Raw genomic sequence first — 114,896 nt, forward strand, 5'->3', positions numbered from 1 at the left:
TGGTGTTTTACAGGCATGGCAAAGTGAAAAATCAACTGGTGTGAGTGAGACTTGGATACCCTCTGATTCGAGATTCAGATGGATCAAGGGGTTTGAGGGGCATTGGCTGGCTATGGGGTTCTCAAGTTGATAGAGAACCCATTGATGAGGGCAGGTGAGCCCTTGATATTGAGAATTGTGAGCTATTGGGATCCAGACCATGAGGTATTTGTCGTTTAGGGGCACAATATTGAGCTCACATTATAGGATATTTATTTCTTCACCGGACTCCCTCCCCTCAGAGTGGTGGGGGATATCCATCTAGTGTTTCCTTGTGGGAGGAACATTACAGAGTTTGTGGAGCGCCATTGTCCACAGGATGTGCATGTGAAGGGAACGACTATCCCGATTGGTGATTTAGATCAGCTAGAGACACAAGTTGTTTCCACAACTGTGCTATGGGTCTTGGGCAGCCATGCATTCCACCACATCACTAGTGGGCAGATAATGCTGGTTGAGAGTGTTTTGGCTAGGACCTACAGTGGGTGGGCCGAGATGATGTTGTTGTGGGTGAAACGATAGTTAAGTCTATGCAGTTGAGCCATGACTATGCTTTTGGTATAGTACTGTGCACGTTCTTCTTTGAGAAGATACCCACCATCCTTCCTCATGTATAGATCTGATATGGGGGCCCACAGGAACCTAGGATCTGCCGCTGGGGGCAGCTACTATGGAGAGGAGGACGGGGAGTTAGACAGGTGTTCCAACCCACGTTTTTTTTCACATTGGGATCAGATGCCCCTCTATATTGACGATTATCCTTATAGCGAGATGAACTATCAGGGAGATCCTGACTTGCCACTTTCGCTCAGGCAAGCATGGGGACCAAACGGTAATTGTTAAGATGCTATTTTTATGGTGAATTTCATATTTTTATTACATGTATATGGTACTAAGTGTAAAATATGTGGTATGCAGACATAGCACCAGTAAAACCAACAAGAAATGTAGGAGGAGCCGTAGCACCTGTGGCTGTAGATTGGGGAACATTGTCATCTTGTCAGGGTCCAAAGGATAGTGTGCTATTCGTTTATCTACACTGTAGATGTGGGGTAATCTTGACTAGAGTTTCTAAGTGTGGATGGCATGAGATAGACGATTGATACATATATGAGTGTAATAGCCTTCCCTTAGAGTGGCGAGGTATCATGCAACACATGGTGATGGCTGGTCATGCAGTACGTGATCTACGCGCAGGTGGAGCAGAGCCTTTGGTTCGTGATCCTTCGGATAGTGACTAGATATGGGGACATGTGGGTCCCTTTGATTTTGTGTTATGAAACCAGCTCAAGAAAAGATAGAAAAGATAGATCAACACCTTAGAATTCAGCCTCTTCGAGGGGGCAACCTCCTTTACATTACATAAATGAACAATTCTTGGATGATACAAATGACAAAACCTCCTTTCTATATATAGGATTCTAAGGAGTCAGAATATAATCCAGCCGACCTAACAATAATAATATAAAGCCACAAAAATAACAATAGAGGGATTCTATGGGGCACATAAATAACAACATGGGGGTAATAGGGGCACAACAATATAAATAAGGGGTATAACTACAATAGTAATGGGGTAATCACTAATATTATAGGGACCCAACATGCCCCTCTCCTTCAAAAAAGTGTTTTCCTCAACGCTTGAGTAGTTTTGGATACTTCTGCATAAAATTCTCATCCTCCCATGTGGAATCTTCAGCGGATAAGTTCTTCCACTTGATAAGATACTCTGAAATTGATTGATTTCGTAGCTGTCGATTTCTTGTTTCTGTGACTGCTTCCGGTTCCAATATAATTTTTCCTTCCTCGTCAAGTTCTGGAAATATTGTTTGAACTAGGAGCTTGTCGCCTATAACCTTCTTTAAACATGAAACATGGAAAACTGGGTGCAATCGAGAAGCTGCAGGAAGCTCCAATTTGTATGCCATAGTACCAATCTTTTGCAACACCTTGTACGGACCATAATATTTTGGTGATAATTTATTATCATTCTTAGCTTGCTTTAGGGACATTTGCTTATATGGTTGTAGCCGTAGGAATACCCAATCACCTACATCAAAACTTCTTTCACTGCAATGTTGATATGCCTGTTGTTTCATTCTATTTTGTGCCAACACGAGGTTATCCTTTAAGAGTTGGAGGACTTGTTGTTGATGTTCAATGTGATGTTCCACTGCCTGAACCTTAGAATTTTCTCTTAAATATGATGTGATGGATGGTGGTTGATACCCATAAAGTGCCATAAATGGGGTCATTTTTGTTGCTGTATGGAAGGAAGTGTTATACCACCATTCAGCCAGAGGCAACCATTTGACCCATTGTGTCTGTTTATCAGATACAAAGCAACAAAGATATCCTTCCAAACATTTGTTTACTATCTCAGTTTGCCCATCAGATTGAGGATGATAAGATGAGCTATGAGCTAACTGAGTACCAAGACAAGAAAATAATTCTGTCCAAAAATTTCCAGTGAAAATGGGATCTCTGTCACTTACAATAATCTTTGGGTTTCCATGTAGCTTTTGAATTGTTTCCATAAATGCAGTAGAAACTGTACTAGCTTTAAATGGATGTGATAATGCACAAAAGTGTGCATACTTGGTAAGTCTATCAACTACCACCATGATGACACTCTTTCCCTCAGACTTGGGTAAACCTGTGATAAAATCCATTGAAACCTCCTCCCAACGTTGGCTTGGAATGGATAAAGGTTGTAATAGACCCGGTGTCTTAATTGTTTCAACTTTATTTTGTTGGCAAACCAAACATTCTGCCACAAACTTTTGAATATCTGATTTAAGGCCATCCCAAAAAATTCCTTCTTAACCCTGTGGTAAGTTTTTAAAATCCTGAGTGCCCTCCTAAGGGAGAAGTGTGCAATTCCATAAGAATCTTTTGTTTTAGCTGGGAATTCTTACAGAGGTATAAGCGATCTTTGTACCATAACGAATCATTTTTCCAGCTAAATGTATCAGACGTACTGGAATCTTGTTGTAGCTTTCGAATAAGTGCCCACACTTCTTCATCATTCTTCCATTCCTCCCTTGCCTTGTTTATCCAATCTGGTTGGATAATAGAAATGCCGCACAACAATGCTTCCACATCCTCATCCTTTCTTGAGAGTGCATCTGCCACCACATTTTGCTTCCCTTTTTTGTAGATGATTTCAAAGTCATAACCCAACATCTTTGTGACCCACTTTTGTTGCTCTTCAGAGGATAATCTTTGTTCTAAAAAGTATTTAAGGCTATCATGATCCGTTTTTACCTTGAAGTGTCTTCCCATTAGGTAGGGTCGCCATTCTTAAGTGCATGGAGTATTGCCAACATTTCCTTCTCATAAATAGCTTTGCTTAAAAACTTTCCCTTGATTGGACGACTTTCAAAAGCAATGGGTCTTTCATCTTGCATTAGAACAGCACCAATTCCATTTCCTGAAGCATCACATTCCACAATAAAGGTTTTTGTGAAGTCCGGTGTAGCTAAGACCGGTGCTTGGCACATTGCCTCTTTAAGATGTTCAAAGGCCTTTGTTGCTTCCGGAGTCCATGAAAATGCATCTTTCTTCAATAATGTTGTTAGAGGTGCTGCTATTCTCCCATAATTCTTAACAAACTTGCGATAATACCCTGTCAACCTAAGAAATCCTCGCAGATGCTTTATGGATGTGGGGATTTTCCATTCCTTAATGGCTTTAATTTTGCTAGGGTCTACCTTAACTCCTTCATGAGATACAATATGACCCAAATATTCCACCTCCTGGACTCCAAAGAAACATTTGGATCTTTTTGCATATAATTGTTTCTCCTCCAATAGTTGTAGCACCTTGTCAACATGTTCAACATGATCCTTCCAAGACTTGCTGTAGATTAGTATATCATCAAAAAATACTAACACAAATTTTCTAAGGAATGGTTTGAAAATTGAATTCATCAAACCTTGAAATGTTGAAGGTGCATTGGTAAGGCCAAAAGGCATGACCAAAAATTCATAATGACCCTCATGAGTTCTAAATGCCGTTTTCGGAATGTCTTCAATCTTCATTCTGATTTGATGATATCCCGAATGAAGATCCAACTTGGTGAAGTAAATTGATCCATGCAATTCATCCAGTAATTCATCAATGGCAGGAATGGGGAACTTATCTTTAATAGTGAGCTTGTTGAGCTCCCTATAATTTGGACACATGCGCCATGATCCATCCTTCTTGTGCACCAATACTACTGGAGCAGAGAAAGAACTTTGACTTGGTTGAATTATACCAGCCTCTAGCATTTCTGCAACCATACGTTCAATTTCACTTTTTTGGACATAGGGATATCTGTACGGCCTGATGTTTGGAGGAACACTTCCTGGAATCAGATGAATAGCATGATCATGATCACGCATAGGTGGGAGACCTTTGGGAGTCTCAAATACCTTGGAATGATTGTCCAGGACTTTTTGGAGATCTGGAGAAATAGATGATTCCAATGTGGAAACATCTAGCGAACATAATTGTGCAATTACACCTCTTTGCTCCTTTTTTAGAAGCTTTGTCATACCATTAGAGCTGATTATCTTTCCTGGTTTCCCTGCAATACCCCTTAATTCAACTTCCTTTCCTTCCGTAGAAAATTTAATGAAAAGTTCTTGAAAATTAAAAGCTATTGTACCCAAGGATTGTAGCCATTGGACTCCTAGTACAACATCATCACCTCCCATTGGAATGGAAAGCATTGGGCTAGTCAATACATATTCTCCCATGGATAGCTTGATATTATGGCACTTTCCAGAGCAATTTATTGTTCCTCCATTTGCAATCATCACTTGACACTCTGGTGCTGGATATAGGAAGCAATTCAATTCTTTTGCTACCTTACAATGAATGAAATTGTGGGTGCTTCCTGAATCAATCAACACTATTACCTTTTTCTTCTTGATTTGTCCTTCTATCTTGATGGTTTGAGGAGTGGTAATTCCTGCCAATGCATTACAAGATATGGTTGGATTTATTTTTCTTCATCTAGGCTTTGTTCCTGGAGTATATCCTCTTCTTTTGACCTTTCTTGCTCCCTTTCTTCTTCCTCTTCACAATCTATGTAGAATAATTTCTTCTCAGCACACTTATGGCCTTTAGTGTATTTGCTATCACAACTGTAACAAAGCCCTTTTGCTCTTTTTTCTTCCAATTGTTGTGGTGTCAACCTTATAGGTTGTGGAAGACTATGGGCAACAACACTTCCTTCTTTATAGTTGTGAGTGGTATGCTTCCTGGTTGCCATAATTTTTCTTTCCATTTTTCTTGCTAACCTGAATGCCTTCTCTAATGAATCAGGTTCCCAAAGGCGAACATCATGTTGGATATTATCCTTTAAAGACCCTATGAACACATCAATCCTATGCTCCTCTGGAATATATTTTACCCTTATGTTCAATTTTTGGAACTCCTCAATGTGCTCCATTATTGAACCCTTTTTTTTGAGACTTATCAATTGGCTAAAAAAAGTGTTGCTTTTTGTATCCTCATAATGTGCTATCAATTCTTCCGTAAAAATTGCCCAAGTGATAAATTGTTTACGAGAGCAAAGCCATTGATACCATACAAACTGATTTGGTTCCAAATATAAAGTTTCCATACGTACCTTTTGTGTGTTTTGCACATTATTGAGATCGAAGAATTACTCCATCTGTAGTATCCATGTTGCGGGATCCTTGCCATCAAACTTCCTCATATCGATTTTTGGAATATGGTGGGTCTTCGATCCAACATTAGAGTCTATGGAATCATGATTAACATTTCTTTTGTTCTCATCATGAGTTTCCTTTACTACCCTTTCACCATTAGTGACCCTTTCTTGTAGTAACATCTTCAATTCATCCATGTATATCTTCAATTCTATCTTCAAATCGTCCATCTTAGCTTCTACGCCTTTCTTTAAACAATCCATCTTAGCTTCTGTTCCTTTTTGTGCAAGTGACACTTGTTGCACTTGGTCTCGTAATTTTGCTATATCATGTTGCATTTCTTCCTCTTCTTCATAAGTCATGCTAGAGATTTCAGGTTGCTTACTAGGTGTTTGCATTTTCTTTCTTCGAGGCATCAATTAGTGATAATAATGCTTTCCTATGCCCTTTGAATTCCTTCAAACCAAGCTTACGCAAAAATTAAAAAAAAAATACACACCTTTTTTCACTTTGTATAAGCCTGATATTGAATCTGATGTATCTCTGTAATTTCGGATCATCCAGTTCTGAAATTGCAATATGTAGTAGCCTTCTGTGTCCTCTTTCCAATGCCACAAGTCTGACCCAAATTGGATTCTCCAAGGAAGAGTTATGTGAAATCTCCCACAGTGACTTGCTTTTAGACTAATTCAGTAGGGCGAACTTGTACGACGTGCCACGAGTCATTGTTTCAACCTTTGGATCTGAAACATGTATAAAAGAAACTAAAGTCCGTCCTCTTTCTGTACCTTCTTACGAAATTTCAATCCGATCCCCAGAGAGAAAGTTATGACGATTTTCCCTAGGTCTCCTGTTTTGGATGTAATTCAGGAGTCTGCAAAAAGACCAACTTCCTCAGATCATATCTCCAAAAATATCATGCAACAAGCTCTGAAATTCGGAGCCAAGGTTTAGTGTGATTTCTTCTCAAATGGGTTTTTTTTTCGACTTTTGGAACGTCACAGAAAACAATTTATAGCGAAAATTCCACGATGACCTATTTGGAGCAGCGAAACCCTAGAATCCAAAGCTCTGATACCAAATGTTATGAAACCAGCTCAAGAAAAGATAGAAAAAATAGATCAACACCTTAGAATTCAGCCTCTTCGAGGGGGAAACCTCCTTTACATTACATAAATGAACAATTCTTGGATGATACAAATGACAAAACCTCCTTTCTATATATAGGAGTCTAAGGAGTCAAAATATAATCCAGCCGACCTAACAATAATAATATAAAGCCACAAAAATAACAAAAGAGGGATTCTATAGGGCACATAAATAACAACATGGGGGTAATAGGGGCACAACAATATAATAAGGGGTATAACTACAATAGTAATGGGGTAATCACTAATATAATAGGGACCCAACATTTTGATTTTTGTAACATGTTATGGGCATTTTGGATGTATTTAGAGCTATGGGCTCCAAACACTTATATGATACATAATATGATTATGCATTTTTATATGACGATGATGGTTCGCCATGTGTTTTGTTTACAGTTGTCTTCTGTGGTATACATGTGATAAATGCCAATCTAGAATTTTATTTGCAATGGTATCTACATAGTTATTTTGGGCTCTAGGAACTTGACTAAAAGTAATGGTTTCAAATTCACGTACCAATAGCTTAACACGCAGATATTTTTTTAAATATGACTTGGTTATCCACATGTTACGCACCATTCAATTACATGACCAATAGCAAGGAATATAAACGAACATGAAGATGAAGGATGCGATGAGAAAGGGAATCGACTAACAAACCTATCACTGCATCATATTCGGCCTAGTTATTGGTGGCAGGTCCAATGAACACATCATTCGAAAGGACTAATGTATGTAAGGGGGTAAAAATGGCCCAGGTTGTTGAGGCTATATTCCTGGAGAAGCGACTTGCACCATCAACATGACCGATATATGTGTGGATGATGGATCCATCTGAAAGGTGCAAAAGATGACAAATGAGATGATGCATCCTACCTAACTTCATGACAGAAATAAAGACATGCAAATCAAAGAGATAAGCTATGAGAAAATTTTCTTTAGGTAGATTGCATTGGGATTATTAGGAAGGAAATGGCCTTTAGAATCCTCCAAAAAATATTCCCCCTTGCCTAAGTGCAAGGCTAATTAGGGGTAGACATAGCTTCCATGATGTCCTCATCAAAATGGAAGATGAGCGGACGAGAGGAATATTGAAGACATCATTCGGCACAGTACCTAGTGCATCAACTTGAGAAAGAAGGTTCACATACACATCATATGGAGTGGTAGACGACGAGATAGTAGATGAAGGATCGATGTATGTTGAGACCTGCGATTCTGTCGAAAGAGGTTGAATAGAAGTGCGCTCAGAAACCTCAGAAAGGATTGCCTATGAGGAACTCAAGGATGACGATAGGTAAAAGATATGGCCCGTGTTGTCTATCATCTCGACATCTGGGGAAGGGATCATGATGGTGGGACCGGATTTCCCCTATTCTAGTTTACTATTGGTACAAAATTTCATAGGAAGAGGAGAAGGAGATCCATTATGAGTGGTCTCGTATTCACGAAGTGCCTTAAGGAAATCACAAAATTCGTTGAGATGAGGGCAACAATGGGAGTAGTCACCATGATGATCACATAGGGCACAAGGGTGATTTTTGCATAACGTTCTGAGTTTCTTGGGTGGACCCGGTAAGTTAACATGGAATTTAGGGATATTTGACTCAGGGAATATTTCATGAACCAAAGGTTTGAGATGAGGAAGCTCAGCACAATTATTGGTCGTGTGCCCCACAACTTTACACAAAGCGCATGGAGGTGATGACTTTGGGGCCTTGGGGACTAGAGGAGGTTGGGGAGCCTTGTCCTTAGTTTCTTTCCTCTTAGCTTTGCCCCCTATCTAGATGCTTTCGCAACAGGAGTGGGATTCTCTTGTGGTTGTGATGGAACTAAAGTAGTGGTAGGGGCCGTAGGGACTAGTTGAACTAGGGTCAGAGCATGATAAGGTCTTAGATGACCAGGAAGAATTCTTGTAGGGGGATCAATGTACCATACGGGGATCCCTAAATTCATGTTAGGAAGAACCAACGAAGCCATGATAAGGACATAAAATATTGCGGGAGGGGGAAATAAGAAAGGTATCTAGCCTGCAAGGTAATGTCCCGGCGGAACAACAACTGGATGGTTGAGACCTGGAGGAACACTCCCTGGGGGAAGATAGGAGAGGCACCCACAAATGGAGGAGGTCTTGGGGGGTGGATCTGGACGGCTCTGCTGGGATGGTAACTGCACAGTGCGGAGGAACTCGTTGTGGATCGAATGTACCAGACTTCTTGAGGACAACCCATGACGCTGAAATATTTAGGCTCTAAGATGAGAGGGGGAGGACCAGGGAAAGAACCCAACAATGAGGAATATTCATAGACTCTCGGTGAAACACCAATGAGAGGAGTTGAAGAATTCTTATCTAACACTGATGAGATAATGGACTTGTGGGACGTCACGGATGCCGACTCATAGTAAGTCAACTGATGTATGGTAACGATCTTCCCTTCATGGGGGAAGCACATCTTGTGGAAAACCGTAGATGTGACAGCTAACATGGCATATATGTAACTACGACCCAAGAGAATGTTGTAATCTAAAGGGGCATCAATAACCACAATATCTACATGGACAGTCTTCCCCGCAAGGGTCACTGTATAGTTGCGGTACATGCTATGAGGCTAGGAGGAGTGTCTGTCCCAAGCATGCAAAGCGATGGTGGAGGGGGACAACTCAGGTGACTAAAGTGTTTTCCAAATGGTAGTGGACATCACACAGGTGGATGCACCATCGTCAATAATGCATCGGTAGATGATGACATTGCGGACTCGGACTAGTACCTAGAAACCAATGGAGCAAGGCAATGGGGGATGTTCTGATGTATCAACTGGGAAGACAATCAAATGATCGTCAGAAGGATCTACTACGCCCAAACAAGTTATTAGAGATTTCATTTGAGATGGGCATGACTGGAGTACATCTAGCGTAGACATGGCGGCAGGTGATTGCGCCAAGTCATCTACTATACTGTATGTATGGGCAACTCGGTTAGAAGCCGTGTTATGGCGTAATGGTCCCTTTGGGATCTTGGGAATTGCCTCAGCTTTAGGTTTACGTATTTGTAATGGAACATTTGATGTCGTAAGAGGCTCAGTAGAAGCTTTGGCTTTCGACTCAGTGGCAGACGAAGTTGATGGCTTATCATATTGATACGATCGAGTTTGGAAGTTGATATCGGAGGGATTAACCTCATCAGAGCTCATCATGAGGATCTGGTAGTCACCAAGACCAGAAGGTTGGGGAGGGTGGGCTGCTTGACCTAGGTGAGGTTGAGAAGAAACAAATCCTTATTGATGGAAAGGATTTGTAAGCACTGTCAGTTCAGATGGTGCAGGATTATGAGGCAATTGTTGGCCTCTAGAAGCTGCTTGAGCTTCCCACATTTGGCGCATCTGGGTTAAGATAGGACACTCATGTGTATAATGGCCATGTACACCACAACATGCACAAGGCTTGTTCATACGAATAGCCTTGTTTTTCTTGGGTTGGCTTCCCTATTGCTAGTTGTTGGTGTTAGGCTGGTTCCCCCGAGATTCACTAGGTTCATTACCTTGATTACCCTAGTTACCCTTGTTACCGTTCTTACCCTTCCCCTTATTATTTTTCTTCAAATTTTGGGGATTGGTTGCTCTCTGCTGTGCAAACACCTGACCCTAAGGGGGAAATAGTTGTGGGGGCTGAGGATGCATGGGAGGCTACAGTGTTAATTCTTGAGGGGCTGCAGTGCTCGATTGTTCATAAGGAGGAGTAATGGTTTGGTAGATAGGTTGGGGCCCTAAAAACATGTTGCCAGCAGGAGGGGCACAAGTGTTGGAGGAACTAGTGCCCCCTTGTGGATGGCCATAACTTTGCTGAGTATATGGGGAAGGATGTTAAAGCATTCCAACGATACCGTCGGCAACGTGAGATTCCCCAAATGCATTGAAACCTCTAGGACGGGGAAGGTTTGGAATGACAGTATAGACATAACCGGATTACACATAAATCAGGTCATATCTCAGAGCAGTTTGGAGAGCTTCTTCCTCAGTCTCAGGAAAATAGGACGCGGCCTCTTTTCCAATGGGTGCTAAAAGGCTCCTGAGAAACCAATCTAGATAGACACGGTCTTCGAAGTGCGGGGCACGACATGTGCTCCTCCTTCTACGCCACTCTTGAACATGGTCAGAAAGGCGAGTGGCAGAGGACTGACGAAATGAGGTCAATATCTTTTTACCGGTGTCGTATCGGAGAGGTAGCTAGAAATATGAGAGGAACAATTTAGCAAGTGTCACAAAAATGGAATGAAATGTGGCGAGCTAGTCTACATACCATTTTGTAGCGTCTCTACTGAGCGTGCGTTGGAACAGCCAAAAATGAATGAAGTCATCAATAATGGAGTTGGATGAACACCACATGTGGAAGGATCAAACATGATTGGTAGGATCCTCTCTAGAATTACCCTTAAACTTTGGGATATTTGAGGGAAACTTAGTCAGCATAGCATGCCAACCAGCATCGTGGTGTATTGGGTCATTTATCAACTGGCTAAAATCGAGGAGACTTAAGCCAGCCATAAAAGGGAGTATGGGAATTTTCTGAACGGTTCATGAGATTGCTCCTCTAGATGTGATCACTAGGGTAGAACTGCAGCCAACACTAGGTTGGGTTCCTACACGAGCTATGGGTCCAAACATGGTGACAATATGTGGTGAAGGAGGCTCGGAATCAGATGAACCAGCAAAAGAGTTGGTATGGGGACTCAAAGGGCTACGAACTCAAACCCAGTGGGAAGGAGTAATATGCCCAAGTGGAAAATGGGGATGAAGCTATAAGAGTCTCTGTGACAAATGCCTTGGTGGCGCAATGGTGGTAGGACACATGTGACATGAAAATGGTGAAGGGAGATCAACAATATAACTTTGTCTCAATGAGGGGAAATAAATTTATTATGTTTAGCCTTGGCTTTGGGATGTAAACCAACCGCCCTTCGCTTAAGGTGTGCTTGTGTGTGCAAGTGCATTTATTGATTAAGCCCAGATCGTGTTTGTAAAAAATAAAAAAGATTGTTGAAAATAAACTAAAATTAACAACAGTAAATGAATAGAAAAACCATTAACTAAACCCCACCCAAATTGAATTTGCAAACACTGTGCTGGTTGGTGGTGAAGTCGACTAAAAACAGACTAAAAAGTTCAAGGGATCTAAGTGTCGATGTGACTGGGATGAAATGACACTAGGCTACTGGAAAGTGGTGCAGCAACAACAAAAAACCAGAGAGGAAGATCGCTACAAAAACATAGGGAGATGGGTGTAAATCCGAGGGCAACCGATGGGACACTAAGGCCAATGACCAAACAAGGTTTAATATGAAACCATGGATGGAAACAACCTATCTTTGGAGATCTAAAAGAAAAGGGTACGGATCTGGAAAATATGGCTGAAAGTGCTGGAGAAACTCAGACTTCTTACTCAGCTAAACTCCTCCTATAAAGGTGGAAGCGTACTAGAAGCCCTAAGGGGATAAATTCCACTTTGACGAGTAAATCAAAGTAGATCAAGGCCTAAGCAGGATGAGATAGAGGTCAAACAACCCAACACACAGCTCTTGACAAAACATAGAAACAGATATGATAAAAACCCAAAAACCCTAAGATTGCAGGTACTAACCTATTTTTAGGGGGATCACAGTTTTTGGGGTGACATATGCACTTTAGACTTGAGATCGCACCTTTTGGGCTAAAAATTGTGGTTTCTGATCCTTGATTTCTAGTCGGAAAATCTTAGAAAAAAACTATCATCTCTATCGTAGCTCGTTCTTGTGACCTGCGGAAAAGACCAGAAAACTTGCAGAAGTTAGAAATTTGACATATCTAGGGTTAGAAAGCTAATAAATAACATTAAGAGTTTGAAAAAAAAAAAAAAAACCCTAACCTGAAAACTGAAGTTCACCCAAGTTTCTGGATCTGAAGTAAAAAACCAATGGAGTTGCCAATTTTGTTGTAGTGTTTTCGTCTCAAAGTTGTATGAAAAGAACCCACTTAAGACTGTGGATGACAAACAGTCTGAACAATAAAAATGGCTACTAAAAATTGTAGATTTGTAGCAAATGATAGAAACAAAACCTAGCAAATTCCTGACCTATGACACAATCATAGTTAAACAACAAAAATAAACAGTAATAACTCCAATCATCCAATGGAAACCAGATATACAAAGAATATATTTTATCATAACACTTGTGAAGGGAACAAATAAATTTTACCAGTCCCCCTCTATGGGATGGGTTCTTGTCTATCCTAAAACGTCTTCAGCTTGTGTAGAGTCTCTCTCCTCTATAATGTGAAAACCCAACAAATAAAATGTTTGAGCTTAATGGGAACTCAAATGGGAGAGAAATGGTGTGCGGCAATGAAAATAATAAGAGTTACAGCAATGAGTGCAACAACGAAAATAATCGAAAGTGAATAATGAATGGAAACCCCTCTATTTATAACAAAATATTGAGTTATCCTCGAATAATGAATAATAATAAAATATTATTAACCCCATTCTTGGAATAGCCACTTGGAATAGTTTATTATATTAGGAGGGAAAACGTATTTAAACTTTTATTTAGAAATAATAAATAAATAAAAGATTTATTTATCATCTCAACAAATTGCTTAAGGAATAATAAATAAATAGTGATTTATTTAATTATTCCTAAGGGATTTAGTCAAGTTTGACAAGGAATAATAATTAATTAGTGATTAATTAATTATTCCTAGTGAAAAATAAGATAATTAATAATTTATCTTTTGATTTTTCATAATTGGGTCAAATATGACAAGGAATAATAATTGAACAATGGTTTAAGTAATTTTTCCTAGAAGAAAATAAAATAAATTGTGATTTATTTAATTATTCTTCATTGGTTTAATTATAAATTACTTAACAAAGGTGGTTTATTAAGTAATTTCTCACAATGAAAGCAATTTTACTATGGTAAAACTGACTTTACATGGTGTACTTTGATCCATCTAGTAAATTAGGCTAGATGATCATTTTCTGGTGATAACACTTTCATCAAAGAAGACCGAGCTAAATAGAGAGAGAGTGCGGAATATTTTTTCTTTCGCAAGTGAATCTGAGGGCCATTGAGGATAGAACCAATAGCCATAGGCATAGATTGCATCAAAACAATCTACCGACATTATTGAGCTATGCATCAGGTCAACAATGGTTTGATCCACCGTTTCACCTTCCGGGAGGCACCTCACCACGAAAGGGAGTATTCAAATCACTAGAGCAAGGAGGCCGGCTGAAAATTGTGCAGACCCATCGAATCAATCGCATGGGACTATACCATTGACAGAAGGGATTTGGAGGCACTCATAACTAGACAGTCGCATTGCTGATCTGAAGAGTGATGTTTCTCAGTTGCAGTCGAGGTCGCGAGGAGGGTATTTTTGTGTGTTAAAATGAACACCGAGCCATATATTGAGTAGAGGTGTTAGATTGGTTTCAGCCTCTGTTTCGTTTCATTGGAAGGTGAAAGGGAGTATGAGTGTTGCATGTTGATTAGTTGATATAGCTTGAGCATTGGTTGCATTACCAAAACACTATCACAACAACTGTCTGAGCAGAGAAAGGAGTTGAGCGTCCCCATATCTGTTCCAGGTGAAAGGAAGTGGACATAACCTAGGCGTTGCACTATCACCACAACCCTCTAAGCACAAGAAGGAGCCGAGCAAGTTTCATAGGCTTCGGTTCTGGCATTGACCATCGATTCATTATGGAAGCCAAAAGTTGTCATCACTCTTAATAGCAGAGACAAGATTATTTTTACCGTAGCATCGGTCAAGGAGCCAACCATGGTCCTCTTCAGGTGCACGCCAAAGTAATTGTTTTATTACAGTAGATAAATTGATCTTGCTACATCAAGATCACTCACACATTAGTTATAGAGGCAAAGACACCGTGTTTTTGCAGAATCGAGTAAATTATATTTCATCAAAAGATTTCATGGTGGGTCACCATAATTAAATAAAGTAATGCTATGCCTCTTTTCGTTATATAGTATGCTGCATTATGTGGTTGGATTGGTGTAGAGGTTTATCATTGTTGAATATAGTCTTATGCCTATACATTTGAAACCTCTAACATCAAATTAAATGTCACACATGATCCATTGATCACTCGCAAGGGCATCATTATTGGGTCCACAGACTCTTGATTAGCGTATGAAGATCTAAGTCTTTACCTGAAAACTGATTCTCTTTCCATCTAGATAAATTTTCCGCTCAATAATCTCAGTGTGGAAGCATGAAAGATGGTGGGTTATGGACTAAACCATGTTTATAGTTTTGAAAATTTTTATTGGTTTTAGCATTTGACGAGGGGTTTGTCAAATTTTGGAGTTTGACGATAGAAAGGAGATTTTGTGTTAAAAAAAAAAAGGGAATAGGGAAGGAAGGAGGTGGTACAATCATCTTACTATTACCAATCAAGTTTGTATTTACCTTATCTTGGGGCGAAATCCATTGAAGAATTAGTGTATTCATGCTTTGGTATGAGGGGAGAGGGGACTTTCCCTAGAAAACACTCATAAAATTTTGGACAAAATTCTAGACAAAATAAAAGAAGCATGGGGCCTTTTCTTAGAAATACCACTTTATAATAGAATAGCAAGTCTTTCTCAAAAATTGTCTATGCCATTATGCAACAAAAATTCCCATGGGAAGTGAAAGAAGGACAAGGAAGAGGAGCTAAGTTCTTCACACTTGGATCTTAATTGCAACGAACAAAGTCAACCATAGACCTTCAGAAATTGGAGGAATTAGAGACATGGCTCTTAGAAGTGGGGCAACCAAAATGGCGGAAACTCAGTTGGAATCTCAAGCCATCTATTTATTTACATAAAGAAGAGGCTGCATTCTTAGATCTTTATTATGTTAGGTATTTTTAGTGCAAGAATTTCATTAGAACACCTAGAGTGTACCATATCTCATTAAAATTTTGATGTTGGGATATTACAGGATTCAATCATGCAATATTTGCATGTTAGTGGAGCCCTATAAGCCAAGTAGACTTTCTTCATGGTTTTTCTAATATTTTGACAAAATTATCACCATTCAGCAATGGGGTTAAGGTCCATTGCAATTTATTCTTTTTAAATGAAATAGTCAATGAACACTACTTCCAGAACAAAGATTGTTTTTAAAAATATTTACATTTTTCACTCTAACAATAATAAAGATGAACCACACTGGTTGGTTCGAAACGCGTCGACAAATGATATTCCTTGTGATTTTCGCCGAAAAAAAAAAAAAAAAAAAAATTCTCTCTAAATTGATATGGATCACAGAAGCCTGAACTCTATTAATAATAAAGATTTCAATTTTTTTTTTCCGCCCAAGCAAAATAACTCTGCCCCTTTGCGCGTGAAGAAATCCAAGAAGAAGAACTCCTCTGTCACATTGCGCGTGCGAATAAATCTGACATACAAGGTCTTGTTTTGGGTGGTATAACTTGTTTTGGGGCGGCCCGCTTGGGGCCGGCCACGTGGGCCACTAGACTCGTATCAAATGTAACGGCGCGTATATAAACATATTATTTATATAGTTTAGATAGAAATTAAATAATATATATATATATATATATATATATATATATATATATATATATATATTAAATTTTATATTAAAAGAAAATAATTATTTATTAAATTATTAATAAATTTTAAGATTGTGTTTTGTATATTTTATTTAAATTATTTTAGGAATTTAATTAAGTAAAATACAATTTTGTATTTTAAATTAATTAAAATTAATATAGTGTAAACTATTAATATTAAGATAATATAATTTAAGTTTTTAAAGTAATTTTCATAAAATTATTTATTAACTTAATATTATATGAATTTTCCTTTTAAGTTTCGAAATGGTGAGGCTATATTATTAATGGATATTTTAAAAAATACAAGTTAGTAGTTATAATTTATCAACATATTTTAGAATTTTTAATGGAGTCGTCTAACGAGGCGGAGGAATTGCCTGGGCTACGAAAAGTGGCCGGAATCTACCCAAAAAAATTTAAAAAATCTTGTAGAGGCAGTGTTTGAATCATGTTTTTGATGGTGGAAATGGATTCAACACAATCAAAAACATTTTGAAGTTTAACAATTATAATTTGGATTTACAAAAATCCTTTCCGGATTTTCACTAAATATAATCGGAATTTCCATAACTTTCCGAGCAACTCCTCCGCCTTGTTAGACTACGCAATTTTTACTATTAGAAATTTATATACTTCAACTTGAAAATTTATATAGAATGATAATTATTGCACTTTTATCTTTAACATTGATATTAAAATAAATTATTAATATATAATTTTTATCCTTTTATTTTAGTTTTAGAATATATTTTATTAATATAAACACTAATTCAGTACATAAGATAGTTGAGACGATATTTAAATAATTAATATATAATTTAATGTTATTTTTTAAATATTTTCGTTATGAAATTTTGGGGTGCCGGGGTTGGTGGCCTGCCACCTCATTTATGATTTTTTTTTTGATATTTATAATGAGGGGGTTGTTTTTAAATTTTTAGAAAATAAGGGTCATTGGGAAAATTAACGAGGCCACAATTTTTACCAATTCCGGGAGCTAGGTTTACGCCTCGGGGTTAGTCAAATTGTAGGACACTTAAACCTTGCCCACACCCCAATTTTGACCAAAACTTTGACTGGTCTGTTCTCCCTCATACGAGCTCGGATTGACAAATTGTTTACACCTCCGAGATCAGGACGACGAGATCTACGCTCTGGTCCTGGGTCAAAGTCATTCTGAGCACTTTGATTTTTGAGCATTCATAAGCCCTCTTTGTCCTGCGTGTCTCTCTGGAGCCACCTGGATCACTCCTTGATGCTGCTGAGGTCATTTTTTTCTATCAACATTTCCCAACATTTTCAGGTTCTTAGGGTGTTGCAAGCCCACATGCAAGTTAGAAAGTTTTTAAAAAATTGGATAATACTGCAATTCAGAAGATAGTTTTAGCAGCTTGGATCAAAATATCCAAGTTACTTATGGCTACTTTCTTTATCACGGAAATGGACCACGTTGGATTCTTCATTAACATCTTTGTCTTTAAACCCTTGTTTTTTTGTTCAAGTACGTTATTTGTCTTCTTTAGCCTAGAGTTTTTGTGATACCAATAATACATTCACTTTAGTATCTTATGATTGTTTCTTTGAGATTCTCATTTTCCCCTTTCACATGTTTCTCTAGCATTTCTAATTGAGTTATTTCTTCTTTTAATTTTATAATATTATCTTTATCCCAAGAAAAAGTAAAATCGTTATTATGTATAGGATTGTGAATGGTAGGTGTTGGAATATCACTGTTGAAAGTACACTCAAGAGTAGCAGAGGGATCCTTCACTTTTTATTTTTGTGCTTCTTCATCCAAACAATAAAAAAAATAGATATGTTTCTAAATTCCATTGACCGTTAGACTTTAGGAGAGGGATCCTTTACCTCTTCTTTTTGTGCTTCTTGATCTAGACTATCAAAATAATAATAATAATAGATATGTTGCTAAGTTTCATAGACCTTTGAACCTTTTCTTTCAGGATTTGTCACTAATCTTTCCGATTCTTTTAGCTAATATTTTCTATTTACTTCAAGTTTGTGCACATTAAATAGGACTTATATCCATTATCAATTTTACAGGCATATCAAGAAGCCCATTAGAGGAGTAATGTAGTCTACCTACTCCATTAACAATGATATATGCATCAATAAAACATTGAGCCATCATCCTTAATTCGATTGCATGAGAGATATAATATTGTGACCTTATTATCACTCTGAAATCATTTCCTGACGTAAGTATGGCATTCATAGGTTTTAGTTGAGGTTCCAGTTTTAGTTGGGTAACCAATTTGGTGAAATTCACTTATTATGGCTTCAATGCTAGAAACGATTACTAAGACATTCAAGCACCATTTTTAATAGTTATGATAGTGCTTTTGTTAATTCCCAAAGGCTTTAGGACAAGGCATAAGGCCTAAATCACGAACTAAATTTTAAGCACCTGTAATACTTTATTAGGCCCAAGGGCCCCAATACTGTTAACCTTAGAAGCCTTCACAAAACCAGGCCCTTGGTGCACTTGTTGTAAATTGAAAAAAAGAGTTAATCTACAAGAATGTTTGTTTCGCATGGTCCATTTATTAGCCATACCTATCATACAACATTGCATACTTATTTATAGTTTTACATTAGGCTCAACTCAAACAAACAACCTACTTTTACCATGGGAAATTCCTAATGTTATGGGTAAAAATCCCAAAAAAACTATCCTAAAGTATTTCATGTTTAGGGGTTGCTCTTTAGTTGACATTAATGTGCCCGATATCCATTTAAGCCCAACCCTCAAGATAGAAATTGTGGAAATCATGGGTTCATGTCATTTCTCCAACAAAGATTGTTGGAAATATTATTTTAATTAATGTGAAAGATATTGGAAGACTATAGATGTTGAAGATAAAGATTGTAAGATGAAGATTTTTGGAAATATTCTTGTTGGACTTTTGATGCCAAATTGGATATCTTATCTTTGAATTCATTTTTACTCTAAATACCTAGTTTAAATGGGAGCATACAATATATGGTTCAAATGATTATTCTTGGACATTTCCAACGGTATATGTTGATATATGTTGCTCATGCTAACTCCAACACAATGAGGACATATGAAATAAGATTATGTCAAGTTGACTAAGCCATGTAGTATGAGTTAGCTCACCCAATTTTACAAGTAGTGGTGACTTGAGTATAAATGAAAAACATCTAAGCTCAAAGAGATTCAAAGTGTGCAAAAGAACCTAGGGAATACTATTGACATTTTAAAAGTGGAGAAAAAATTTGGTTTAGGAAGTGAATGAGTCATTTTTCCATTTTGTGATATTTTAGACAGTGAAAATGTGAGGAGATAAAAGTAAGATATTCATGTTACATGAGGTAAAACTTTTATCCATTGATTTTCTATACTTTCCAAGATATGCCCTATGGAAGCTTTCCTAACTCATTGGTACATTATACCTTTTGATATATGCCCTACTTATGCACATGACAAGCTTTATAATATTATTAGAAAAAATTGGTACATGGTGCAAGGTAAAAAAGGGAAATTATGTATGGAAAAGTGAGTGTTTAATTTGAGAATGGTCAATCTCTCTTTTATCTCTCTCATCCCAAGCCCAAAATCAATAAGTAATATCTTGTGCAACATTAATGCTTGGAGATACATTTTTAAGGCATAGTTAAGATTCTTTAGAAATTTATGGAGAAGGTATCACAATTCTAGTTAGAATTAGATCTATGAATTAGGGATTTGTCTCTAGCAACCAGATTAACATACATATTTGCATTTGCTAAGAGATAAAGTGAACAATCTATATTCTCAATTAGGGTAGCATACTTTGTGATCTTCATGACTAATTTATTTTAACTTTGTGGTTTTATAGATCTTGGAAAGCTCTTAATCATAAACTTCTTAGACTAAATAGAAAGCAATGATCCAATGATAAAATATTTGCATGTTACTAGAGCCCTATAAGCCAAGTAGGATTTCTTAAGATACTCTAAAATGTTTTGATAGAATTATCACCATTAGTGTCCATTGCAATTTCTTTTTTTAAGTAAAATATTCAAGAAACATTACTTCCACTATTAAGGATAATATGATATGCTCAAGATATAAATCCAAGAGGTACTGTTTATACATTACATTTATTTACTAAATAAATCCCTAACATGTATATAAGCATGGTATTTATGTTTATCATAGTGTGTTTTTAATTGGGGAGTTAGAAAAAAATATTTTCCATCATTCCCAAGGTAGCTTCATCTATAGTATCATCATCATCATATTCTAGTATGAGAGAAATCACCAAAATTGCTTCTCTAGAAGGATTTGGAAAGGAAAGATAATTTCAAGGAGAGGGACTCCTTTTCGGAGGCAATGAGGCAATAGGTGTTTTACTTGAATTTGTTTTATGGTTTTAAATATTGCGATGAAGGATTTTCATTGTCCAAGTCTGCAAAATTCTTATATAGTATTGACATCTGATAAATAAATGTAGTAGTTATAGGAAAAGTAATTCAAGAATAATCAATGGACATCATGGCTTGTTGAGAAGGATTATCAATTTTGGCACATAGAGAGACACAATCCTAGGTGGGAATTCAATCACAAGCATCCTACAATTTTCCAAACGTTACATGGAAAATCTTGTATGGTGTTTCCCTAGTAACGTAGGTTGTGAAAATATATAGTTCATGGTGAACTAGGCTCTCATCTTTAGGGTTGTGAGAAATGGTTTTTAGAAGGAACAACATATTTCTTTGGAAGCCATAGGGAATGGTATTAATCCTACTACTAATTAAAAATGTAAAATGAAAGTAGAAAAACAAGAATATGTGAATATTTTACAACTTTGGGGTAGTGGAAAATGCTTGATATTTGAAATGGGGCTCCAAATTTTGGTAGGTTCTATGCTTGTAAATTTTAATGGAATTCCATGAATAATAACTTTCTAGATGATATTTTCAAACCATGAACTTGAACTTCCATTGGACATAATTAGTTGGGATTAATACTCCCTTGTCATTTAGATAAATTCCCCTTTTTTATTTATTTTGGTTGAAAATCAAGTCATCACTAATTACTTTTCCAGCCATTGTATAAGGATTGCAAGAAACCTCATTGGGATCTATGTTAGGGTCCAACCCTAACCCATTTATTTATGTAATAGGGTCGAGTCATAGTTATAGTTAGTCAAAGAGTCAATAAAGCTCGTATTAATAATTGTAAGTGGTTGACCTGCATTTAAGAAAGGGACCACAGTTAGTTGCAAACGGGCCATGGTATTAGATAGATGGTATTGAGAGAACCATGGTAATGACCCATGGTATTGTATTTATGAATCACATATAAAGGATAGAGACTCCCCATTGAGATATATCCAGTCTTATTTTGTAATTGAGCTATGCTATGTTGGAGGTTGCCCCCTCGAAGAGGCAAGTGAACACTTCTTTCATCTCTTAATAATAAAATACTTGTTGTTTTTCTTATTTTGTTCTATGTTCTGGGTTGTATTTCTTTGCATATTTGGTATTCTGGAATTTCTCGCAGGTCAAGAGCATAGCAATTTATGAGTGTTACATGGAGGCTTTTCCAATGGTTTTTAAAACTACCATTCTCCTTCAACATACCATGTGTGGTTCAACAAGTACAAGGTTATCTTGTGATTGTGACACCTTGTTAATCTTTGAAATATCTTGCAACCTTTTCTTTGCAAAGTATACATGAATTTGATCATCCATCACATCACATTTGTCTTTCTATAATCCTTGGATTTACTTGCAACATGTGAATAGCTCTTATTGAGACTTGTATATTGAAGATGCCAACTATTCACATGATTTTAATGGTGTCTTGTGCTAATAATTACAAATCATAAATAAGCTTACATAACACAATGCCTTAATTTGTGGATGAGATCATCAAGGCTAGCTTTATTCATGAAATTTTAAAATGACTACAATGCTTACAATCTCAAACTCCTTCCTAAAAAACAAAATCATAGGGGTCAAAGGAAAGGCTTTATGAGACTTCTTTTCAACTTGAAACAAAATATGACAGAGGCCATAGGTTCTCCACCACCCCAACTTAAGTTCAAATGAATGGTTTATAAAGTAGTATGAGAGATTCATCACAATTGATTTGAGAGATTCATCACAACTAATATTATTACATGAAAGCACTTGATACTAGATAAAACTATATACATTTTTAATAATATTAACCACGTGTGTCAAAAACTATATACATTTTTAATAATATTAACCACAAAAATAAATTTCTAGGAAAATAATGAATCGAGTGATTCTATTGAAATAAATTCTCAAAAAGTTTGAAAAAAAAACATTTATTGACAAGTCTACCAAAACCTATCTTACATAAACAAACTTATTATTATCTTACATAAAAAAGACCTCATTATTAAAAAAAATTAAAAAGTATACCACACATATACTTCCTTCGGAGTATAGAGCTACATGTGATACCTAAATTCAATGCAAGATTACCTTATTATTAATAATAATTAAAAAGTATACCACATACACAAGATTTTCATATAACCACACTAGATTTTCCTTCCGAAGTATAAAGCGACATGTGATACCTAAATTCACAAGGTAAAAGTCCACTACGAAAAAAAGTTGCTTACAAGATTATGCTAAAGGGTTAGTGGGTCCCATGATAAAAGTAAAAGTTTTTGAACAGTCACAAATACTAAACAAATCACATTTATGATTAAACACTTCAATCTCAAAAAGAATAACTCATCTGCCCAACACGGCATCCACAATATGTCGTCCTCGTGACGCTGGTCTTTGCATGATTGATGATGTGATTCATGTAAATTTAATACATGAAAACTTAAAAACTTGACCCTGGTTGGGAGTGTAGATGGTTCTCAAATCTGAGTTTGGAGTTCGCTTACTTCTATATAACGCAGGCTATGCAATTGTATTTCTCACCTCTTGCTTACGGAATTCAATCAATCCACAGATGCACCAATAAATAAAAATAATAATACATAGTGAAAGGAATGGGCAAAATGTTTTAAAAAAGATGAGAAAAAAACCAGTTTAAAAATAAATAAATAAAATAAAATAACCCCAAAAAACAGTTTTAAGAGTGCATGAGAACTTACCCTCTCAAGCTCATCCTGGATTTCCTGCAGCTTTTCAATGGAGAGAACAAGCTCACCGTCTATCTGCTCTTCCTCTTCCCGTTTTGATCTCTTGGACTTGTCCATCCTGCCCAATCCTTCTAACCCAAAATTCCTAAAAATCCAATAGAGTCGAAGGCGCAGGCAGAGTGGCAGAGAGGGAATGGTCCTAGCATTCATTATTACCTCCAAAAATGTTGCACGCTCCATCTTGCCATCCTCAATGAAGAAAACTTCCAAAGCTTAGAATTTAGATCCTATCATTCATTATTACATCCAGAAATGTTGCACGCTCCATCCTACCATCCTCAGTGAAGAAAACTTCAAATGAAATATTATCATTAAAATACCAAACAAGTTGTTGATTATTTTTTGCTTCCACCTACAAAAGAGCGTTTGCCAGTCCAGGAGATATGTTTTGAAATAGTACCATTGGTAGCAGTGTGTGTGCTGAGCTACCAGGCTACAATGGTGGCATCTAATTTACTAGGAATGAAACTTAGGAAAAGGACTCAAAATAGATGTGCATCTACATCCTATTAAACTAGCAATATTTACAGTAAATAGAACTAATATCTCAACTATTTTCACATTTTATGAACTGTACCTGTAGAGGTCCAGCAACTGCAAGACCAAAAGAGTTATTCTAAAGCTTCAAGCTATAAAAAATTTGACCATCATGCCATATAAATTTCCCATTGATCTGAAGGCCTTGACATAATGATGTTGCAAGTAAAACAGGCAATGGAGGCCTGCACAAAGCATTAACCAAATATCACAAGTTTCTTTAATCAGGTTGACGCTTATCATAGTAAATACAATTCACATCTAACAACAATAAAGCCAATTTTTTCCATTTGTTATTTACAAAATGAAATGGAATTGACTATCTAATACCCACCCAGAGCCTACTGCTCACTAATCTCTAGGGACAAGTGCATTGCCTAAACCTATCAAATAACCAAGAAGATCTAGGACAGGAGGTGGAGTTGCTGCTATGGGTACTGCTTTTGATTGAACATTGGGACCTTTGGCAGGTGAAACATTGATTTCTGTCTCAGTGGCTGATAATTCTTCATATGGAAGGTAACAGTTTACTTGCAAGTTTGGAGGTAACAAGGTACATTGGGAGGTAACAAGGTACATATGGAACGACATGGGAGGTAACCCGTACAAGCATAAAAAGTGCTTAGAAGAATATATGTGTGCTCTGACTTCTCAGCAGCATCGAGGAAAGACTTAATTTCAAAAATAAACTATTTAATGATCTTTGTACCTATTACTTACCACTTCAGATAGAAGTGTTAAGCATGACAACTGCCCAAAAACATATTATTATTATACATATTGGAAGAAAACTCCTTGAACTAAGCATAAAATATAATACTTATACTAGAAAAACCTATACAAATGCAAACATATGAAACAGTGATAGATGGACTTAAGCCTTTTCATTGAAATAACTTACCACTTCTCTAGTATCCATTTTAGAATCCAAACTAAATCCCAAAACTTAGAAGACTAGCCATTCTTGAACTTCTTTCCTTATCATTCTCCAAATCAAAATGGTGAGCCCCATGCGTGTGATCATAGGGCATCATAGAAATGGCATCCAACAATCTGGATGATGCCATTAGTTGCAAATCCTTCTATGCTAAGTATTTATTGTAGCTTTTCTGGAGGATATAGAGCTTGTACCATGCATAAGCATGACACCAATGACTTTCTAATATCCAAAATATCTTTGTTAACTTTGAATAGCATATTGTCGTCATTTGAGGTTTAGGAATCTTCTTGACCACACACAAGGCCATGAATATCTTCTATAGAGTGAAAATCTTCCTACATATCATATGCCATCTGTCATAAGAAATAGTATAAGGCAAAAATATATTAAAAATAAAAATAATTTAGCTCACAGATTCTATAGTATGTTCATGAAATTTCATTCAACCCAAAGCTTCCTCTGCAATAGGGTATTCTCCAATAATTAATTCCTACAAGATCAAACTATATCAACCTTCCCATCTAGACAAATATACTCCTATATCTAATTCAATAGATAACATTTTAGATTTCTAGCCCCCATTCGATAGTGATACCTTCTTAAAGGTTTGAAAAAATCTACTCAACATGACATTATAACTATTTACATCATGGGAAATATGGGTAAACTCCCAACCAAAGATAAATGGTTTCTAGAATATGATATTTCTACACATTTCCCTCATCCCATTTCACAATGGCAGCCAACAATCCAAATGATGCCATCAGCTACAAATCCTTTTATGCTAAGTATTTATTGTATCTTTTCTGGAGGATATAGAGCTTGTACCATGCATAAGCATGATACAAATGACTTTTTAATATCCAAAATATCTATGTTAACTTTGAATAGTAGATTGTTGTCATTTGAGGTTTAGGAATCTTCTTGACCATACACAAGGCCATGAATATCTTCTATAGAGTGAAAAGATTCCTACTTATCATATGCCATCCGTCATAGGAAATAGTATAAGGCAAAAATATATTAAAAATAAAAAATTTAGCTCACTCAGCAAGAAAGTGGATCATGAGTAACTCAGAGATAATGCATTTCATAGAGAATCAATCAATCAAAAGTTTATGAGTGATGCTAATAGAAATTCAATGGAGAGTTATTTATTTCAGCCATGAGCAAAAAGACAGGGAGCACATATAATATAACTAAGGAGTAAGAATGATGATAATTCATACACCATAAACTTATTATATCTTAGGAACATATATTAGATGAGAGCCTAGGAAATTGCCTTCATTGTCAAAAGAGAGATGTCCATGTGCAAATTAACCCTCACTCCATGTGAGACTATTGCAGCATAGCTGCTATGGGAAAATGAAGGAATTGGTCATGGCAGTTAAACACTGAATTGAGCTAGTTTCAGTGTTGTCCAATTAGGGCTATTGCATCTTGTCACAGGAAAAGATTGCAGGACATTTCAACATTACCAAGGCAACAATCCAGGCATAGTCACTCTTTGTTTAGTTAAGTCAAAGTCATGGAGAAAACGATGTAAAATTGGAAACGGGAACTATAAACTCAAAACAGGAACTCTGGCCAAAAAACCTCGAAAAAACATCAAAAACAATGCTAAAAATGAAAAGTGTGTATACTAGAACGATGATTTTTGTTTTTTAGTGTCACTTTTGAACATGTTTTAAAAATGGCAGTGAAAACGAAATTTTCGTGCAAAATACAGCGTGAAAACAAAAAAGCGATGATACTAGAACGATGATTTTTTTTAGGGTCAATCTTTAAAATGTTTAAAAAATGCTAGTAAAACCAAATTTTTATGTGCCAAACAAAGTTTTTTATGAGGAAAAAAACACATTAATGTTTTTGGTAGAATATCATTTTTCTTTCCTAAGTATGAATTCAACATGTCCTCAACCATAACATGCTAGATACAAAGATCTCCGGCAGCGTTTGATAGACTTGGAGAGCCTGAAGGGAAAAACAGGTAAGTTAGGGTTGGATTCCGCAACGGATTCAGAGCAAAGGGCGATGATGAGTGCAGGGGCTTTTGACAGTGACGGGGCTCTGAATGAAGACGATTTCTGCGTTCCAATGATCAGACCCAACCCTTCCTTCATGGCTGAAGCAGCGACAGGGTTGGGATCTGCATTTTTTCATACTGTTTCAGTAGTTGCATCCAACGAAGGGGGACTGCATGATGCAGATCTGCTCCCTCTCACAATGGATTGGCCAAAACACTACAGATCTAGGCTGGATCTACCCGATCTAACCAATATTCGAGAACACCCAGAACCCAAGCAGCAGATCGGTGGCAATGTGCATAGATCGAGCAGAGGGTATGCAGACCTCGACATGCAAATGGAAGAACGACCTATTAAGAGGTCAGATCTGGAAGATTGTTTACAGCTAGAGCACACAACAATCTGCAGCGACACCGGTTTAGGCAGATCAGAAACTCAGCCAAAACCCAGGCTTCAGGTAACAACAACCCGTTTTCATATTTTTATTAAAAACCCTGAGGGGAAATCCTGTTTAGTATGGGTACATGCAGAAAGCACTATCATGCAGATGAAACAACAAATTTGGGCATTGACTGGATATCCTGTTTACATCCAACATCTGGTTAGTGGTAGGTGGTCTCTCTAGGACAGTAGAACTTTGGAAAGCTATGAGATTAGTCCAGAAAAAACCATTGTTTTAAACTTCAGGCTGAGAGGAGGGGCTCTACCTCAGGGACAGACAAGCTTCTCAGGAGGAGACAAGGGGAAAAAGACAGCACCTCAGGATCAACCCAAGGGAGGTTCCTCCTACAAAAACATTCTTCAAGGTAACAGAGATTCAGGGTCCTCTCCAGATCAAGGCGGATATACACCTAGCCCATACATAGTGGATCAGCTAGGGCAAACTCCAACCCTTAATTTTGATTCTACAGGGCTTGATGATTTCGTTAAGTCCTATGAAACGCAGGCCCTAATCTGTCGCTTCAACAGTTTTTGGCCAAAACCAATGGATCTATTTCACTGGATTTTCACCAGTTGGACCATGGAATGTGATATACATTTATGCTCCAAGGGGTTTTTTATAGTTAGATTTTCATCCAAGGAAGTCAGAGATACAATCATCAGTGTTGGGCCTTGGTTCTGGGGAACATCGGGGCTGTTAATGGCTCCATGGTTCCCAGATTTCGATCCAAACAAAATGACTGTATCCAAAGTGCCAGTTTGGGTCCGTCTATATAACCTTCCCCTTCACTTTCGGAGTGAACGAGTTTTGGAAGGAATTGGGAACAGCATAGGGAAATATATCAAAACATATCTGGAAAGGATTGATGAAAGGGTCTACACTTTTGCACGCATTTGTGTGGAAGTAGATCTAAGTAAAGGGTTGCCAGACAACGTAAGGATGATCTACAAACAACAAAATTGGCTACAAGCACTAGACTATGAAAATACTGCTTTCAGATGCAAGCTCTGTAGGCAAACAGGACACTTGCAAAGCTCATGTCTAGAAGCCAAGAAAACAAACAGTAAAAAAAAGCATAAAGGGAAGCAGAGGAAAGGATGGCAATTTCCCCCCCTAACTCAAAGGACGAAGAATCAGAAGCAAAAGAGGAAGAAACCCCCGCAGAGAATGCTGAGGTATCCCAAGAAATGGAGACCCAGGAGGAAACCACATCAGATAACAAGGCTTCACAGCTCCACCCAAATCAGGCAGAGAAGGCAAGCGAGGATCAGAGCATGGGAGGGATCAAACGGCATCACCACTCAGATACTTCAGACTCAGACAAGGAAACAGGCTCTCAGAAAGCAGAAACACGGTTAGTCATAGCTTCGATCGAGCCCACCCAAGGAGAGTGGCGCAAGGTCGAAAAGAAAAAGGGGAGAAAAACTTGAAGTGTGAGTTTTTACTCACTACCGGAACCCATTTTTTCCTACCTCCTCCCTTTTTTTTCTTTTTTTCTCTCTATTCCTTTCTTCTTCTTCAAATTGCACGTTATTTTTGTAACGTTGCGTGGGGTGCGAAAGCACTCGAGCCCAATGGGAAACTTATGGAAATGCTTCAATGCATCTGCTAGTGTAACTTTTCATTTTTTTAATAAAAGGTTACCAATTTTTCCACTGGAAAAAAAACATGCTAGATACAAAAGAAATTGAAATTTTTCAACTATAAAATTAAAAAACCATGACATTATGAACAAATTACATCACTAAATGAATTCAAAAGTCATTATTTTTATATTGAATAAAACATACATTATATCTATAATTTAATATTGCATTGTAGATATTTTAAACAATAAAAATTATCATAATTAAGACATGTAATCCAACAACATAAAAATGCCTCATAACTTCTCATTTAACACCATATGGAAATCATAAATTTTATTTCAAGATACGATGCATACATCAGTTATATAAACTGTCTTAAAAAATTATTCAAAATCACTCATATTTCTTGCACACCATGAGAATTCACATCTTCAGATGAGTGACTAGATGCTGATGAAGATGTTCCATATTCTTTTATTTCATCAACTAGTGCTCCATCTGAGTCCACATGCAAGCCCGTCATTTCAAGTTTCAAAATTCTTCTAGATCTACGATTGGTTTCAGCAGACTCCCATCTCAACATCCTCCAATTTTAATATGTTTGTGCAGCGGCGATTTATATTTGTACCCTTTCTTTTTCTCTTTCTGCCATTTTTTTTTGTCAACTACCATCTCTGGCTTATACACACCATTGAATGGGTGTGTATTTGTGGCATACCAATGTACTTCAACACTTGTAACATCCTCATTTTCTGTAAAAACCTTTATAACCTTAGCAACCCAGAATGGATAGCCATTGGGATCTCCATCTGCTAGCACTGCGATCATGCAACCCTCCTTAATATCCTATACTGAACCCTTGTAAAGGTCTTCCATGGCTTCACATTGTGCACGAGATCTTCTGGAACCAATATACATCTCTCTTTCCTCTACCTGTGAAGAATTAATAATACCTTGAGATTGTTGTTGTTCAACAATGTTTATTTCCTCATGTTCATTTGACACATTTTGTGGCCAAATAAATGGATTTTTCAAAGGTATATCTTCATTTGTTGTTGTTGAAATGATATCACTTTGATTATTGAAAAATGACTCCCACCAAACTGACTCAGTAATGTCAAAGTACTCATATGTATATCTAATACATTTTTTAATTTCTTCCAAGCAATCAGAATAATTTATATCTATATTTTTTCTGTGTGCATTATGAACTTCACCAACTGATTGTAATAACAATATTTTTTATGCAAATATTGGATGATCTAGAATGAACTTCAAAAATTGCAAACCTGATGACGGTGCCCATTCTGCAGTAGTTGAATACTTGTTGCCCCATATTAGTGTTTTCCCATCAATTTTTTTGATATGAAATTGATGTTGGAAGCTAATGTCATTAAGTTGTTCAATGCATTTCCCCTCACCATATGATCCCAGAATAAACCTTCGCATGTCAAAAGTTTCTTCCAACACATCAAAAGTAGGCTCTGGCATATATGATTTCTTAATACATTCAATTAGTGATGGCAAGCTCCCAGCTTCCTTCCTCCTCAATGTGACTGAAAAACGACTGAACATCTGATCAAGATGGTCATGAGTGTGCCCAACAAGAAGGAAATCAACCTTTACCTTTTGAAAAATTTTCAATTCAACAAGCATGTTTAGATATCCAAAAACAACCTGATTTCCATTTTCATGGCAAGTGTTGTCCAATTGTAGATACAAAACTTCAGGAAGATTACCAGACCAATGAAAAAGCACATCATGAATTATGGTTATGGTCAGATTTGCATCATTATGAATATTTGGATCTGTGAAGTACACCCTTGGCAACATTTTCCCATTGAAGACCATACAACCGACCAAGTGAAACTGAATAAAATTTTCCTCCTGTAAATTTTTGGGTGTGCAACAAAATGTGGTAAAAGTGTTTTCTTCTGGTCCATACCATCAATTATCAAACCCAAATATTTTTTTGGATTATCATAACACTTCTTTCAATGCTTGTACAACTTCTTCCTTTCGTTTTTTTGTTGTTCGTGATGCTCCTGAAGTTCTTTGACAATTGAATCTACACAACATAAAAGAAAGACATTAAGAAATATGTTTTCATACTTGATGAATATACAATTTTAAAAGTTAAAGTTATGAATGCTTACCTCTTTCTGACCCTTCACATTTGTCCCTTTTTTATTTAAGAGAAGCACATGTACTGCAAATCCCCATCCTTGTCTTCTTAGGAATACGGACATTGTTGAATTCTTTCTTCTATACCTTCACAAAATATTGATATGTAATAAACCGGCCATGTCCCTCAGCACCTTCTACATATTCTTTGTATAAGTTGTAGATTTCTCGTCTTGAAAAATTAGCTAGAATATGTATTGTCTCTGTATTTGGCATACACTCTCCATGCTTTGAAAAGAAATCTTTCATCCATGACATTGCAGTATTTGATAATGGCCCAAACTGTCTTTTATGGCGTACTTCTGAATAAAATGTGGGATCCTTTTCCAAATTTTCTTGAATTCTCGAGAGACGGAAATTCCCAATCGAATGAAACATTTTGAAAGCTTTTCTATAGATAAATAAAGTCTTAATATGATAATCATAACTTGACAATGTAGATTGCATGCACCCAACTAAATGTGAATTTCGCATGCTTTTATTCATTGACAAATATCTCTTCCTGCACTCTAATGAAAATTTGAAATACATATGTTTAAAGATATCTTTTTGTCAACATTCACTTGAAATGAGTGCACTGATAGAACTTCTTCTCGTCAGATATTCTGCTCTTCCCCTTGTATAACTAGAACATCTTGCATTGATACGAAAAGGTCTGCTTCTACTCCTTGATACAATATTTCTTGGCAACATCTCCATCATTGGATCATCATTTGTATAAGGATTTTCATCATCATTAAGAGGAATATCAGTTGTGCTTTTCAAATACTAACTTGGAGGATATTCTTCATCTTCCCCTTCTTTAGTGCTACTGTCATAGTCCTTAGAATTCGGACTCAATGGAAAATTTGACTCGATGTTTATTGGATATTCTTCCTCATGTGCATTTTCAGTGTTTCTCTCATAGTCCATAGAATTAGGACTAAGTGCATCATCATGTCCTTCATCACTGCTACCTTTATACTCATTAGAATTAGGACTAAGTGCATCATCCTGTCCTTCATCACTGTTGCTCTCATAGTCCTTAGAATTAGGACTAAGAGGACATTGTGACACTCCATTCTTTTGAAATTCATCATCACGCTCTTCATCACTGTTGCTCTCATAGTCCTTAGAATTAGGACTAAGTGGACACCGTGACACTCCATTCTTTTGAAATTCATCATCCCACTCTTCATCACTGCTGCTCTCATAGTCCTTAGAATTAGGACTAACTGGACACCATGACACTCCATACTTTTGAAATTCATCATCCCGCTCTTCGTCATTGCTGCCCTCATAGTCCTTAGAATTAGGACTAACTAGACACCGTGACACTCCATACTTTTGAAATTCATCATCTTGCTCTTCATCATTGCTACTCTCATGGTCCTTAGAATTAGGACTAAGTGGACACTTTGACACTCCATTCTTTTGAAATTCGTTATCACGCTCTTCATGACTACTGCTCTCATAGTCCTTAGAATTAGGAATAAGTGGACACCGTGACACTCCATTCTTTTGAAATTCATCATCATTCTCTTCAACACTGCTACTCTCATAGTCCTTAGAATTAGGACTAAGTGGACACTGTGACACTCCATTCTTTTGAACTTCACCATCATGCTCTTCATCACTCTTGCTCTCATAGTCCTTAGAATTAGGACTAAGTGGACACTGTGACACTCCATTCTTTTGAAATTTGTCATCAAGCTCATCATCACTCTTACTTTCATAGTCCTTCAAATTCAGACTAAGTGGAATCTGTGATTCTTTATTTATTTGAAACTCTCCATCCCCTCTTTCATCAGTGCTGCTCTCATAGTCCTTAGGATCAGGACTAAGTGGAAGAATTGACTTTCTATTCATAGTGGAAGACTTCCTGCTATATTAATCCATATGAATAGAGTTGTTATGCGATGAAGATGTTGATGCTGTATAAATCGAAACTTCACTATCAGGATAATCCATCCCTTTCAAATAGAAGATGTTGAATGATACAAATGGAGAGTCTCCTAAAGATATTATATAGCTTAGAGAATGAAATTTTCCCTCCAAAAATTTCCCCCCCAAAACGATTTGCGAAAATATTTCCCTCCTAAAAGTTTGTGAGATTTATTTCTCTTCATTATTTTATTCTATAATTTAATGAAAAATGTAACTAAATTTTTTTATGAAATAAATCATTAAAGTTAAAATTGTAAACTACAACTTCTATCTAAATTATTTTAATAGTCAAAGTATATAATATCTACTAAACAATTGAATGTTTTTTTTTTTTTAATTTTTATAATACATTCTTAAACAAATTATTCCCACATTCACCCCTCGCTTTATCATATTTTCCTTCATCGCCATAAAAATATTAACATGTTAAATTTTTTTAAAACTAATTAATTCTGCATTCACCGTACGGTAAAACATCTCCGTAATTTCACCTATATACTAAAGTCCATTATCACTATTACTCACATTACATCAAGGTTTTCTAATGTTCGTTGAAAGACTTGGAGAAAATTTGTGGAGCAGCTACATTGTTATCAACAACATATTCAATGAAGAGTTCTCGCAATGAAAAGTTTAGTTAAACTTTTTTCCTTGAAAATTTTCATATGAAATTAGTTTAATGAAGTAGTGTTTTTTTTTAATTAATACTTTTTGTGAGCCAAATTAACCAATACGTCTGTCATGAGTAGGGTGGGCCCAGTAAAGATGGGCACCCCCACCGTGTGCCACCCCGGTAACCCACCCGAGGTGGCCGGGCAAATCTTGGAATCGTCCGGTCACCCTGGACGGGCTTGCGGGCCACCGAGGTGGCATGGGGTGGGTAGCGGCACCCCACCCTGTGCCACCCCGGCGGCCTGCCCACCCGCCCGGGGTGGCCAATCGATTCCGAGAATCGCCTGGCCACCCCAGGCGGGCGGGCAGGCTGCTGGGGTGGCACGGGGTGAGGGGCGGTACCCCACCCCGCGTAACCCCAGCGGCCTGCCCGCCCGCTTGGGGTGGCCGGGCAATTCCCGGAATCACACGGCCACCCCGGGCGAGCCAGCGGGCTGCCGGGGTGGCGTGGGGTGGGTGGCGACACCCCACTCCTCGCCACCCCGGCGGCCCGCCCGACCACTCAGGGTGGTCGGGCAGGCTTTCGGGGTGGCGCAGGGTGTGGGGCGACACCCCACCGCGTGCCACCCTTATGGCCCGCCCGCACGCCCACCCCCCCGACCACCCGGTGCCCACCCGCCCAGGCACCCACCCACCCACCCGACACCCAAGCGCCGACCCGCCTGCCCACCTGACCACCCCCTTGCCCACCTGCCCGCCCACTCGGCGCCCACCGCCTACCCAGCACCCGCCCCCCACCCGACCACACCCCCACCCACCGGCCCGCCCACCCGCCCGTCCTGCCCATCCACCTGCCTGCCCACCTGCGCACCTGACACCCACCCCCAGCCCACCCACCCACCCCCCCACCTGCCCACCAGCCCCGCTCGCTCGCCCACCCGCCCCGTCCCCCCCGCCCACCCGGAGCCCACCGGCCCCCTGCTCGTCTGCCCCTCTCGCCCGCCCACCCACTTGACACCCACCCCCTAGCCCACCCACCGCTCGCCCGCACCTACTTGTCCTCCCACCCGGTGCCTGCCCACCCGCCACCCACTTGGCAACCACCTGCCCACCCGCCCACCAAGTGCCTGCGACCGTAGACACAGTGGCCACCGGCCTGCCCGCCCACCCAGCACGACCCACCCAGTGCCTGCGCCTGCTCGCTCGCCCGCCGACACGACGGCAACCGTCCTGCCCTCCCACCCGGCACGACCCACCCACCCACCCGCGCCCGCTCGCCCACCCACCCCGACGGCCCACATGCTTTCGTGGTGGCGAGCGAATTTCTTAGTGTTAATATTTTTTTAATTTCAATTATCTGATTATACAAATTACAAATTTATGATAAATTTTCATTGTGGATTTAAGTTAATATGTTTTCATTATTTACTAATTTATGTGTTTCTATTTTTCAGGAAAATGGCATCAAAGAAGATTTCTGTGAATCTTTCTGGACCAAAGACTCTTAAAGGTGCATCTTCAAAAAACATTGGTGAACGAACTCCACCTAAGCTCATCGGTACTAATCTTTCAAGTGCCTCAAACGATAAGAAGATGATTTCATACTGGAAGAATTCAAAAGAGGTGAAATTTCCATCAAGAATCTGGTATGTGAAAGAGAGAAAGCCAAACTGTGGATATATATCTATATATTGATATACCGAATGATAATGGAATTTATGAGGTGATGGGAAGAGTCATAGATATGTGTTCGGTACCAGACACTGAAGTTTTTTACATACCTAGGAAAGCTCCCAAGTCACATGAAAGGATTAAATACCGACTATCATATTCATTGTATGACACGAGAGAGGTATCCACAAAGTTGTGTAAACAAATCGTAAATGAGATGAAACAAAACATCGTCACTATTGTTATTTATATTTGTATTTTGCGTTCTTGAAAGTGTCTCGCTATATTTTTTTAACTTTGTTTTTATTGACATATGATATTTTGTTTGCCAGAATTTTGTTGAAAGTTGTTGAATTAGGTTGGGAGGCATTCATTTCATAGAGCATGATATCACGAAAGTTGTCAGCAGTTTTTACTCAGTGCCAGAAGAAGATATGGAAAACAAGCAAAATGTAGTAATTGATGATGCTACAAAACTACATCCAAAGGATCAGGAAGAAAGGCCTCTAGTAGATAAATCTAGCAAGGGTAGACAAGTTACTTTTGAGGACGATGAAGTTGAAACTGACAATGAAGCATCTGTTGTCATTATTGAAGATGACATTGGAACTGAGAAGAGTCGTAAAAGACCAAAAGTAACAATGCCCAAGAATAAATCTATTGAGAATGTTATGATGAAGAAAAGTAAAGTTGAAGATTTTGAAGTAGTCATTACCAGCAGTCAAGAACCTAGTGAAACTTCAAAAGAAAGTAGATAAATTGTTACACCTGGAGCTGATTTAGAGGATGGAATTATCAAAACAAAACAAAATGCCATTCGACAAAATTTGACAAAGAGAAACTTAATTGATGGTGGTCATACATTTCAGCTTAATGTCAGACAAACCTATAAGGCAAGTGAAGGACAATGTCAATATCAAGTCAGAAAGCCACATCATCTGCATGTTCACAACTTGAAGACATTGATGAGGTACAATCCATATGCTCATGTGGTTAGTTATGTGCTTCTTATTGATCCAGTTCAAGTTCCCAACAAAGAAACATTTGATAAGTCAAAATGTTTTGAATACAATTATTATGTGCTTGGGGGGAACCATTCTGTAGAAGCTCAAAGACAATTGATGGAGGAATATCCTAATAACCCATGTTTTGAAACAATGAAATGTATCATTTATGCTGGTTTATCAGATACAGAAGCAAAGTTAGTGGCATGGGATCATAATCCAAATAATGAATATAGGATTTCTATGACTTTCATCCAAAGGGTTAGATTTATTCATAGTGAATTTCAAGAAAAATGTGGTGGGGATAGGATAAATGTTACTGCAGATTTCTGAAAGGAATGTTGTATGGAAATAGGCTATCAAATTGAAGAGAAAACCAATTCAAAAGGTGGAAAAGGCAACAAAATTAGTGATTTATTTAGAGGTGTTGATAACATTTTCCAATTGGAATTTAGAACTGGATATGTTTGGAAGTTGATTGATGAGCTTTTTAGCATGTGGGAAAACATTGGCATTAATAACCAGAAGGTCAAAAAGATTAAGCCATTGATATGTAGCAGTAGTAAATCAACTCCTGAAATGAAACAGCTTCCAGAAGATATGACTATCACACCTTGGAGAGCAATGCAAGGAGTGAAAGATGAAAAAAGTGTCAAAACAATTTTATCTTGTGTGAGGTCAGGGGAATTATCATTGGAGGAAATGTCTAAGGAATTTCAAAATCAAGTTTTTTGAATTATTTTTATTTATTTCTAGATTATAATTTTCTTTTAAATAAAACATGTTGTTCTTGGTAGTATTTGTTATACATATCATTATATTAACTTTTTGTTACCTTATCTATGTAGTCACAAAGTTTACATGAAAATTCAAGAACAAATGGTTAAATTGTTGAATGAAGATAGTTGGGATGATGTTGTACGCAACTATCCAGATTCAAGTTCTACACTAACATTGAAAGCTTTTTATCTTGCATTTAAAAAGGTATCTTAATTTATACATTCATTTTTATTCATCTGTGTACTATTTTTAATTTATAACTTACACATATATTTGTTTATTTTATAAAATACGAAGAAGAACGATAATGGAGCACCAAATAGCTTCAGAACCTTTATTGAAAAAATAAAGATCGAAAGACTGAGGAAGCAACGTATTAAGAATGTTGAACTTGATCCAACTCTTACTCATTTCATTTGGAATGGGCTAGACACTATTCAATATTAAGTAATACAAGGCGACTATGAAGACATTGCTAAACTCATACCTAAAAGGGATTATGCCCTAGTTATTGCAGATATTCCCCATGGTTTCAACATTCCAAACATTGACTATGATAGTGACCCTTATACTTATCAAGCTCTTAGTAAAGTGGTTGCGGGATTTGTAGAAATCACGTCATCACCATTATGGAGATTTGTGACATTTCATTCAGACACACAATTGGCAATGATATTGTCAAGCTTCAAGGGGAAAACAAATTCAAGGATGCAACTTACATGGTAAGACGTTTAAAATGTATATTTGATTAATGTCGAAAAATTCATTTATGTACAAGTTAATTGAACTTTTACTATTTCATGTTACAGGCAAAAGTCAAATCTTCTTAACCGTAAAGATCAACTATTTATAAATGATTGTGAGTTCATTCATATTGATAGTTGGGCAAAAGATGATAGCTATATGTCTATGATTTTTAATCGAGTAGACAGAAAGAGTCATAGCCAAATACTGACTTATGATGCTGTTGTGAGAAAACTAACATATGAAGACAAAGAAGCAAAAGGAGAGATAGTTAACATTTATCAAAAACCACAATTATTGATTAACTATCTTATAGACATATGTTCAAATGAAGGAGATTGGGTTCTGGATTTATTTTCTAGCTCAGGTAAGTTTTATTATATGGAATTGAATTTCAATATGTTATTTTTTAATTAATATGTCATTGTACTAATTTACTTCATTATTTCTTTTGTGCTTGATAATTAGGTACAACACTAGCATGTTGCCTTCAAAAAGGAATAAATTGCATTGCAATTGAAAAAGATCCAATACAGTGCAATTTCATTCAGCAAAGAATTAATGCTCTTCAATTTCTTCCAGATGCAATGCAAGAAATTGGGTTGAAGAAAGGAGACTTTAGTGAATCACGTGTGGCAAAAAAGGCAAAGGAACCCCAAGCACCATTACATGGGATGTTTGGAAATACATATATTGGGAGATTTGCAGACATCAAAGATCCATTAGAAGACAAAAATGAGCAAAATGAAGCAGAAAATATTGTGGAAGAAGACAATGATGAAACTCTAGAGGACAAAGAGTTTGAATTACGTGACATTGTTGATTAAATTTAAGTTATGCTTGGAAATCAAGCTCATTTTTTGTAACTATTAAGTAGTTATACTTGTAATGTTTTGACTTTAACATGTTATGAGAAGAATATACACCCAATTAAGGTTGTTATGCGTTCAATATTTGTAATATGTGATTTTCGCATTAATTTTTAAGTTAATCATTATTTTTTGAAAAAAAAAATGATTATTATTATTTTTTTGACATGAAATTCATAAAAAAAAACTATTATTTAACCATTTTTAGTTAAAATTTTCGTATAAAAATTGTGATTTTCGCATGTCAATTGTAGCAAAAAATTATCAAAACGTGTAGTTTTTTAGTTATATTTATGTTAAAAATGGCTATTTTTATGTCCATTGTTAAAAAATATTGTTTTTTAGAAACAATTATTTCTTGTGGATTGAAAAATTAATTAACGATTTATAAATATGTAGAATATCGAAAATTCAAAATATCGACCTTCTTCTTTAAATATGCAAAACAATAAAAACCTCACTACAAAAAAATTAAAATTAAAATAAAAACAAGAAAATATGAAGAAAAAGACCACTTCAAAAATGATTAAATTTACAAAATAATTATTTACATTTCATACATTAGAAAATAAAAAAAATTTAAAAAAATAAAAATTAAAAAAAAAATAAAAAAAATAAAAATAAAAAACTTTTAAAAAAAGGGCCTCGTATAGAATTACCACGTTTTTAAATCAACATAAAAAACACTACCATTCTAAAACGCAATGTACATAAAAAAAATTATAGTGCCAAAAACTATGCTCTAAAAAACACGTGTTCTGCATCAATCCTTTTCAAAATCAAGTCACTTTTTTGCAAAATGGGTAATAGTATGAGTTCTCGTTTCAAAGTTTACATTGTTAGAACGATATCCACGCATTTTAGCCTATATTCGACCTCTTTTGGGTAGCAACCAAGAAAGTGAAAAAGCTCGAAGTCTGTAATCCAACGGGAGAAGAAAAATTGAGGATAAAAAAAAGTCTCCATCACTAGAAGAAACCGAAGTCTGTGACTAAGCCGAATCTTAATCTAAAGCTATCTATTTGCAACAAGATCTGAATATATGTGGTAAAGAGTCAAGGGTTTGCTATAGTGGCCAAAGATCAGTAATAGAAGGCAAAGAGTCTATAATTGGAAGTCATTGTATTATAATAAGAGACTAAACCTGCAATAAGGACAGAAATTAAGAAGCTACTTCTGACTTTGACTAGGTAGAGACTCAACTATTGACCTTGACTTAAATAGGAGGGCTTACTTGGAGGGACTCTTTGGCCTTGTGTTGGATATCTCATTTTGAATAAATTCAATAAGAGGAGGATTGTTGGGTTTTCCCCTATTGAGAGGTTTTACCTTGCCTTGAAAGCCTAAATCTTTATGTCTCGTACTTCTTTATGTTCTTGGAAGAAAAATTTGTGTAATTACTTGATGAAAGAGAAATATTAACTAACAAAGAAAAGAATACTTATATAGGAGTTTACTTCCAACTATGAAGGAACACAATGAGGACATAAAATTTGTAAATCTTAAACTTGGTTAGGCCACTACACCTCCAAAAACCTGACTCATTAAGCCATAAACTAGAAAACTTATGTGGAACTCCAAAAACAAATGAATTAGAATAATTATCAACCAGAATCAAGAGCCTTTACACTTTACATTTGACAATCTATTGCAGTATGAATATTGAGGTCGCAACTATTCATTTATATTGCACTGTGTAAGAAAGGATGATCATATTTTATATATTTTGTCTAGTAAGGCCTGCACTTTGTCATTGCCAGCTCTAACCAAGGTTTCATGTTCCCATTGTAATGAAAAACAGCTGCATTGTCAATCTCTCAACAGTCCACACTAGGATTATATCCTCCCAACACATACCAAGACTTGTCCAAAGGATGGGTCAGGCAATAAAACGTTCAATCGAGGGGGTAGTGTTCCAAGCTTCCACAACACTCTATCCTCATTCTAACATACAATAAAAGAAAAACTTATAAATCGAACAAAGAAAAACCCATTAAGTTTTCTAGCTAATTACTTCATATTTACTTCAAATACTTTAAAGTAAGCATCATAGGAATTAACATAAATAAACCACACTACACACTTACCGTGTTCTGCCACTTGTGATATATTCCAGTTATATCTTGTTTCTCCCATTCTTTGAGATCAAATACATTCATCCCATATGCCCAACCACAAGCATTAGGATCAAACTGCCTGGTTATGTGCGGATTGGAAAAATTAAGGTATTTGTCAAACCGGTGAAAGCTTTCTCCACAAGTTTCCACTGAACCATTAGCCTTTCCATGAAGATCTACTAACCGCAAGGGCGTCAAATATTTCTGCACCACAATATCATCATCCAAGAAAAGGATCTTGTCCATTTTGGGATAAACTTGTGGAAGATAAAAACGAAGATGATTTAGCATGGATAAATATTTTGGATTTATATATTTCAAATTGGAGGAACATGTTGAGAGTGTAGTCGAGTGATCTGCGTTGAAATAATACTCTTTCATAGCTGCGGATTCAAGTTGGCAAAGCACAGGGCAATGGGAGGAATTGAGCCATTTAAAATCATCTACATTTTCTACATGTATCGCAGCTTTCCCTGGGCGATTAAGTAAAATCCACATTTTCATGGCCCCAAAATTTAACTTGTCTATGATGGGATGAAATACATGTTTCTCAGATTCATGCAAACACATGTAAATCACCTACAATGAGATCCAAATATTAAATGTAAAATGCAGCAAAACTATTGGACTTCCAAACTTTAGAGTAATTTAAATTAATAAAACTTCACCTTAGCATCAATGACAATTGAATTCACAACCACAGATGCAGCCAATACATTGTCAGAAAATAATGCATAGTGATAAAGAGTCGGATCCTCCATCTTGTCCTTTTTAGGAAATTATCATCTTTCAAGAGGAAGAAAGTAATAATATATGGTCAATCGCATGGACAGACAGTGCAAGCCCTTGGGAACAAACTTTGTTTCCACCTGACTTAAAAATTTACTTTGCTTTTCCAAGATCCTTACTTGCTCATCTGCAGAATGAAGCATGGCTTGCAACTTCTTTGTTATTTTCGCACAACCATAAAATTGTTCTCTAGCCTTGGATAGGACATGACCCATAGCCTTGATCTTCTCAGGTGCACTGAAACAATCATGTCAATTACTAGTCATGAAAAAGAGAATGAAAAGTAGAAATATTGACACACAGACTGCAACTTTAAAAGAAACAAAGGATATGAACACCAAATGCAATTGGAAGCACTTACTACTCTTGATCTAGAAGCAGCCAATGTGAAAATCCAAGGGGTAGTGTTCCAAGCTTCTACAACACTCTATCCTCATTCTAAAATACAATAAAAGAAAAACTTAGAAATCAAACAAAGAAAAACCCATTAAGTTTTATAGCTAATTACTTCAGATTTACTTCAAATACTTTAAAATAAGCATCACAGGAATTAACATAAATAAACTACACTACACACTTACCATGTTCTGCCACTTGTGATATATTCCAGTTATATCTTGTTTCTTCCATTCTTTGAGATCAAATACATTTATCCCATATTCCCAACCACAAGCATTAGGATCAAAGTGCCTGGCTATGTGAGGATTGGAAAAAATTAAGGTATTTGTCAAACCGGCAAAAGCTTTCTCCACAAGTTTCCACTGAACCATTAACATTTCCATGAAGATCTACTAACCACAAGGGCATCAAATCTTTCTGCACCAAAATATCATCATCCCAGAAAAGGATCTTGTCCAATTTGGGATAAACTTGTGGAAGATAGAAACAAAGATGATTTAGCATGCATAAATATTTTGGATTTATATATTTCAAATAGGAGGAACGTGCTGAGAGTGTAGTCGAGTGATCTACATTGAAATAATACTCTTTCATAGCTGCGGATTCAAGTTGGTGAAGCACAGGGCAATAGGAGGAATTGAGCCATTTAAAATCATCAACATTTTCTACATGTATCGCATCTTTCCTTGGGGGATTAAGTAAAAACCACATTTTCATGGCCCCAAAATTTAACTTGTCTGTGACAAGATGAAATACATGTTTCTGAGATTCCTGCAAACACAAGTAAATCACCTACAATGAGATCCACATATTAAATGTAAAATGCAGCAAAACTGTTGGACTTCCAAACTTTAGAGTATTTTAAATTCATTACACTTCACCTTAGAATTCATGACAGTTGAATTCACAATCGTAGATGTAGCCAATACATTGTCAGAAAATAATGCATAGTGATAAAGAGTTGGATCCTCCTGTTATAGACATTTTTGTGCCTCGCGTCAAGGAGCATGGAATGTCAATAATTACAGGGATCCTCAGTCCCTAAACATGTTGTTCTTACCCCTAAAAGAACAAGGTCATCAACCAACAGCACTTCCAATCAGTTCTCCACCTGAAAGCACTTCAAAACAGGCTTATTTTGGATCATGTCAGCTGCTCCACTGAGCTTCTGCGCTGGAATGCAACTGTCCCACTCTGTACCTGCGCTGGAAGTCAAGATTAATGAAGGCTACCTGCGCTGGGCGAGATTGGCCAAGTGGCACAGTCATCCTGCAAGGTGTCAACTGCCCAGGAAGCTTCCAAACTGACACTTGGTTCATGAGATTCGCCTTGTGATGAGTAAGAGGTACTTGATCACCATGTGGAAGCAAGGATCTCCAAGTGGACACAGGAACTGAAGATTAACTGAAGAGGGAGAGGACATAGGGCAGCTTCATGTCAGTCTCAAGCTGACTCATCCTTTCTTCTTCTACCCTATATATAGAGCTCTTCTATGAGGTCTAGGGAGGCTGGAATTTTGTATAAGCAAGGAGGTGCTGTTGGTTTGCAGTCAGAGCTATTGGGTGATTGTTTTACTAGAGGTGAAGAGGAGAGTTCTTGCTGCCGAGGAGGTGCTGCTGGATTGGAGCCATCATCATTGGTTGTAACTTCCTCTGGAACCCTGTTACTTTCTATCAATAAAGTTTGCATGTTCTCCTATATACTTGTTTTACATAGATGTTTTGTGTTTACATGTATATTTGATGCACCCTAATCCATGCTTCAGTTATGAGTACATGTATCTTGTAGTTTGCTCTCTTGTTTTGTGCAGGTTCTGTGTGTAGCTGGATCGGCTAGGAGAGCAAAGAGCTGGGAACGAGATACAAAGAGAGAAGGACAAGGATCGACTAAGCGAAAGACACTAGGTTGGTTGACCTTCTTTCCATTCTCTCTGTATTTTCATAAAGTGAAACATGAAAACTTTTTCTTCAGTTGTTGCTAAAGACTGTCACCTTTAGAGTAGGGATAGTGTCATCCGCATCGGATACTTTTCCCCACAACAAACTGGCGACTCCGCTGGGGAGCCTAGTATCTTGTTGTTGTTGTTTGTAGTATTTTGCTATTCATTTCTTGAAGAAAAGAGTACCAAATCGAAAAGCTTTTGACTATATCAAAAGCGAAGTAGAGGGTCTGCTACTCTTGCTCCTTTGCTGAGCAAATTCAAGATTTAAAGAGCTAATCTACAGATGAATGTTTACTCTTTGTGATAGATCTTCATCCTCTTGATCATCCCTTAGCCTGTACTTGACCTATAGCTTTTTATTTCAGCAAAAACAGTGCATTTTTGAGCTTTTTATGACCCGGAATTCTTTGCAGACGTAACTCTCGTAAGTCAGTGCAGGCTGTCCACAGGCAGTCTGCATTACAGCGCAGGTACTCCCTTCGGGAACTGCGCTGAGAGTGAAACTGGCAGACTAGCACCTGCGCTGGTCCAGTTAGCCTTAGTCTAGCTCAGCTCTTCCTTTGTGTCTTGGCCCTGTTTTCACTGTTTTTCTTGCTGATTGCTTGCTGGTCATTGTACTTGCTGTAGACCACTTCTCCTTGACATTATTCCGCCTCAGTTGTGTGATGAAACTGTGAATGTTCTTTCAGTATTTCTTGTTTCAATTCCCGTTTCCCATTGTGAAAAGCGAACCAGTATAGCTGTGACCTCTTAGATCCTGAACTGTAAGAGTATCTTTGTGATCTTATGAGTTAGTTTTATTACTGTTCATGGCTATTTGAGTTTGTTTGTTTTTCACTTTATGGTTTGAATCTATACATTTTCTGTATTTTAAACAAGTCTATCATAAGGTGTCTTTTTTATTGTGGACAAGCTTGTTTATTTCTACTTGAAAGTTGATTCAAAAATCATACAACAGTTTCCTTTTGTTAGCATCAACATTAAGGATAACGAAAAGAAATACATGCATTGTGCATTTTACATTTGACTGTATGCTTGATGATTTAGGAAAATGTGCATTTTAGTGTGTGTTCTTTGATCTGTGGAAAAAGTTGTGTCTTTCTCTTTCCTCAAGTAGATTAAGGTTTTCAAAGTTGAAAGATTGAAAAGATTTTGCTTCTCATTCTTAGATTGCATATAGGAAGTTGTATATATACATCTCGTGGCGAACCTGAAAGGCAAACTGTTAAGAAAGATCAACATTAAAATAAACTCAATTTACATAACAACGCTTTGGAATTTAACGCAAACATCTAGAGGTCTAGGTAGAGACGTGTTCCGGCGTCGTTAAACATAGTGACTGTCGATCTCTACGAAGGTGGGTGATTCCTCCTGAGAGTCGGTGGCACTAACACGGACTTGAGCTCCCGTGTACCGTCGAGTATATTGGGAGACCCCTATAGGCTTTTATCCTTTATCATTAGGAAACCGTGTCGGCCGCCCTACTGATCGCGATGCAGTGAACACAGCATTCACGAAGATCGACCACCCGTACCGTAAAACGTATTCTGTGGTTTCGCGAAAGGTTTGGCACACCCTCTGCCTAGATCTCCAGAGCAGTTTCTTTTGGCCCTTTTCAAACTCTATAACTGAAAAGGTCCAACCGAGCATTTGTCACTTCGGGCTCGTTAATACATCGAAGGCGACTAGATTCATCTTTAGCTTTTTCTCGACTCTTAAAACATGAAAAAGCAAGTTTGTGTCTAAAAGCGTCGTAAATAAAATTTATTTTAAAGCGGAACATAATCACCTATTATTCCCACGTTGATCTTTCAGTTGAAAAGTATGGAGCCCACCAACCAAGGAAGTAACCTTGGCGGAAGTCCAAATCCCTTCTCCTCTTGGGGAGATGTTGGTGCGCCTCATATGGCTACATTGTCGCTTCCAGGATTGACAATTGGCCTCCCTGTTTGGCTCTTTTCAACTAATGTAGTCCAGATCGCCACTAATCCTGAGCAGTCGAATCAACTGTCAGAACAATCTAGAACTACCCACCAGCCTTCCACTTCTTATGACACTTCCTCTGATCCTTCATCTTCGCAAGGTAGAGCCGGCAAAAGTCAGCCTCCCAAGGAGAAGAAGGAGAAGAAGAAGAGAGGAAAGAAGCAGAAGGAACCTCTGGCGAAGGCGACTGGGGGCAAGCAGAAGAAAACTGACAAAAACCCACACACTGCACCGACCGGGCCTAAATCGCCATGTGTCATTTGCAAAGGGATCCATTTCCATCGTGATTGTCCTTGTATTCCCCGGATACTGAAGGACTGGTCCCCAAGGTTGCACAATTCGGTAGCATCAACCTCTGGTTGTCAAGTTGATTGCATTCCGTCAACTAGCGAGAGTGAAGGACGAAGAAGGGGACCAAGATCACCCTGTCTATTGTGTGAAGGTAGTCATGCCATCCACAAATGTCCATTCTTAGATGAGGCCAAGAGAGTTTTGGAAGATCGCCCGGTGTCACCGTTGCGACTTCCGCCTGGATATCAAAAACTCGCGCCTAATCCCTCGATAGTTGTAAATCCAGTTGACCCTCTCAAGTGGTCAGCTGAAGTGTCGGTCATTGACAATGAACCTACCGAATCCAGACCAGACGAAAGTCTAAAGGTCGAAAGGACAGTTGACCCGGTTCTTCCTTCAGAGGTTCTATCGTCTAATGACTCCGTCATTGAAGATCCGTCTTCAACTGACACCGTCGCTGAAGAGTCATCTTCATGCGACACCCTAGCTGAAGAGAACAAGGATGACACCATCCAGGTTCTTTATATCAGCGCTGACTCTGATGAGCATCAGGGCAATGCGCCCATTCCTTTATCGCAGGAAGGAACAACATCAGGGTCATATCCGGCCGTATATTCGGTCCCACCACCAAGCAACCTGGTTGTATCCTTTGATTGGAATCAATTAGGCAGACCCCGGTTACCAGCCAGTATACCATTCAGAATCATTGTCCAGATCTATAGAATGATTATGGCTGGTACTATCATTGATGAAGGGGCGTCTGTGAGTATCCTTTCCTCTATTGCTTGGAAAGCACTGGGTTCCCCAGCGCTTTTACCTGAGTTGAGAAATCTCTCAGGTTTTGATAAAGGAACCAGTCGACCATTAGGGATCCTCCCCAATGTACCTGTTACATTGAAAGGGAAGACTGTTGAGATGAACTTGTTGGTCGTCCAAGGACCCTTGGATTATAACCTACTCCTTGGACGTGACTATATTTATTGCATGGGAGCGATAGTCTCCTCACTCTTTAGAGTAATGTGTTTTCCACACGAAGGAAGGATGGTCAAACTCGTAGACCAACTTTCATTTCCGGGATCTCACATCGCAAATAGTCAAATACCAATCCTAAATGGTCTATTCACTCAAGATACGCCTCCACCCCCGGTCCTGCTTCCCGATGAGTGCGAGTGATTCGGAAAGAAAGACTAGGACCCAGGGGGCATGCACCCTGGTCTGCTTCGGGCAGAAGAAACTCCGGGTATAAGGAAGAATTTCCGCAGAAGAATATGACTGGTCCGTACCCCGTCCGTAGGAAGTGGGGTTGTTCTGGAATAATAATCTTTTGTTAAAGTTATGTGTCTGGGAATCATTCACCTTTGTCTAAAAAGTGGGCAATGCCCAAGTAGGAATTCCCTTATTGCAACAAGTAGTCAACATCTTTGAATTCAAGCCTCGCCCATCGAAACATGTGTTTTGAAGGATAAGCAGGGGCAGCCTACAAAGAAGGGGACCGTATTGTTGTAACAGAGGGTAACCATCTTTGACAACCCAATGATAGACATCGCCGAAGAAAGAGGTTAATTTGCGGCAGCGAATAAAACCACTCTTTGGATAATAAGAAAGAGGCAAGCCTCCCTCAATAATACCAATGTTTTATCTTTGAGTAGTGTTCTTCTATTGTCACAAATAGCTGTTTGTTAAAAGTGGGCCGACAGGAAGTCTGAGTACTGCATAAGACCCCTTAAAATAACGAGAAGACTAGTATCGTTAACATTAGATTGGCAAGATGACAAGTAACTGTGAACACCCAAAGAAAAACAAAGGTAGGGGAGAGGAGGGGCAGCCTCGAAATTCTATCCTATACCTGGGGGCATGCAACCTTTTGGAATGCAAGCAAGGGACGACTATTTGTTTTTTTAAATTTTTAGGTCCTCCCTTTAAACCTGTAGGTCTAACCCGTTAAACTCGTAGGATTAGCCGTTTCCAGCTTGCATAAAGAAAGCCTGTGGGGCAAAAGTAAAATTTGCCAAATTAAGAGCATAGTTGTGGTAAGGCATAAGCTCTATAAAAATTGGTCCTTACGAGAGGCGTTCTTCATATGACTGGTATATCGAGCAGTTTTAGCATATAGTTCATGCTCGTTAAAAAATAAACGCAAATCCGAGCAGTTTTAGGCCTGAATCTATGCTCGTTAAAAAATAGAAAAGTGTGAGCAAAAGTTTCCCCCAGAGTTCAAGCTCATGGAAAAAATGAACCGGTAAATAACCTTTTGAGATCGTAAATTCATCAGCCATAAGAGCCTTGATCGTGTTGTCATCCATCACCTCCACCGTTCATTTGGCCGATCCATTCACTTCCATTTGTGTGTTTACCTCTTTTGAGAAACAGCTGCGAAGAGTGATTTCACCTAGCCATCCTCGTGACACTGTCGTGATTGGAAAATTCCAACCTGTACCTGGAATCTGTAGCTATCCCTGTTTATCACTCGTTCCTCAAAAGACGAGTCTTCTTTCAGCTCTTTTCACTGACTCGTAAAATATGAAAAGTTTGCCGAGTTTTGGCCTTCCAGCTCGTTAAAGGACCGGAACGCTATCCCTCCTCTAAATTTTAATCTTTTTGGACCTGAGGGATTATTGCACAAAAGGATCGAGAGCTTGTCTTGTTCGGCTCGTTAAAAGTACCGAACAGCCATCCCTTCTGTATTGTTTTATACTTTTTCGGACTTAAGGGATATGCTGACGAAAAAGGAATTATGGAGTTGACTTTCTGTACCTTTTCAGACTCTCTAAAAATGAAAAGGACCGAGTTTTCTTTGTCGTTAGACTCGTTAAAATGATTAAGTAGCGACAAACTTGTCTTTAGACGAGAACGAGTTTCCCTATCGCTAGGCTCGTTAAATCTTAGCGATGGGCTTGCCCGAAGGGCAGGTTATAGAACAAGCATATGTTATCCTCCTCAAGCTTGACAAAAATAAAGAGGTACTGGTCAGAAATGACTGGGGAAAAATTGGGAGAACATCAAAGTTTAAAGGTAGCAAGTCACTCTTGAACATGACACTTTTCCTCCGTACCACATCGGGTTGGGTTGTTTCATTCACCGGTCTCATCACCATGGTCCTCGCCACACCATCCATTCGGGGTAATGCTACCGATCCATCACATCAGTGTCGTTATATGTTCAAGAGGGGTCATTCTGAAAGTGTCAACCGTGTCCCATCCACTGCCATACATTATCCTTCATCCATTTCATGATCGCCGCCCTGAATCATATGTCACAGTTTGTTTCCACCTCCACTAAATCATTAGCTCCGTTCCGTGTCATTGATGTGGGATTCATTAAGGCCCTCCTTTGACGGATCGCTTCTTGTCGACATCAACTCATTATCCAAGAAGTTGATCTAGGAACACCCCCATCAGTACTTTGAAGCTTGCATGCCTCAATGGCAAGTTTCTCACTTCCGGCGACAGGTATACATCAATGACCTTCGACCAGAAGATTTTGCGTGGCGTTCGACGCCAAGTCCTTTATTCACGCCACGTGAATTGTACTGCAGTATCTTGAGGGTCATTGTCATTACTGTTGATTCCTCTCGCGCTTGTTAACGGTTTTCATTATTGACCGGTAATCAAGCGATGTCTTTCCATGTTCGACTTCAGCGCAATTCTCACATGGATCGACTTGTACTTAAAGTGAAGATCGAACGAGTTTGAAGACCCCGGATCTAGTTTCATCCATCCGGGCTGCGATATATATTCAGGAAATATAAAAACATTTGCCATGTACATCATTGCAGCAGATGATCATCCTATCAAAGGATGATAATTTCAGCGGAAGATTATCAGTCTGCCTTCAGACGATCGTCTGTCATATGTACCAAAATGTATTTATAAAAGCTGAGCATGGGAATGTCCGCCTCAGCTAGACCATGAAAATTGAATGAAAGATAATGTATTGTATTGTAGTGTATTACAGGGCACTCTCCTCAGCACTGGAACGAACTTCGGACCCTCTAGCTAAAGCATTTCACCCGATAAACGGCCTCATACTTTAGGGGGCAACTGTTATAGACATTTTTGTGCCTCGCGTCAAGGAGCATGGAATGTCAATAATTACAGGGATCCTCAGTCCCTAAACATGTTGTTCTTACCCCTAAAAGAACAAGGTCATCAACCAACAGCACTTCCAATCAGTTCTCCACCTGAAAACACTTCAAAACAGGCTTATTTTGGATCATGTCAGCTGCTCCACTGAGCTTCTGCGCTGGAATGCAACTGTCCCACTCTGTACCTGCGCTGGAAGTCAAGATTAATGAAGGCTACCTGCGCTGGGCGAGATTGGCCAAGTGGCACAGTCATCCTGCAAGGTGTCAACTGCCCAGGAAGCTTCCAAACTGACACTTGGTTCATGAGATTCACCTTGTGATGAGTAAGAGGTACTTGATCACCATGTGGAAGCAAGGATCTCCAAGTGGACACAGGAACTGAAGATTAACTGAAGAGGGAGAGGACACAAGGCAGCTTCATGTCAGTCTCAAGCTGACTCATCCTTTCTTCTTCTACCCTATATATAGAGCTCTTCTATGAGGTCTAGGGAGGCTGGAATTTTGTATAAGCAAGGAGGTGCTGTTGGTTTGCAGTCAGAGCTATTGGGTGATTGTTTTACTAGAGGTGAAGAGGAGAGTTCTTGCTGCCGAGGAGGTGCTGCTGGATTGGAGCCATCATCATTGGTTGTAACTTCCTCTGGAACCCTGTTACTTTCTATCAATAAAGTTTGCATGTTCTCCTATATACTTGTTTTACATAGATGTTTTGTGTTTACATGTATATTTGATGCACCCTAATCCATGCTTCAGTTATGAGTACATGTATCTTATAGTTTGCTCTCTTGTTTTGTGCAGGTTTTGTGTGTAGCTGGATCGGCTAGGAGAGCAAAGAGCTGGGAACGAGATACAAAGAGAGAAGGACAAGGATCGACTAAGCGAAAGACACCAGGTTGGTTGACCTTCTTTCCATTCTCTCTGTATTTTCATAAAGTGAAACATGAAAACTTTATCTTCAGTTGTTGCTAAAGACTGTCACCTTTAGAGTAGGGATAGTGTCATCCGCATCGGATACTTTTCCCCACAACACCTCCAACTTGTCCTTTTTAGGAAATTTTGATTTTCAAGGGCAAGCAAGTAATAATGCATGGTCAATTTCATGGACAGACAATACAGGCCCTTGGGAACAGTCTTTGCTGCCAGCTGACTTAAAAATGTACTTTGCTTTTTCAAGGTCCTTACTTGCTCATCAGTAGACTGAAGCATAGCTCACAACTTCTTTGTTACTATCCCACAGTCATAAAATTGTTCTCTAGCCGTAGATAGGACATGACCCATAGCCTTGATCTTCTCAGGTGAACTGAAACATTCATATCAATTATCGACCATGAAAAAGAGAATGAAAAACAAAAAGATTGACACACAGACTGCAACTTTAAAAGAAACAAAGGATATGAACACCAAATGCAAATGGAAGCACTTACTACTCTTGATTTAGAAGCAGCCAATACGAAAACTATTACCTTTGAGGTAGATCAGAATCTACATTAGCCTCACCCAATGTACGCTGACATTCTTTAATACGAAGCATCAATTCATGGTATAAATCAAGATTGTTCCTAGCCTGGGAAGTTCTTGAATACACCCTAGCCATGATCAGTTGGTCTCGCATCAATCTAACAGTGGATTCAGAATTCTCGTTCTCATTCTCAAGCCTCCAAATGCAGTTTTTTTCTAGGACAGCAGAATCTACCTCCTTGGAAGGTTTAATTGCTACGTTTTCAAGCTCAACTTGTTTTTCTTCATCCTGTTGAATCAGCTCTGTTGACCTTTTCTCCCTCATCTTTTGTCTCAATTGTTGTAAGCATTAAACTACTATAAATTAAAGCATACTATGCTAAAATCTAAGAAATATAAAATTTTTCTATTGGAGAAGTAACATTCAAAAAGGATTTTGGAAAATAATATAACAATTCGCTTTTCCATGAGAACAAAAAGTAGTGATCTAGTGCAGCAAATAATTTTACCCTCCATGAAACTTTTGTTGGAATTTCTTCAAGCTGCAAATGGTTTCATTACAACAACCATTGTCTTGGGAGTTTGACTAAACATTACCTTACAGTAGGCTACCAACATCATAGATCAGTTAACCAGGGAAAATCAAAATTTACCATCAAGAGCATTCTCTTTGATGTCTCGATGTTCACTTCCTGTGTCATCCTCTTGAAACCTCGTAAGAAGTTCTTCGTCATTGGAAGTTTTGTTTCTACACCTCATCATTCCTTTTACCCCCCTCAAGATTTTCCTTGCCTTCTTCATTGAAGATCACACCATCTTGTTGCGAATGTAACTTTTCTTAGCTGTCTCCAAAAGTCATTTGCCTCTGCTTGATGTACACCGTTAGAAATAGAGAAGCACCCCTGCCAATGTAAGTTTTCACTTCCTGCTTAATAAAACCCTACTCAACTACATAGATTATCATCACATAGGTTTCCTTACATGTTCAATAGAGAAAATAACCAAAATATTCACCAATCGTACCTCAGAGTTAGTAATATCCCTCTAGTTTACTTCAGAGGGATTTTCTAATACCCATGAGTAAGATAAGTCATTCCATCCAACAAGTCATTATGTCCAACAATATTTAAGTTTAACTTTCCTGAGTACTCTGTGATAGTTGTTATGACATCAATCACCTACCCAGTAAATAAAATTTAGTTTCAATTCTCTGCTCAATAGGGGAGAAATCAAATTTAAGATATCCAAATGCAGCAGGTTTCTTATACTTGCCTCCTTTGGGAAGAGAGAGTCATTGCTCTCTATTAAACTCTGCTTTCTCTAGTCATCTACCTGTTCCTGTGAACCCCACAGATAAATAGATAAGAGTGATTTTAATCATATGACAGAGCTCCAGTATCCTCAATAATTCCTCTCTATTTCAATCCACTCAGGTCGATTAAATTTCAGTTTAGGGACATTATTTATTTTCTGGGATTAAACTAGTGTAAGTGCAAGTGCATTGCCCAGATCCTAAAAAAGAACAAAATGGCCATATAAAAGTAGAATTGGTTTTCAAGATGTGGAAATAGAATACCATTCTAACATATCCATCTCCTGAGAAGTTGTGCCCTGCTGTTTTAAATGATAAAAAATGCATAGCAGGTAAGGTAGAAATACTTGATGGAGAAGAATATCTATAAAAATACTGAAACGCTAAAAAGGGGGTTGCTTTGCTATCATGCATATGCTAAGATCGAGATTTCATTACACATCAATAATAAAATGGTGCATATAATATCTATCATTTTTTTTTGCCAATGTGCTCTGAACACTGTGGGAAAAGTGTGGAAATGATATGTATGGTAGAAAGTAGCTGGTGAACAAGATTGTTGTTGTGAATTGGGTCTAGGTTGGGTGGATCAGAACTGGTTTTAGCTTGACTGATGAGAAGTGGATTTAGCTTTATGGATGGAAAGTGGGTCTAGCTTGGATAATGAGTGGAGGAGAAGAATGATTTTTACCCTTCCCACCTAGATTCAATTCCCACAAGATTCAATTCCCATGAGTAAGATGTTGAACTAAATTCTTAACAAATATACCTTTATAATACCCATCCAGCTTATGCAGAATCCAGCGCACACTTAGTACCATCCTACTCAGAATGAGGATTGCCCAGCGAATTCACCGAGCAGTTTCCCAGCGAATTTACCAGTCATATGAATTTCCCTTTGTTAAAAAATGGAAAGAGCATTGTTATTTCTTGCTATTGGGATGAATGGTTTCATTATCTTTGGCAAGGGAAATTACCCTAGGGGCAGTTGGTAAAACCTTTGCTCTTGCATGAGAGAGGTACAAACTTTGAATCTTTCTCCTGGTAGGTATTGTACTATGTTAATGCAGAGATTGAGTTCACAGCTTCACATAGATCAAATGAAAGGAAACCTATAAAGAAAACTCAAAAAATGTATGGAAAAATGCTAGAGGTGCTAAACTTTTGACAATAAGTGAGGAAAGTAAGTTTGATAACATCTGCGCCTTCAGATCCTTCGAAAAAGATAAAAGGAAAATCAAATTCCAAAGTAGGTCCATGGGGTTTTGGTTCAATGGTTAACTAGGGGTGGTGAAGGCAAATCAAATTTCGAAGCAGGTCCATGGGGTCTTGGTTCAATGGTTAACCGGGAGTGATGATAATTCCCCGCCAAGGCTCAAATCACATAAATACATTGTTCAATGGGTTCTCAATGAAAGGGATCTTTCTAAAATAGTATAATACGACTACACTTCATTGCAATGGAGATCTTACTTGAATGTTGTAAGAAGTCTACACTTCATTGTAATACTACCAGATTAAGAAAGGGCATGCTTGCCAATAAAGATAAATTAAACAATGAACCACCCCAAGAAAAGAGACAGAAGCAACGTGATGAGGGAGGAGGGTAGGAAGAAGCTTACCAGAGAGGGAGGAGGGCAGGAAGAAGCTTACCAGCAAGGGAGGAGGGAAGGAAGAAGCTTACCAGTTGCAGATGTAGATTCGGAGTGACGAAACCTAGCTGCAAAAAAAACCAATGGCATGACCACAAAGATAACAAGGAAGCCCACCACAACTATTTGATGATGAAAACCCTGACCTCCCCATCCTCCATTTCTACCACACTGGTAGCCCTGCCACCCTCCATTCCACACACCTCCTCTTTTCACAGGCATCTTTAGCTCTCAACCCTAACACCACTTTTCTCCTTCCCCTCCTCCTAAACAGATATCGAGCAATGCAACCCTTACACAATCATAATCCTCTACATCAAACCCATATCATGGTTAGCAGAAATATATGAAGTCAGCAACAACCAAAAAAGCACTTAGATTTCATATATACTTTAGAGAATTTGATAGAAAAAGTTACCAAAGGCATTACGAAATGGATAGATCAACTGATTTCATGCAGTTTTGAGAAAGAAAGGGACACTGACATGGTAAAAACCTAGATGAAAATAGGCATAGGGGCCGGAAGTAGACAAATTTGAGGGTCTCTATCTCTGTTAGCCTTTTTGGTAAAAAAACCAAAACATATGATTAAGAGAAACACGTCATTTTGATTTAGATGTCAACATAGATGTTATTATTAATGGGGATCCTCACCAGTCTCGCTGACTGTTCATACACTACGACATAGGAAGAGGAAGAACAGGTAGGCATCGTTGGGTATATATGGCGCCCCTCAACTTACTAATTTAATTGAGTAGGTACCAACTTGGCATGCCTTGCTTTGAGGCATGTAAACGTAAAGGGAATACTAGGGGGTAATTTGATGCAAAGCAAGGGTGAATTATGCCTCCCTGAATGCACATCATGAGACTGTGTTTAAGATTTGTGATTCTAAAGCTATGAGATGCTAGAGTGTAAGCACAAGAGAGAAGCTAAACATATTGTGATCTAACATTTAAAATGGTGACTTATTGATCGATTTCTCATTCAGAATGAAGAGAAAAAATTTGATTATTAGGGGAGAGAAATGATGAGTGTTCTATTGAGTAAAGGAAATACATCATTTTGATTCCATGGATAGATCTTAATGGTCTGGGATGCCAGTGTTAGTAAAACCTTACCTAAATGCCTTATGACTGCCACATGGATGAGTGTTACACTTACATTATTGATGCACTAACCATAGGGAATTGGTATAATATTCATGGTTATGGATGCTTACAAAACTGGGTATTCATATACCTATGAAGTGAAAGGGAAGCAAGTACCCTTTCTTCAAGATATGAGTAAGGCTATAAGCTTTAAACCAGCCGACAGAGAAAATTTTTGTTAAAGAATACATTTTACACATATTGTGTCCATTAGTATGAACCGGTTTATAAACATAGTGTTGGATTAATGTCATAACACTTCTAGAAGTTGTTTTGATTCTCATAAAATATGTTTTATGTTGTCGTCTGCTTCGAATTTTGCACAAGAAACAGTTGGTCCTTTAACAAGACTCAAGTGGGCCAACATGGACTATAGAAGAGCTTATTAGCATTGCAAATCCTCTTCTCAAATCAGTATGTCAATTTTAAATTTAGCAGAAATTGGCAAAAAAACATATGATGTTCTAGAAGCTAAAAGAAAGACAACACAGGAATCTACAACTTCTTACCTCTATTGTTGTCATGTTTATCTTGCCCCGCCAGAATGGTATCAAAGTTAAGGTGAGGGCAAGGTGTCAGAGCTAAGGTGAGGGCAAGCCCAAGCAAGGAAGAAAGAAATCACAAGAAGTTTTCTGACAACACTGACCTCCTTCCTCTTCAAAGATCAGTCATCGTGAAGCACTAAAACTCCTACTGCGAAATTCTAGGTTGCAAATCCTAGAAAGGAAATGAGATTAAGGCCTCGTCAATCAAGCATCTCTAGGATATAGCTCTTTGTCAAATTGTTGGTCAAATGGTCTATATCTAATGCCTTCTGTCATGACTACAACCAAGAAGCTTTGGTTACTTTAGGGTCAAATCTTCTATTATGAAATCACCCTTGAATTGAATTTGGTTTGGAGATAGTGTCTCACTCAGAATTCCTTCTCTGTTGCAGGTTTATATAAAATCATATCTAAAGCTATAAAGTTCCTAGCATCTAAGCTCATATATATAATATTATTCTTGAGCTCATTGACACACCTTCGGCCTTTTATTAGGGCTTTTTCTGTCTCACAGAGAAGTATAAAAGGCTACAAAAGGTGAAGTATCCTCGGCCCTTGGACATCAATCAAGAGTGTTTGAAAAATAGTGTTCATGGTTTTCCATTGGGTAGATGCTTATTGAAGGCAAAGGATCAACCTTTGTGTGTCTCTGAGATTCTAGTATCAAAGGAAAGGGGGTTCATGACAAATAAAGATCATTACAAGGATCTTGAAATCTGAAACACAATGTTCTAAAATCTCATTTAAATAGGTATGACTTTTATTGGTGTCTAAGCTAAATACATCTCAACATTTCTTCTCATATCAACTCATTGAGGCAGTCATGACACACACGTGGGTTTAGCCTAGAGCCATCACTTTTTATATGATTTTTACTTCTTGGGTTTAAAAAACCTTTATATACTCTAATTAGTAATTTCTAGTACCCATGCTCGGTGCATGCTGCACATTATTTTTCATAGCTGCCAAATTTGCATTCCATCAGTTAAAGCTAGGATAGAATTAGTCTTAGTCAAAGAAGTCTATTTTATTTGATGGATCCAAACTAAATTTAATTTACTATGGGTTTTCCTTTCCTTTAATTTACCCTGGTTTCAATAACCATCAAATCTTCCAAAGACAGAAATTCAATAATAGAATTGGAGTCGAATAGAGATTTACCGCTGTGAGAAATGGATACAGTCGGAAGTTCTTTCCCAAGGCTTGGTGGGTCGATGGGCTCCATTTGTTTTTTTTCCCTCTTCCCCAGATTTATCAATGGCCTTTGCTATAGCAACCTCAGAGGGGTTTTTGTTGCCTGTTCTAGGGAAAATGTATGATTCTGAAGGGGATGTCCAACAACCGAAGCTTTTTCATCAGTTACTCGAGTCCAGAATTTCTAGAATAGGTCTATCAACCTCTTTCATTGCCTTGGAGGAGAAGGCGACAACCTATAGAGAGAGAGGGGAATTTTTTGGGTGACGGTGGAAAGGAAAAGCCCTATTTCAACCTTATGTGGGTCTGGGGTTCCATAGTGAAATCAAGGAGTCGCACAAGTTCCAGTTAGGTGTCCTGTTCCTTGCACAAAACCCCAACAATCCCGTGCCTCTATCAAACTGGAAGGGAAAAATAGGATACTCGTAGCAAAACGTTGGTCTCCATTGCTGAAACCTCCTCCAAAATTCAAAAATTCATGGTTTCAACAAAATTGTTGAAACCTTCTCTAGAATTAAAAAATCCAGGGTATGAACAAAATTGCATTGCCCATTGTTCTTCTTCCATTCTTGAAAGCTCCTCGAGGGTGCTCCTTGAGGGTTTGAACAAAAATGGCATCGCCCACCTCGAAATTTTATTTGGTGACTGGTACGCTGGAGACAAAATGTCTTAAATAAAGTTATTAAGTTGCCATGGTATGTTTTAACAAGCTCTTATGAAAAAAACATATATATCTTCTAATGCCTCTCAATGTCCTCCATGGGGAATTTTGATTATGATAAATTTAATAAATAAAATGAAATTTTAAGTTGAATTCATGTAGTAGTGATTCAATGGAATGGAATCATTTTTAAATGCTTCGGAAACTTTTTTTCACAATGTTTTCAGATATATTTTTTTCTAGATAGTTTCACCTTTTTCAAAGGGGGAAGAGGCGATAGTCTCTTGTAGTAGTGAATCAATTAAATGGAATCATTCTTAAACTTTTGGAAACCTTTTTCCATGATTTTTTTAAAGATTTACCCTTTTTCTAAAAAGTTTCACCACTTTCAAAGGGGCAAGAGGCGACAGTCTCTTGTTGCTATTTCACAAAAGGTGTCATGTCAGTCCTTGTCAAAGGGACTAGAGTGACACACTTCAAAATGTCACATTCTGCCATGGTTTGAGTCCAGATTTTAAGAAAGTCAGGTGGAAGGGTCTCTAAGCTTGTTTAGGTGTACAGTTAAAAATGAACATTTCATTGTCATTCTCATCTTCAAATAAAAGCTCATGGAAGAGCTCACTCTTCTCTTTTTATCAATCTGATAAATAGTTTACATATGGAAGAGGGTATATCTAGGCTACAAACATGGGCTTTAAAGTTTGGGGTGGCATGGGACAGCAATAAAAAGGTCTGTTGACAAATGTAGATCCTCCCAATCTCCCCCCCAGGAATAGGCCTCGGTGCAAAATGGCTACATAAATCTTCAAAGGAAATTTAGGATGAATATTGTGCTCGCAAGCTAGAGTTTCATGAACAAGGGATGGGAAAGGATATTGTTGGGACGTTTAAGAAGAATTTAAAGCAAGATACGTAAGCTCAGAAACCCCAAGGAGAAACCCAAGATAAACATATGAGCTCTAACCCTCGTCCTGAGTCATCCAATGCTACTTCTTCACCAAAAGTCTATTATTGGTGGTTGTGGATAAAGAAAAAAAGGAGAGGGATGCTAATTATAGGGAAGGGATAGCGAAGATGAGATATATGAGATCGATGTTTCCCCTAGACAATGCCATTTCCCCTATCCCCCAAAGTCTGGTTCCTCTTCTTAATGAAAGGCACATTACATTAAATATATAAATAATTATAAGCCATGCATTTTGACGCCCTTGTACATTCTTTTTAACTAATGAAAAATCTTCGACTTACAAACAAAAATAACACACTATACTCACACACAATACAATAAGCAAGCCCCCATCAATGTTATGCACTACTTTAAATGGGTTTAATAGCCTTGGACGGCTCTAACAATCATAGTTGAATGTATATTATGTTAACTCATTTAACCAACAAAACATGCCTTCGACAATGGTAACTAAACTTACACTCCATTTACTACAGTAAACAATCAAGTGAGGCTTCAATAATTGTAACCAAACATACAAGTCGTTGAACAAGCTAACCAACCTAACACAACTTTAATAGTGATAACCAAAATGTACATGTTACTAATCAATTGACCATTGTGTCATGCCTCTAACATGTGAAATTAAACATAAATGTTGTTGATGGGGTTGACCTATCTAACATATCTCCCACAATTGTAGTCAAACATGCATGTTGATTCGATTAACCTCCTAGATAATGTTAATCAAAAATCCATATTAATATCCAACCTAACATGTCACTAATAGTGACAATGGAATCTGCATGTCAATGGCTAAGCTAATTGACCTTTTATGTTGTTCATTGAGATGATTAACACATAGCTCACTAAGCTGACCAAGTTGACAAACCATTGGTTTTGTCATTGAACTAACATGCCTTTAATAGACACAACTAAATGTACATGATGTTACACCAGTAAACCATCATGACATGCCTTTAACAGTAGTAACAAAGTGTGCAAGTTTTGGATTGGGAAAACCAAACTAATATACCTATGATAATCATAATTGACCATACATGTTTGTTGTGATCAACCCTTCAAGTTTTCCCTTGCTTCTATACAAAATTAAGCATTCCATGCAACTCTCAAAGTAACTTTGATACATATACAAATTAAGTTTGTATTTACATGTTCGATTTGTGTTAAAGTGTTTCCTCTTTAAAGGTCACAGGATTCGATCCAATGGAAATTAAGGTATGTACACATCCATAGATTAAATAGTTAAAGCATTGAATGGAGGGCATCCCTTGTCTCACAAACAAGGGGGTCTCATATGTCAACTTGGCAGCTAACTGCATTATAACTTAATATTAAATAATACTCTTATTTTTTCAATTAATATGAATGCTTCTAATATTTAATATATTGTTAAGGAGATTACCCCTTGACTAATTAGTGAAGTGTTTAATATTGGATGAGAGAATTGTAAGGCTGAATTTTTGGCTACCACAGGTTAAGTTTGGTGTTTGTATTATGTCAATGCAAAATTAGATTTCACACCTCTCCAGGAATCAATAAAAATCATTTACACATACCAATCAAAGGCATTCAATAGATGGTTAAAGAAGTGGTTGGGAGGAGTTCACTGTCATATCCATCTAAGGGGTTCCAAACTAGAGAAACAGGGGCATGTGTTTGATTTATGGGCTAATGTTTGAAAGATTGCTATGAGGAGACGAGTTGGTGGGAGTCCTTATTATGAAAATTCCCTGCACCTCTTCGTTTATTTCTTAAGGTAGGCTTGAAATAAGTGATTATAGATATATGATACATATAATATGAAAACCACTCACAATACAACAATATTGAACATTTGCATGAGACATAACTTAATTTATTTTCAATATATTTTTGCTTTAAAAAAGGCAAGATATGCTACCATGATGTAATACAATGATTCACCAATATTGGGCACCAAACAAATGACTTGGACCACAGATGTTATGTACGATGACAATCATCCAATATAAGCTATGATTATTAGCCACTCTGACACCCCTCATTTATGGTCACCCATTGAACATTCTCATGAAATTTGAGATCATTGGACATGGTTAACATGCTTTGGTTAACACAATCTAGTATCGTGTGAGGGCCTTGCCTACAATGCAAGCTTTCTAACACCCTTTACAACAACATTGCTTCACAAAAGGCATTTGTCATTGATTCATAACTTTGTCTTTGTATGTGAGAAAGAGACTAAATGTTACTTCTCCCTTATCCAAGATAATGCTCTTGATTACAAATTGAACAATGTATCATGACATTGCCTTTCTCTCTTTGTGTGAACTTGCTCAATTAGCATCTAGATACCTTGTGAGACAAAACTCAATGTATGTATTGTATTTGGTATTGTGTCAATTATTCAATTTTTATGTCCTAATATTGTGTTAATGACCTTCCAATGCATGGTCAGTCTTGAATTAAAATTTTGACATGGAAAATCCCAATTTTATAATTTTGGTAATCAGAGGCACAATGTTGGGACAATGTGTATCCATCTTGGTGGACACTGGGGCAAATAGAATTTTTATTGATGCACAGTTGGTGGAGTGTAGAGTCATTCATAGATTAATATATATCCTGAACAACGTGGGTGAGAGAGGATTTCCATGCTTCACCTCAGTTGTCTTCTTGATTGTTGGTTCGATATGTTAAGGATATGATTGATGGGACAAATGTTGAGGATATGGCTGATGGTTTGATATTGAAGTCAAAATCCTTCCTTGACCCTTTAGCCAAAGAGGTGTCTCCTAAAGTATCTCCAATAATATCCTATGAAGAGTCATAACATTTAACCTGGAATTATGGCCCACCATGATCATCTAATAATTAATTGAAATAGCATTAAACACCAATTTAGGGATTGGGTGAATCATATGGTGGGACTATGCTAGTGGGAACCTTAAATAAATGACTTGAAAACCCCTTGATTTTCTACCTTCATGTCATTCATCTCCCAAATTTCTTGTTGGATACACAAGTCCTAGAAAACATGACAAGGAAGATGAGAGGGAGTTTACAAGGACATTAGGTTGTCCTAGAACATCATAAAGTGCATCCACATGGATGAACATGGAATGGGAATTAAGGTTATAAAGTATACTAGAGTGTTAGACAAATAGGGTGCATCAAAATATTTTTGGAGTGTCCCAAAGGGCAATATACAATTCTTATCTCCTCTAAAATACAATATACATTTATTCTGGTGATAGTAACCACAAGATTATTAGAAGTAGTGGTATAGTGTTTGGTCATCAATGAATATGTGGAAAAGAAATCTAAAGCTTTCGAATCACTGCCATAAAATAGTTCATGGGGCCGAATCAAAATTTCAAGGGACAGGTCAAGGATCTCTGGTAAAATGGGGTTAGTAGCCAAACGATACCTTTCAAATAATTTAAGGAGAGTAGGGAATATTTAGAGGAGGCAAACTCAAGAAACCATAAGCAAGAAAAGGGGGGAAGTATCTAACAAATTTGGTTAGAGTAGGCATCAAAATCCCCATCCTTGAATGAAATGGTTGTTTACATAGGGCTCATGAGAGAATATGTGATGGACAGTAGATTGGCATGGTCAGAAAATTAGAGAAGGGTTTTATCTACTAAAGGAATATGGGATGGAGGTTATGTCTAATTTCAGGGAGGCCTTTAGCTTTTTTGACAAGGATGGAGGTGGATGTATCTCAACATAGGAGCTTGGGACAGTAATGCATCCTTTGGGTCGAACCCCCAATGTATATTGGAAGTGGTACAAATGTTTTATATTCAGTAATCTAGTGCCAAACACAATAAACCACAAAAGAGTAGTTCTAATCTTCCTGTAAATGGAACATATTAAATACACCATTCCAAATTGATTTTACTTTGGAGAATCAAAGAAATAGATGATTCTGGTCATCCATCGCCTCCATACAGAGTAAACAACAACCAGGCCCACTCTATCCTTTACGACACAAATTGTCCCATGCCAAGGTGAAGCCAGAAAGATACATTTACTCGTATTCTTAGGCAGAGCAAAAATATGAAGCCAATATACATAGATGCTCTGAAGGACTGCTCGAACTAGAGTCAACTTGACTCCTAGGGCGAGCCTCTTGTGTGCCCATGATAAAAGTATATAGTGGATTTTCTCTATAATTCAGCTCCAATCCTAAATTCCATAACAATTAGGTTGGATCATAAATCTAAGATATTTAAAATCTGCATCCAATGCAGTGGAGATAACACCAAAAATATGATAAATCTCCAGTACCAATGTATCATCTACGTAAGAATAAATCATATGAGAATTAATATTATTCATAAGGAGTCAAAATACCGATCAAAAGAGGTCAATCTACCAAATAGTAACACTTCATCTACAAAAATCAAAGGAGTAACTGTAACTTCTCTACCTACACACATGCAGCCAAAATTACATTTAATCCTTGTGAATTTTGTGACTAATTCTTCAAAAATCCAATCTTTTATCCTCAACGTCTTCTTCTCGCAAAAGTTGTCATAGATATTTTGAAGTAGGCATATTGTGTAGTAAGGAATATTCTGTAATTTGCCTCCACCATCCTTGTAGAAATTATGGTGTAGAGTTGCAACTACTCATGAAGTTTTATTCAAAATCATAACACACAATCCTACTCTACTACTCTCCAGAAGTTAATTCACAATTTAGAACCAAAATTTCATACATGCAATAAGAAATAACACACATGCACACAAAATTTTTCCTAAGGAAAACAATATGCTAAAAACTCCAATGTATGTTTGCACTAATATGATCAATAGAAATGTATTGCAATTTATTTTCGCAACTAAGCACAACCTACAAGTGAATAACCTATCTCTCTGCTCACTGAGAAGCTCTAAGCCAGACTTAGTAAATTTATACCTCTGCTTGAGCCCATATTTCCTTGTGCAATTCCTTGAGAAATTAGGCCCCTATTATTTAGGAATTTTTACAAAATGGATTGCGAAATTCCCAAGGTTGATCATCTGACTGTATGCAACACTTATACACTCAAGGCTAGTCTACAGTTGATGTTACACTACCTTGGAATCTCCACCACAGCTATGGAACTCGAATTCTCCATGCATTAGATTGATTAGTTAACTAGATGATCACTGAGTTTGATTGAAGTCCCACTGCACAATTGGCCTTCCGCTAGTTCCTCAAGCAGTTGGAACTAGTTTAATTGAAAATAACTTGAGATAACTGACTTTGATTGCTACAAATTAATAATCATACATGCTTAACTGAACTATAACTCCTCCAACTCAAATTTACTGTGTAAACCAGGTGACACAAGCCATGTCACACAAGTTAACTGCATCCAAGCTGTCCGTTGATGTGGAAATTCAATTTTTCTCAATTTAATCAAGGAAAAATCAAATTGAGAATTTCTTGCTACATTTTTTAAGACTCCCTCTCTGCAAGAAAGGGATTATCAACCACCCCTATCATGCACCTAAGGAATTCGAACTTCCCTCTTGACAAAGATTTTTTCAAAATGTCAACATCTTACTCCTCTATCAGAATGGATTGTAGCAACATCATCTGCCTCTAGACACAGTCTCGTAAATGTTGGTATTGGATATCTATATTCTTGGATTGATCATGAAATATAAGATTCTCAGAGAGATTGATGCAACTCTGATTATCACAATTGGATCTATCATCTGACCAAATAGTCCAGCAAGTATCTTTCTCATCCATATCGCCTCACATGTTTCTTGACTTGTAGCCATGTATTATGCTTCTGTCTAGCTAAGCACCACAGATCTTTGCTTCCTGTCATACCAAGAAACAACTACAAACCCAACACTAAAAATTACACTTGATGTACTCTTTCATTCTAATGGACTTCGTGCCCAACCTGCATCTGTGAAGTCGCACAACTTCACTCCCTCTGCTCGTCTATACCATAGCCCTGTTAGGATATTTCGACACATAGGATATAGTTAAGTTCAACTTGGTCTAGTTTAGAGTTAGGTATAGAGTTAGGTAAAGTGTGTTTCTTTACCGTTGTACATATTGTAACTTACAATCCGACGGTCATGATATGTAGTGATCCGACGGTTCATTCTCTTCTCGGTATTACCGACACTTGATCCGTGGCTTGACACCCGATTGGTCCATGAGTTCTATTTAAAGCGCATGGAGGGTCATTGTTCGGGTAATCCGTGCATGAGAGAAGCTTATGTAAATTTTCATTCTTTGATTAATAAATTGCCTGTAGTACCCACGTTGGGACAGGCCGTGGACTGTTTCCCTCCTTGCACTCTGAGGGTTTTAACCACGTCAAAAATACTGGTGTATTGATTTGAGATCTGGTTGTGAGCGGTGTCCTTTTGGTGTTCTTTCTGAGGAACTTACCCTGTAAATTCCTACATGGTATCGGAGCTATTTGAGGGTCGCGTCCGTTGGTGATCCAAATCTGAAGCCGGTAGAACTGCATGCGGCTATCGTTTCCTAGATCTGTTGTTTCTGACTGCTTTCGGGCCGAGAGGACTGCTCTGTTGCGTTCGGAGCATCTGTTCCAGTGAGGAACCCCTTTCGTTTCACGCGAAAAGGTTTCCGGTAGCCCTAGATGCGTCATTTTTCAGATCGGGAGGTATACAGTGTTTTTTGCAGTTTACTGTTACTTTCTCTCTGCTTATTTCGGTTTCGGTTTATTTAGCCTTTTTTTTAACCGGATCTATACCTTTCATTTCTATGTATGCTCTTTGCCCTGCGACTCTGTGCGATATGGGCAAATCAGAAATAGAAAGGAAGGATTTTTCTCATGCGTATGCTCTTTTCCCTGCACCCTAGTGTGATCTCGGAAAATCAGAAACATTGAGAAAAATATTTAGTTTTTCGGCTAAAGCTAACTTTGAGATTTTTTTTAAAATTTCTAGTTTTTTGGCTAAAGCTAACTTCGAGCCGCAAGGTTCGTTTTTCTTTGCATATTCGTGTTGGGTTTTGTGTTTTGTGTTTTGTAGGGAAAAAGAGCTTTCTCAAGGCAAGCACGCAAACCAAGCCCCCCCCCCCTCTCTCTCTCTCTCTCTCTCTCTCTCTCTCAAATTTTTTGTATAGATCAATTGGTTCAAAGCTATTTTAAGAGAGTAGAGGTCTTGGGTTCAAGTCTCCATTTTGTGGGGGCGGATTTTTTTCATTCCTGCACATTCGCGCACTTTGCTGGCAACGTCAACAATTTTTTTTTCAAAAAACCATAACTTCCTCATCCGGAAGCCTTTTTGTGTTTTGTGTTTTGTAGGGAAAAAGAGCTTTCTCAAGGCAAGCACGCAAACCAAGGCTCCCCCCCCTCTCTCTCTCTCTCTCAAATTTTTTGTATAGATTAATTGGTTCAAAGCTATTTTAAGAGAGTAGAGGTCTTGGGTTCAAGTCTCCATTTTGTGGGGGCGGAGTTTTTTCATTCCCGCACATTCGCGCACTTTTCCGGCAACGTCAACAATTATTTTTTCAAAAAGCCATAACTTCTTCATCCGGAAGCCTTTTTCAGAGCTGTTTTTTTTAAAACCGCCTATTTTTTCGAGATCTATCCATTGGAACACTTACTTTCAGCATCTTCAGCTTCAGTTTAAAAAAAAAATGGAAAGTCCATGCCAAGTCATTCTTGACAGCACTAACTACTTCCAATGGGTAGCCTACATGGAAGATTTACTTAGAAGTAAAGGTCTCTTCAGAATAGCCACAGGCCAAGAGACGAAACCAAAAGATGAAGACAAGGCTACTAAATGGGAAAATAGACAAAATCAAGCACGTGGTTTGATAGGGATGTATATTTCTCCTGATCTTAGATTCCACATTGCAGAAATTGAAACTCCTCTTGAAGCATTAGAAAAACTCGCTAAAGTTTTTGGGATTAAAAATGAAATTAGAGCCCATCAACTTGAAAATGAGTTGCTTACTTTGGATCCTAATAATTTTTCTTGCATTGAAGATTTCTTGTCCAAATTCAAGACCCTTAGATATCTCTTGGAAGGTGTTAAAGTTAAGAAAGAAGATGGTAACCTTATTTATTCCATCCTTACTAAATTGGGACCAGCCTACTCTGTATTTGTTTCCACCTTCCATTCTACAAGGGAAGCTTTCATTTGTCAAGGAAAAGACTACAAGGCCCCTTCCTTTGACTCCTTTTGTGATTCCTTAATAAGAGAACAAGAAAAACTCTTACACCTTGGTCTTCTTAATCTTGGAAACTCTTCCACGAAAGCATTAGCCGCCCAGCAGCAACCAAATTCAAAGAATCCTAAGAAGTCATATCCTCAAAAGAATGGTCCTAAACCAACTCAGCCTCAAAATGAAAGATCATTTCAGCAAAATGATAAGACCAATAAAAACAAATGGAAGAAGACTGATAGACATTGTAACTTTTGTAATCGAGATGGCCACTTAGAATCTAAATGCTTTAAGAAGATGGAAGCCTTGGAAGCCGCAATGAAGAAACATAACATCCATGTGGACCCTACTTCAACTTCAACTTCCGGAATGGCACTTTCTGCATGTCGTTGTCAATCATCTCAGTCTGGTTATGCATTAAATGTATCTTCTTCTTCTTCTCATTCTCATGAGTGGCTCATTGATTCTGGAGCCTCTTATCACATGGCCAAAAACCAAGCAATGTTTTCTTCTTTAAATGATTGTAACACCAAAAATATATATGTTGGTGATGATAGATCTCTTAATGTTGTAGGGACTGGAACTGTTCATCTAGACAATGGTCAGTTTAATGATGTATTATGTGTTCCAACCTTATCCTGCAACCTTCTATCTGTCTATCAGATAACTCATTCAGGTGAAGGTAAAATTGTTGAATTTTCACCTCATGATGTTGTAATCAAGAATCTAAAAGATCCTAAACAGATTCTAGCTACTGGTCTTGCTGATGATTCCACAAGGTTGTATAAGTTTCACAACTTTGGGTCATCTAATATTCCCTCAGTATTTGTTGCTCATAATGATGAAGTGAGCAAACTTTGGCATGAGCGATTTGGTCACTTAAACTATCGCTCCCTTCAGCAGCTATGTAAAGAAAATATGGTGACAGGACTTCCTATGGTATCTTGCAGAGATGGTGTTTGTTCCGGATGTGTACTCGGAAAACATCATATGGACAGTTTTGACAAACATGCCTCTTGGCATGCCTCAGCCCCTTTACAGCTTGTGCACAGTGATTTATGTGGTCCTCTTCCTGTTGCTTCATTCTCTGGCTGCAAGTACTTCTTAACTTTCATTGATGATTTCTTCAGACGCACTTGGGTATACTTCTTAAAACTCAAGAGCGAAGTATTTAACACATTTTTGGGCTTCAAAGCCTTTGTTGAAAAACAATCTGGACATCAAATTCTTAAGCTAAGAACTGATAATGGTGGAGAATATGTTAAAAACACATTCATCAACTTTTGCACCGAAAATGGAATTCAAATGCAACATACTGTTCCATACACTCCACAACAAAATGGTGTAGCTGAAAGGAAAAATCGCACCTTAAAGGAAATGGCTAATTGTATGCTGCAATCTAAAGGACTCAGTCTTAGTTTTTGGGCCGAAGCAATTAATTGTGCAAATTATATAATCAATCGCACTCCTACTAAGGTTCTAGAGAATATCACTCCAGAAGAAGCTTGGAGTTCCATTAAACCAGATGTAAGTCACTTTCGTGTGTTTGGAAGTGAAGCATGGGCCCATATTCCAGATGAAAAGCATAAAGCTTTAGAACCTAAGAGTGAGAAATGTACTTTTTTTGGATATTCTGAAGATGTAAAAGGTTATAGACTTATTCCATTTAAGTCCAAAAATGTTATCATTAGAAGAGATGTAAAATTTGATGAAAATAAATCGGCCTGCGAGCCTAGTCCGGCGGATGTGCCACCTCTTCCTATCTCTTCTACTTTTGAAAACATTTCTTCTTCATATGATGAAAGTGAGGATGATAATCCTCCCCCACCTTCTCAGGATCCTCAACTTCCAAGATGGGTCCGTGCTACTCGGGATGCAGCAGGTGATCTTGCCGGTGATCCTACAGATCAGCGACGTACACGTTCTCAGTTTGAAAGAGCCTCTTCTTTACTGGCTCAAGCTCCAGTAAATCATGATCCTGACACTTTTGCAGAAGCTTCAGGCCATCCACATTGGGAAGCAGCTATGAATGAAGAATATCATTCATTGATGACAAATGATACATGGGATCTTGTTCCTCTACCAAAGGGACGCAAACTTGTTAGATGTAAATGGGTTTACAGAACCAAGTATGGACCAGATGGGAAAGTTGATAAACATAAAGCTCGTCTCGTTGCTAAGGGCTTTTCACAGGTTGAAGGCATTGACTACACTGAAACCTTCTCCCCTGTTGCCAAAATGAACTCTATCCGCCTTGTTCTTTCCCTTGCTGCCTCTTTAAAATGGGAAGTCCATCAGATGGATGTTAAATCTGCCTTCTTGCATGGGGACTTGCAGGAAGAAATCTATATGGAACAACCCATTGGCTTCATACAAACAGACTCCAGCCTTGTTTGTCAACTTAAGAAATCCCTTTATGGCCTCAAGCAAGCTCCTCGGGCTTGGTATGCCAAAATGGATAGCTTTCTTTTAGAATCTGGCTTTTCTAGGTGTCATTCTGACAATACTGTCTACACCAAGAAAGTGGGCAACTCTCTTATCATCCTTGTTCTTTATGTTGATGATCTTATTCTTACTGGTAGTGATCCCAACCTTATAAACCATGTGAAGTCCAGCCTTAAAAAGAAATTTGAAATGACAGACTTAGGACACTTACACTATTTTCTCGGTCTTCAAGTCTTGCAATCCAAGGAGGGTATTTTCCTTTCCCAGTCCAAATATGCTTGTGATATTCTTCGTCATTTTCACATGGAAGACTGTAAGCCAGCCCCTTCTCCCTTTCAGTCTGGAGTCAAACTTTCAGTCTCTTGTACTTCTCCTGAAGTTGATGCTACCTTATACCGTCAACTTGTAGGAAAACTCTTATATTTAACCCATACTCGTCCTGATCTTTCCTTTGTTGTTGGCCTTGTTGCTCGTTTTATGCAAAACCCCCATGAAAGTCATTGGAAAGCAGCTAAAAGAATACTTCGTTATGTTCGAGGTACAGTACAGTTTGGGATTCATTACAGTGCCAAAGCAGCTCCTCTGTTAGTTGGTTTCACTGATTCTGATTGGGCTGGTGACCCTGATGATCGGAAGTCTACTGCCGGTTATGTCTTCACTCTTGGTTCAGGACCTATTACATGGGCTTGTAAGAAACAGGCTGCCATTTCTCTTTCGTCAGCAGAAGCAGAGTATCGTGGTGCCGTGGAAGCTAGTAAGGAAGCCTTGTGGCTTCGTCAGATCCTATCAGAGTTTGGCTTTGAGCAGCAGCATCCAACCACACTTTGGTGTGATAATCAAAGTGCCATTCAGCTATGCAAAGATCCAGTCCAGCATCAGCGCAGCAAACACATCGAACTACACATGCACTTCATCAGAAAGCTCATTCATCACCATTTTCTTGAAGTGCAATATTGTCCAACAGATGATCAGGTTGCAGACATCTTCACAAAGGCTCTCACAGAGGCGAAGTTCACTAAACTTCGATATATGCTTGGAGTTCAGGAAGTTGTCACTAAGGGGGGATAGGCTCTAGTGCCTCCTTCCTTCTCCTATTGTCTCATATTTGTAAATCCTTCAATCCTATCCCAAGTTGTTCTTAAGGGGGGATGTTAGGATATTCCGACACATAGGATATAGTTAAGTTCAACTTGGTCTAGTTTAGAGTTAGGTATAGAGTTAGGTAAAGTGTGTTTCTTTACCGTTGTACATATTGTAACTTACAATCTGATGGTCACGATATGTAGTGATCCGACGGTTCATTCTCTTCTCGGTATTACCGACACTTGATCCGTGGCTTGACACCCGATTGGTCCATGAGTTCTATTTAAAGCGCATGGAGGGTCATTGTTCGGGTAATCCGTGCATGAGAGAAGCTTATGTAAATTTTCATTCTTTGATTAATAAATTGCCTGTAGTACCCACGTTGGGATAGGCCGTGGACTGTTTCCCTCCTTGCACTCTGAGGGTTTTAACCATGTCAAAAATACTGGTGTATTGATTTGAGATCTGGTTGTGAGCGGTGTCCTTTTGGTGTTCTTTCTGAGGAACTTACCCTGTAAATTCCTACAATCCCAAACTGGGTAGTGCCTATGAGGTACCGTAAAACATGCTTAGCTACCTTCCAAAATAGTTTGGTTGACCTAACCATAGCATGTCTTAGCTCATTGACTGCACATCACATATTTGGTGATGTGTTCACAAGATACATGAGTGGACCCACTAGCTGTCAATAAATGGTAGCATCCACTTCACCTGAAGTGGCATCCTCTTTCCTCTAGTTGTTCGTTAGAGGTGTTTCCATGGGTTTTGTTATCACCAAAATACGACCCTCATAGGCTGTCGATCAAACTATCTCAGTGTAACTATTTCAAACCAATCTTTTAGCTAAGGCTTAGCCTCCTTAGCCTGAGAAGGCTCTCTCAAAGGGTTAATGATATTGATTAAAGATATAGATAGATGGCTAACTCTATGGTTTTTGATTTTATATGTTTATAGGTTGAAAGATGGAGACTTGCCACCATTGGGCTATGGAGTTAGTGATAGAGATAAAGATAAAAAAATATCTCTTCTTATAAAACTGAGGCTTGTATATACTTCAATGAAAGAGTAACACATTCAGGAAAGTTCCAATAGCTTGAAGTTCATAGGAGTCAGAGCATGTGGGTATGAATTCTGAGTAATGACCCATCAAGGTATTCAAAAGGAAATTATTTAAAGTGATTCATCAAAGTTTAATACTCAAAGGAATTCAAAGCATGAGTAACCATGAATTATGAGTGATAAGTATTAAAACATTGAAGAAAAACATCCAAAGATAGGACCCAAGAACTCAATTCAGCATAGTTTAACACTTAAAGGAAGTCAGAGCATGTTCCTCCATGAATTCTGAGTAATAAGCATTAAGACTATGGAAGTAAAACATATCAAGGATAAAATATAAAGCTCACTGAAGTACACTAAGAATCTCAGCTTCAAAAAATTCAAACTACTTATGTATATATCAGTCCCTGCATAACATTTACAAAACTAGTCTTTTTCTATCTCATTTTCCAACCCTTTCTCATTTCCTCTCTTGCTTCATATATAGCATTTACAATAAGGATTCCATCATATCTCATCAAGAGAATTCGAATTTCCTATGAGTGACACCCATTCTAACCATAAAACAAACCTTTAAATGCATTTGACAGCTAACTAACAGTCCTAGATTCCTAATACAATTAGGAGTACAAATCCTTGTTATGACTAAACCACCTTAACTAAACATTGAATGCATTCTTTGACAGCTGCAACCTCATGAGGTCGAATTTGATGAAGCCTCCCACGTTGTCACCTTACTGCTGATGATAAACCCTAGAAATTAGGGAACATGTTTCCTTGTTTTTAGGTTTAGGATCTTTGAAAATTAGCACGTGGGACAGAGCCCTTATCTTCTAATCCATGACATATTTTATGAAATTGAAGGAGGTTTTTGTATTCCGTGTTGTCTAGAATAAAAACCTCTCTTGGTTTTTAAAAGACTTCTACAGCAGTTTCGTAGCGCAAGTTGGGTCATTCATTTCCCCCAGATCATAATTAATTTGAAGAAATTGAAAGAGGTTTTTATAGTGTCGTATGTTAGGAATAAAAACCTCTTTCAGGTTTCCAAAATATGCTTTCAGCTACTCAAACAACCTCCTGGAAGTTGACTACCTAAAACAGTCTTTTTCTGTTGAAAAAACACTTCTTCAGTGATTTCGTAGCGCAAAACTGGTTTTTTACACTGTCTGCGCTACGAAAATGTGGATTCGTAGCTAGTTTCAATTTTTTTTTAATGGCTAAACATATGACTTTCAAAACATGATATGGGACCCATAAAGTGTAAAACAAAGTTTTTGAACTTTATTTGATGATGGAAATGAGACTCTAACCCTATGACTTGGACTCTAAAAACCATAAAAGTGACTTAACCACTATCTAACATTATGACTTAGGAACAAATGTAAACTATCCAAGTTTTAGAAAATCTTAGGGTGAGAACAGTGGCTCCACTAGGGATAGTGTGCCGTTGTGGTACATTAAGAACTGGTAGCTCTAGTGCCACTATCCATCCTCTAGAATAAAACTCTGAACTTCTGCCCAATCTACTCCTTAAGCCTTTAATGATTTCTGTAAGAGGAATTCAAATTGCACCTACTAAAACAGATGCTCAATCAACCTACCCTGAGCTTATTTGCACATTCCTACCTACCCTATCAGTTGCAATCTCCACTTGTAGCTCAAGGAACATGAAACTTCCAATGAAGCCAGTCATCGATCTGATCTGACACTTGAATCTCTTGATTGTGCTTGAAGCAAAAATAAACCAAATAATGAAATAACCAAGGCAGCATGAGGTGTAACTGTTCTTCAAGATGAAAATATAACTGGAAGCCTGAATAGTAAATCTTTTCCATGTAGTTAGCTATAGGGTCAAAAAACACATGGTGAGTTTGATGTTTCTGGTGATATTCTACAGCTTTGGACAACTCACCAATACTTTGATCATCTGCATAAGGCTTCAGCTGTGTGCTCTCAAACTGCTCCTCAAATTGATTTTCAAAAATAATGTATTCTTCCTCAATCTCAAAATAGAAAGGAAGCAACACCCTATCTTTGTATTCTGCCATAGAAAGCTTTTGAAAAGTATGATCATGATCATGAAGACTATATGATTGAATTTGACCTTGAAAACCTCAATGTCTTTCTCAATGTTCTTAGCAACTTCATCCAAAAATTTCATCTTATCTTCTGTCTTGCACTCAAATGATTTTAGATAAGAAGATAAGGACAAAGAAAAGTTTTCATCTATTTCTTCATTAATATGATCATCATTACATTGTTTGAAACCTTGAATTGAAGGAGAGTTTGCCACCAACTCTGTTCTATCTATCCATTCCTCCAAAAACATAAGCCAAAAGTCTACAAATGACTTAATAGATTTGGCAGGAAAGCTTTCAATCCACTGTTTACATTTCCCTTGAAATGAATCATAGAACAACATAATGCAAACATCCTCATGTTTGACTCTAAGAAGCTCGGTATGCTTCAAAGTTAAACTCAAATCTTCTCCATTTAATTTTGGACCATTCCTTAGAAAATATGTATCCTTGGGAAAATGATTTGGGAAAACATGAATTCCTGAAAAATTTATGCATGCATACCTTGAAATAAGAATGGTAGCATCTGAGTTCTTCATAACTCTAGTGGAATCACCATGAATCTATGAAATTTGAATTCTTCAACAATGGATTCACCAAGGTAGTTTTGTAGCCTCAAAAAGATTCATGAGCTCCTGCTACCTTCAGAAGTTCAGCTTCTTGATTTCAGGAATGAGTAATCTTTAAACTCCTGGCAGATGCACCAAAATGTTATCACCAAAATAGGACCCTGATAGGCTGCTAATCAAACTATCTCAGTGTAACTATTTCAAACCAATATTTTAGCTAAGTCTTAGCCTCCTCAGCTTGAGAGGGCTCTCTCAAAGGGTTAATGATATTGATTAAAGATATAGATAGATGGCTAACTCTATGGTTTGTGATTTTATATGTTTATAGGTTGAAAGATGGAGACTTGCTACCATTGGGCAATGGAGTCAGTGATAGAGATAAAGATAACAAATAGCTCTTCTTATAAAACTGAGGCTTGTATATACTTCAATGAAAGAGTAACACATTCAGGAAAGCTTCAATAGCTTGAAGTTCATAGGAGTCAGAGCATGTGGGCATGAATTCTGAGTAATGACACATCAACGTATTCAAAAGGAAAGTATTTTAAGTAATTCATCAAAGTTTTAATACTCAAAGGAAGTCAGAGCATGAGTAACCATGAATTCTGAGTGATAAGTATTAAAACTTTGAAGAAAAACATCCAAGGATAGGACCCAAGAACTCAATTCACCATAGTTTAACACTTAAAGGAAGTCAGAGCATGTTCCTCCATGAATTCTGAGTAATAATCATTAATACTATGGAAGTAAAACATATTAAAGATAAAATATAAAGCTCACTGAAGTACACTAAGAATCTCAGCTTCAGAAAAGTCAAACTGCTTCTGTATATATCAGTCCCTCCACAGCGTTTACAAAAGTAGTCTTTTTCTATCTCATTTTCCAACCCTTTCTCATTTCCTCTCTTGCTTCATATATAGCTTTTACAATAAGGATTCCATCATCCCTCATCAAGAGAATTCGAATTTTTTATGAGTGACACCTATTCTAACCATAAAACAAACCTTTAAATGCATTTGACAGCTAACTAATAGTCCTAGAGTCCTAATACAATTAGGAGTACAACTCCTTGTTATGACTAAACCACCTTAGCTAAACATTGAATGCATTCTTTGACAGTTGCAACCTCATGAGGTCGAATTTGATGAAGCCTCCCACGTTGTCACCTTACTGCTGATGATAAACCCTAGAAATTAGGGAACATGTTTCCCTGTTTTTAGGTTTAGGATCTTTGAACATTAGCACGTGGGAAAAAGTCTTTATCTTCTCATCCATGACATATTTTATGAAAATTAAGTAATTTTTTTTATTCCATGCTATCTAGAACAAAAACCTCTCTTGGTTTTTTAAAAGACTTCTATAGTTGTCCAGAATCTGTCCTTGAAAAGCACATGTAAAATAGGAAAAATTGGTTCTCTAAAATTAGGGTTTCAAAGAAATCTTAGTATCTCCCAACTGATAACACTTATGAAGAATGTTAGATAAGTAATTGTATCTGGAGAGTTGATGAAGACAAACCTCCTTCAAAATTCCAAAATACCTTTTCCTGTGACCATAAACTGTCTTTGAATATTAGGTGTAAACTGGAAATTCTAATTTGAGAAAAACTGCACCTACATCAGTTTCATAGTGCAAGTTGGGTCATCCATTTCTCCCATATCATAATGAATTTGAAGAAACTGAAATATTTTTTAGTAGCTCATTATGTTAGGAATAAGAACCTCTTTCAGTTTTCCAAAATATGCTTTCAGCTGCTCAAACAACCTCCTGGAAGTTGACTACCTAAAACAGTTTTTTTCTACTGAAAAAAAGGTTGCTTCAGTGATTTCGTACCGCAAAACTAGTTTTTTACATTGTCTGCATTACAAAAACGTGGATTCGTAGCTAGTCTCAATTTTTTTTTTAAATGGCTAAACATATGACTTTCAAAACATGATATGCGACCCATAAAGTGTAAAAAAAGGTTGTTGAACTTTATTTGATGATGGAAATGAGACTCTAACCCTATGACTTGGACTCTAAAACCATAAAAGTGACTTAACCACCATTTAACATTATGACTTAGGAACAAATGTAAACTGTCCAAGTTTTAGAAAATTTTAGGGTGATAACAGGTTTACAACTCTCCATGAAGAATCTCTGCAGTATCTCATTTTCATACTTGCCTTGAGAGACAAATAACTACCCATCACCTTGTCATACTTCCAACCCGAGAAAGTAGTGCATGAGACCCATGTCCCTCATTTAAAATTCCCTTGCAAGGTCCTCCTTGCAATATATGATCAACGTCTCATCACTAGTTAAAATAAAATTATGAACATGTAAGACAATAATGAGAAATTTACCTTCTATCCATACATGATGAGGCTTACATCTGGTTCACTTATGGTGAAGCCCAAACCGGTGAGATAACTATTGATCTTGGTGTACCAAGAACGAGATGCTTGCTCGAGATCATACAGTGCTTACTTGAGTTTGCAAACATGAGACTCTTGATCAAATGTCTCAAAACCTTTTTGTTACTCTATGTACACCTCCTCCTTAATAACTCAATTCAGAAATGTTGTTTTTACACCCATCTGTTGGATATTTCACCACATCTTTGTAGCGAGACGACGAATTGATCTAATGGATGAGTACCTTACTACAAGAGAAAATGTCTCCTCATAGTCGTTTCCCTAAACTTGAGAGTACCCCTTGGCCACAAAATTGGCCTTATACTTCCCTATTCTTTTGTTTGTTGCTTGCTTCACCTTTAAGATCCATCTCAAACCCACTATTGATTTATATGTTGTTCTTGGGATCTTTTCCCAAACACAGTTCTTTGCAATGGATTCATATTCCTCCACCATTTCATCAACCCATACAGGTTTCTCTATTTCTTCCTCAAAATAGGATGGCTCAATCTCTATAAGCTCGGTCATAAGAGCCATGTCGCCAGTGTACCTTTCAAGTGACCTCCATTGCTTACGCAAATTTGAAGGATATCCCACATTCTCCCTCGCATCCTGCATATGTCTATCAACTTCCTTAGTTCTTTTTCTGCCTTCTCTAGAGGTTTTGCTTTAGTGAATGTCTCCAATCTTTGCTCCACAATTTGTGGTTGCTCTACAACTTCTTGAGGTTCCTCCGTTTGAGCTAAAATCTCATCTTTTGGTGGCATCTAAAGCTCACTTTCAAGAGAGCACCACATAGATTTATCCTCATCAAAATTTACATCCCTTCACATAATTATCATTATGAGTGATGGCAAGTACACATGTTAGTTGTGGGAAATTTTTGTGTAACCCACAAATACCCCTAATTTTGTTGTTGACTAAAGCTTCTATCTTGATTCTTTGGATACATGGCAGTAAACAAAGGCTCCAAAAATCTTGAAGTGAGACGCATCCAACTTTCTTCCTAAGAAAGCCTCCTCCAGTGTAATATCATGCCAAGAATCTGATGAGAACTTTAGTTCTGCAAAAAAATTGTTGTACTGCATCCCTCAACCCACAAATGCAGAGGTAGGCCTTGGTCATGCAACATCACCCTTGTTGCTCCCAAAATGCTATGGATATTTCTCTCAAACACCCCAGTCTGATGTGGGTTGTGCGGTATTGTCAACTCTCGTCGAATGCCTTCTTTCGCACATAAATTTTTAAATTCATTCAACACACACTCACCTCCATTATTGCTCCAGAGAGCCTTCACCTTCTTGTTGGATTCTTCCTCAAACAGTGCCTTGAATTCTATGAACCTGGAGAATGTCCCATCTTTCTTCCACATGAAGAGATCCAACACTTATGTGAGAAGTCATCAATAAAAGGACAAAATATTTGTGTCGGGCAATGGAGGATATAAAGAAAGGTCCATAGACATCAAAGTGGATCCTTTCTTGGACTGCATGCGATTTGTTATTCCGATCATGAAATTTGGATTTTATGTACTTTCCCAAGGTACATCCTTTGCATACATCCCACTGCTCAAGTGCTCCTTTAGGGAGGCTAGTGGATATTTTTTGTATAGTATTCGAGGTGCCATGATACCTTCCGTCGTCCCCTAGCTTGATGTACATATGGAGATATTTCTCCTCCAAGTCACTGAAAAGTCTCTACACCTTGTTATGTGGAACAATGCACCTGAGTCCAAGTACCACATACTCCCCATCACTATGTTGGACATGCATGCAATAAGGGTAACGTCAAGGTCGAACTATGAATCCAAGGCTTCACCCACTACTCCTCCTAAGGTCTTCTCACTTGCCTCTTTCTGTGGGCACTTCATGGCATAGTGCTTGTATTCATGATAATGGAAGGATTTAAATTTTGACAAATCTTTCTTCTTTCTCCCTTGGTTGGATTCTGGTTTGGTTTGAGATTTCTTCCCCTTTTCCCTTCTTTCCCTTTCCAACCAATGCAAATTTTTCTTCATCCTTGCCCTTGGATGAGGTCCCATCTCTAGTATTCTACCTTATTTCCTCTTGTACCAAATCGTACCATAAGTGTTCCCAATTCGGTAGTTTCTCCCTCCTGTTCACTTAATCTTGATAGGTATGCCAACACTTGGGAAGGCCCAGAAGGGATATTCTTACCAAGTCATCCTTTGAAACACTAACACCAAATCCTACAAGCTTATCATGAACTTGTGTGAACCTCCTCAGATATTGCAGGGTAAAGTCATTCCTCTACATCTTGATATTTCAAAGTTTATCCTTGAGCACCAATGTTTTGTGGTCACTACTATTCTAGAATAGATTTGTGAGTGCCTGCCACATTCCATAAGGATTTTCTTTCCCATGGAGATTGCTGACAATGTGGTCTCGTACTCCCTCCAATATTATTATCCACACCTTGGCTACAACTTTCTTCGACTGAGCAAGGTCTTGGGCATCAAATTCTGCTGGTTTTGTAACATCTCTCTTGATTTATTCTAGCAATCCATTGTCCTCAAATACCTCCTCCATGCGATCCTTGCAATCAATGAAATTAGAGTTTCCTTCCAAGGAAAACTCTAGCCTCAGCCCTTCAAAGTTCATATTTTCAGTTCCTAAGAGCTCTTGCTACACTAAACTGCAAATTCGAACCTCCTGAGAAATAAGTTCAAAATTTATGCTCTAATGTGAATCCTGCTATGATACGATGTAGAAATTACGGTGTAGATTTGCAACTCATCATGAACTTTTTTCAAAATCATAAGACACACACCTACTCTACTACTCTACGAAAGTTAATTCACAATTTAGAACAAAAAATTCAGACAAGCAATAAGAAATAAAATATATGCACACAATATTTTTCTTGGGGAAAGCAATCTTCTAATAACTCCAATGCCTTCTTGCATCAATCTTATGAATATAGATGTATTACAATTGGTTTACTCAATTGTGCACAACCCGTAAGTGAATAATCTATCCCTCTGCTCACTAAGAAGCTCAAATCCAAACTTTGTCAATTTTTACCTCTGCTTGAGCCCCTATTTCCTTGTGCAATTCCTTGAGAAATTAGGCCCCTATTATTTAGGTTTTTTCCAAAATGAATTGCACAATTCCTAAGGTTGATCATGTGACTGCATGCAACACCTGTACGCTCAAGACTAGTCTACAACTAATATTAAACTGCCTTGGAATCTCCACCATAGCTGGGGAACTCGAATTACTTGCATGCACTAGCAATTTTGGGATGATTGATCACTTAACTAGATGATCATTGCATTTGACTGAAGTCTCACTGCACAACTAGCCTTCCACTAGTTCCTCCAACAATTAGACCTAGTTTAACTGAAAACAACTTAAGATAACTGACTTTGACTGCTACAAATTAGAAATCACGCATGCTTAACTGAAATCTAACTCCTCCAACTCGAATTGATTGAGTAAAATGGGTGACACAAACCATGTCGTACAAGCTAATTGCATCCAAGTTGTCTGCTGATGTGGAAATTCAAATTTTCTCTTAATCAAGGCAAAATCAAATTGACTTTTTCTTGCCACACTTTTCAACAATCCTTCAAGTGAATCCTCTCCATGTTGCCAATCTAGCACAACAATTTGCTAATAACAACAACCAATGTAATTAAGTAGCGTTCAAAATAAATAAAACAATAAAAAACACATATTAAAACACAATCGATGGAGACCCCGAAAAGTACTCCAACTATGTTACCACCCATTAACGTTCTTCGAAAGTGCCTCCATCACTCCTCTCATGACGCACACCTCTGTTTTCAGCCTCCATAGCCCTAAATCGCATCAGTTGTTGTCAACCTCTATCACTCTACTTCCCGAAGAAACCATCAATAGCATAAAGATGAACCCCTAATCCTTTACCTTTTTTACTAGTGCATCATATTGAGAATTTTAAGACAAAAGATTTATTTTGTCTTAAAAAATTGTCTTAAAATTCCCCTCCATGTAGTAGTCTAGAATGCAACGACATACTTTATGAAATTGGTTCACTAAATTATTGCCTAAGGTAAAAGAAGGTTTTAATATGTAAAAACCTATCCTACATGGTGCATTTTGATCAACCTAGTAATACATGACTAGGTGATCATTTTTTGGGTGATAACAGATTGTTGCCCAACATAAGAGTTTGAGGAGCACATCGTATGATGGAAATATGTTGTAGCTTCACTTTCGCAAAACATCGAAGGGAAGTCATAGGGAGAGATAGAGATCACTCAAGTAATAGGAAGGAGTGAAGTTGGACAGGGTGAAACCTACCTGTGAGATAAAAGTTTCCTTTATTGATGAGTACAAGATCTCGATAAGGCGGGGGAGATATACCCATACCTACGAGATAATTGAGTACAAATGATAATGGCGTGCCTAACAATCTAGGTCTGAGGTACATAGTACATGATACATGATATGCTGGCATCAATGGGGAAATGAGATAATGATCCCCATATAGATAATTTCCTCGAATACAGTGGCCAAGATTGATACAATTAAGTATGTTGATTTGAGGACATGAGACATAATTCCCGCACATTGCTATGGTGAAGGGTGCAGGGGGGGAGATCACAACCAAAGAAGCCCTGATGAATAGGAGAGGTATTTAAATATCTCAATGGACCATTTTAAATAGAGGTTCATGTGTGCTGAGTTATGCAATTAGCAGAAACAAATCCATTCAAATAAAAATAACTTCTTCTAAGGCTAGATCATAATTTTCTGACATCTAGGTATGTGATGGGCTATCTGAAGCGTCATCTCCTCATGAGGTCTAGAACATCTCACACACACCTCAGAAAATCTAGGAAAATCTACTAGATCACTATACCACCAAGTGTATGTTTCTTGATCATGTGATAACGAGTTGAATTTGAGCATGTGAAAAAAAACCAAGTAAAAGGGAAATAATGATTCACTTTGCTTGATTACAGGCACCAAGAAAGGATGAAAGATGAAACCAAGGTACACCATCCTCTAGACTACTCTCCTAGAATAAATGTGTTGATGTTAATTAAAGCAGGCCCACCAGAGTTTAGGCAATTATGAATCCTCAACAAAGGCACAAGGATCATAGTATTATGGCTAATAACGACTAACACTGGCGATGATAATTGGAAGATATGGAGACTCGTGGAGTTATGATTTACCTTATCAGATCATAACATGCAAGGTTGACCTCGTAGTCACTGACACAATTCCATAAGGGATGGTCAATTACTCAGATGGAGGATTTTCAAAGGCACATGAGGATAGATGGAGGTCAAATATAAGAAAAATGGGATGAATGCGACACATAGATGGATAATATATTGTAACAAGACTCAATGGGACTTTGAACAGACTCCATAGATGTAGGGGTGACTCATCTCTAATTCTTTGAAGAAAGGTGACTATATGATTCTTCCACATGGGAAAGGCCCACAACGCGCCATAATAGAATGAGTAAATAGTGATTACTCATGCCACAACTTGACTCATAATTCTAAAAGTTCAAAGGACAAGTGGTACGAGAGTACATGTCACTCATACTAAGAGCTTTTATTTAATGCACCAAAGTGAGACCTCATGGAAAAAATGGCTTTATGGCGAAGTTTCAAATTATGAGAAACATGGAGACCCATTGTATAGATCGGTGAGAGAATTCCAACAGTGCTAACAGTTTGTCAAACCGAGCTACCATTTACTCCTAATGGCCAAAAAAACTAGAGTTTTTCTTATAAAAGGGCTTCTTGCCCCCAATTCCAATTCATTTGTACATTGATTTGTTGGAGAACTTACAGAAGAGTAAGAGGTACTAAATCTTGGTGAGCTCATAGCAGAGTCGTTGGATTTAGAATCTATGACTTAGTAGGTGGCCTTACTTGTCTAGAAATGGCCTTAATGCATCTTTGTAGGATGGTTTGTCATGAAGAATTATGGAAATAAGGTTGTCCATTTAATTTATGAAAAAGAGACATTATGTATCGAAAAGATACAAGTGAAAATATGTTTATTTTTAGAATAGACAATATCTCCTATCTCTCTCTCATCCCAATCCCTAAATCAATAAGGAATATCATTTAAATTTAATGCCCCGAGCTACATTTTTAAGACATAGTTAGGATTCTTAAGAAAATTACCCAAAAGGTAACACAATTCTTGTTATTGTTAGACCTATGCATTAGGGATTTCTCTAACATCCACTTTAACAAGAATATTTCCATGTGCTCAATATTCTCAATAAAAATAACATACTTTGTGGTGTTGATGAGTAACTTCTATTAAGTTTCTTCTTTTATGGATCTTGGGGAATTCCTAAACATAAGCTTCTTAGACTAAATAAGAAGCGATCTATTTGTAATATTATTTTTTTTGTGGATATGGTTAAAGTTGACAGAATCTACCCATGGTATTTACCATGGTAGTTGCCCATGGCATTGACCCATGGTATTTGCCTTCATTTTTTGAGTGAAAACAATAAAATAAAGTCTCTAGAGATTTAATGAAGCATATAAAAGGGGATAGGATCCTAACAATGCAATCATTGAGAGTTATTTATCTATTTTTCTTTTGTTGAGAGCTTGTCAATGCAAGTTCTAATTGATCCCAAGGATGAAAACCCCATGGGAGTAATTTCTATGGTGGATCCATCAAGGATTTAAGATTGTGCTTCAGCATCTTTAATTTATCTGTTGATGGGAAGCCATACATGCCAAGGCACAAGCTTTAGTAGTGCTTCTGTGGGCATGTAATTTTGTTTATATTTATTTACGTAAATAAGATGCTGCATTCTCAGATCTTTATTGTGTTTGGTGTTTTTACTGCAAGAATTTTATTAGAACACCTACAATGTGCCCTAACTGATTAAAATTCCGATGATTAGGAAACTACAGTGGTATCAGAGCTATGCATCCCGCCAGCCTGAGGGTTTTATTGGAAAATTCTAAATTATTTGCAGGGTTATTTGGAGGTTTCATGCAGGGAACTTTGGTGGAATTTATTCTCACCCTAGCCAACATTTCCATCTTTGATGGTATTTCGTATCATCCTAGTTGGATCTATTTTTCGGTTGATTGGAAGGAGAATTTTCTGCATTATTTTGAGAGTTATTATTTTATTGCAAACAAAATAAAAAACATTACTTTGCCAAATTTTTAGATTGGACCTGAATCTACTTTACCATATTTATCCATTCAAGTTTACGGGGTTGAGATCGAACCCCTATCAGATTTGAGGGTCTCTTTTCAATTGTATTGCAGGGCTGTGAGATTTGTTGTAGGAAGTACTACCATCTTGACTATAATTTGATTACAGGTCTATAGAAATCCAACGGAAGAGTTCATCTCCTTCTAGTGGGTCAAACACCAAGGGTTCAAAGGCTAAATTCTGAGCACAAGTATCATATCAGATTATATCTGTTTCATTTCAAGATCAATGGTATGAATATATTTTTGTAATCTATATTGGAAAGAGGCTGGATCATTTAAATCTAAGGAGGAGACCCTGCCTTTCGATGCCATTTTTAACTTTCTCATAGATCTAAAGTGTCTCCTTGAAATAATTGTGGATTGATTTCATTGGAGGTAAAAGAGGTCAAATTGCAAAGGTTGGAAGGTTAAGTTTCTAAACTTGATCCGAAGGAAGAATATAAATTGTTTAATCAAGCTCATCCTAGGATTGAGGTTGAACCCATAGCCAAACATGGAGATTGATCACTTGGAGGCCACATTTCTGTTCCAAAGATTGAGGGTTTCAAGGGTCCTTGCTCCATGCATTTTCCAGGATTCTTTCTCTTGTAGTGTTTTCTTCTCAAAGATGTATGAAAAGAACCCACTTAAGACTGTGGATGATAAACAGTATCAATAATATAAATGGCTGCTAAAGATTGTATATCTGCAACAAATGATAAAAACAAAACCTGTGAAAGTCCTAATCTATGCCACAATCATAGCTAAACAACAAAAAGAAACAGTAATAACTCAAATAATCCAATGGAAACTTTCTTTTTTTTCCCACTGGAAAAATTGTAATCTTTCATTATATGGTGAAAAATTACATGTAGTATATGTTGTTCTGCATATGCGATTTGAGCCCATATATCTATAATATCTACAAACCATTCCTGTAAATGGCTGTGTCAAAATCAAAAAATCATCACGCGGAATGATGCTATATCAAATTCAAAAAATCATCACACAGAATGATGCTGTAATAGTGTCCTATATAAACATATTTACACCTTGCAGGGTGTTGATCATAAATAAAACTAAATTATCTACATCATCATATATGTTCGATAGTTCTTCAAACATTTAGTGGCCATCCACCTGATGATAGATTTGATCTATATAAGGCCTGTGGTAGTACTGGTACTATGAGGTACCCCTCTATTCTTGGATTATCCACTGTCCTCTTGGCAAGTTTGTGGCTTCCTTGGATAATCCGTTGGCACTTTGGTTATGCTCCCTATAGATATGACGAACAAGAGAAGAATTATATTGAGATTTGAGATGCATTACTTCGTCCAGAATATTTAAGAGTGTGTGAGCGTGACATCTAGTATTCTGATTGATCCAATTTATGATAATATTTGAGTCACCATATATTTGTAAGTCTTTGCATTCATGATTTAAAGAAAAATGCATAAGATGATGAAGAGTTATGAGTTCTGCAATGTTGTTCGTTCCTACGCCTAGGCCCATCTTAAATTTGTAATAATGTTGATCTGATAGATATAGAATGAACCCCCCCCCCCACATCTATGTTGTTGAGCAGCTCCATCGAAAAATGCCCATGGTGAGGAGTGATCTATGGGATTGGGGGTAGCTGGTCTACGGGAACGAGGAGGAGTATGTTCATGTAATTCGTGATATGATGCTATGATTTTGGCAATAATGGATTGCCAGCAGATCAGGCCATTTTCAAAAGTCAATTTGTTCCTTGCCAGCCAAATTTCCCAGAAAATGATGAGAGGAAGACACGGGAGGTTAGTTCCTGCATGTGCTTGGTTCCAAGCATCCCATGCTGTTGTGATGTTGTCACCTTCCCATGTTCTCGTGAACCTAATTTCATCAGCCACGTCATTTCATACTTGTTTTGTGGTATTGCAGGAGAGGAAAAGATGTTCTGTCAATTCATAGTGATTTTTGCAGAGTATGCACCAGGTGGGACCATACATGGAACTGTGCATAAGCAAGTCCCTGTAGGAACCTTATTTCGGAGAATGCACCATAAAAAGAGTCTGGTCCGGGGTGGAGTCTTTAATTTCCAAATGAGCTTCCACCATCTCTGAGTGATTTTTGGTTGTTTGTTTATAATGAAACACAGGTAACCTTCCTTGGGGGAGTAGTAACTTGATTCGACCTTTCTCCACATGAGCTCATCTGGGCCTTCCTTGATGCGAATGTGGGATTCACTCAGTGCGCTTGTGTAATCCTCCCAGTTGTGGTGCCAGATAGGAGGCAAATTTAGCTGCGTTGCCGATTTCCATGCTTGTGTGAAAATGGATGAATTCTCATGGTCTGTAATATGGGCGATTACTTTTATGTTCTGTTGATCCAGTAATCGAATAAGCTCATGAGGGAGGTAACATCTCCCCCCTCCACCGGTCCATGGGTCCATTCCAATGCAAGCCCTAGATCCATCATTGATTCTCCAAGTAAGATGGCTGCAAATGAGGGGGAGTGAGCACAATAGAGCTTTCCAAACCAAAGAGATTCCTATTCTATTCCAACCAGGCAGTCGGATCCAATCCATGACTTGTAGTGGCCAGATGTATTTGTGGTATGAGATAGATGTCCAGATATTTTGCTTGGTGAGCAATGTCCATTCCATTTTCACAGCCAGAGCATGTGAAAAGGATGATAGATCTTTAAGACCCCATCCTCCCCACTTTTTAGGCATGGCAATATTATCCCATCTAATCCATGCAAAAACTAGTTTATCTTGTCCTCCATTCCAAAGGTATCTGCAACAAATTTGCTTGAGATGAGCTAGAATACCTCTAGGTATCTAGGCTAAAGCCATCCAGAATACAGGTGCAGCCTCTAGGACAGATTTAATAAGCACCAACCTTCCTACTCTGGATAGAAAGCGCTGGCTCCAAAGAGAAATCCTCTTCTCAAATTTGGAGATCAGCCAAGTCCAATCTGCTATCTTGTGTCCCAAAGGCTTGATCCAATAACCCAAATATTTGAAGCCCTGCTCCAGAGGTCGAGGGTTATATGGGAATCGATGCAAGGCAAGATTGGACTCTTGTGCAGAAGTATATGCCCGGGAAAAGTAGATTTTGAGTGGTTTTCCATCATACCAGTGGTTCTATAAAAAGTAGCAAGGATCTTTTCGAGAGTGATCGAATCTTGAATACTTCCATCCAAGAAGATGAGGACATCATCCACAAACAGGAGATGAGTCAGGTAACACTGATCAGTAATCTTTAAACCTGATAATCTACCATTTTGAATTCCATGATAAATGAGTCTGCTCATGCATTCCATAACAAGCAGAAAGAGGAGAGGTGAGAGTGGGCAACCTTGCCTGAGTCCCCTTTCAGCATGGAAAAAAGGAGAGGCAAAGCCATTAATGAGCAGACTATAGGTGGGGGTTGTTATGCAAGCCATTATCCAATTGGTAAATGAGAGGGGGAAGCCCAGGTGGATAAGAAGCATTTTGATATAAAGCCAGTTCACTCGATCAAAAGCCTTGGCCAAGTAAATTTTGAGGATGATACCTTTTAGTCTGCGGGAACGAATGGAAAGAACGGCTTCTTGAGCAGTGCCAATAGCTTCATGAATCTAGCAGTCTTCAAGGAAAGCAAATTTTTTAGGGAGGATATGCCGAGAAAGGATAGGCCTGATATGATTTGCAATGATTTTGGAGATGATATTGTAAAGGCAATTGCAGAGGGAGATGGGCCAGAAATCATCAAAAGAGGTAGGGGAGTCAGATTTTGGGATGAGGGAGATGAAGGTAGAGTTGATAGCATTATACAATCTACCTGATGATAGGAATTCCTCCACAACCTGTAGAAGATCCAAGGCCAATAGATCATAAAATGCCAAATAGAATTTGATTGTCCACCCATCAGGCCCTGGGCTTTTATCCTTTTTGAACCACTTTAATACCCCCTCAAGTTCTTCTAGAGTGACAGGTGAAATAAATTCATTTGCTTCCTCCTCCCCTACAAAACGAGGGAAGAGTCTAGCCACTTGTATGATATCTACTAGATTGGCCTCATGGGGAGATCTAAACAGAGTCCGAAAGTGGGAGGTGCCCAGTCTAGAGAGCTTTCGGAAATTTTCAGCTTGCTCTCCATCAGGAAGGGGCATTTTCCAAATCATGTTTGTATTCTTCCTTCCCTTGGCAAAATTTTGGTAAAATTTGGTGTTTTCTTCTCCTGCCTTTAACCAAATGGCCCTGCTCTTCAGTCTCCATAATTCTTCCCTCTCCTTGAGTATCTTGTCTTTCTGCTTCCCAAGCGCAATCAACCTGATCTTCTCTGCTGCTGAGGTAAAACCAAGATTCTTGTCATCCAACAATAATTCCAACTCAGCCTCAATGGCAAAAATCTTCTGATCATCCTTAGCCTTCTTCTCCTTAGCCCAGGCCATGGTTAGTTGTTTTAGTTGAGAAATATTGTGGCAGAAACCTTCCGTCATTGTTCTGTGATTTGTTATAGGGTGGGTGACCCAAAAGTCCTTGACTAAACTTGTATATCCCTCATCTTGGAGCTAGACATGATTGAATTTGAAGGGTGCCTTTGGCTTGGCATCAAGTCCAAGAATCTCTAGGGAAATAGGAGAATGATTTGATATTCCCCCTGACCCCACCCATTGTCTATATCTGGGCAATCTTTGAAGCAGGGGGATTTTGATCAAGAATCTGTTGAGTCTTCTAGCCAGGGATGCATCCCCTACTCTCCGGTTCTTCCACGTATGTTATAGACATTTTTGGGCACTACGACCCCAATCATATATGTCCATAAACCAATGGCTTCTAAGTCCCTAAAAGTGTTGTTTCACACCCTAAAGGAACAACGTCAGCTAGTTACATCATCTCCCAGAAGTTCTCCATGGAAAACTGCTCAGAACTGGTCAAAACTGGACCATATGGACTGCTCAGTGCTAAGGGTGCGATGCATCTCACCTGCTCAGTGCAAAAAGTGCAATGCATAATAGAATTCCCTTCTATAGGGTGCGATGAGTGAGAGTAGACAAATGGCAGAGACAGTTTGCAAGGTGGATGATCATGGAATCTTCCAGAAACTTCTCCTGTGACACTTGCCTCTCTGAATTCGCCCAGGGATGAGTAAGAGATCATGAATCTCCAAGTGGAAACAAGAAATATCAGAGAGAGGACACTAATCAAAATCCCAGAAGCTAACTCACCCCCCCTACAAACATCTATATATGGATCCCTCATCACAGAGATCCAGAGGCTGGAATCTTGTATTTTGTAAGGAAGTGTTGTTGGTTTCTTGGTGGAGCATCATAGTGTTGGGTGATCTAAGCTTTTCATGAGGTGAAGAAGGGCTTTCATGCTGGTAGGATGACATTGGGTCAGATCAATGGGTTGTAATCCTATTTTCTATTCTTTCTATTAATAAAGCTATTCGAGTTTTCCTCCACATTCTTGTATGTTTGATGATATATGCATTTGTGTGGTCAATATATATCTGGTCCTATATTGTTTATGATTGTAGATCTCTGTACTTCGATAGTGTTATGCTGATTTGACTCTACAAGTGCTCTCTGAAGCGAGGAAGGTGTTATCACAAAATCACTACTAAGGGCTGCAACCAAGTAAGATTTTATGTAACTCTTTCAACCAGACTTTAGACTAGGAATCAGCCTTCCTAGTCAGAGAGGGCTCTCTCACAGACTTTTAATAGAAATCAATCACAACAAAAGATGGCTAACTCTTCACTCATTCATGAAAACAACAGCTGGTTGAACACATATCAAATTGGTCTTCATTGGGCTATGGAGTCTCACACATTTAATAAACAAAAGCACAGTCATTTCATGGAAGTCAAGGCTCTTTGCATTAGATGTTCAAACACATTTCACATAAACCACAGCTTGTCAAACATACAGGAAGTCAGAGCATTAGAAATGAATTCTGAGTGATTATGTTATAACAAAGCTGCAAAAAGAACATTGAGAGAATACACCATCATCACATTTGAACCAAATAATCCATCGAGAATCTTGAGAAGAAATAACCACTGTTTTACTATTACTGTAACAAGTCTTTACATTGGCCCAAATAAACTCTGTTTTTGTATAAAATGTCCAACCTTTTTTACATCAGAGTCATTTCTATATATAGGAAAACCAAAATACTACTACTTGAGACTCCTCAACAAGCATGAAGGGAGCTCGAAATCCTATCATTAATTTCCTTATCCATATCTTAACAAACTAATTAATTACAAAGGTATTGCGCTGTGAAAACATAGAGTCCTATTCCCATTGGAACTCTAAGTCCATCTCCTCGTGTGCATTGATACTTTCTTGAACTTTGACACCTGTATCACTTTAGTAATATCCAAGACATGCTGGAGGAACATACACTGAATGAGCAGCTTCGGATACTTGATATGTGGATGATTCATCAATTGATAAGGATCTGTGCCCTATTTTCACGGTCTCTGCCTCCCATAAGTCTTCTTGCATTAAAAGAGTATGCTCCGAGCCATTTAATCTTCTAATAATCACGCATGATGCAAGAAACCTTATGATCTGGACACCTTATAAACTGAACAGGTGTACCACTCAAAATCTCGGTAACCCTACCAGAACCCTAATAATTCGGATATAAAGTGATTTTAGGAAGACTTTAACAAAAGACAAAAATTTCACCTTTTCCTTAATTACTCACACCTGTCACCCTTTGAACATCTGAATAGCTTTGTATAATCTCCATGTTGGCCTCAAGTCATCCCTTTAAGATTTGCTGACCTCAGCATCAATCTCAAATTTTTCACATAAACAGTCATCTACAGCAGTTTCGTAGCGCGCTACGAAACCGCTGTAGGTAATCAAAACTAAGCATATGAACCTTAAAGCAATAATGACTTAACTCCGTGATTTCTTCAGCTATTTTACACAGGTGTAAGGACTTCAAAAAGTTTCAAAACGATGACAGCCAAAATTTACCAAAACTTGGAAGGCAAATTTCCTCTTGGATTAATCAGCTAGTTTGCCTAGCTTCCTCTTTAAACTACTAACTTCTTCCTTTAAAACCTTGTTTTCTGCTCTTAAGCTTGTGTTCATTTGTTTCATGAGTTTTGCCTGCTTCAAAGCTGGCACTATCCACAAATATGCATCAGATACTGAATCAGTTTGACTCATTAAACTTGTTCTGCCTTTTATTACAGCGTTTTTATAATTTGCATATCTTACTGCCCTTTCCTTAGAAACATTTTTAATCTAAGGTATTTCTTCTTGTGTTGTTCCTGCTTGTTTCTTGATAGCAATAACATTTCCATCTTGACTGATGATAACCCTATTACCCTTGTTCTTACTTTTGGCTGCTTGAACTGTTCTGGTCAAAACCTCAAGTACATCTGTCTTAGGCACTTCTAAAGGTGCCTTCTCTTTCTGCGCTTTCTCCACTTCTTTCATTTGCCTTCTTGTGACTGGTCTACGTGGCTTGAAAGCATATTCTTTACTAGGCTCTTCAAATTTCAACCTTTTTGAAGCTCTTGATTTTTTAGAACTTCGGGTGAAGATTGAGTGAGGTCAATATGCATTGGCTGCACCGGGTGATCTTGCTCAAATTCTATTGGTTCAATTTGTATTGGCTGATCTTGCTCAAGTTCAATGGCTTCAAGTAAGTCATTTAAACTACCCTTTGAAATAGGGCTCTCTTCTACAGTAATTGACTTACCCTTTTCCTTGTTTAATTGACCTCTGGTTTTCACCCTTGAAAACTTTTCAACTTCACTTGGTTTAGCTTTATCCTTCTTTTTCTAGATCTTCTGCTTTGATGACTAAGGAGTTTCCTTTGCTGATGATTTAGATGTCTCCTTAGATGATGGCTTAGGAGTTTCCTTTACTGATGATTTAGGTGTCTCCTTAGATGATGATTTAGGAGTTTCCTTAGATGCCACAGACCTCTCTGATTTCCTTAACTTGGTTTTAGGCTTCTTTTGGTCTGTCACCTCTTTTCTGAGCTCAGCCAGAGTGGGTTCTTCACTCTTTTCTTCCCTCTCCCTCACAGGCAATGGAGTAAGGCCTGTTTTGCTTGGAAAACCGGCCATAAACACAAATGAATCCCAATCTTTGCCAATCTTTTGTAAACCATCCAACACCAGCAACTTTACTAAACCATGATGAAACAAGGACGTTTCACAACCATCTTTCTTTAATTGTATTTTATCACACATTTTACTAATGCTCCTGAACAAATAGAAAGGTATATCTATTGAAGCCTTACCTGTGAAATGCAACAAAAGTTTGAAGTGGTAGGAGTAAACTTTATTGTACCTTCCCTCGCATGTTAGGTATTTCTGAATGCATGTGAGGAGCATAGCATAATGTTCCTTTATGTAACTCCTTGGCACCGCTTTGGTGAGGTCTTCATTTACATAAGGCTCCTTCAAAAATTCTTTACAGGGACTCATGTCGAATTTAAAGTTTTTGAACCATTCTTGACCTCCCCTCGGAATTTCAGTGACAGTGGAAATAGCTTCAGGAGACACAGGAAACTCTAACATTGACACCTTTGAATTCAGTCCAGTAAAATTCAATGCGAAAGCCTTCGTTACCTCTGCATGTCCTCCCTTCAACTTCTCGCAGAACCTCCAACAACCAGCATTTCGAAAGGCTCTTGCTACACCTTCATCCCTGAGTGTAACATCAAGCCCCTCCGGCTCTGTCCTCAAACACCTACCAGATCGATGTTCCCTCCTTTCCATCTTGCTTTGAATATTTTCACACAGGGAACTAATGGCAGCTATAGCGCGAAAATAATATCAACTCTGAAGTGCAGGCTCGCTTGCAAAGATTCCTTTAAATAAGAACTTGGGCTTCCCATATAGCAAACATGTTTACACATTATGAAAACACATTATGATATAACCATACCTTGTAAAATCCCTTAAACTGACATTCATATGCATGACTCTGGACCTTATGGCGGAATGATGATTTATCATGACCTGGAGAGGACGTGAACTGACAAACATGAACGGACCTATGACTCACCTCTCTCGGATTTGACATTCAAAGGAAGAGCACTACAAAAACCCTGAAACCCCGATTTCGTAGCGCGGACAGTTCAAACTTAACAAGATGCGCTACTAAATGGCTGATAAACAGAACGCTGCGAAAAGACGGAAACATCATTGCGCAGCTAAATTGACCAATCAGACATGCGCTGCGAAACTGCGCAAAGTACTAATGACATGACATGCTTTAACTAACAATGATGGGGGGTATCTAACGATTTTTTCCTTACACGAACTCACATCAATACCTTTTGAAATTCAAATTTCAAATTGACATACACCTATAAACCTATTCACAAAACTGAAAACCTTTATATGAAACTTATGGACAACATTACATACATGAACTATAGTTCTAAGTGATAACAGTGGCTCCACTTGGGATAGTGTGCTCCTGTAGTACACTAAGAACACGTAGTACCAGTGCCTTTATCCATTTTATTTCACTCACATATGGCTGACAAGCATCCCTTTCAAACCTTGTGGGCCTTCTCCTCGGGCTAAAGTCTTCCTGTTCAGCTTGTCATTTATTTCTAACATGAAACATTCAGAAAACGATTATTTACAATGATCATGGACTACTTGGCAGATTTTTTACTGATAATAATGCTTTAAGAACCTGCCATTAACAGGTCCTCCAGCATACTGTGATCCATCAACTTCTTGCAGAATATAAGTGTTGTTTCCATGGAAAGCAGAAATCAAATATGGCCCCTTCCATAAATTCTCAAATTTGCCATGTTTACCTTTTTCTTCAATCTTAGCTTCCCACTTCAAAACCTTGTCATCAATCTGAAATGTAACATCTTTAATCTTCTTGTCAAAAGCCCTCTTGACTCTATTCTGATTTTGTTGATAGTCTTCAACCACTTCATTCCTTTTCTCTTGTAATGCTATCAATTGATTAATCCTCCGCTGTATGGCATTTGGCTCCTCTTCTAGTCCTTGAATTAGCTTCATAACTGGTACACCAAGAGATGTTGGAAAAATAGCCTCTGCTCCATACACAAGTTCATAAGGTGAGGTTCCAATAGACCTTTTAGTGCAAATGCGATCAGCCCACAATGCATACTTCAGCTTTAAGTGCCAAGTCTTTTTGTTTTCTTGCAGCAGTTTTTTGATAATCCTCACAAGACTTTTGTTTGAACTTTCAGCTAGACCATTGCCCTGTGGATAATAGGCTGTGGAGTGACCAAGAGAAATATGGTATTGATGGCAAAAATTTATCATTCTCTTAGACTTAAAAGCCTGAGCATTGTCTGTGATAAGCTTGAGTGGACATCCAAACCTAGATAAGATGTTGTTTTCTAAAAAGGAAATAATTACTGCATCATTAGCTTGCCTAGTTGGTACCGCCTCTATCCACTTTGTAAAATAATCAGTGGCTGTGAGTATCCACCGATGTTGCCCTGATGAAGAGGGATGTATCTCACCTATAAAATCTAGCCCCCACTGCTGAAAGGGTGCTTCTACATAAATAGGAACTAATGGCATAGGCATAAGCTTCCTTTTACCTTCAAACAACTGACATTCATGACAGGCTGCAACCTTTTTGTAAATGTCTTTGAACATAGTGGGCCAAAAATACCCAGCTCTCAATATTTTATTTGCAGTAGCCTTCCAATAATGGTGGCCTCCACAATCTCCCTTATGAAATTCCTCAATCACCCTATCAGCCTCTTCTTCAATCAGACAACTCAATAGAATTCCTCCAGCATCCTTCCAAAATAAATTCTGCTCATAAACAAAATATCTAAGGGATTTCAGCTTGGTGAAACGAGCTTTAGACTTGGAAAGGTTATCAGGAGCTCTGTTGTGTTGTAAAACAAATGACACATCCTTATACCATTCAGATGTCAGAAATTTTTCATTGATCTGAACTAACTCTTCCTCTTCTTCAAAAATTTCTGATATTTCTGCATTAAAATTGATGTCACTGCTGTCTAGATTTGAGTGAGTTAACAACTCTGCCAACCCTTGACCCTTCACCAATTTAGTTGGCCTAATTTCAACATCATATTCTAACAATTTGGCTATCCACTTTCCTCTTTTTCCATCCGGGTCTGCTTGTGTAAGAATGTCTTTAATAACAGCACTTGGCACATATGCAACAATATGAGAATGTAACACATAGATTCTAAAATCTTTGATTGCCTTTACCAATGCATATGCCTGCTTCTCTAAAATGTTATACTTTAATTCAGCATTAGCCAATGTTTTACTAAAGAATGAAATAGGCTGTTCAGTACCTTGATTTCCTTTTTGCAATAGAACTCCAGCAATTGTATCCTCAGAGGCATATGTGAATATTAGAAATTCCTTGGTGAAATCAGGGCTGATAAGGACTGGTGCTTGAGTGAGTGCTTTCTTAATCTCTTCAAATGACTTCCTTGCCTCAGCTGTCCACTTGAAGTCTGCTCCTTTCTTTAGCATTTTTGTGATGTGTTTAACCACTTCAGCAAAGTTGGGAATGAACCTTCTAACAAAATTAACTTTACCAAGAAAAGATTGAACCTCTTTCTTGCTCCTTGGCAAATCCAACTTTGAGATAGCACTGACTCTATTAGGATCAATCCTAATTCCTTCTTGAGAAATGATATGCCCAAGCAATTTACCAGAAGTCAAAGCAAAGATACTTTTGGTTGGGTTTAAAGAAATACCAAACCTCCTACACTTCAATAGTATCTTTTCAAGATGCTTTAAATGATCTTCCTCTCTCTTTGAAAAGACTGTGATATCATCAAGATATACCACCACTGATTTATCTTTTTCCTCTGCAAAAGCAATGTCCATAGCCCTTTGGAAAGTCGCCCCTGCATTCATGAGGCCAAAAGGCATCTTTGCATACATAAATGTGCCCCATGGTGTAGTGAAGGTTGTTTTGTCCTGATCCTCTGGATGAACAAGGATCTGATTGTATCCTGAGAAGCCATCTAACATTGACATTCTTTGAGAGCCAACAATATTCTGCAACATAAGATCCATTTTAGGAAGAGGATAATTGTCTTTCAGTGAAGCCTTGTTCAAATTCCTGAAGTCTATGCAAATCCTTATCTCTCCATTCTTTTTCCTAACTGGTACCAAGTTAGCAAGCCAATTTGAAAATCTGATAGGAACAATAATCTTTGCATCAAAAAGCTTCTTCACTTCTTTTTCAATCAATGGCATTAGCAGAGGATTAATTCTTCTCAATTTTTGCTTAAAAGGTCTCTCATTTGGCTTGATTGGGATTGTATGCTGTATAATAGAGGAATCATATTGCTTCAAATCAGCATAGTTCCATGCAAAAACATCAATGAACTTTTTCATTAACTCAATATACTTAACTTTTAGATCAGCTGATAAAAATTTTGAAATTTTGACCAATTTAGGCGCTACTAAATCACCTAGATTGCAGCTCTCTACTTCCTCTTCATTTGCTTGCAACCTTGGTGCTTTAAACACATCATTCTGATCAAAGAGTTTCTCAAGTGGAATAAGACCTTTAGGAATCAGATTATTTTGCAGCTGTAACACTTCAGACTTTTCTTTTGTTTCCACTAACATGTTTTGCTGATCAATTTGACAATGTTCAAATTCTCCTTTCAACTCTAGGAAACTTTTCACCTGCTGGTCATCTTCAAAGACTTGCCAATTTAGTATATTATCCGGGATAACTGGCCTATGGCGGACTTTCACCTCATAGCTATCAGAAGCATGTTTGGGAATGACAAAAAGACTAGCTGCTACAGCAAGAGAATCTGCCATGGAATTCTGATCTCTGGTTTTGATATTGAAAGTATATGACTGAAATTTCTCCAACAATTCCAACACCAAGTTCCTATAAGCTCTCATTCTTGCATCTTTTGTTTGATAAGCACCTTGAACTTGCTTTATGACTAGCTCAGAATCTCCATAAACAGCAATGTTCTTTGCCTTAAACTCAATCAAATTTTCTAAGCCTAAAACCAAGGACTCATACTCCGCCATGTTATTTGTACAATCAAAATTGAGTTTATATGACAAAAACTTACTTTCCTCAGCTGGACTCATGATCCAAATTCCAGCCCCAGCACCTTCTTTCCCTGCTGCTCCATCAAAGTACAAAGACCAGCAACCAGAAATATCTTCTTCATCACTTTGCTGCAACTCTTCACACTGATTTTCTGCCTTTTCTTTCTGTGATTCTTCTCCCACTGATTCATTAAATAGAATAGCTGATCCAAGGCCTGTGTCACAAGAATAAATGGGAAAATTCTGTGGTTTGTCCTTGCTGCTCACCATATATGCCATCCTTGTCTCACGGTATAACCTTCTCTGCTCCCCAAATACTGGAATAGTAGCATAAGTCAAATCCATCTGCATGGTACCTTTAATTTTAGCTGCCCATGACCTTGAGAGTAATATTCCAAATTTAGGTGGAACATCTGCCACAACAATATCCATGACAGTGGTTTTAGCTGGGATTTGTGTGAGTGCCACAACCACATCCTTTATCAACCCAATGCAATGAACCCTCTTTGAATCAAAAGAAAATAAGTCCTTGTAAGGCCTGGTCACTTCTAATCCTAACCTTTCCATAATGACTTTAGGCATAAGGTTATGAGATGCCCCTGAATCCAACATGGCATTATGAAGAGTCATTTCATGTATATTGATGCTTATATAAAAAGGAGGAAACTCATCATTTTGCTCATCTTCAAGTCTTGGACCTAAACAAATAATAGGATTATCCTCTTGTAAATTTAAAATATCAGCCCCTCCTGGTGGAGAATTAAGCATGTCCACAATCTTACTTCTATACTTGTTTACTTTCAAGATTTCATTAAATGGGACTGATATTTTAATTTTGGCAATCTCATTTTCTATATTGAACACAGAAGTAGACCTTTCAATTTCCTTAGGAAGAGCAGAGGTTTGATTATCCTTTTTCTCAAGAGATGAATCACCCTTTACATCAGCTTGTTTTGGCTTTTCTTTTTTGTCTTCCACTGCTTTTGAAACATTCTTCTTGGGCTGAGCCTTATTTGCTGTAATAGGGACATCTCTATTTCTGAGGTTGTATTGCTTTTGGATTTCAAATATGGCATGCTGATAACCCTTTAAGAAATCTGAGGGTTCTTCCTCGGCTTTTAGTTGGCTGGACTCATCATGTTCCTCCTTTGTTAGAAAGATCTCTGAATCTTCTTCACCAAGACAATGAATAGATTCCTCAGGTTCCTCAGGTTCTTCCTCTCCATCTACCATATTTTGCTGAAAAGGAGGTCTTACAGGAGGATCAGCTTGCTGATTTCTATTTTCCCTTGGCCTTTGCTGATTTTGAGGCCTTCTAAACTGAGGGTTTCTAAACCGAGGTTCTTGTTGTGCTTGAGGAGCAGCAGTATTCCCAAGTGCTAATTGGTCCATCAATTTCTCCATAGTCTTCATCATGGTTTCAAATTTATCTTCTTGGGCAGAGGTAGAAGGCCTCTCCTCTTCCTTTATCTTAGTCTTAGCCATTTTGGACTTTTTAGCAGCAAGTATGTTCCCCTCCACTTTAATAGCATCATTTTGCATGTCAGCCAGTGTAGCAGACTCTCTTTCTCTGAGTAAGAGAGAAAAATCAGAATCAAAGGACTCAGCATATCTTAACTGTGCCAAAGCTCCAGGAGGTTTCAAGTGTGCTGGAATGGAATTATAAATTTTATTAAACCTCTTAGAAAAGTTTTGAATAGTCTCATCTGGAGCTCTTCTTAAATTATTGTATTCAGTGAGGGCCTGAACAGGATTAGTTCTATTTCCCCATTTCCTCAGAAAACTATCTTCAAACTCAGCCCAACTGTGAATGCTACCAGCTCCCAAGGCTTTAAACCATTTCCTGACTTCCCCAATGAAAGACTGAGCAAACAATCTCAGCTTGACATCTTCATCATCCACTTCATATCTATCAATAAAATCATTGAATCTATCCACATGCTCTTCAGCTGTAATATCTTCATCTCCTCCCCATGTTGGAATCCTAGCAGCATATTTATTAGGGAGATCATGCAGAACAGCAGGGAGAGCTAGAGGAGCATACCTAGCAGGTACGGCCATAATGAAAGGAGGAACAGTGACAATAGGTATTGTATGACCAGAAGAACCAGGACTAGTATGAGATGTTGTCTGAGGGCTATTTGGACTAACAGAGGCAGAAGACAAAGTATGAGTACGAAAAGGACTATTGGGGCTTTGTAAACCACTAACAAAAGAACTCCAATTTGGGAGAGGTAACCCAATCTTTGAGTTAAGCAAAATTTCAAAAGGGTCAAGCTCCTTGAGCTGTTTCAAATCCTCTTTTTCTAGTAATAGCTCAGAAGAAACAATTTCCCAAAACTCCTCTTTATCTTTTTGTGATACTAAAGAAGAAGTATCAATACCTCTCTTTTGTAGATCCAAAATAATACCAATTAATTCTTCTTCATTTTCAGACCTTAATATAACCTCTTGAACTTTATCATCAACAAGTTTATTCTCAAGACTTCTAGAAAACTCAGGAAATAATGACTTTGAAATACTTGAAGTACCTGGTATATCAGAGAATCTTTGTTTACTCCTTGAGATGATATTAGGATTTTCCACAGGACTAGGTGGGTTTGGGTCAGGGTTACTCCTTGTGTATCTTCCTCTCGAAGCCACCTTTAAACTTTAAACAAAACAATGGAGTCACCAAGGTAGAATGCAGCCTCGAAAATCATTTTGAACTCCTGCTACCTTCTGAAATTCAATCTTCAAATTTCAGGAATAAGTAATCATCAGGCTCCCGGCAGACGCACCAAAATGTTATTACAAAATCACTACTAAGGGCTGCAACCAAGTAAGATTTTATGTAACTCTTTCAACCAGACTTTAGACTAGGAATCAGCCTTCCTAGTCAGAGAGGGCTCTCTCACAGACTTTGAATAGAAATCAATCACAACAAAAGATGGCTAACTCTTCACTCATTCATGAAAACAACAGCTGGTTGAACACATATCAAATTGGTCTTCATTGGGCTATGGAGTCTCACACATTTAATAAACAAAAGCACAATCATTTCATGGAAGTCAAGGCTCTTTGCATTAGATGTTCAAACACATTTCACATAAACCACAGCTTGTCAAACATACAGGAAGTCAGAGCATTAGAAATGAATTCTGAGTGATTATGTTATAACAAAGCTGCAAAAAGAACATTGAGAGAATACACCATCATCACATTTGAACCAAATAATCCATCGAGAATCTTGAGAAGAAATAACCACTGTTTTACTATTACTGTAACAAGTCTTTACATTGGCCCAAATAAACTCTGTTTTTGTATAAAATGTCCAACCTTTTTTACATCAGAGTCATTTCTATATATAGGAAAACCAAAATACTACTACTTGAGACTCCTCAACAAGCATGAAGGGAGCTCGAAATCCTATCATTAATTTCCTTATCTATATCTTAACAAACTAATTAATTACAAAGGTATTCCGCTGTGAAAACATAGAGTCCTATTCCCATTGGAACTCTAAGTCCATCTCCTCGTGTGCATTGATACTTTCTTGAACTTTGACACCTGTATCACTTCAGTAATATCCAAGACATGCTGGAGGAACATACACTGAATGAGCAGCTTCGGATACCTGATATGTGGATGATTCATCAATTGATAAGGATCTGTGCCCTATTTTCACGGTCTCTGCCTCCCATAAGTCTTCTTGCATTAAAAGAGTATGCTCCGAGCCATTTAATCTTCCAATAGTCACGCATGATGCAAGAAACCTTATGATCTGGACACCTTATAAACTGAACAGGTGTACCACTCAAAATCTCGGTAACCCTACCAGAACCCTAATAACTCGGATATAAAGTGATTTTTAGGAAGACTTTAACAAAAGACAAAATTTCACCTTTTCCTTAAATACTCACACCTGTCACCTTTTGAACATCTGAATAGCTTTGTATAATCTCCATGCTGGCCTCGAGTCATTCCTTTAAGATTTGCTGACCTCAGCATCAATCTCAAATTTTTCACATAAACAGTCATCTACAGCAGTTTCGTAGCGCGCTACGAAACTGCTGTAGGTAATCAAAACTAAGCATATGAACCTTAAAGCAATAATGACTTAACTCCGTGATTTCTTCAGCTATTTTACACAGGTGTAAGGACTTCAAAAAGTTTCAAAAAGTTTCAAAACGATGACAGCCAAAATTTACCAAAACTTGGAAGGCAAATTTCCTCTTGGATTAATCAGCTAGTTTGCCTAGCTTCCTCTTTAAACTGCTAACTTCTTCCTTTAAAACCTTGTTTTCTGCTCTTAAGCTTGTGTTCATTTGTTTCATGAGTTTTGCCTGCTTCAGAGCTGGCACTGTCCACAAATATGCATCAGATACTGAATCAGTTTGACTCATTAAACTTGTTCTGCCTTTTATTACAGCCTTTTTATAATTTTCATATCTTACTGCCCTTTCCTTAGAAACATTTTTAATCTGAGGTATTTCTTCTTGTGTTGTTCCTGCTTGTTTCTTGATAGCAATAACATTTCCATCTTGACTGATGATAACCCTATTACCCTTGTTCTTACTTTTGGCTGCTTGAACTGTTCTGGTCAAAACCTCAAGTACATCTGTCTTAGGCACTTCTAAAGGTGCCTTCTCTTTCTGCGCTTTCTCCACTTCTTTCATTTGCCTTCTTGTGACTGGTCTACGTGGCTTGAAAGCATATTCTTTACTAGGCTCTTCAAATTTCAACCTTTTTGAAGCTCTTGATTTTTTAGAACTTTCGGGTGAAGATTGAGTGAGGTCAATATGCATTGGCTGCACCGGGTGATCTTGCTCAAATTCTATTGGTTCAATCTGTATTGGCTGATCTTGCTCAAGTTCAATGGCTTCAAGTAAGTCATTTAAACTGCCCTTTGAAATAGGGCTCTCTTCTACAGTAATTGACTTACCCTTTTCCTTGTTTAGTTGACCTCTGGTTTTCACCCTTGAAAACTTTTCAACTTCACTTGGTTTAGCTTTATCCTTCTTTTTCTGGATCTTCTGCTTTGATGACTGAGGAGTTTCCTTTGCTGATGATTTAGGTGTCTCCTTAGATGATGGCTTAGGAGTTTCCTTTACTGATGATTTAGGTGTCTCCTTAGATGATGATTTAGGAGTTTCCTTAGATGCCACAGACCTCTCTGATTTCCTTAACTTGGTTTTAGGCTTCTTTTGGTCTGTCACCTCTTTTCTGAGCTCAGCCAGAGTGGGTTCTTCACTCTTTTCTTCCCTCTCCCTCACAGGCAATGGAGTAAGGCCTGTTTTGCTTGGAAAACCGGCCATAAACACAAATGAATCCCAATCTTTGCCAATCTTTTGTAAACCATCCAACACCAGCAACTTTACTAAACCATGATGAAACAAGGACGTTTCACAACCATCTTTCTTTAACTGTGTTTTATCACACATTTTACTAATGCTCCTGAACAAATAGAAAGCTATATCTATTGAAGCCTTACCTGTGAAATGCAACAAAAGTTTGAAGTGGTAGGAGTAAACTTTATTGTACCTTCCCTCGCATGTTAGGTATTTCTGAATGCATGTGAGGAGCATAGGATAATGTTCCTTTATGTAACTCCTTGGCACCGCTTTGGTGAGGTCTTCATTTACATAAGGCTCCTTCAAAAATTCTTTACAGGGACTCATGTCGAATTTAAAGTTTTTGAACCATTCTTGACCTCCCCTCGGAATTTCAGTGACAGTGGAAATAGCTTCAGGAGACACAGGAAACTCTATCATTGACACCTTTGAATTCAGTCCAGTAAAATTCAATGCGAAAGCCTTCGTTACCTCTGCATGTCCTCCCTTCAACTTCTCGCAGAACCTCCAACAACCAGCATTTCGAAAGGCTCTTGCTACACCTTCATCCCTGAGTGTAACATCAAGCCCCTCCGGCTCTGTCCTCAAACACCTACCAGATCGATGTTCCCTCTTTTCCATCTTGCTTTGAATATTTTCACACAGGGAACTAATGGCAGCTATAGCGCGAAAACAATATCAACTCTGAAGTGCAGGCTCGCTTGCAAAGATTCCTTTAAATAAGAACTTGGGTTTCCCATACAGCAAACATGTTTACCCATTATGAAAACACATTATGATATAACCATACCTTGTAAAATCCCTTAAGCTGACATTCATATGCATGACTCTGGACCTTATGGCGGAATGATGATTTATCATGACCTGGAGAGGACGTGAACTGACAAACATGAACGGACCTATGACTCACCTCTCTCGGATTTGACATTCAAAGGAAGAGCGCTACAAAAACCCTGAAACCCCGATTTCGTAGCGCGGACAGTTCAAACTTAACAAGATGCGCTACTAAATGGCTGATAAACAGAACGCTGCGAAAAGACGGAAACATCATTGCGCAGCTAAATTGACCAATCAGACATGCGCTGCGAAACTGCGCAAAGTACTAATGACATGACATGCTTTAACTAACAATGATGGGGGGTATCTAACGATTTTTTCCTTACACGAACTCACATCAATACCTTTTGAAATTCAAATTTCAAATTGACATACACCTATAAACCTATTCACAAAACTGAAAACCTTTATATGAAACTTATGGACAACATTACATACATGAACTATATTTCTAAGTGATAACAAAAGGAAGCGGCAAAGATCTTTCAAAAGGGAGAGGAACCAAGCAAGGAACCAAGTGCAACACTGAGGTTGGTATCCTTTGTTCCCCTCTTATCTACTTCTCATAAAGGAAAGCGAACGTAGTTTTAGTTTGTTTGTTTCTAAGATAGCTACCCATCTTAGTGGGACTAGCAGCTCCGAGTGGACACTAGATTTCCTGATAACAAAATGGCGACTCCGCTAGGGAGTGAATAGCTTCTTTGCTTGTCTATATTTTTTGCTTTATAAACTACAGACAAAGCCTGAAGTTAAGCCAGCTATTGTTCGAACTTCATTTGCTATGCAAGTGCAAAGTAGATCAATGTTGCTTCAATCTATCTCCAGGTTTTGTTTATAAACTAAACAATCGATTTGCAAACATCCTAATTGCCCTGGTGGTGGCTCTAGTAACCTCCTTAGATCAGCCCCTGTGATTTCTATTTTCTGACTATCATTTGCTCGGTCTAAATCCCTGAACTGAGCTGCAAACTGTGACCAAAAGCCAAGTAAAGTCTCATCCCTGTACCATCGCGCCCTCTCTTCAAGGAAATTTGGATGCATTGCACCTCCCATGTGCAGTAGGTGAGATGCATACATGTTTCCCTGTGTTACAGGTGCAATGATCAGAAAAGGCTAATTTTGCATTCAGATTTTGGTTTTTCTTCACTCTCTTCAGCTCTATTCAGGAGTTTTGTTGTCTGTGATCAGTATACCACTATGGAAACACCCTTCCCTTCCATTATTCCACCTCCATCATGTAAAGAATTGTGAATGATTTTATGTATTGTGCGCCATTTACAGTTCTCTTTTACAAAGGAGTAGCGTAATCAAACTGTCGTCTTTTGATTTGGAAGTGTCGCAAGTGTCGTTTTTAGTCAAAGAAAAGAATTCTATTATTCTTGATGGTCGATTATACTATTACTCTTGTATTTGATTTGAATTAGTGGTTTTTCAAGTGTTGAAAGCAGTTGTTCAATTCAAAATCGCAAAGTGTCGTAATTATCTTCCTTTCATTTTTGAAGAGAAATTTGTTAGTATTGTCACTTTGAAAAGATAATTCAGATTTGTACTCAGCATTCTTTATGTCATTCACACATTAAGAAAGCGAAAAACAAATACATGCATGTGCATTTGCATTGAGACTGCTTGTTGGTTTGATTTAGGACAGTGCATCTAGTGTGTGCTTTCTGCTATATGTTGAAAGAATCTCATTTCTCTTTCCTTAGTAGCTAGGATTTTCATTGCAAAAAGAAGATTAAACGATTGTTTATCATCTTAGATTGCATTTTAGGAATTGTATATCTACATCACGCAGTGAACCTTAAAGGAAAATTTCTTAAGAAAGATCAACTGTAAAATAAATTCAATGAACATAAAAACGCTTTGCAACCTAACGCACCACATTTAGAAGTCTAGGCTAGAGATGTATTCCGGCATTGTAAAGCCTCGTAGCTATCGCTTTCATTGTTGGTTGGGTGATTCCTCCTCTTTGAGATGACAAGTGCTAGTACGGACTTGTGCTCCCACGTACCGTCAAGTATATATTGGGGGACCACAATAGGCTATATCCTTTATCCTTAAGAAGCCGTGTCTGCCGCCCTATCGATCGCAATGCACTGAACACAGCATTTGGGAAGATTGACTGTCGTACTGTAAAAAGTATTCTGCAGTTTTGTGATTGGTTTGGTAATCCCTCTATCTATATTTCCAGAGTAGTCTCTTTCGTTCCTTTTCAGAATCCTTAAAGGAAAAGGTCCATCTGAGCACTTGTCACTTTAGGCTCATTAAAAATCGAAGGCGACTAGAGTCATCATTTTCTCTTTCTCGACTCTTAAAAATTGAAAAATCAAGTTGTGTCAAATCATCTAAAATTCATTCAATTCGGAATAATTTTCCCCTTTATTTTTAGTTGATCGAGTAATCCGCATTCGTGGAAGAAATTCAATCAAAATTCCATCGTTCACGGAGACTTACGAGTCAACCGTCTTTGACTCCAGAAACAAAACTATCCCGGACAAAGCAAACTCGTTTAACCAGATCAAAGTCCCCTGGTTTGGTTGGAACAAGTGTTCTGACATCCTCAGTGACTCCAGTTACTCCAACCATTTCTGGTATCCCTGCCTCTACAGAAGAAGTTTCGCAGCCATAAGAGGAAATTAGAACTGATCCTAGTGTGACGGTAAACACTTCTATTCCTGAACCGGCTCTATTTACAGCTGATTTGGAAGGTGTTATTCCCCAAACATCTATCGCTGCAGAATCTATACCTTCTTCGGCACTAGAAATACTTTACAGACCTGACGGTCTACCTCTTCCACCTAGATTGATTGCTATAGAAGAGGTTGTGGAGGATCCTCCATCTAGTACTCCATCGCATTTTGGAGCTGGGATCACCCTATATCCTTCTTCATCAGAAATTAGTCTCCCGTCATTGGAAGTTCCTGTAGAATCGCTAGGAAATCTTTTGGATAGACTAGATATGTCTGAACAATCGTCGACATCTAGGACTATGTCATCTAACACAGCAGCGGCGGAACCTCCTGCTGCTACTCCAACAATGTTCGCCAGCATACCATCTGTCCCAACTAGCTCTCAATCGCTGGATGGAGTCCATCCAGGGGCTGTTTCGACAGTATGGTCTGTTCCCGTTTGTTCATCTGGAATAATATCTGGAATCTCTTATGTTGAGTCTCAACAAATTGATCCTTCGCAATAGTATCAATTTGGGCAGTCCGGTCCCCAAAGGCAAATCATTCCTTTGAGCACTGGATTGCCGCTGTATGGGGGGCAGTATACCCTTTCATTGTCTCCTTCGGGAGAACAACCATACGAGAGTTCACAACAGAATTCGGGTTATGCTGGAATTACATCCAGCGGTTGGGTGCCAATACTGCCTCAACAACCAAGAGTTGTATACTCAATGCAACAAAGTCTACCTGTGTCAAATATCCCCACTACGCCGGCTATTGTGATGGTGTCGCAAGTACAAGCATTGCATGTTGTATGCCAACCTCAAGTTTCTCAGGTCGTAATACAACAGCCTCTTGTCTCTGCGACGCAACCGCAATCACTGACTAGTGGTTCCTTAACTGGAATGACCCAAGCTCAAACGAGTACCATTACCCCTCATCTTGGTCAAACAACCAGTATTGGACAACAGCACATGGCTTCACAACCATGGCTGGTACAATATCAACAACTGCAATTCCAACAAGCTTACTGAGGATTTGAGCAACAAATCTTTGCAAGTAATGGGCAACCATATATTCAAAACAGTCAACATCAATCATATCAAAATGGTTATGCCCATCAACCTTACCAAAGTTATCAGCATCAAATGCATTATGCTGGTATGCAGAGACCAACTGCTCAAGCAATCCCATCTTATCCTGGGAATGCTTCGCCGAACCTAAATCAACAGTTGCCCTTCATGGGGACTTTAGAGTTACCGGATCTAAATCGTCTAACAAATGATCCAATTGCTTACACCCCTTGGTGGTCGATGATTCCGCATAAACTTCCATCAGATATTCCTCAATTTAATGGAAATCCGGGTGAATACCCATCAAATCATGTGATGAACTTTCATCTATGGTGTTCATCCAACACTCTCAACGATGATTCGATCAAGCTTCACCTTTTTCAGCGAACGTTAACTGGTTTGGCAGCAAAATCGTATATCAAATTGCCTAGAGCTTCATTCGATAACTTCAGTGCCATAGCCACAACATTTTTAACGCATTTTCAGTTACCCATAAGGTACGAAACGGGAACAGAGCTTCTTACCAATTTCAAACAAACGACGGCCACTCACATATCCGATCATATTCATGAGTGGCGACGTCGTCATAGAATGGTAAAAACATACGTTCCTGATCAGTGGATAGCTGAATGGTTTATTAAGTCATTGTTACCTTCTATTACAGAAGATGTGGCAAAGGGAGGAGTCGTCACTGAAGAGCAAGTCATTGCTCGTGCACAATATCTAGACTTGATCTATACTCAGTCTGGCACGCTCTACGATAAAATCCATGATGCTCCTAGACCAGAATTCTTTGTTCCTCCCCCTCCTAAATCGAACAAAGACTCTCATGTCGACGATGGCGTGATAGGTACGACTAGCACGAAAACCATAAAGGCTGCATCAAAGAAGGCTCGTATGGTTTCAAGTCAAAATGCAAATGAGGAACTTCTCGCCTCGGAGGTAAATGCCATGTCGACTGACAAAGGCAAAGAACCGAAGCAACCAGGAGGCAAGAAGAAAAAGAAAGGGAAGAAGAAGAAATAGGAGGAGTCGTCTCCTGAAAAATCTTTTGCAAACCCTTCTGGAGATAGGAAACCAAGTCATCCATGCTTTATATGTGATGAGGATCATTGGACGAAATATTGTCCACATAAAGCTGAGCTTAGAAAATTCTTGAAGAGTTCAAAAACCTCGGCGGTATTGACTGATTCATTTCCAAATCTAGGAACAAATCTGGTTGCTAGTGACAATGCTTCCCCGTCCCAAGTGCTAATGTTGTCTATTTCGAAACAGCAAAATGATGCTTTGATATCGACAAGGAATAAAGATTACGGGAATCCACAGCTGTCGAATAACAAGGCTAATGATCAACCTAGTAGTTCGACAACAACTTCGACCAAAGTTGTGCCACCCATCATTCCTGACCTAAGGGAGTAGTACACAAATCGAAATTTAATCCTCGTGCTAGAGTAGCACAGCATTATAATATAGTGGAGGATCTGGCCCAATCACCATCCGCTATGTCGACACTTGAGGTACTGCAAAATTGCTTCCCCCAAAAGCAGCATTTATTATCAGCAATAAGTGGGATTGACCCAACGTATTCCAATCTTGTGACCTTTAATCATAAAGGATATGACCCTCAGTTACCAGCTCAACTAGCTTTTCTTATTCAAGTGAAAGCCCTCAACAAAACTGTTCACTGAATAATTATTGATGAGGGGGAATCTACATGTATTATGTCGATGACTTGCTGGAAAACTTTAGGATCTCCACCCTTGTCACGATCGTCAATGACATTAAAAGCATTTGATGGACGAACATACACTCCATATGGGATTTTAAGTAACTTGCAAGTCGAACTGGGGGGGGAAACAGTAGAAATTGGTGTTGAAGTTATCGATGGAAACCTCGATTACAACATCCTATTGGGAAGGCCCTGGATTTATGCTATGGGTGTTGTTGTGTCAAGCTCGTTAAAAAATGAAACAAGGCTGAGCAAAGTTCCAGTCGAGTCTTTCCAAGATCTCGAAAGTGAACCTTCATTCCATCCACCACGTTGAATGCAATGAAGCTTGGGGGGCATGCTCCTTGATTTACGTCATTATGCTAGGGGCATGCGAACCGATATGCGTCATTATGTTGGGGGCATGCGAACTTATAACAAGCATATTTTTTTGTTTCAAGCTTGTGTAAACATGAAACCGAACCTGACCATATGTTGTCGCATGGTTCAAGATCATTAAAAAATCAACCAGGCCACAAGCAGTGTTACTGCAGGGTTCAAGCTGGTTAAAAAATGAACCAGGCCACGAGCAGTGTTACCGCAGGGTTCAAGCTCCTTAAAAAATAAACCCGCCACGAGCAGTTTTTATGCAAAGTTCAAGCTCGTTAAAAATTAAACCTAAGCAATGAGAAAATGTTCCCCCCAGAGTTTAAGCTCATTAAAAAATGAACCCATCTCCGGTAAATAACCATTGTGAATGCATTATCATTAGTTTTTGAGCCTTGGTCGTGTTCTCATCATCACCTCCACTTTGTTTTAGCCGATCATATGCCTCCATTTGATTGTTTACCCTTTTGAGGAACAGCTACGATGAGTGATTCTGTTAGCCATCCTTGTGACACTGTTGTGATTGGAAAATTCCAAACCTTACCTGGAATCAGCTGCTACCTGCAATTATCACTCGTTCCTCAAAAAAAGAGTCTCCTTTAATCTCTTTTCGTCTGACTCGTAAAATATGAAAAGAATGTCAAGAAATTGGCCTCTCCAGCTCGTTAAAGCTATCGGAAGTGTTATCCCTCCTCTAGATTTTAATCTTTTTGGACCGGAGGTATTATTACACAAAAAGATTGAGCGCTTGTTTTGTTCGGCTCGTTAAAACTATCGAAAATTCATCCCTTTCGTATTATTTTATACTTTTTCAGAGTTAAGGGATTAGATGACGAAAAAGGATTATTGGAGTTTCCTTTCCATCCCTCTTTAGACTCTCTAAAATTGAAAAAGGACCAAGTTATCATTTTCATTAAACTTGTTAAAATCAATAGCGACAAACTTGTCCATATAGACAAGAACGAGTTTCACTGTCACTAGGCTCGTTAAAACATAGCGACGGGTTTGCCCGAAGGGCGAATTGTAGAACAAGCATATGTTATCCTCTTCAAGCTTGATAAAAATAAAGAGGTACTGGTCAGCAATGACTAGGGAAAAATTGGGAAGAAAACTTGAAGAAACTTTATTGGTAGCAAGTCGCTCTTGAACATGACACTTTCACTCCATGTCTGAGTTAGGTTGGGTTATTTCGTTCACCAGTCATATTACCATTGGTCCATCGTACCATCCATCTTTGGGGTTGATGCTACCAATCCATTTCAGTGTCGCCAATATGTTCAAGAGAAGTTGCTCAAAGAATTCACCTGTGTCGCATCCGGTGCAATACATTCACGCTCCATTCTTTCATGACCGCCACCCTGAACCTTGTATCATCAGATCGCTTTCACCTCCACAAAATCATTTGCTCTGTTCCGTGTTGTAGATTTGGGATTCATTAAGGCCCTCCTACGATGGGTCACTTCTTTTCGACATCAGCTCATTATCCAAGAAGTCAACCTAGGGACAACCCTTTCAGTACTTTGAAGCTTGCATGCCTCAATGTCAAGTTTCTCACTTCCGGCGATAGGTTTACATCAATGGCCTTCGACCGAAAGATTTTACGTGGTGTTCAACGCCAACTCCATTTCTCATGCCACATGAATTGTACTATCGTACCTTAAGGGTCATCATCATTATCAGTGATTCCTCTCGCGCCTGTTAACAGCTTACATCATTGGCTGGTAATCAAGCAATGTCTTTCCATGTTCAACTCCAGAACATATTTCACATGGATTGACTTGTACTCTAGGTGAAGATTGAACGAGTTTGAAGACCCCGGATCTAGTTTCATCCATCCGGGCTACGATATATTCAGGAAAATAAATACATCAGATCTACATCATTATTGCACAGATGATCATCTGAATCAAAGGATGACGACTCTATCATAATCATCAGTCTACTATACAGACGGTTGTCTGTCCTATGTACATGAAAATGAATTTATAAAGTTGAGCATGGGAATTCCCGCCTCAGCTAGATCATGAAAATATTATGAAGATAATGTATTGTATTGTATCTTATTACAGGTCGCCTTCCAGTTCGAAAAACCTTGGATCCTCATGATAAAACATTTCACCCGACATCAAAAGATTAACGACCTCATGCTTTAGGGGGCAACTGTTATAGACATTCTTGGGCACTGCAACCCCAATCATATATGTCCGTAAACCAAGGGCTTCTAAGTCCCTAAAAGTGTTGTTTCACACCCTAAAGGAACAAGTTCAGCTGGTTACATCATCTCCCAGAAGTTCTCCATGGAAAACTGCTCAGAACTGGTCAAAACTGGACCATACAAACTGCTCAGTGCTAAGGGTGCGTTGCATCTCACTTGCTCAGTGAAAAAAGTGCGATGCATCCTGGAAAGCCCTTCTGTAGGGTGTGATGAGTGAGAGTAGACAAATGGTAGAGACAGTTTGCAAGGTGGATGATCATGGAATCTTCCAGAAACTTCTCCTGTGACACTTGCCTCTCTGAATTTTCCCAGGGATGAGTAAGAGATCATGAATCTCCAAGTGGAACCAAGAACTATCAGAGAGAGGACACTAATCAAAATTCCAGAAGTTGACTCACCCCCCCTACAAACATCTATATATGGATCCCTCATCACAGAGATCCAGAGGCTGGAATCTTGTATTTGTAAGGAAGTGTTGTTGGTTTCTTGGTGGAACATCATAGTGTTGGGTGATCTAAGCTTTTCATGAGGTGAAGAAGGGCTTTCATGCTGGGAGGATGACGTTGGGTCAGATCAATGGGTTGTAATCCTCTTTGCTATTCTTTCTATTAATAAATCTATTCGAGTTTTCCTCCACATTCTTGTATGTTTGATGATATATGCATTTGTGTGGTCAATATATATCTGGTCCTATATTGTTTATGATTGTAGATCTCTGTACTTCGATAGTGTTATGCTGCTTTGACTCTACAGGTGCTCTCTGAAGCGAGGAAGGAAATGGAAAAGATCTATTAGAAGGGAGAGAAACCAAGCAAGGAACCAAGCGCAAGACTGAGGTTGGTATCCTTTGTTCCCCTCTTATCTACTTCTCATAAAGGAAAGTGAAAGTAGTTTTTGTTTGTTTGTTTCTAAGATAGTTACCCGTCTTAGTGGGACTAGCAGCTCCGAGTGGACACTAGATTTCCCAATAACGATGTAGGCATAGGCTTGTTCATGGGGATGTCAGCAAGATGGTGCTGTTCTAGAATGTCCTTAAAGAAATCAAACAAGGGGTCAACTTGGATATGTGATCCCCAAGATTCCCCATATCCCATGGAGAAATTAAGATTGCCCCCTATGATAACCTGATCCATAGATGTTGAGTTTAATCCAAGAAAATACTGCCAGAATTCCTCTCTCTGCTAGAATGGGTCATATACATTGATGATCCTCAAGGTCTCCCCTAGCTTAGCAGAGAAGAGATCCATGTCTATAAAGCCCACTCCTCCCCAGGTGGCAGATACGTGGATGGTCCATGGGTTGTATCCGATGGCTAAGCCACCAGCTCTACCTATGGCATCTAGTGCATGGAAGTGGCATTTGGGTCTAATGGTAAATAGGGTTTTCTCAATAGAATCAACATTTCCCAAAGTCTTTTGCAGCATAATGATATCAGTCGGTTCATTCTCAATCAACCTCCGCATGGCTAGTTTTTTTGAGGTACTAACCAGACCTTTGCAATTAAAGGCAAGGCATTTCATGGTGGAACCCTATCTGGGGTTTGCAATGCTCTAAGAACCCCTTCCATGGTAGATTGCTTGTCAGATGTAACCTCGGCGCCGCCTTTCTGGATGGCCTTTGTCAGGAAAGATTTTCGTCCTCGTGAAGATTGTGCACGGGGTCCAAGGTAGGTTAGCCCCGGGCTAGTATGCGAGTCAGGACCCGGTATGTGCCTAGAGTGAAGGTTGTAGGAGTGAGGCAATACCAGGTGGGAAGAGGCCGAAACCCTAGATGAGGATGGGGTCGGTTGGACAGTAAGGGAAGAGGGGGCTATGATGGGCGGAGGGATGGAAATCGTGCAAGTAATGGCAGGAGCAAGAGGTGCAATAAAATCCAATGATGAACCAACAGAAATTGATAATGAAGATGAGTGAGAGGATAGGGGAGAGAAAGGAGCAGTACCTATTTTTTGCGCCATCTCTGCAGTAGCAGTAGCTCTTGCCCGAGTCAGAGGGGGCGAAGAAGGCTTGTAGGTTTCTTCCACATCCTTTGAGGATTCACCCAAGTTATATAGATTTGGGACCGAGATGGTGATTCGCGATGTCGACACAAGAGCTTGAGTTGCCGACACAAGTGCTTTTCCTTTTTGTGGTGGTGGAGAGCCGAGTTGATTAGCTGGTTTCATGAGTAGAGGACATTCCTTGATATGTACCCTACCTTATGACACCTTCTACAGCATAATGGAACACCCTCATAATCCTAGATCTGTATTCTGGTGTAATGCCTCCATTTAAAGCTCATCTTCTCTTCCAGACCCTCCCTCGTGTCCAGGTGAACCAAGATTCTTGCCAACACATGGTATTTTGTCTGAACATAGGTTTTATCATATTCTAGATATGTCCCAAGGGCATTTCCAATCTTAATAAACACCGCTTCGGACCAGAATTGTAGAGGAAGACCTGGTAATCACACCTAGATAGATCTTGCTCGAATTTGCTCCCATTCCGGATCAAATAGTGGTGACCAACGCTTGAGGAGGACGAGTGCCATCTCTATGTGCCAGTATTTTGCAAGAATCAGATCAGTATAGTCTGCCTTTGAAAAATGTATGGCAAACCAACCCCGAGCCAGGCTCTGAACATCTGGGAGTTCCTGAAGAATGCCACCCCAGAGCTCTTTTACCCAATTTGTGAGCTTGGTTGCTAAGTAAGCCCTTCCTCTCAAATGCCCAACAAGTACTCTGTTGGCCTTGTCCACCACCTCGCCCATTGGTATGTCTTCACCAAATGTGATGGTAAGGTCCTTTGCTGAGGTCTTCACGCACTTGACCTTTCTCTTCCCTGTTCTTGGTGCCGATGGGTGTTTAGTTAATGGATCTAAGCCCACATCCTTCAGGGGAATCGTCGCTTTTAATTTTATGACCGGAGAGTTGAAATAGCCCGAAGGGAGGGTATTAGGGTTTGCAGTAACTGGAGGAGGCGAGCTCAGGGGGGGCGTCGGATTATGGAGAGGGATCAGATCGAATGCAGGTGAGGGAGGCAATATGGCGATGAGAAGATCAAGAGTGCTAGGGGAGAGCAGGGGGAAATCGAGTCCCAAGGTTTCCAGAGAGAGAGATCCAAAGTGCAGCGGCGAGGCTGAGGTTCCTGGAAGCGTG

General features: G+C 38.3%; 1 pseudogene; it reads right to left on the reverse strand.

Annotated features, from left to right (window-relative positions):
• Positions 1-34,017: 34,017 nt before the first annotated feature.
• LOC149212988 (uncharacterized) lies at positions 34,018-88,920 on the reverse strand (annotated as a pseudogene).
• Between the last annotated feature and the right edge of the window lie 25,976 nt (positions 88,921-114,896).

This window comes from Pinus tabuliformis, chromosome 1_1 (genome assembly GCF_031772625.1).
Source record: "Pinus tabuliformis cultivar Carrire ecotype Pingquan chromosome 1_1, CPIR1, whole genome shotgun sequence".
Taxonomy (NCBI): domain Eukaryota; kingdom Viridiplantae; phylum Streptophyta; class Pinopsida; order Pinales; family Pinaceae; genus Pinus; species Pinus tabuliformis.